The sequence below is a fragment of the Siphateles boraxobius genome, unplaced genomic scaffold (assembly GCF_051911475.1).
Source record: "Siphateles boraxobius isolate OS27281-9 unplaced genomic scaffold, OSU_SipBor_1 100, whole genome shotgun sequence".
In the NCBI taxonomy this organism is placed as follows: Eukaryota; Metazoa; Chordata; class Actinopteri; order Cypriniformes; family Leuciscidae; genus Siphateles; species Siphateles boraxobius.
Genome location: NW_027508701.1, coordinates 1,445,255 through 1,567,150, shown reverse-complemented (window position 1 = coordinate 1,567,150; position 121,896 = coordinate 1,445,255). Strand labels below are relative to the sequence as shown.

The 121,896-nt window shown below is 40.0% G+C and overlaps 3 protein-coding genes across 6 annotated transcripts; all 3 read right to left on the bottom strand.

The window, feature by feature from the left end:
- Positions 1 to 443: 443 nt before the first annotated feature.
- Positions 444 to 31,536, bottom strand: LOC143746647 (tripartite motif-containing protein 16-like). Of its 3 annotated transcripts, XR_013206594.1 has the most exons (8): positions 30,869 to 31,536; positions 30,494 to 30,589; positions 30,173 to 30,406; positions 25,382 to 25,535; positions 25,184 to 25,231; positions 23,043 to 23,170; positions 13,470 to 13,949; positions 444 to 862 (listed from the first exon to the last, which is right to left on the bottom strand). XR_013206594.1 is itself a non-coding variant. In XM_077238611.1 (7 exons), exons 1-7 carry the CDS (start codon positions 31,445 to 31,447, stop codon positions 13,839 to 13,841), a joined length of 1,350 nt encoding a protein of 449 aa, XP_077094726.1. In that variant the 5' UTR covers positions 31,448 to 31,536; the 3' UTR covers positions 13,258 to 13,838. The 3 variants fall into 3 exon arrangements, 2 of the variants coding, with proteins under 2 accessions (XP_077094726.1, XP_077094718.1); XM_077238611.1 differs by lacking the exon at positions 444 to 862 and having other exon boundaries at positions 13,258 to 13,949; XM_077238603.1 differs by lacking the exons at positions 444 to 862; positions 13,470 to 13,949 and having other exon boundaries at positions 22,161 to 23,170.
- Positions 31,537 to 44,582: 13,046 nt separating this feature from the next.
- bpifcl (BPI fold containing family C, like) lies at positions 44,583 to 61,564 on the bottom strand. 2 transcript variants are annotated; one of them, XM_077238814.1, is made up of 16 exons: positions 61,519 to 61,564; positions 58,645 to 58,754; positions 57,680 to 57,791; positions 57,353 to 57,481; positions 54,397 to 54,549; positions 54,216 to 54,279; positions 54,052 to 54,112; positions 52,505 to 52,596; positions 51,566 to 51,742; positions 51,331 to 51,390; positions 50,916 to 51,083; positions 46,295 to 46,359; positions 45,477 to 45,519; positions 45,319 to 45,382; positions 45,100 to 45,176; positions 44,583 to 44,970 (listed from the first exon to the last, which is right to left on the bottom strand). In XM_077238814.1, exons 2-16 carry the CDS (start codon positions 58,739 to 58,741, stop codon positions 44,920 to 44,922), a joined length of 1,413 nt encoding a protein of 470 aa, XP_077094929.1. In that variant the 5' UTR covers positions 58,742 to 58,754; positions 61,519 to 61,564; the 3' UTR covers positions 44,583 to 44,919. The 2 variants fall into 2 exon arrangements, with proteins under 2 accessions (XP_077094929.1, XP_077094936.1); XM_077238821.1 differs by having other exon boundaries at positions 58,645 to 58,751; positions 61,519 to 61,551.
- A 13,464-nt stretch (positions 61,565 to 75,028) lies between these two features.
- On the bottom strand, positions 75,029 to 100,299 carry actr5 (actin related protein 5). The gene is made up of 9 exons (XM_077238540.1): positions 99,844 to 100,299; positions 90,277 to 90,509; positions 87,036 to 87,205; positions 84,622 to 84,839; positions 82,070 to 82,207; positions 81,202 to 81,309; positions 80,733 to 80,872; positions 76,560 to 76,692; positions 75,029 to 75,399 (listed from the first exon to the last, which is right to left on the bottom strand). The coding sequence occupies exons 1-9, from the start codon at positions 100,216 to 100,218 to the stop codon at positions 75,124 to 75,126; spliced, it is 1,791 nt and encodes a 596-aa protein (XP_077094655.1). The 5' UTR covers positions 100,219 to 100,299; the 3' UTR covers positions 75,029 to 75,123.
- Between the last annotated feature and the right edge of the window lie 21,597 nt (positions 100,300 to 121,896).

The window sequence follows — 121,896 nt, the reverse complement described above, 5'->3', positions numbered from 1 at the left end:
TGGATATAGACGGTGGGCCGAGGGGAGATTTCATGTTTTCAGACGATCTGTGGGGATGGATAACCCAGTTTTTTTATATATAACCACTACACGTTTCAACAAAGCAAATAAAAATTGTTGCCACTCACATACTTTGCACATTACTATAATATCGGTAACTTTCTTCAGGTTATTTTCCCGGCGAATAGAGCAGGCGGCTACGTGTGGGGTCCAACATGCGTGACGTATTTGTTGCCTTCATCCAATAGCGTGCGTGGGAAAGTGTCGGTGTTGGTGACGCGTTTGTCAACACACTGACGCGCTGATATGAAGTTGCTGTCTGATTCTGTACACATCTTTTCGAGAAGTGATTTTAGCCCAGGAAAGATTGAACTTAACTCATTTTGCCCACTTATGCTACATATTCAGTTTGACACAAAAACGGGAATGTAGAGGTAACGTTATGCATTCTCGCTGTTTTTATTTTATGTAACGTTAACCATCTTTTGTCATACGATGTCCTGTCATTTCGTTGTAATCTTTGATAAATATACTGTTCTGAGTTCACACATTTGATCCATGATATTGCTTGGAAACACAACATCATAAAAACCATAGGCATCTACAGCAGGAAACAATGCTAAAATTGCCTAAATATAAAGTTATGAAACTTTACTTTGCCCTCAGCCAAACGATTTGCCAAGGAACAAATTATAGATTACTGAGACCAAAGATCACTCGTTAGATATACACAAGACGAATTATATATCATGTTCAACCACTAGACATCAGAGCCAGCGGCACATGTCAGGAGCACTAGCCGACGTAAGGCTGTTCCAGGCGGGGTACATGAGCGCTGAGCGCCCGGTGATCGCCTGGATCTCTCACTCCCAAAACGTCAGATCAACATTTTAAATAGGCTCTATCTTTATGAATAAACCATAGATTTGAGCTTTAGACAACTACACTATCGACTGAAAAACTATCAAAACTACATTTCTTGACACAATGACAGTAGTATTTTGAAATGTCTAATTATATAATGGCCAAATACAACCAGAAACAAATGTTCAGTCTTGCTTGTGAAAGGTAATTCCTCGAGATCTGTTTTCAGTTGTGTGGCGATTTGTACAGACCCAAGCAGCGCACGAAACACATTCTCAATTCCCGGTATGAAAGTTATGGGAAAGTCTCCCTCCGCAATATGGTGGCACCGTTGACTCACGCTCCAGCGGGCAATTGGGCGTCTATGTATTTATTATGTCTATGATAAAAACGAGCCAGACAATGTTGTGGTTTTCAATCTTTCTGAAAAATAACTTCGCAGAGATCTTTGATGCCAGAAATAATTAGACTTTATTTTCGAACGCCGTCCCGTTCCATAGAACGGCGCTCTAACGCTCTCTGGCCCTCTGGCCTTCCAGTGCGCTCCCGAGTACATTTTGGTTCAGAGTTATATACATACTTCTTCTTCCAAAGAAGGTAACACACCCTATAGATAGTTTTGGGTAAAGGTCTTTTACCATGTGACTTCTCAGAATAGAATTTTCTGCAGCAAACAACATTCCATTCAAGGTCTTTCACATACACAGAGGAAATCCAAAGTCACAGACAGAAGAAATAATTGTGTCCAAATATATAGCAAAATTACTTGTTTTCTAAATAATAAAATCTTCTACATTCCCTCCTCTGAGGCTTATTAAGCCTCACATTCACTATCTTTTTTTTCCAGAGTGTAGTTTCAAAATCCAGCTCCCTCAGTTATACTACCTAGTGACCCAACTGAGTCACCCATTCTCCTTTCCAATTACTAGATTAAGCCACCACACTCCGGAGGAGCACTCGAGCCAAACATCTTCTTCCATACATTTTATTTCTTTTAGTTGTTCTTTCTTTTTTGTTTAATGGAAAAAGTAAAAGAATCGAGGTCTCCTAGTCAGACAAACTGAAACATTGTTATAAGTGTGTGTATACCTTTGTTCTTGCATTGCATGTTATTGTCACAGTTATGTAGAGTATATCAAACATAAAAGTCTCTTATACTATTGAAAGTTTTCTTGCGGTGTAGATGTCCTCTAGGGTCTGGGTCATCAATCATCTTCTTCATCCTCAATTCCTCCTTTAATCAACATCCAGGGTTTGTTCATATCAATTTGGTTGCCCTCTCAAATTAGTTTTCATTATCTTTTTTCCGCATTTTCATTCGTTTAACCGTGGTTTTCCAACTAGTGATCTTAATATACAAAGTACACAACAGAATAATAACCCACTTTTAATACTGCATCTCCAAAAACATCTCTAATTGAGCAAACCTTAATTTTCCAAACTTTTCATTAAGGTTTCCTTAACTTTTGCTCTTAAGTTTTTCTTGACTCAATCGCTAAATTTTCCTCCCTGCACAATATTATTTAGTAAAAGTGCAACACTGATCACCAAACATAAGTCATTCTACTTTTTTCATATAATTGTTTTTCTCCTAATGCAGACAAAGCATTATAATAAATATCTGCTTATTATAGTAGTTTAATTAATTTATTATGCATTTTTTTTCTACTTGATCCATATGACTATTAATTCAAAATATGGCTGGGTAAACATAACTTTTATCACTTCTTATGAAAGAATATCAATTCTTAAATTCGAAGAATCCATCTTTTAGTCAGTCAATTTTAGTGAACAGAACACTTTACACCTATCCAATAAATTGCAATACATTTCACTTACTGTCTATTTTATTACCAAATTTAAACAATAAATTCCATTTTGACCTTTTTAATCTCGCGTGTTGCTTCTCATTCTCATTGTAGCTCCTCAGTTCAAGACTAAACTGAATACATTTTTTTCATTTCTACTAATTTCTAAATAAACTATCATGAATAAACTAATTATGTCTCATGTAATCACTCTAACTAAGAAAGCTTCAGAGCAATGTTACATTTATCTCATAAAAGTCATTCAATAAACTCATTAGACAATTAGAAAAATAACTCTAGCAAATAACTTTTTGCACTATCTTACATATTCCTTATATGTACATTTCTTTTTCTGTATATCTAACAATCTAAAAGTTTTTCTATCAACCTTTTAAACCATTAGCATTATAACTTAATCATTATTAAAACTTCCTTGTGTTCGTATGCAACTTATTTTTAATCTTCAATACTTCTGTTTAGTTGACATATAATCTGACCTTATTTCTGATAGTTTTTCAATCTAAGGATTACTTCTCTGTCAGAGATTTAATTTCTGTTCCTGCCCCTCCTCTGTTGATTTCATTGCTTTTACCCATCTATATCATGTCCACATGGTATACTGATATATGGCCTATTCTTGTCGCTGTTCTTTTCTTAACTTTGTTTTTGCACAAATTTCACAAAACTTTGCAAAAATGCATTTAATTTTAACTTCATTTTAATTTTTAATTCCTTTCCTTACTCCCCCCTTTGCGCACTGGTTTAAAACCATTGCGCATCTGGACTGAGAATATTCAAAAGTATTCATTGGTTCAACAATCTGTCCTTCATGTGAATGCCAAATATCTATTCTTTACCCCCCTCTGGTGCCATTTAGATTGTTCACAAGGGTCTGTTTGTTATTTAATTTTAATAACTTCTTGTAAGTCTATAAACTTTCTATCGAGCACTACTTGATATAATTTTAACTAATCAATTGCATATTGAATCAAATTGTATTCTTAATTTAAATCTAATATTTGTTAATATCCAATATTAATACTTGCTTTAATTTCAACTGTAGCCTTAAATTAATTAAGTATACCCTTGTATTGACAAGTTACATCTGAGTACCCCTTAAAATTTATTTTAAAGTTATTTTTAGTTCTAATTTTTTCCTTCATGAATTGTCTTAATTCCCATTATGCTATATCAATTTCTTAAATTAATTGTTAACATTATTTTAGTTTCTTTTCTTTTTTTTTCATTATCATTGTTTTCTATGTTGCTTTAATATATTTTTACTTTCAATCATTTTTGTTATGGTGGGGTTATTATTAAGTTGCTACTGAATCTATTCAAGGGCTGAAGATCCAATCATAGGAAAGTTGGTTGATGTTGACTATTGTTTGAGCTTGTACTCATCTCTGTTGAGTCTCTCTTCTTTGCACAGTTCTTCTCATTCCTGTGTTTCTGGTCAAGTTTGTCTTTTCTTCCATTCATGATTTGATCATTCTGTTAACCTTGTCATCAATCATTACATCTTTCACCAGGGTGTCTCCAGTGAGTCGTTCGTTGCAATGGACTCTTTCTCTCATTGTCAGCATGTCCTTGATTCCTCAATTCAGTTGTGGGGGTTGCTGAAGTCAGTTGGTTTATTTTAAGTTGAGAGGCATGGACTTAAATGTCACACTGTTGATCACTTCTTCTGAAATTACAAAGCATAGTTACTGGTTGTTAGACTTGTTCCAGAATCCTTCCTGGAATTGAGCTGCTGCTATCTGTAAATTAAAGCTTAATTATTTTTGTTAGTGAAAACAACATCATGTGATTTCAATCATCTGCTCATCTGTCCCGTTGTCCTTCTCGATGTTACCTGTAGAAAGGTCATGTGGGCTGAGTGGTGTCCTTTCTGCTTTCATTAACAGCAGGACTTTAATCCATATATTCTCATTTGTTTTTCATAAATTTGACTTTTCATCATTATTTGCAACTTTTTGCATTTTTCTCACAATAAATTTCAATGTACTCTTAAAATTAGTCAATTCAACTCAGTTATCTCTTTGTCTTGAGTTCCACTATCAACCCACACTTTATTAGGCATCTTGGACAATACTCAACCCACTTTGACAAAAGTTACAAGACAATATTTCATACTTTTGACAAAGATCGGCTCCATCACGATATGCTGAAAAGAAAGGCAGACGTGTTATGCTGCAAAGGAAGTCAGATATGTTATGCGCTGCGCAAATGTGGCAATGTTTTTTCTATTTTTATTTTTCTCTTTTCATTCTTTGTTTTTTCATATTGTTACTTCAGTCGCAACCAGGAAATTTAACCAAATCCATCCATGGTCATTTTTTTTATTGGGCAGAATTTGCCCTGTGGGCCCACATGTTAAATTTTAAATACAGCTGTATTTGCAAAATAATTGATTTGCCTTAGTGTCTCTTCAGACACCATCTCTCACTCATTCACACTCAGTGTCTCTCTCACACACACGCTGGCCAGCATACACTCTTGCAGGTTGTGCTCTAAATGTGGCATCCTATAATTTTAGCCATAAGGTCTGATCAGGTCAACACAGCTATCTCAAACACTATTAAGAAGAGTCAATGATCATAAGGTTTAGTTTAACACCGTTGTTATAATCCTTTTTTTTCTTTTTACAAATTCTAATAGACTAAGTATTTTAGAATAATAAGCCTGCCAATTGTAATTTTTCAAATGCATTTTGTCATTTCTTTTTCTGATTTGAGCTGCTTTATGATATAAATTGGAGATCTCTGCATAATCTTGGATCCATGGCCAACAACATTTCCATCTCATTATCCCAGTTCTGACAGCATTTTTTGCGATTTCATAATTTTGGACTTTTGGAGTAATTTTCTCCAATCTATATCTCTAAAAACTTAGCAAAACAAAATGGAGTGACCAGTATCATTGTTTTGCAAACAATAATAATAATTCTTTGACATTTTGCGTCTATCTTTTTCTTTTCTACAGAATAATTTTTCTCATGCTTTTAAGCCCTATAATTGTTTCATATAATCCTCACTATACCAAATCCAGCCTCAGTTTGAACTATTTGGTGAGTTGAGCACCCACTTCTCTCTTTCAGTGTATTCTCTTTCTTTTTTATATGGCTGGACTTGAACCTACTGGAAAAGCAAAGAGGGTTAGTTTAGCAGAGAATATAAAGAATTGCTTATGAGACCAGTGAATAATCAGAATGAATAAAGTTAATATAATAACTAAATTTGAAGCAGTCTCTAGAGCGATCATTGAAGTTGCCAGACCTGTGTTGCCCGTAAGGGAAGGATGTCGGTCAGTTCTTCTGTTTTTAGATTATCAGTCTGTTAAAGCTTCTTGGCTGTCGCTCTGCATGTGTCGTCAGCCTAGCTGTCACTCAAGGCTTGGTGTAAACAGGAATATAGGCTCTGTTGTTTCTCTGCCCCTTCTCAGTTTGGGCTTTGATAGATTTTGCCACAGCTTTGCATCTCAGGATTTTCCTCTTGTCCTCAGGAAAAAGTCTCCAGTGAAATAGTGAAAGTTTCACCTTTTCCAGCATTAATCAGTCTTTCTCCATGCCAGTTTTCCAGAGAGTGGTCATCTTCAGAAGGGGAGCTGAAAGCCCCTCACCCTCTCTTCTTCTTCTCTCTGCAGTCGTCTTTGACCTTTCACCTCTTCCATTCGACACTGAAGCCATCTGAAACTTGAACACTCAGAGAGCTGCATAGATCAAATTAGTCTTTATAAATATTTGTTCCTGAGCTATTAGCTCTTTATCTAAATTCCACTTTTAACCATCTTTTTCCTAGATCTTTTATACTATATAATAATCACTGGTTGACAACAGCAGTTCTCCCATTCTGTTTTTAGTAAAGCAAGTTTTTCGTTGCAGGAAAAAGCAAGCTATTTCTTCATTGCAATATGAGCAATAATCTAACTTTGATTTTCTGAGTATAATACAATTAAATAATTTTCCCTATCATAAAATCAGCCTTCAATCTTTCTCCTATATTTGCATGCTGTGCTCAAAATAATCTAACATGGTGAATAAACTTTTCCTCACCCATTCCCAACAATTCACATTTACTACAATTCTAAGATTGCTGTAAATTATTTATGACTGTTGAAACTTGGTCACCCAATCTTGTTCACTTTTAGCACACTGCACAAGTTATTTTTTCCTTAGCACAAACTTAATTATCTACAATGGAATCATTTTTCTCACTTTGTCTTCAGGGATAATGAGATACAAATTTTAGACGTCTTCAGATATAAGATATAATATATTAAGCACTTGCATTTTTATTTATTTATCCATTAATATATATCAGTCCATTTATTAATATATATTTTATACTTTAACTTATTTATACTACAATAATCTGCAAGACTAATATCTTGAAACAATTGTTTTCTTTTACTATTTCCTTTACTTTTAATACTCATTTATACATTACTTGTCCCTCAAGCACATTCACACATTCCTTGTCACCTATTTTTAACCACAGTCACAGTCAAGCAGACACACAGGACAGGATCCTACATACACACACAGAGCTATATTCTACTCACAGTGTTTCTCACTGTTTTTACAAACAATACTTCACTGAATAACTTTAAACTATCACAGACCTCTGCGATTCACTTCCTCCGACACAACAGAGTCATATACTACATAGCTTTTCCGTACAGTCCCTTGTTAACCTATAACAAGGCGGTAACCAAAAGCTAAACTTATCTGTGCAATATTCGCCATCCTTCCAGGCCCTCTTGGCGAAATCCACATAAAACTTACCCAGTCCCTTGTTAACCTATAACAAGGCGGTAACAATAAACCAAACTTAATCTGTGCACATGCAATTAACTTATTATCCTCAAGGCCCTCTTAATAAGTAACACAGAGTTCTGGTAACCTTACCAGTATACTCATTATCCTTAATGAGCAGAAAATGATTAACCTTAATCATTAACATTTACCATTATCCTTAACAGTAAATATAAAAAAACAACTGATTAACCTTAACCAGTACACTTGTCATCCTCAAGGCCCTCTTGACAAGAAAAAACAATAACTGTTATCCTTTAACAGTAAACATAAATTCTTACGTACATACGACAAAACCTTTAGCGGCACATCAGCATCCTACCAACATTAATACAATCTGCATCAGATTATATAAACACTGGCAAACACTAACGGGAGCTCCGCCGCGCTATTACACATTACTTGATATCGTCAACATTTGGTTCAGAGTTATATACATACTTCTTCTTCCAAAGAAGGTAACACACCCTATAGATAGTTTTGGGTAAAGGTCTTTTACCATGTGACTTCTCAGAGTAGAATTTTCTACAGCAAACAACATTCCATTCAAGGTCTTTCACATACACAGAGGAAATCCAAAGTCACAGACAGAAGAAATAATTGTGTCCAAATATATAGCAAAATTACTTGTTTTCTAAATAATAAATCTTCTACAACAATACTCTTTATCCCGCACATTTTACTGTGGAAGAAATGGCAAAAACATGAAGTGCTGCATGCATAAATGTGAGGGAAATGGACCCACCATTCCCTTCACAGACATAAGTTGGGAAAAATGTATTAAATCGGTGTTTCTGTGGAAAGACCTTGAATGCAGAGAAAGTCTTATAGCAGAACAGTGGCGATTCTAGGGGGTGGCCACCCCTGAAATCTCATTGGCCACCCCAGGCCACCCCAGATCTGATAGGTAGTTGGTCAAGTTCGTCAACACAAGAAAGAGAAAAGCTGTCAATCAATGATGACAGCTGATCAACTGATTTAGGGTCAGTTTTAGATTTTTAACTAACACAGTAATGGTCGTACTGAGGCTGTGAGAGCTGATTTCTGCTCGCGCCGCGGGCGTTTGGTCATGCAGGTCAGGTGACCTATGAGATAAGCGCGGCGCGCGCTGCACCTGCTGGTCCGTGAAACAGCCAGGAGGACGGTTAACAGTCAGCAACAACGATAAAAACGCTGGAATTGAATCTGTCGATTGAGAGATAAGTTATGGTAATTTAATGTTTAGTTATATCGTAGTTCCCTCTGAATGTGTAGGAAAACTGTATCTAGCACTAACTAGCAGCTAAAAGTCGAACTACACTGCATTATCTAGCTTAGCAGCCTGCAAACCAAGTTAAGCATTGAACGTTAGCATTTTGTTTTTTAAAATTGTTATTTGGATAACCGCCAGGAAATATAAAAACGCTATTTTCTGGACTACTGACTGTGTGTGTGTGTGTGTGTGTGTGTGTGTGTGTGTGTGTGTGTGTGTGTGTGTGTGTGTGTGTGTGTGTGTGTGTGTGTGTGTGTGTGTGTGTGTGTGTGTGTGTTCAATAGAACTAATGTTATATTTTTGGCCAACCAGTGTGTGAAATATAGTGTGACAGACTAGATTTAAGCTCAAGCTGGGACTTATTTATTTGCTCTGTGAGTTAAGGGCTGTTTAAAGACTTTTTTCTCTTGTCTTGCAGATAAAGGACTTTCTGTTTTTATCAATTAGCTCATCTTCAGTGGTAGAGTGGTAGTTATGTAAAAAATAAACTTTTGTAGATCACATAAATAGACATAATTAGGCACATTGTTAACAGTCAAAGCTGTTATTTAAGGGGTTCCACAGCCCCACGAACACCTGTATTTTGCACACTGATTCTAACTCAATTTGATAATGATCCTGCTTGATGTTTGTAGTTATAGCTATTACTTCAAAGTGAATTGACTGACTGATTGATTGATTGATTGTTTGATTGATTGATTGATTGATTGATTGAGTTATTGAATTACATTTCCCCCAGGGTTAGGGTTAAGATAATAGATATGAAGAGAAGCAGAGATATTCATAGCTTCTTCAAAAAAAAGAGAAAAGAGTCAGAGCCAGCCACAGCTACCAGCAGCAGTGAAAAGGCACAGTCAGGTCAGCTGCTTAGGTACAGCAGTAGTGAAGAGCAGTCAGCTCCTTCTGCACAGGATGGTAAGTCATGCTTGAATAGATTGAATTTACCATGTAGGCTCACATTCAAGTTGTTTGTGTCTCATACTGTATGAATCATCACTACACAAGAACAATAGTTAAAACAGTTGTAAAAGAAAGAAGAACAATAATAAAATGTGCATAATACTTAAATACACACACAAACAAACACATGTATGTATGTACATGTGTATGATTGTGAGTGTAAAAAAAAAAAAAAAAACCAAAAATAATATATATATATATATATATATATATATATATATATATATATATATGTGTGTGGAAAAACCTGCCTCTAGCCTATTGATGTCTCAGATATCTGTGTATTCCCACAGCTGACCAGCCACACACAGAGGAGGATCAAGCAGTGTCTGGAGCTCCACCTGCTAAGCATGGTATGTCAAGTTCTGTTATGTCATTCATGAACAGTTACCTGAAGTTGTCGTGTACTCTCATACTTGATTTAATTTAAAAAGGATGTTCCAATTTTGCCTAAAGTGTACGCTATTCATTTGCTAATACGCTGCAAACCCCACACTTAAACATAGACAATCAATTCTTCAAATCTCAATACAAAACATTATGAAAGGACAAAGGAAAATGTGACACTGATCTGTCCACATATAGTCTATGGGTGTAATGGTTATTGTTTTTACTACTTCAGGTACTTTATCTTGTGAGGAAAGGGATTCAGAGGGCATATCAGTATGTGATGGTGACAGTGATGACAGAGAGGATCCCCATGTTGCAAAAGTACATGCTGTCCCACCTGGACCACATGGTATGTTGTGACATTCTATCTTTTAGTTTACACGACATTATGAGTGCCTTCAAATTACATAACATGGAAGTTGTAATACTGGCCACAAATTCACTTTGCAACTAATAATTTTGAATTAAACTTCATAAAAACTGAAGTAAGGACTGATCACAATTATTTATAATTTTCAGACATTTCACAGTCCAGAGCAGAAGGTCCTACACAGCCTCAACTTAAGGTATTTCCGCGAACCATGCAAGGCAACAGGAAGAGGTCCTTCAACAGCGAGTGGTATAAACAACACCCATGGCTTGAGTACTCCCAAAGCCAAAACTCTGTGTACTGTTTTGCATGTCGACATTTCTCTTTGCCAAACACCCCATCATCTGTATTCACATCACAACTGGGATTCTCTCATTGGAAAAAGGCAATGTACAAAGATGGTGGATTTAAAGTACATGAAAAGTCAGAGGGTCATGTCAATGCCATGTTTGCATGGGGTGAGCACAAGAAAGCAGTACTAACAGATTCTTCCATACGTGATGCCCTTAATGAAGCATACAACAAGAAAGTCCAAGAGAATAGAAAATATATTAAAACAGTGGCTGAAGTACTTCTTTTGACGGCAACACAAAACATTGGACAACGAGGTCACCGTGAGACAGAAGAGGCAGATAACAGAGGAAACTTTTTAGAAATTTTGGAAATGATTGCAAAGCATGACCCAGTAGTACAGAAAAAAATTAAGGGAAAGCAGAATGCCAAGTACACAAGCAGTGTAATACAAAATGAAATCCTAGAATGCTTGGCAAATATGGTCCGTGAGGAGATCATTCAGGAAGTGAAGGAAAGTGAAGTGTTCTCTGTGATTGCTGATGAAACCAAAGACCTGAAAAAGAAGGAGCAGCTCTCACTGGTACTTAGGTACTACTACAATGGGCAGTGCACGAAAGTGTTCTTGACTTTCAACAAGCCACACGATTAGATGCAGAAGGACTCAATGACAAAATCATCCACTGTTTGGAAAGATATGGACTTGAGTACAGATCCAATCTTGTTGGATAAGGTTATGACGGAGCATCGGTAATGAGTGGGAAACACTCTGGAGTGGCAGCCAGAATAAAGTCTGACGCAAAACATGCAGTTTATGTACACTGTAACGCACATTGCCTGAACTTGGTACTCATTGATACCGTGAAGGCAGTCCCAGAGGCTGATTGCTTTTTTGCACTACTGCAGAAGCTTTATGTGTATATCTCTGGGTCCTATGTCCACCAGAAGTGGCTGGATGTGCAAAAGGAAATGTATGTAAGGTCAGCCGAGGGAGTTGCAGAAGCTCAGTGGAACGAGATGGGCATATAGATACTTGGCCTGCAGGAATCTAATGGACCGATTACCTGCTGTACTTCGTGTTCTGCATGACATTGCTACAGAAAATAGTGGGGAAAGATCTGTAGATGCTCGAGGTTTGCTGACTCAGCAAGACCTAAGCTTTGTCAGTCTTCTTGCAACCTTTCGAAGGCTCCTTGGGGATGCAAAGGTCCTGTCTGACACCCTCCAATCTCCTTCACTTGACCTTGTCATGGCAGTGGATTTAGTAAGTGCACTAAAAGACTCATTTCAGGAGTACAGAGGTGAAACATTTGTTGACAATCTGTGGGAAAGTATTGTAGAAACTGGCACAAAGTGCAATATAGTAATTGAAAATGCGGAGAAAAAGAGGTCTCAAAAAGTTAATTCCAGATTTGGTGGGTCTGTCATAACCTCTACTTTGGGTCAGCGCAAATGTAACGATGGTGACAAGGATTCCTTTCGGAAGACAATCTTCTACCCCATTGTGGACACCATACTTGGAGAGTTAGAAGGGCGCTTCTCTAAAGACAATTGTGAAATAATGAGAGGAATACAAGCTTTGGACCCCAAAAGCACATGTTTCCTTCAAGAGGAAGTAGTCTTTCGACTGGGAGAAATTTATGAAAGTGACTCTGAAGATCTCAGTCATGAACTCCACCAGAAAAAGAGGCTTTTGCAAAGGAAACAGCAAAGTGGAATGCCAAACTTGTCCAGTATTGTTGAACTTGCAGTGTTCCTTGAACCTCATAAGGATGTTTTTCACGAGCTTTTTCGTCTTTGAAAGATAGCCATAGCCCTCCCGGTGAGCAGTGCAGCATGTGAGCGCAGCTTCTCAGCTCTTAAACTCATCAAGACCCATTTGCGCACATCAATGACAGATGACAGACTGAGCAACCTGGGTGTTCTCAGCATTGAGTCTAAAAGAGCCAAGGCACTTGACATGGACAGATTTATTAAACTTTTTGCTACCAATCACCAAAACAGGAGAATTCATGTGATGTAAGATGGATGAATTTGTTTAATGGTCTTGTTTTTTTTTTTGTAGTTAAAGGGCTTGTTTGGTTTGTTACAACTGTTTATGTACAATTATAATAAGTTATATTTGGTCTGGTATAAGTCTTAACTGTTTGATTTAAATAAATTTAATGTATGCTGAATCAAAGCCAACGTTTCAATGTATATCTTCATCAGGGCCTTGGACATGAATACTGTGTGGGTTGAAAATCACATTTTGCACATTTTCATAAATCACAAGGCATCCTATATTCTATTGGATGAGTTAAGAGTAGTTGAATTTTGCTATCTAACTTGTGAAGAGACAAGGTCTTTAATCCACTACAGGGAAATAGCTCTTAGAAAATGTGTACCCTATCCTGAACATAATTACTACTGATTAAAAATAGACATGTTAAAATAACCAGAGATACTTGAGGACTGTGATAGGTGGAAATTGAATAAAAAAAATGACTTCATCATGATATATATGTATTTTTAACAGCATAGACACCTTTATTTGACAGTTACGGGACAGGAAATCATGGGAGGGGATGTGACATGCAGCAAAGGATCGGGGTCCGGGATTAGAACCACGGTCGGCTGCGTACGTATACGCATTAAACTTCGCTATGCGATGGCCACCCCACACTAGCTCTGTGTCCTATCTTGGCCACCCCAGTAAAAATGTCCTGGATACGCCACTGTAGCAGAAGAGGCAGTAACGTTACAGGCATTCAAGTTACAAAGCCAGGAACATACAAACCAGTTAGTCAAACCAGCTAACATTGGCTACCACAGGGAGTGCTACAGCCATTTCACAAATATCACGAAGATAGAACGAGCACAAAGGAGAAGAGAGAAGGCAGTATTAGTTGAAGAAACTGCAAATGAAGGTTGGTATTATATTGTATAGACAGGAGGTGCAGTAAAAGACATATACAGTGCAGTATTATATTGTATAGACAGGTGGCGCAGTATAAGACATTCGGTACATTAGTATACATTTAAGAAAGTAGTATGTTTTACAGTAATATAAATTAAATATAAATGTGCAATGTATTAGCAGTAGCCTTATAAGAGCATAATAGGGATGAGTCTCTCCTTCTCCATATCCAAGACAGGGACTTGGTGGCTAGTGAAGCACGGTATCACTTCACCTGCTATCGAGATTATAACCGGTACCTGACCACACAAAAAAATGAGAGAACAGAAACAAACATATATGAAAATAGATACAAGCACTTCTGCAAAACAAAAAAACTGTGGAAGAAACAGAGGGAGTGAACATTTAGAATTAAAATGAAGGATGCTTTAATCTACTAGTAATGTCGTAGTTTTGGTTCAGAGCTGTGACCTAACGTTAGACATGCTAGCTATTGCTAGTAAGCCAGCTGAAACTACCCTACTTAAAACGACACTAACGAGACGCTTACATACGTTTGCACAGCACAGTGTACAAAACAAACATTTTTCATAGATATCATATTCTAATTAAATGAACACTTACAATCACAAAAACAATGTCCTTGGCGATAGTCACTGTGCTGCCGCCGCAGATGCTGCTCGTGTCTGACAGCTGAATCATCCGTGTAACAGCTGTTCTAAATAGCTACATCTGATTGGTTAATAATAATCCTATGTCAGTATCATGCCACGCTATTGGCTCGACTGATATAGTAGGCAACCGTGTTTGCCTGCATATTTACAGTCGTGCATTATGATTTTGGAGGAAAATGTACAATAAATGGGAGTGGCAACACTTTTCATATCGTTGAGAATAAAACAACTGTCCCAACTTTACAAATTCAGGTTCTCCCTCCATGGGGATCATCCATTTCGAAAAGTAAAGCAAATAAGGGCCCTTGGCCCACCATCTAATAGTGACGTTGCTGTCTTATGTCGATTCAGCATCTTAAACCTCTCTTGTGCAATCTAGTCCATATTTGAGGGCCCGGTTTTGTAAACTGAACATATAAATTCCCCTCTATAGTACTTTCACTAACAGAATAAAGGTTTTATCTGAAAGTTGGTTTCAGACAGCGTTAAGGCGTTTCAAAACCTAAGTAAAAATGTTGTTTGTAGGCCTACCATTTACTTAAATAAATGCAGCAAACCTGTCATAGTTACGCTATTTTATATCAGATGTTTCTGGATTACTGTTACTGCTGCATTAATGTGCATGTTAATGTAAGTAGTTTATTTAGCTGAAGGAGGAGCAGGATTTTCTCAGCCCATAAAAGAACACTTCCTCCAGGGCACACAAACATTCAGAAAATATCACTGCAGCAGATATATTCACTGGACAGGATGGGTATAATTTTGAAGTGACTAGAAACTAAAGTTGCCAGACAAATGTGGTTTGTCGAGGCAGAAACTTTTGCTGGCTTATTTATTTTCAGTACCTCGAGCTGCAGTCCCATTCCAAGCAACCCGTGCCTCTGGAAAGACTGTAGCGTGCTCAGTGCAAACCCATTTCTCCCAAAGTCTCTCTTCTACTCTATAGTTGTAAAATGTTTGCACTTTGCTAAGTGTTCCACTTCACTTAATTTGTGAGATTTATTAGAGTTGTTCATTTCTGGCTGTTAAGAGAGCGCTCGTTACCAATGTTACTGGCCTGTAGGCAATAGGAGTTTCACTGAGGCTTTCTCTGTAGAAGAATCAGTGGGTGACTTGAAGAGCCCAGGACTTACTCAAGGATAAACATGCCAAGCGTTTATCACCACACCGTAATGAAGCTGATCTCATGTTAAATAAAGGTATGGGAAGTTACAGGCAAAACAGTCTATTCCTTCAGCTGTCACTGCGTTGCTGCCCATTGTTGTGCCACGCATGCTCATCACAAACTGGCAACTACCTATACCCTATATCACTATATAGATAGATATGTAACCATCTATCTATAGATGGAAGCATATAAAATGAGGTTTAATAGAGGACGTCCCGTACAGTCTAACCATTTTTACTGCAGCATTTTGGAGTTATTTGCCATTAATTTAATTTAAACACCTATAAAAACCTCATTTCTAATTGTATCTTTGTAATATCTATTTGTGACTTTTAGTCTGTCCATTTTCAATGGTTTTGGCATCAATTTACCTCCATATTTTTTTGCGGATTTTTTATCTATTTGTAGATTGTGCTTTGTGTTTATAAGTTGTAATATCTATTTGTGACTTTTAGTCTGTCCATTTTCAATGGTTTTGGCATCAATTTACCTCCATACAACACACCTACCCTCTATGAACCCTGTGAGATGATTGACAGCTGTAGAGCGAATGAGCGAGCGCTGAGATCAATCAGGAAGAGGAGAGAGAGATCGCTGTGTTCGCTGTTTGAGTTCTTCAGATCGCATAATTCAATGGAAAATTTATAGAAATGTTATTCTGTATGACAAAATATTTTACAAACATATGTGATGATAAATCATTATTTCTCCAAATATGCGCATAATCTGGGGCCGTCTGTGATCTTTGCTGTGAAAGGGGTTAAATGAGTGTTTTTGGTGATTGAGTTCTGTAGGTGGCGCTGTCACAGAAAACTAGGGTCCTGAAACTGCAGTCTCCGGTCTCCTTTAACAGTTAAGGGGAGTTTTACATGACAGCGCTATTCAATGCATTTGTTCAGTTGCGTCTTATAGGGAGTTGTTTAAAGTAAAAACAATGTCCTTTTTTACAACCTTGTTTCAGTGTCTTTCAATATAAAAGTCTTTGCTACTGACTCACTCATAAAGTCAGTCTTTACCGCCATCTAACGGTGTTATAATGTAACTTTCACTGAAGTCGAAATCACAATCACTAACGGACCCTTTCTCAATACCAAATACGGCATTATTTATATAATTATTAATTATATTCAAATATTATTTATTGAACATTAATATTTAAATAAAGAATATTAGCCATTATAAAAGTATAAGAAGTTAGCTTTTTCATTAATTAATTCATTCATTCATTCATTTATTTGATTGGCATCTCTCAAGCTCGCCTTCCACCTTGTTTTTGCAATTTGTGTTAATTGTTCCTGTGTAAATATAGTAAATATTATTTTCTTTTCACCTTTCCACTTTCGGCACTGTACAATAAACACTTTTGAGTGGATTTTAACTAGATTATTTTCTTTTATTGCCCTGGCCTTCATATTGAGTTACACACACATCTTTATTTAATGTTATACTCCCTTTTCCCCTAGCCAAACATCAAACTCATCTAAGAGACGTAACAGTATTTTAAAAATGTGAAACTCAAGTAATGTGCCTGAAAGACAGTAATAATATCTAAAAATGTAATTAACTACACTACTTAAAAAAAAACGAATGTAACCTGCCAATACTGATCAGCAGAATATATTGCGATCTTCAAAAGAACACTGTGTCTATAGTAACCTATGTATAATAGTGCTTGTGTTTTCCTTAAAATTAATAATATATGTTTGCATTATTCTATCATTTACATGTATTCATTTAGCAGATGCTTTTATCCAAAACTGACTTACAAATCAGAGCAATAGAAGCGACCAAACCAACAATAGAGCAACAATATGAAGCGCTGTGACGAGTCCTAGTTAGTCCAGCACAGTACATGATATAGCAAGGGTTTTTTAATTATTATTATTATTAATTATTATAGGTTTTTTAATAGATAAAAAAGTGATTAATGTTTGCATTATTCTTATAGATTGTTTTGAATAAAAGTTGCTGCTAAATGAATTTATATTTATTATATTTCATGGATTGTTCTGGTATCCAGATAAAGATGCTTTGGCATGTCAGACTTTTCTTGGTTTACTAATAACCTGTTTTCAAATCTGCTCTTAATGATTCAAACCAACTGTAGAAGATGAACATATTTAACCATTATATACTTTTATTGGCTATGGTCAATCACTCAATCTCAGGACTGTCTGATGTTCAATTTCAAAATAAAAGCCTCATAAAGTGTCAAATACACTGTTCCCTTTCGTTGTCACTCCGAGTTACGTCGGATGACGACGAATGGGGTTTCGCTTAGAAAGCCTATCAACTTCGAGTATTACAAAACGAGCCAATGGAAAAGAAATGCCATGGGTCTGCGGATTTTGCATGGCGTAACTCCGCCCCACCTCGTGCGTATAAAAGGAGGAAGCCGGCAACATGCAGATATGTTTTCTCTTCGGAGCCAAGTGTAATTCTTCACTCCTTAAGCTATCTCTGATTGTCAGCTTCTTACGAGACGAGCAACTCTCCAGTGTTGGTGTGACGGCGATCTCCCGGCGAGTGCACACTTCCTGCTTATATGAGCGTGGTTTGCCAGCGAGTGTGTTCTTCAGCACTGAGTTTCTCTCACAAAAAGAGCTTGCACGCGGCACGTCTTTTTAAAGATGCCTCGCCCGTGCAGTTCTGGTTGCGGTTGGCTTGTGTCTAACTCTGATGGGCACGAGCGCTGCCTGGTGTGTTTGGGCTTTAATCACGCTAGAGCAGCGCTCGTGGATGAGTCATGTTCTTTCTGTGGGAACATGACCATCGCAACACTTAGATCGAGACTCAATGATCTCGCAAGAGTGAAAGTCCCCTCATCCACACCCCGATCTAGCGCCTCCTCGAGAGGCTCTACTTCGGCTGGTGGCCAGGGTGATCTGAGGGTGACTGTGTTGAACAAAGCGCCGACTATTTGTCCGTGCCCCGCAGCACCTTCTCCATTGTTGCAACCTGCGAGCGTTCAGGGGATTCCCGTGGGACCGTCCTTTGAGGTCCCACGGGTGTCCTTTGGCGCTCCAGAGGAAGATGCGATGTCAATCGCAGCATCACAAGGCGGGTCTGATTCGTCTGGAAGTGACGACTCGTCACAGCTGCCACCCTCGGGTGTGAATACGGCTGTGGCTCAGTCCGATCCAGAGATGACGGCCATGCTTTCCCGGGCGGCCGCGAGCATTGGTTTGGAGTGGACCCCTCTACCCTGTCCTGAGCGCTCGCGGCTGGACGATTGGTTTTTGGGTGCAGCTGCGGCTTCCCGTCCTCAGCCTGCCCCAATACCTTTCTTCCCGGACGTGCATGATGAAATCTCGAAGTCCTGGAAGACTCCCATGTCTTCCTTCGACCGCTCGTTGGTTTCATCCGCCTTTCCTCCCCTCGATGGGGCAGCCGCCCGTGGGTACACTGGGCTCCCCCCGGTTGAACGCTCTGTTGCGATGCAGCTGTGTCCTCAGAGTGATTCTTCTCGTGGCGAGCCTAAGCACCCATCCAAAGCCTGTAGGTTCTCATCTACCCTGAGCACACAGAGTTCTCGGACGACACGGTGCTCCGCCCCCGAGCCGTGCACCCCTCGATTCAGTTCGCGCGGTCTCCTCCCCGCTTCAGGGGAGTCCGCTCCAATTTGGTCGGTGGCAACGCCCCTATCATGAGAGCAGAGATCGCTACCCTGCTGGCGAAGGGTGCGATCGAGACCGTCCCTCCGGCCGAGATGAGGACCGGCTTCTACAGCCCGTACTTCATTGTCCCAAAGAAAACCGGTGGGTTACGGCCAATCCTGGACTTGCACGTGCTGAACCGTTCCCTTCACAGGCTGCCGTTCAAGATGCTCACTGCCAAACGCATTTTCGAATGTGTGCGGCCCCAGGATTGGTTTTCAGCAATCGACCTGAAGGACGCCTACTTTCATGTCTTCATTCTCCCTCGACACAGACCGTTCCTTCGGTTTGCTTTTGAGGGGCAGGCATACCAGTACGCGGTTCTCCCTTCCGGGCTAGCCCTGTCTCCTCGCGTCTTCACGAAGGTCGTCGAGGCAGCCCTTGTTCCCCTTCGGGAACACGGGGTTCGGATCCTGAACTACATCGACGACTGGCTGATCCTAGCTCACTCTCGAGACCAGGTGTGCGAACACAGGGACCTACTGCTCCGGCACCTAGCTCGTCTGGGCCTTCGGGTCAACTGGGAAAAGAGCAAACTTTGCCCCGTGTAGAGGATCTCTTTCCTCGGTATGGATATCAAACCCTGCGCAAAGACAGGGAGGATGAGGAGCAGGTCATTCTGGTCGCGCCGTACTGGCCCGCCCGGACCTGGTTCTCCGAACTAGTACTCCTCGCGACAGCACCTCCTTGGCCGATTCCCCTGAGGAAGGACCTCCTTTCTCAGGGACGGGGCACCCTATGGCACCCTCGTCCCGATCTTTGGAACCTCCACGTGTGGCTCCTGGATGGGACGAGGCAGGTTTGAGTACCCTACCACCAACGGTGGCGCCTACCATCACTTCCGCTAGAGCGTCGACCACTAGACACGTCTATGCGTTGAAGTGGAACCTCTTCGTCAACTGGTGCTCTTCTCACCGAGAAGACCCCCGGAGATGTTCGATTAGTGTCATGCTTTCCTTCCTTCAAGATGAGTTGGAGCGAAGGCTGTCTCCCTCCACCCTGAAAGTCTATGTTGCCGCTATTGCCGCACACCATGACCCGGTCGAAGGTAAGTCTGTTGGGAAGCACGACCTGATCGTCAGGTTCCTGAGAGGACCGAGGAGACTGAATCCTCCTCGCCCTCCTCTCGTTCCCTCTTGGGACCTCTCAGTGGTTCTAACTGCCCTGCAGAGTGCTCCCTTTGAGCCTTTGCAATCAGTGGAGCTTAAGTTCCTGTCTATGAAGACAGCGCTCCTGGTTGCATTGGCCTCCATCAAGAGGGTAGGGGACATGCACACATTATCCGTTGACGAAGCGTGCCTGGAATTCGGGCCGGCTTACTCTCACGTGATCCTGAGACCCCGGCTCGGATGTGTGCCCAAGGTTCCTACCACTCCCTTCCGGGACCAGGTGGTGAACCTGCAAGAGCTGCCCCTGGAGGAGGCAGATCCAGCCTTGGCACTGCTCTGTCCAGTACGCGCTCTCCGCGCTTATGTAGACAGGACGCAGTGTTTCAGGACCTCAGACCAGCTCTTTGTCTGTTACGGTGGGAAGCTGAAGGGGAAGGCTCTCTCCAAGCAAAGGTTGTCTCACTGGATAGTGGATGCCATTGCCTTGGCATACCAGCAGCAAGGTCGACCGTGCCCCCTTGGTGTGACTGCCCACTCCACCCGGAGTGTGGCGTCCTCTTGGGCTTTAGCGCATGGCGCCTCGCTAACAGACCCCTGCAGAGCTGCAGGCTGGGCGACACCTAACACATTCGCCAGATTCTACAATCTCCGAGTGGAGCCAGTGTCCTCTCATGTACTCGCTTCAACCAGGTAGTACTGGACCCGCTCAGGTGTCTTCGCTTGCTCGCCATTCCACTCCACGGACTGGATATGTGCGATATTCTCCTCAGGTGAGCTTCTCCGAAAGCCCTGAGTTCCTCCAGCACTCCTGACGTCGGCGCCAGTATCTATTGCCTGCGCTTCGGCTAGGTGCCTCCCGTGTGCATGGTCCCTCCTCTGAGCGACCCCCACATGTGTATTTCCACTGTAAGCCTCTCTGAGCATGTGTCTTTCCCTTGGCAAGCCACCTTGCCACCCCTGGGGTTGAAATATTCCACCTGCGGCTGGACACCCCAGTGTTCTCCATATGCATCCCTCTGGGTCATATGTGTATTTTCTAAGTCCCCCTCTCTGGGTTGGCAATAATTGCATATTTCCTCTAAGCTATGGGATATGCTCCCCAGTGTACCTTGGTATTCCTGTGCTAAATAGGAGTCCTTCATCCGTGCCAGTCTCACGACAAGGATCTCAGATTTTCGCAGGGCACTTGAAGACAGCCGAGAAGGTGGCGTGATTAGACTGGTAATCCCATTCGTCGTCATCCGACGTCACTCGTAGTGACAACGAAAGGGAACGTCTTGGTTACGTATGTAACCCTCGTTCCCTGAGTAGGGAACGGAGACGTTACGTCTTCCTGCCACTTTCCGCTGTACCGCGGGGATCGCCTGAGCTCAGTCTTGGCTCCTCAGCGAAGAAACATATTCTGCATGTTGCTGGCTTCCTCCTTTTATACCCACGAGGTGGGGCGAAGTTACGCCATGCAAATTCCGCAGACCCATGGCATTTCTTTGCCATTTGCTCGTTTTGTAATACTCGAAGTTGATAGGCTTTCTAAGCGAAACCCCATTCGTCGTCATCCGACGTAACGTCTCCGTTCCCTACTCAGGGAACGAGGGTTACATACGTAACCGAGACGTTTTCTATTGTTTCAGATTGACTTTAGAAATATATTAGATATTTAGAACTATTTCGTTTAACAGTTTAAACTAATATGATTATTAGTTTGCAGAAATGTAGTTGAGGGCTATTTGTCCGACTGTGGCTACTTAGAATTTAAAACATGATCTGTCTTTTCTTCTCAGACACATTATATACTGTAAAATGTGTTTTTAGAAATGGTGCATATAGCAACGCCATTTCAATTTACACAACTAAGAATCGTGTGAAAACAGTTTCTGAATTTATAGACAAAACAGGTTATATATGACTTTGAGGGCTTTTATTCTGGAATCAGACAGTCCTGACATTGTGTGAGTGATTTCTACTATCATTGTACTTTCTTTCTGAAGAGAGAGTGATGTGTGGAAACAGGGAGTTTCCTTTTATATACTTTTATGTACTTTTCGTGAATGAACAAAAGAGGAAAGAAATAGACACACAATCTCTCATATTTACATATGCGCATATACATCTACGTACACATATACACAAGGCACACATAAGAGATAATGAGACAAAACAATATTTAAATTATTGAGTTTAGAATTGAGAATATTATATCAGCTTCAAGCTCACACTTACTCAACCATAATCTGAACATGTTATTAATGTAATAAAGAGAAAGTAAGAGACTCTATAACATCTCAGTGTTTATGATTTATCATGCAGCTCAAAGCATTATGGGTAGAATCTCTCTACAGTCTATTCTGATTCATCAACACAGTTTCACTGATGATCCAAAACCAAGCATACTACCAACGCTAAACCCAGGATAGAGCGGTTGAGTGAATGTGGTCTGGACTGTGTGGATGAGGCTCATTGTGTCAGAGACGCTGTAAAAGGACAGAGTTCCTCCACTGTGATCCACACACACTCCTATTCTCCTGTGATACACACACACTCCTGTTCTGCTGTTGATGGGCTTTACAGGGAGTTCAGTCTCTATGCTATTGTGTCTGAATGAGTAACTGGAGGAAGAGCAGAACAAACTCCAGGACTGATCATTAGATCCAAACGCACACTCACTACCCGATCCCTTCCTGCTGATGCTCTTATATGACACTGATATACACACACATCTCCCGATCCACTCAATCTCCCAGTAACAGCGTCCACACAGACTCTCTCCACACAACACCTGACGTACATCAAATCTGTCTGGATGATCAGGATACGACTGAAGCTTTGGGTAAGTGACAGTAATCACTCTGTTCCTCTCAGACAGACGGATGTATTTATTCACTGTGTTCAGATCCAGATTGAGCTGATGGGAATCTGATGGAGATAAAACACATCAGAATCAGGAATTATGAATCTGTTTGATCTTTTAATGAAGATGAACTCTTCATGTTCAATATATCAGCAGTGTCTCAGTGCAGTTTATATATACACACTGCCGTTCAAAAGTTTGGGGTCGGTATGATTTTTAATGTTTTTAAAAGAAGTTACTTATGCTCACAAATGCTGTATTTATGCTCACAAATGCTGTATTCTGCCCCTGGAGGAGGCAGACCCAGCCTTGGCACTGCTCTGTCCAGTACGCGCTCTCCGCGCTTATGTAGACAGGACGCAGTGTTTCAGGACCTCAGACCAGCTCTTTGTCTGTTATGGTGGGAACCAGAAGGGAAAGGCTCTTTCCAAGCAAAGGTTGTCTCACTGGATAGTGGACGCCATTGCTTTTGCATACCAGCAGCAAGGTCGACCGTGCCCCCTTGGTGTGACTGCCCACTCCACCCGGAGTGTGGCATCCTCTTGGGCTCTAGCGCGTGGCGCCTCGCTAACAGACATCTGCAGAGCTGCAGGCTGGGCAACACCTAACACATTCGCAATATTCTACAATCTCCGAGTGGAACCAGTGTCCTCTCATGTACTCGCTTCAACCAGCTAGTACTGGACCCGCTCAGGTGTCTTCGCTTGCTCGCCATTCCACTCCACGGACTGGATATGTGCGATATTCTCCTCAGGTGAGCTTCCCCGCAAGCCCTGAGTTCCTCCAGCACTCCTGACGTTGGCGCCAGTGTCTATTGCCTGTGCGTCGGCTAGGTGCCTCCCGTGTGCATGGTCCCTCCCTTGAAGCGACCCCCACATGTGTATTTCCACTGTAAGCCTCTCTGAGCATGTGTCTTTCCCTTCCCTTTCCCTTTCCCCTTCCCTTCCCTGGGGTTGAAATATTCCACCTGCGGCTGGACACCCCAGTGTTTTCCATATGCATCCCATTGGGTCATATGTGTATTTTCTAAGTCCCCCCCTCTGGGTTGGCACTAATTGTATATTTCCTCTAAACTATGGGATATGCTCCCCAGTGTACCTTGGTATTCCTGTGTTAGAAAGGAGTCCTTCGTCCGTGCCAATCTCACGACAAGGATCTCAGATTTACGCAGGGCACTGGAAGACAGCCGAGAAGGTGGCGTGATTAGACTGGTAACCCCATTCGTCGTCATCCGACGTAACTCGGAGTGACAACGAAAGGGAACGTCTCGGTTACGTATGTAACCCTCATTCCCTGAGTAGGGAACGGAGACGTTACGTCTTCCTGCCACTTTCCGCTGTACCGCGGGGATCGCCTGAGCTCAGTCTTGGCTCCTCAGCGAAGAAACATATTTGCATGTTGCCGGCGTCCTCCTTTTATACCCACGAGGTAAGGCGGAGATACGCTATGCAAATTCCGCAGACCCATGGCATTTCTTTGCCATTGGCTCGTTTTGTAATACTCGAAGTCGATAGGCTTTCTAAGCGAAACCCCATTCGTCGTCATCTGACGTAACGTCTCCGTTCCCTACTCAGGGAACGAGGGTTACATACGTAACCGAGACGTTTTGAATGGTAAGTTTTTCAAATAAATGCTGTTCTTTTGAACTTTATATTCATCAAAGAATCCTGAAATAAAAATGTAAATAAAATGTTTTCAACATTGATAATAATGAGAAATGTTTCTTCTATATATATATATATATATATATATATATATATATGATAACAGACACTTAAATGAGACTAAGGAAAAAACATAAATAAATAAAATAAACTATAGTAATTATAATAATGTGGTATACATCTGAGACAGAAGACTTATGTACAGATGTCTGCATTATGCACTGTATGTACAGCTCTATAAATAAAATTTGTTTAAAATTTGTATAAATCTCAGTACAGTTTACCAGATATCCTGTGCAAATCATCATTTACATGATCAACTATAAACCTCTTCTGTCATGTTTTCTTTCACTTCTCCAGAAAGAACATGAACACACTCAGATAATTTATATGCTTGTTTTCTTAGTGACTTACATTGTAGGAAGTCGTTCCTGGTTCTGGGAACAATGTTGGAGAAAGTGACTGTGGAAATCAACAGACATGAAGAGTGTGATTATCATGTCAAGAGAAAATGATCCCTGCATCCGTTCCTAAGACATTTCTAATGTGATCTTCTACGTGATCCGAGATGATGGAGAATGATTTCTGAGAGCAGAATCTCCAGGACTTTACCTCTGTCAGAGATCTTCTTCTCTTTGCAGAAATCCTCCAGTTTGTCTCTCAGCTGACGGACAGATTCTCTCACGCCAACAAAAGAGGAGAGAGAACTGAAGGGATTGTTATTTACGTCTGTAGATTCAGGAGGAGCTGAGAGAGACTGGAAACTCTACAGAAAACACAAATCAAAGCTCATCACCTCCACACTTCATCAATAACCTGCTCTACTGTCAGATCTGTGCCGCTCTTGATGATCTTTAGTAACTCTCCTCAATCCAGCACTTTCACAGCATCAGCTTCATTCTGCTCATATTCAGTATGTGACATTACAGATACAAGTTCTAGCGTTTGACATTTACACGATATGAGGACTTCCTATCAATTTAAGCTCAACATTAGCTTCAGAAATATATCATTTTACTAGAAATACTGCCATCATAAATCCAAATATTTGTGTTTTTAAATTAAATATTTTAAAAATGAATGACCGCAACAGTCATATAAAGCAAAAAAAAAAAAAAAAAAAAAATTGTCCAGAAAACATGAAAGTGATTCATTCACATGTGAAAATAAAATCTAGAGGTCAGTAATATACCAACATCTCTCTCACATTAAATATTTTAAATAATCATATCATTACCTGATTAAATGCATCAATCTCCATCTTAGCTGTATTATATTGTGTAAATTGGACTCTTAAACAGTTTAATACACTGGGAATGTTATTAAAACCTTTGTTTTGATCACAGAATTAAAGAGCAAAGTTTGATAAATTCATAGTTGTGTGATGAAAAGGCATTAATATTTGATATTTTTATTTTCGTTAATTGAATCTTCTATGAAATGTGAAGTAGTATTACTAAACAATAATTTCTATATCTATTTCATATATACTTGGATTTGGGGTAATTTAACTTTTAATAAACCACTTTAAGTTTTATTGAAAAAACAATGTTGTGAAAGTGGAGAAACAATACTGTTATATTGAAGGAAACAATTGAACATTTCTCATTTTATTCTATTCATTGTCCATTTATTTTTCATTGAATACATCGTGTGTCTAGAGATTGGCATTATTTAAAAGCACACTGAATTAATTTTGACATGGAGTGAATACAGAGCAAGGTTTTTTATTAGTGATCATCAGCCAGTGATGAGGAGAGAGAAATGGTCCACTAGAAATCTCTATAGAAAATAAACTGGACAATCAATTTACTATAAATGAGTTTAGATTTGGATACTGTGCACTGGAACCTGTCAAACTTTCATTGCTAACAAACTACGCTGAACCACCGAACGCTAATGTTGATCCTACAACCAATATGAGAGAAGAAAAAATAATTAATGTACATCAGTTGGGAATCATTTCAATGTTAATAAACAACTTATTTATAAAATAAAAAATATCAATGTTTAGAAACGTTGGTATTTAAGTTTTGAGTGTGTGAGTTTTGGGAAGGGGAAAATGTTCAGAAACGGTCCTGGTCTCATTGTAGACTTCAGTAGATTCATTCAGGAAAAGAAGTTCAAAAGCTACGAGCAGATTAAACATTATTTATCACTTTTGAGCAGTTAGTGACACTGAAATTCACAAGGACTCTTAGGACACGATCCCAAGGTCAGGTTTTGTGTGGTTTCAGTATGTTGAAGCATTGCTAATATACAGACTTCATGTTTAGGGTCTTCATGGTCAAATTCATCAATGTGTGAAAGGCAAACAATTATGAAAATACCGTCAATTCTGCCAAGTTTGAAGATCATCTGATGCAACTTTGATAAATATTAATTAAATTGCTACAATCAAGTTCACTGATTTCACCATTATGTAAGAAATCAGAAGGAAAAATGATGTAAAAAAGTTTAAATGTGAGTGAATATGATCAGATGAGAGTCTGACTGATGATTATATAATAACGAACACATAGATCAACACTTCAGTCAGCGGCTCATCAAATGTTTCTCTGAGAGTCTCTTGGTCTTGTCTACTATAATCCTGGGCCCACATATATAAAACTTCTCAGAAATGCTCTTAAGAATAGTCTTAAGCTTTGACTTAAGTGTCAAAAAATTCTTAGAATAAAGCAGGACTTCTCTAAGAGTTGGAGACTTTTATGATGAAGCTAAAAGCAACTTTCAGCAAAATCTAAGATTCTTAAACACTTTCTGAAGTGGGAATTAAGTGTTGCAAAATAAGGACTGCAATGATGTCAACACAAAATGGCCGCCCTCAACCCCTGAATCAGCCAATAGTGTGTCTGCAAGGGTGAGGTCACTGCAGCATGACACCAATCATTTAATGAAATTATAATAAAATCATTTAATTCAGACACGGAAATTTTAAGATTTAAATATATTTTTAAAAAATCTTTGCATTGTGCAAAATTATCACACATTAGTTCTGATGCAGTGGAATCTTTTCTATTGATATATGTCTCCTCTTTTACAATTGAAATGAAACATGACAAATTTTACAGACATAATTTTTAGCCAGGCTGTCATACAAAGAAATTATGAACACATGAAAAAACAAGACAGGACAGTGAAATATGAATAATTGTTGCAGTCAATGTATGATTTTTTTTCCTTTGAGCTTTTTAGTTTTTCTAAAACCTGTAGCTGTAGTTTGCCTTGTTTCTCACTAAATATTGAACAATAGTATTGATCTGCCGCATTGACACCGTTGTCTGAGAACTGAAATGAGCTGGACGATGACATCACTGTTTTCTCCAGAGCGGCTGTATAGATACATCAACTAAATAACTAATGATTTTTACAATGGAAGTGAATCAACACTGAACTTACTTAAGCTGGACTATGGCAATATTTTCTTCTAGATCTGCTGTACAGCCAAAACTAACTTTGTTGCATTATTTTCCTGTAATCAATGTAAAGCTGCTTTGAAACAATCTGTATTGTAAAAAGCGATATATAAATAAAGGTGGCTTGACTTGAAATAATTTTGTCAGCTAAATACTTTCACTAAGTTTAGTGTTTTGTTCTTCCCTCATATTTTAAAATATTTAAAATATATAAATACTGCTAACTTAACTTTCTGCTAACACAGAAAACGAAAATTCTTGGGACAACAGCATTTGTCCTAATTTCAATCTTAACCGTTCTATTTCATCAGAAACGATCTTAAAACAGGGCTTTAAGTGTAAAATACCGAACTTGTCCTTTAAGCAAGCTTGTAGGGTCATTTAAAAAATGAAACTCCGCACATCACTTTTGGCCACTATGTTTTATGTGGTCAGTGCCACAATAGTGCTGTTTCAGACCCTGGTTACTGTTGACTGATGAGCCCAAGTCATCACCGGTGCACTGCTACTTTTTACAGTCGCCAAAAATATAATTATTACTTTAATTTCTGCAGTTAAAGCATGGATTTGTAGAGTTGGAGAAGCTATTACATTTCTTATAGGTCTGTTACAAAAAGAATACCTTGCTGATCAAGCTTTTCTCGTTTGATCAACTCCGTCATCATTTAACTCTGTAAGACTGAAAAAACTGGAAGAACTGGAAGATAGCACAACTCTCTGAGAGAACAAAGCAAATTAACTTTTGAATGTCTCTCTTGTGCACCATTTGAGATGCAAGTCTCACCTAAGCAATCCTAATCTACATCTTTTACCTTGACCCCCCATTCTGCCCCCACTCCTTCTCCCTCATGCTGAAATCATCTGAAATTCACCCAAGAATATATATAGTTTAATGTGAATAATTATCATACAGTATCACACGTGTTTGATATCATTTGAAATGTCTCAGTGCGACTGGTACAAAGGTCTCATTCTCAAAGAAGTAAACCAAAAGGTAATAAAGTTCTTGAGAGTTTAGAGATATCTTGCACACAGAAGGGGGTGACTTTCAGACAAATGGTCTCCTGCTCTCAGAAGATGTAAACTCAATGCATATTCCCATTGTTAGCAAATGGTTCCATGTAAATCAACTTCTGCCCCCAGTAAGTCTGGGACGGTGATTAAGGTGAATTTCCATTGTGAACTCATGTTTACATTTTAAATGAGGTCTGTCTATATAATGAAACGCAACTAGAGCTCAGGGCCTTTCATTACCTCCGATCTGCCCGTGAATGCAGAGAGTCGCCGAGACTATCGGGTTAACATTTCTCCTCTTTATTCCAGAGCATTTGATGTTTTGTATTTATTATCTTTGAAAATATTATGAAATTGTAATTATACATTTACCTGACAAACTAAATTGTTACATTTCTATTCTAACCGACTTTGACATTATTTTCATTAGAGTTAAAAGGAATAATCAATCATTCGCTCACATTTAATGATGCACGGATATCATTAAAACCTTTTCATTTATGGAGTCAGATGAAACAATGAGAAAATACATGTGAGAAAATGTATTGCATTTAATCAAAAATACTTTGCTACGAGAAAAGACAGTAACACGTAAAGACCTTCCGTGCTGGTCGGATGCCGGACTTTGGGCCAATCGAGCGCGAGTTTACAACTCCAATACATTATGGGCCCTATTTTAAAGATCTAAGCTTATGGTCTAAACCAATCAGAGCCTCATCTTTTATTCCCTTTAAAAGCCAGTTGTGCTCGCGCCATGGCGGATTTGTTATTTACATGGAGGAATTTGCAAGCAGAAAAAATGAACGCTTCTCTATGGAAGAAATGGATCTGCTCTGCAAGGTTAAAGCGCGCAAGCAAACCATCTACGGGACAAAGTGTTCACGCATGGTGGACCAGCCTATAGGCGCATATTAGTAACGCGCTCTTTAAATAACAAAAATGATATTGTCCTGTTCTTCTGGATCTCTGTTACCTGCAGGAAATGTATGTGATCCTGTGTGTGTGAAAGCTGCTCCAGCTCAGCGTCTCTCCTCCTCAGATCATTGATCTCCTGCTCCAGTCGCTCCAGTCGCTCTTCAGCTCGACTCACTGCAGTCTTTTCCTGATCTCTGATCCGCTGTGTCGCCTCAGAACGGCTTCTCTCAATGGAGCGGATGAGCTCAGTGAAGATCCTCTCGCTGTCCTCCACTGCTGTGTGTGCAGAGCGCTGTTAGGACACACATCACAATCACACAGTGAGCTTCAGTGAGTCCTGACTGAGACTTCTCAAACTTCTCTTCTTCTCCAGACTCACCTTATGAGACTCTACAGCCTCTCTCAGCTGCTGAAGATCTTTCTCTCTCTGCTGGATCCTCTGCTGGAACGACCTCTGCGTCTCCTTCAGCTGCTTCTGCAGCACAAACCAATAACAGAGATGCCATTTTATACAGTCACTATATCATCATGTGAAGAGTTTATTTTTTAAAGTTTGTGTTGAGAAATGTTTACGATGTATTTTCGCCATATTTTCTGTTAAGTTAAATGCGGAGCACAAATACGCTCAGCAGTGAAAGTCCACTTACAGCTACTCTTCACTTCTGTGACGTCTGCAGTGTGAATGATGTTTCCTGATCATATGGTGCCAATATAAATAGTGTCAACATTATTTCATCAGTGTGTAGTTTCATACCTGTTTCTCTGTCCTCTGTCTCTGTGCTGCAGCTGATACAGTGTCGTGGTTTTTATGTTCGTACATCGTACACAGCACACATATAAACTGCTGGTCAGTGCGACAGAAAACCTCAAGGAGTTTATCATGTGTTTGGCAGATCATCTCCTGCAGTCGTCCAGTGGCATCAGTCACTTTATGTGGTTTACGGGAGTGATATTCCTCATGACGGTCAAAATGAGTCTGACAGTAAGACTCCAGACACACCAGACAGGACTTGACGGCTTTGTGTTTTCTTCCAGTACAGACGTCACACTGCACATCTCCAGCTCCAGCGTAACAGTCAGCAGGAAGTTTAGTCTTCTTCAGTTTTTCCACCACTTCAGCCAGCATGGTATTTTTAGCTAAAGCAGGTCTTGGACTGAAGGTCTGTCTGCACTGAGGGCAGCTGTAGACTCTCTTCTGATCCTCCTGATCCCAGCAGCCTGTAATACAGATCTTACAGTAACTGTGTCCACAGGGAATGGCCACCGGATCCTTCAGGAGATCCAGACACACTGAACACAGGAACTCATCCTGAGAAAATCTGGCTTCTGCCATTTTACTGCATGTATACTGAGACACAAACCCACAACAGCTCAGCTGCACTTTAGTTTCTCTTTCTCTCGAACTCTTCCTGCTTCCTGGTTCTGTGTTTGAGTGACGTGTGCAAAACTTGTTTATCAAGTCAATAAAGCATGATAAAGCCTCATTCCTGCTGAGCTCAGATTCTACAACAGTAAATGCAAAAACCTTCACTGTAAACCCTAATGCTCAAAATAATTAATTGGTCTTAGAAGAGTACATTTAAATTAAACAAATTAGATATCTTTTATATGTATTTAGAAGTTTCGGTAACACTTTACGGTAAGGGTACATGAATTATCATAAATGCATGCATGAATTCTGCATTCATTCATGCATTAATATCTCATGAATCATCAGGAACTAACACAAGTTCAACATTTTTCATTCATGACTTCATGGATGAACAACACCTTAATTAAAACATTAACTATGATGAGCACATCATCATGAGTTATGATTTATTTCGCATGATCATGATGTTTTCTTTGTTCACAGTTATGCCACCATTAATAGCACATTGTTCATCAGTGTTTCAAAGGACTAGTCACCACTTTAGTTGAGGGGCCACACACATGATGAAGTCATTGATAGATAATGCTTAGTTAATGATGACTACTGTATTTGAATGTCAACAGAATTTGTGTGCTATGAGTTGTGATTGGTCTATTTTGGGGTCTGTCCAATACAGTAGTCATCATTAACTAAGCATTATCTACCAATGACTTCATCATGTGTGTGGTCCCTCAACTAAAGTGGTGACTAGGTCACTGACCAGGACAAAGAACAAAGAAAACATAATGATCATGCGTAATAAATCATAATTCATGATGATGTGCTCATCTTAGTTAATGTTTTAATTAAGGTGTTGTTCATCCATGAAATCATGAATGAAAAACGTTGAACTCGTGTTAGTTCCTGATGATTCATGAGATATTAATGCATGAAAGAATGCAGAATTCATGCATGAATTTATACATGAATTCATGATAATTCATGTACCCTTACCGTAAAGTGTTACCGAACTTTCTTTTTCTTCTGAGTTTACAAAACTGAAACATTATAAGTAATCTGAATTGTTTAACTGTCCGTGAGGATGCTCCGCTTCCGCCGATCATTCTTTGAGGAGGACAGTTCAGCTCTCGTTCCTCATGGTTCAGGTCTCTTTGCTGCCGAGGCACGGCGGCGACGCTTATCATGGGGTTCGCACATGGTTCTGACAAAGGGCTTTGAGACCGGCCCAGCCTTATCTCAGCCTTTACCTGGCAGATCCAGTGCTTCATCTCAGGAAGAAGCAACCTCTGCAGTTTTTTCTCCTCGGGGTGAGGCACCAGTGCTACAATTATCCAGTTCTGAGGATCTGGATGTTGTAAGCATTGATGCAGAGGATATTGAGGATTCGCCACCTGATACCCCTGCTTATGAGGTGCTTATGGAGGTTGTGACTCGTGCTGTAGCTAAATTAAATATCAATTGGCCAGCCGAAAAACAGGAAGTACAAAAGAAAAGGCTGCTGGATAAACGTTTCTTACCATCCAGATCACAGCCTCCTCGTCGATGTCTTCCACTTTTCCTGATCTCCACACTGAGGTGTCGAAATCTTCAAAACCGGTCTCATATCTTGTTTTCAGCTGTCAAACATCGAACTATAGTAATATCACAGGGCTGAAACAGCTTGTTTATTGTTTAACAGCTTGACAATGCCTTGTGCTGAAGAGATGCTTGTGAGCTATCTCTCTCCTGAGTCTGTATTGTCTCTAAAGTCCCCGACATTACCCACCAAGCCTCTCAAAGCTACATTGACGCTGGTGGGTAAAGCGTATTCGCCAGCAGGTCAGGCTGCGGCATGTTTGCATACAATGTCTATATTGCAAGCATATCAGGCTGACCTGCTAAGGGACCTAAATGAAAGTGAGGAAGTAAGCGCTAATGCGAGTGCAACAAAAGCAAAACGATGCCACGTGGGCTCTTCCACAATCAGGGGGGTCTGGGTAGTGCTCGCAGTCGAAACCTTCAAAAGATAGACAAGATCTGGCGACTGTCATCATCTCGAAGAAGGCTTTGACTAAGAAGAAGTCCTGACGCAGAGGCCGTCAGACTTCTGAGGGCAGTCCCCTCCGGACAGAAACAGATTCCACCTCATTACACGGTGCCCGTTTCTCCTCGGCGCCCTCTAGGGCCTTAGTGCTGCCAGTTCGGTTATTCTAGATCTAGGACTGGTTTGTCACGATAGATTTGAAGGAAGGTCCTTAGGTTCACTTTCGGGGGGAAGCCTACCAATATCGGATTCTTCCAATGGCCTAGGTTTATCACCCCACACTTTCATGAAATGCGTTGATGCATCTCTGGCTCCACTGAGACTCAGTCCATCAAGACATTCGCATGTTGAATTATATCGACAACTGGTTGATTTTAGCTCGATCCGAGCAGATGGCTGTTCAGCATCGAGATGTCGTTCTGTCTAACATAAGAAAAATGGGGTAGAGGCTCAACACCAAAAAGAGTGTGCTCCTTCCATCTCAGAGAACCAATTTTCTAGGCGTGGTTTGGGATTCAACGATGATGCAGGCATTCCCCTGCTCGTATAGCATTGATATTCTCAGCCGTAAATTGGGTAAAACTAGGCCAGTCACTCACTGTGAAACAGTTTCAGAGACTGCTGGGACTCCTCAGAACCAGGGGTTTTTCTTTCAGCGATGGTTCAGGTGTGGTCCTCCAATATCTCTGCTCCCGGGAGTTCTGGAGAGGGTTCGTCTGTACGGGGCCGTCTAATATTAGTAGTTCTCTACTGGCCGGCCCGAGTTTGGTTCTCAGACCTGGTGTCCCTTCAAAAATCGACTCAGACTTCTCTCAGACTCCATCGACTCAGACTCGTCTGACTTTCCAATGGAGATTCTGATCAGCAGGGACCTATTTTCCCAAACAGGGGACACATTTTATCACCCTCGCCCGGAGTTGTGGAAACTGTGGGCCTGGCCCCTGAGGTGGCCCAGGTCATAGAATCTGGTCTCTAGACTGAGGTCGTGGAGACCATATTCCAGTCCAGAGCTCCCTCCAAGAGAAGACTGTTTGCACTGAAGTGGAGAGTATTCTCTTCTTGCAGTAGAGAATTTCAATTGGATCCGGTCAACTGCCCTGTTGGTTCAATACTTGATTATTTGCAAGAATGTTTCTCTGCTGGATTATCTCCTTCCACCTTAAAGGTGTATGTGGCGGCTCTATCTGCTTACTAGTGGTGTGCCATATCATACAATCCACGATAACACAGGTATACATTTTTACATGATAAAAAAGTGTCATAATACGATATCAATGATATAGCGGCACTGACGTATGGCGCATTCAGGTTCCCTAGCGCGCACAACAACAACACCTGTCCGAGACTAAAAGCAGCATGTCAGCCGCCGATGACGATTTAGTCCCTAAAAAGGGAGCTACTTCAATAGTATTTTAAAGGTGTTGTTGATTATGATTTCACTTTTTTAACTTTAGTTAGTGTGTAATGTTGCTGTTTGAGCATAAACAACATCTGCAAAGATACAACGCTCAAAGTTCAAAGCAAAGAAAGATATTTGCTTTTAAAGAAATCGTTTTTTAAGGACTACAACAAACGGCTGGTAGGGATCACACGACATTCCTCCAGGGTTAGTGACATCGCCAAACCCTAAAGTTTATATAAACCCTCCACCCGGGAACATGCAGTCCATGTTGAGATGAGGAAGAGTTGTTATAGTCGAGCACATTTGTGAGTCTGCTCATTACATAACACAAATGCAATAGCATGTCTCTTTGTATGCATCTTACAACAGTTCCCACACAAGCGATTTTATAGATTATCATGACAGAATATGCTAATCAATGACTTGAAGATAGTTAACCCTCTGAGGTCGAGAAACGCGCCTGCGCATTTTGCTCGATTTTTTCACATAGCAGGAAAATAGACTTAAAATACTCTGTCATTTTTGGTCATTCAGACTTAAGAAATATAAACAAATAAACTGTTGAATGTCTATTTTTTATGTGTCCACTTACAATCGAAATAAAACATTGTGCTTTTGTAAAATAAAGAAAATAAACAGGGTGTGTTTTCTGTCTCTCCATCTCCGTTAACCTTTTTTCTGGAGCACGTCTCTAAACTTAAACAAAACTCAGCGAATACTATTCACCCAAGCATGAGCAATATATCTTTATAATCATTTAAGTTTGTACTTTTAAAATGTCTAATTCAAAACTAAAATAAATATTCTGTTTATGTAATCTATAAAAAAAGAGAGAGGTGTCAGCCGATCTCATTATCGTTCTCTCAGCTCATTATTCTGCTAATGTGACGCCCACGGAGAGCGTGCGGTATTCAAACGCAAATGATCTAAGGCAAGCCATTAAAACATGCCAACGCCCACCAGCTGGATTATAAAACACATCATGTTTAATAAAAACTTGTACTTTACTCGTCTACTCGTGAGGAATAATACTATCTAATAACCCTGGAAAATGTACCAGAAGTGCTTGTAGTTTCATTTCGAGGAGCAACGGATCCAGCTGATGTAGTAAGTCATTTATTCTTAAGTGCTCTGCTCTAATCGCGATATTGAATAGTGTCTGTACACCACAAAAAGACTGTTTAAATATCAATTGCGTGTCTGTGTGTAGGCTAAATGATGAATGAAAGACACAGGCGCACGCTCTCTCTCGCACCTACATTAGTAAACGTTATTTTTACATGAACACATCCAAACTATATTGCTATAGCCTACTAAGATGAGTAAAAATAGACTGAAATATGTTGAAATAAAATGTCTTTATAAGCAACAAACTGCAAATTAACATGTAAAGGTCCTTCTCAAAAAATTAGCATATTGTGTTAAAGTTCATTATTTTCCATAATGTAATGATAAAAATTAAACTTTCATATATTTTAGATTCATAGCACACCAACTGAAATATTTCAGGTCTTTTATTGTTTTAATACTGATGATTTTGGCATACAGCTCATGAAAACCCAAAATTCCTATCTCAAAAAATTTGCATATTTCATCCGACCAATAAAATAAGTGTTTTTAATACAAAAAAGTCAACCTTCAAATAATTATGTTGTTATGCACTCAATACTTGGTCGGGAATCCTTTTGCAGAAATGACTGCTTCAATGCGGTGTGGCATGGAGGCAATCAGCCTGTGGCACTGCTGAGGTGTTATGGAGGCCCAGGATGCTTCGATAGCGGCCTTAAGCTCATCCAGAGTGTTGGGTCTTGCGTCTCTCAACTTTCTCTTCTCAATATCCCACAGATTCTCTATGGGGTTCAGGTCAGGAGATTTGGCAGGCCAATTGAGCACAGTAATACCATGGTCAGTAAACCATTTACCAGTGGTTTTGGCACTGTGAGCAGGTGCCAGGTTGTGCTGAAAAATGAAATCTTCATCTCCATAAAGCATTTCAGCAGATGGAAGCATGAAGTGCTCCAAAATCTCCTGATAGCTAGCTGCATTGACCCTGCCCTTGATAAAACACAGTGGACCAACAACAGCAGCTGACATGGCACCCCAGACCATCACTGACTGTGGGTACTTGACACTGGACTTCAGCCATTTTGGCATTTCCTTCTCCCCAGTCTTCCTCCAGACTCTGGCACCTTGATTTCCGAATGACATGCAAAATTTGCTTTCATCCGAAAAAAGTACTTTGGGCCACTGAGCAACAGTCCAGTGCTGCTTCTCTGTAGCCCAGGTCAGGCGCTTCTGCCGCTGTTTCTGGTTCAAAAGTGTCTTGACCTGGGGAATGCGGCACCTGTAGCCCATTTCCTGCACACGCCTGTGCAGGTGGCTCTGGATGTTTCTACTCCAGACTCAGTCCACTGCTTCCGCAGGTCCCCCAAGGTCTGGAATCGGTCCTTCTCCACAATCTTCCTCAGGGTCCGGTCACCTCTTCTCGTTGTGCAGCGTTTTTTGCCACACTTTTTCCTTCCTACAGACTTCCCACTGAGGTGCCTTGATACAGCACTCTGGGAACAGCCTATTTGTTCATAAATTTCTTTCTGTGTCTTACCCTCTTGCTTGAGGGTGTCAATGATGGCCTTCTGGACAGCAGTCAGGTCGGCAGTCTTACCCATGATTGCGGTTTTGAGTAATGAAACAGGCTGGGAGTTTTTAAAAGCCTCAGGAATCTTTTGCAGGTGTTTAGAGTTAATTAGTTGATTCAGATGATTAGGTTAATAGCTCGTTTAGAGACCCTTTTCATGATATGGAAATTTTTTGAGATAGGAATTTTGGGTTTGCATGAGCTGTATGCCAAAATCATCAGTATTAAAACAATAAAAGACCTGAAATATTTCAGTTGGTGTGCAATGAATCTAAAATATATGAAAGTTAAATTTTTATCATTACATTATGGAAAATAATTAACTTCATCACAATATGCTAATTTTTTGAGAAGGACCTCGATATGCTAATATATCATGCACAATATGTTATATAAATATGAATGTTTAGACAAGATTTTGTGATTAGTTTTGGATAGATCATAAAGTTTTGACTGTAAAAAAAGACTAGTCACATTAAATTAAGCTTTTGTTCACCAGAGGGTTAACTCCACATCAGCAATATAAATTCATCAACTAACCATCCAGAAACGTCTTGTTGCTTCTACCTGTTGTCACTTCTTTTTGAGTATCCCCATCATTGTCCGACTCCAGTTTAAACATAAAAGGCAGAATAGTTTCTGACACTTTAGTGCATGTCTGCGTGAGGTAATCGGAGCTGCACACACACACACACACACACACACACACACACACACACACACACACACACACACACACACACACACACACACACACAGGAGCTGTTGAAGCTCTGCCCTCTGTGCTGGAAGTAGCAGCTCATTTGCATTTAAAGGGACACACAAGAAACGATGCGTTTTTACTGACCCTCAAAAAGTGACAACTTTAACATGCTGTACAAAATTATCTGGGGGGTATTTTGAGCTAAAACTTCACACACACACTCTGGGGACAACAGAGACTTATTTTACATATTGTAAAAAGGGGCATTATACCACCCCTTAATAATTCCCGCAGTTCTACCACTTATAATGCGGGAAATTTCCCCGCAAACATTGATTCACTTTAGCATGTAGATTGTATGAGTAGCCTAAATGAATCACAGGTTATAAAATCAAATCAATCATTTTAAAACTTTCTCCGAGAAGCAATTTCACAAACTGCGTGAGTGTTCGGCAGTGCTGCGTCCTTCTCTCTCTCTTTCTCTCAAAATGGGTTACTCAAAGCAAGCGTCAAGCGCTGCAGGCGGCGATACTAGACTCTCGCATTTAGGAGTCGGGACATGGCGGAATTGTCACTTGCATAATCGGCCCAGCATTGCATCGTAAGTAAAGTAACTTCTTTTTAAATCTTATCAGTTTAAACATTCAAGCAATTTTAAACTATCCAGTACTCGCGGACTCTCAGATAGATGGTTTTCTCTGCATGCATACATACAGTAAAGCGGCCTCAAAAACAGCTCGCGGGTAACAAAAGTTATTTTTCGCAGAATATATCGCTTTAATGGGAAAAAATAGAAGCAAAATTGTGTCAAAATTCCGGTATTGGTTAGTATACTTGTAAACGCAGTCGGTTATGTCTTAAAGCTGCAGTAGGGAGTTTTGAGAAAATGTTGACTTAGCCTGAAAATTTGAACAAGCACAACTCACAGGTCCAACCCCCTTGCTCTCTGCTGCGCTACAGCCCTCCCTCCACAGCTCCTCCCTCCACAGCTCTTCCCCCACAGCTCCTCCCTCCACAGCTCCTCCCCTAAAAACAGCTCCTCCCTCCACAGCTCCTCCCTCCACAGATCCTCCCTCCACAGGTCCTCCCTCCACAGCTCTTCCCTCCACAGATCCTCCCTCCACAGATCCTCCCCCACAGCTCCTCCCTCCACAGCTCCTCCCCCACAGCTCCTCCCCCACAGCTCCTCCCTCCACAGCTCCTCCCTCCACAGCTCCTCCCTCCACAGCCCTCCCTCCACAGCTCCTCCCTCCACAGATCCTCCCTCCACAGGTCCTCCCTCCACAGCTCTTCCCTCCACAGATCCTCCCTCCACAGCTCCTCCCTCCACAGCTCCTCCCTCCACAGCTCCTCCCTCCACAGATCCTCCCTCCACAGGTCCTCCCTCCACAGCTCCTCCCTCCACAGATCCTCCCTCCACAGGTCCTCCCTCCACAGCTCTTCCCTCCACAGATCCTCCCTCCACAGATCCTCCCCCACAGCTCCTCCCTCCACAGCTCCTCCCTCCACAGCTCCTCCCTCCACAGCTCCTCCCTCCACAGCTCCTCCCTCCACAGCTCCTCCCTCCACAGCTCTTCCCCCACAGCTCCTCCCTCCACAGCTCCTCCCCTAAAAACAGCTCCTCCCTCCACAGCTCCTCCCCCACAGCTCCTCCCTCCACAGCTCCTCCCTCCACAGCTCCTCCCCCACAGCTCCTCCCCCACAGCTCCTCCCTCCACAGCTCCTCCCTCCACAGCTCCTCCCTCCACAGCTCCTTCCCCACAGCTCCTCCCTCCACAGCGGAGCCTGCCGTGAACGCGCAGGCTAGTAAGCAGGATCACCGATGACGCCGGATTATAAACAGTTATGTAACATTCACTAATAGGGACGAAACATCAACAATATGCTTTACATTGACTATGGCCTGCCCATACTTTGCCTACAAACTTGGTCCTCAAATCATTATGTATTTTTCAATACATGTAACTTTATAACGTTGCACTCTTTCTATAAGTTATAAATAGCTAGTAAGATAACGTTAAAGGATTAGTTCACTTTAAAAAAAAAACTTTTGCTTATAATTTACTCACCCCCATGTCATCCAAGATGTCCATGTCTTTCTTTCTTCAGTCGAAAAGAAATTATGGTTTTTGATGAAAACATTCCAGGCTTTTTCTCCATATAATGGACTTCAATGGGACACAGACAGTTCAAGGTCCAAATGACAGTTTCAGTGCAGATTCAAAGGGCTTTAAACGATACCAGACGACGAATAAGGGTCTTATCTAGCGAAATGATCGGTCATTTCAAAAATAAATAAAAAACTTTAAGTTTTATAAGCACAAATGCTTATAAAAGGCAATTAAAGCTTACAATTAAAGCTTTTTTCTTTAAAATTAAAAGAAAGTACTGTCGTTCATGACTCTCCTGTTCGAACTCGTTCATCCAAATGAACAAATCTTTTTTCGAGTCATTTCGTTCATTCAACTAACGAAATGACTCGAAAAAAGATTTGTTCATTTGGATGAACGAGTTCGAACAGGAGAGTCACGAACGACGGTACTTTCTTTTAATTTTAAAGAAAAAAGCTTTAATTGTAAGAAATCAGAATTAATTGCCTATGTATTTAATTTAGTCAAGACTTAGAACTTAAAGACTATCCGTGTTATTTTACATTTGATTACCTTATTCAGTTTCGTAGTATTTCTGGATACTAGTGTTGGACGTACCTAAAAACTTTTCTCTTTATTTGTATCTTTATTATTTTGTATACATTTTTGCTACTTTTTTCAATTTAATTCTAAGATTGAAATCAAACTTCCTTGTGTTGTCTAAAATCTTAACAACAAAATTACCCAATTGTAAAAACGTAATGAGTGAGCAAACATTTAGACAAGATAAATGTAATTTAAAAAATGGTATAAATTTTTTTTAATATATCGTCATAAATATAATTATCGCGAATATTCTTGAAATATTGTGATATGATTTTGAGGCTATATCCCCCCCTCTAGGGAGAGATCCTCTCATTTCTCGTTTTCTTCATGGCACTCTGATGACGAGGCCTTAAAGGGTCACTCCACCCATTTGCATTAAGATTTCCATTGTTAGAAATCCAGTCATACTATTGAATGGTCGTGCAACACTCTTTCATTTTCCCCTGAGACGAGATAAATCCTCTATTTACCTTTTTCACTTCCTCCTACAATGACGCAAAAATCGTCATTTTACGTCATTGTAGGAGGAAGTGTAAAAGGGGGGGATTTCTGTGAAGACTACAAGCACTAGTTCCCACCCTTTCAAACCCGCCCATAGGGGGTTGGACCTAATGCGCTAACAGACCTATCAGATCAGTGCCAGTGCGTTTGATTTCACCGGGAGAAACTTTTTGAAAATATGGACGAAGGTACTGAATACACTGGCGGATGCATTATGGAGGATCTGGATTTTGACGAAGTTATGGTAGAAACAGATGTTCGTGGCTACCTTTATGAGCCACAGTATAGCGACGAGCAGATGAGGGCTATGGAGGAACAGGAGGCGGCTGAAGCTGCTGCCACCACAGCTGATGCAGACGATCTGCCTGCCGCGGACAAGGAGCCCGCAATGGCTCGAGCTGGGGCAGATTGGTGGTGCCTGTGCTCTCACTGTGCGCCAATGGACACAGAGCAAGAGTCAGTCTGCTGCCGAGAATTCCAGCGGTGCTACGGAATCGGAGGATGACACGGTTGTGTGTGTTGTTGCTCACCCGAGTTTTGCACCCCATATGGATAGCGGCGTCCTGGAGACCTACTTTAGAATACCTAAGGTCAACAGGCAACGTCAGCCAAAGCCTACAGGGTCAAATGGTCGTCTTTCTGTAAAGTAAGTTTATTTTCATTTTGTTAACACGCAAACGTGGCAGGTTCATTGCACAAATATCTTGCAGTTAAGCTAGCTACTGTAGTGGGAGTGGTCTGCGGAGCTGAGCATTGCAATGCACTATGGGGATTATTGTCTACAATCCACAAGCACTAAAAAGTCATTTCCTGCCTTTTTTCGGCCAAGAAGGTCCCAAATTAGAAATTTATGATACTATTCTACTACATATATAACCCACTTTCAATACATATTCATGTCTCCACCGGTGGAATGACCCTTTAACTGCGCAACCGGCTTGGGATTTGGCCTTTGTGCTTGAAGGCTTGGCTTTGGCTCCCTTCGAGCCTATTGTAGAGGTTTCAAAAAAGTTCCTGTGTTCCTGTATTGAATTAGTTGGCGACGATATATATTTAGCAATATTATTGATTTGACTGCACTGACCCCATTGGATCAAAATTAAACTTGAACTAAACTGTTCTGAACTGAACTGGATGATGACCAATGTTTTCTCCAGAGCTGTTTTATAGATGAATTGAACTAATTTCATAATTGATTAACATTACACAGCTATTGAACTGAACAGAATGAATATTGAACTGATTTCAGCTGAACAAAGATACTATTTTCTTTTTAGTGCTGCTTTACAGCAGAATGGAATTGTTTGCATCCCTGAATCATTATTTTACTGTATATCACTGTAATGCTGCATTGAAACAATCTATTGTATAAAGTGTTATATAAATACAGATCATTTGACTTGATTGGCCTTTGAGTTTCTGTTTTCCATATTTGAGTTGTATATGTATGTTGAAAGGTTCATTTGAAGTTGTGTCCTTCAGTTGAGCTTTTGACTCTTGACTTTTTTTGCATGATAATATGTGGTCTGATTCACTGATCTCATCTAGTGTCTAGTCTCTGATTGTAAAGATAATGTGTTATTAATTTTACCTTATTTCTAAAAGAAACCCTGATAAACTACAGCATGAGGTCCAGCAACTATCCACTGTAGACATTAGATATGTATGTTGTGTCTGATGCTAAATTTTTCTGATGCGAACGGTGTAGATACGGTATCAGACGGATATTCCACTGGGGATAATGAATGTTTGACAGGTGTTTTCATCAGAAGCCGAGTCAGCTGTGAGGTTCTGAAGGAACTGTATGAAGAGTTGTATGAATTGTTCATTTTCAGAGAGATGACATTTGAGGACACTTCAAGTAGAGAGGAACTGGCAGGACTGTGTGATTTGCAACACCACCATCAGCAGGTTATTGATGCACTACAAACCGTTGAGACATGAATAACCATGTGTAACACTGATCTACTGATGAATGAGTGCCCTTTTTGAAGCCATTGTCAGTGAAATCTATATACACAGGTTTTTATTCAAAATCTTTTATATGGATCATTTTGCATGTTTGAATTTGTTGACAGTCTTTAGAGAACTGAGTTTCTGAGACAGGGTGTTTGGCTGAATGGATGTGGATGGTCAAAATGACCAGAATTACTTGCAGCATCCTGACATTTTAGAAAACAAAGGACTTTCCTTCTTGATGCCACGGTCTTACCCTCAGGACATGTTGGTACTTCTATTGAGATGGTCGTCGAAAGACAGCTGGAGACAGGACCAGAAGCAAAGTATGGTCACTCATGCTCCCTACAAACGTCATGCACAAGTCATGCTTGGGAATGTGGTTTGGGTCGATCAGTTTGTTGTTCTGTCATTATCGGACTCAAACTGATACGTCATAATTAGCAGGAACAGTATTTACAGCGCCTCTGGACTCACAGGTTATGGTAAGGGACGTGACATTTCCGCAGCACTCTCTAAGCAGTAGACCAATGACAACAGACTGGGGCCAACTGACCAATGACAACAGACTGGGGCCAACCGACCAATGAGAGCAGACTGGGGCCAACTGACCAATGAGAGCAGACTGGGCTTTTTGGAAGGCGGGTTTTTTAAGAAACCGAAACTAAAACAAAGTGAAAACAGGTACTGCAACAATGTATATTGCAAGAAAATGTATTTTTGTGAACATTAAATCATGTAAACTTATTTTAGTAGACCCCTGAACAAAATTATGAACCTCTAAATGAGCATAATAGGGGCCCTTTTACACTCCCACAAGGCACTTTGAATACCAAGGACTGCCCTTTGGCCTACCTGCGTGCTGACGTCATCTCACGCTTTGTTAGGGGGAGCGCCCGTGATGTGCTTCACTTGTGGTAAATACACATTAGGATTGTCCTTCCTGTAACTTTCTATACTTCTTTTCAGGAGTACTACACACACACACACACACACACACACACACACACACACACACACACACACACACACACACACACACACAGAATATATATATATATATATATATATATATATATATATATATATATATATATATATATATATATAGCGCCTTGGTCATACCTAAAAGGCTTCAAAACCTTTAATGTTGTAGTGAATAACATGAATGTTGGATTGCTTATGATTATATATATTTTTAATAAGCTTTCACACAAACTCTAGCTCATAGCTAAAAGACATCATGCCAGCCTTCCATGCAAGCCAGATTATTTACACAAATTAACTCCAATGAAGGAATTGTGTGGAGACTTTTTTCACTGTAAACTGTAGAAAATACCCTGTTGAATATTTTGCATGGATGAGTGACAAAGAAGTTTGTACATAATATTACAAAAATAACATGGTCAAATTTGATCAACTTGTATATATGGACATTTCAAGTAATGATTATATAATTCTTACACTGAAAACAATTCTGCAGTTATTTGTTATGTTGTGCAGTTCATGTTTGGAGCTTAGAGGCCCGTCAGGGAGTCCTGGACATCAGTAAAAATGGCCACAAAGCCCTGAAAAAGTCACAAACAAATCCAGACTGTATCACTTTTTTCCAACAATTTTGCCATATCAAACAAAATCCAAACCCCATACATTTCAGAATACAAACATTCAATAGTTTAATATTTAATAGTACTCACATTGTTTATAAGCAATTGAGAATTGATCAAACTAAAGCCTTGCGGTGTGGGCAATGGAAAGCCAGTCTTCAGGGCCGCTAAAATGCAAAGTAGAATAAGGTTTTAATTATCAGTTACCAGACTTTCTAATAAACAGTTTTGCAAAGTTTATATTTTTCAGCAAATGCTTTTTTGGTTGCAAGTTTGTAATAAATGCAATATCATTAAAAGATTTTTTACCATTTAGTTTTGGAAGTAGAAACATCTTCACTGCCATCACTGATATTTGCTCGAGTGTGTCAGTCTGTACATTGAATGATTAGACAAAGATAAACCATCTCATAATGCTGATCTACCAAAGTTAATATATGACATGAATCATCACTGTCTGGTCTCACCTTAAAATCCCCAATCTCAGATGATCCGAGAGTCAGCGTTAAACTTGATGCAGCATTCAGGGCAAAAAACAATGATGTAGTTTCAGATAATGTACACTTTTTTTTCTAATTATTATAATTTTTTTTTTTAGATATCTTGGTCTTACTTAAAGGGATGGTTTGGAGTAATTTCAACCTAGGGTACTTTGCACCATGACCTCGAGCCAAACACCCTATTTATAAGAACCTATTTGTTCTACTGTAGAAGTTTGCTGCCATTCCGGGCATTATTAGTGGGGTAATTTTGGATCCATAAGCGCCTGCACTAAGCCATTCGGCTGATATCTCTAAATAAGCTCACAGAAGCCCAAACTTAATGAGTGCACTTTTGCTATTAAAAAAAACTGTATAAATGCACTATGTACCCCATAATTTTAAAAAAGCCTTTACGTATTAGTACACTATTATAACAAAAACCTACGCAGTATGTTCTTAATAAATTTCTCCCAAATGTAAGGTTGTTGTATCATAATAGAAGAATAAGTGCCCCTTAGTTCTAAAGTAATTACAGTAGAAATAAGTTGTTAATTTTCCAGGTTGTTACCCCTTTATTCCGCAAACTTTACATATTGTTCTCTTATACCTACAATTACGTACTTTATAGATACGTTATAATTACAGAAAGGTACACCGTAAATCCGTTTTACTTACACAGTACTTTCCGGGCTGTAATCTAAAGCGTTACCAAAAACTGCAATGCATGATTGAAATGAAAACACAACTAAAAATGGAGCTCATTTGACTGCGTCTTTAACTGGACAAATATCAATGAAACTCACTTTTTCATTTGGAAAGCTCCAGTCAGGTTTTTGTCAATCCGAGCACTTCCATTGAAGTTGAGGTCCTGCAGGAGGATTGAGAGAAGAGCACTGAAGTTAATTCTAAGCTGCATTGCTGTTTCCTTTTTGATTAATTGATAAATTTGGTGAACACATGGTTTTATTTCACTGTTTGTAGTTTGTTTGAAAGTCGGGCAAGGCTATTAAACCTCTCTTGAGTTTGGGTAGACCTGAGATAGTTTTTGACAAGTTTCAACTTGCTAAAAGCCCTTTCTGCACCAGAAACAGAGACAGGTAGAGTGCAGAAGAAGCGCACTGCAACACACACTTCTCCAAAAATACTCTGGAGCTGCATCCTGTAGACTGAATTCAGCAGGTCGAGAGGAGACTGACTGACTGGCATCACACACGGACTTAAGGTGCCTAACATCATTCTCAAAGCCTGCTGTAATTTTAATGTACATGTAGATAACGAAAAATATGCACTGGGATTGGCATTTCAAGACATTGAACTCTATTGGAGTTAGACAACTTGTGTCAGGACCGACTCATTGTCGTAATCATACTCTAGATCTAATATTGTTACATGGAACCAATGTTGATGCCAATGAATATATACAGCAGAGCGATGACATCTCAGATTATTATCTAGTCTTGTGTAAACTTAATTTAGCCAAGGCTGTAAAGCCGATTTCGTGTTACAAATATGTTAGACCTATCACTTCTGCCACTAAATATTGCTTTATTAATAATATTCCTGATCGGTTTCATCTCATCAGCATCCCAGATAGCTTAGAAGAACTCAATATTGCGACAGAAACTTTTGACTCTCTCTTTTCCAGCACTTTAGACACAGTTGCTCCTTTGCGCTTAAAGAAGATCAAAGAAAATAGTCCAACGTCGTGGTACAACGAGCACACTCAGGCCCTTAAGAGAGCAGCCAGAAAAATGGAGCGAAACTGGAAGAAAATGAAACAAGAGGCATTTTGCATTTCATGGAAAGAGAGCACGATTGCATACAGAGAGGCCTTAAAAACTGCTAGATCTGCTTATTTTTCAACCCTATTAGAAGAAAATAAACAAAACCCTAGGTATTTATTCGAAACAGTGGCTAAATTAACGAGAAATAAAGCTTCAACCCCAGAAGTTTCCAAGCAGCACAGCAGTAATGACTTTATGAACTTCTTCACTTATAAGATTGATAATATCAGGGAGAAAATTATCACTATGCAACCGTCTACTACAGTATCGCATCAGACAGTGCGGTGTAGTCTCACTGACGAACAATTTGATGCATTCATTGCTCACCTGCCCTTACCCCACAATTAACATAGCACACATATTAAAGTATATTAACACATAATCAGCCGAATACATTAAACAACTAATGCATCATTTATCAATTTGCCTTATGACAAAATGTAACATTCAGGATATCGTCACATCTCACATAGAAATGTCCAAAGAAAAATCAAGATACTCAAAATCAAGAAATCAAGATAAAAAAAAATTATTGAAAGCAATGCTTCCAGAGGTCATAGATCCTCTTCTCAATAACATTAATTCATCTTTGTCATCAGGATACGTACCAAAAACTTTTAAGCTAGTAGCTATGATTAAACCGCTTGTTAAAAAAAAACGCAATTTGATCCTACAGAATTAGTCAATCACAGGCAGATCTCGAATCTACCTTTTCTGTCAAAGATAGTAGTAAAAGCAGTATCCTCACAACTATGTTCCTTTTTTAGAAAGAAATGGTATCTGCGAGGATTTCCAGTCAGGATTTAGACCGGCACCATAGTACTGAGACACCTCTCATTAGAGTCACTAATGATTTGCTCTTATCATCCGATCGTGGTTGTATCTCTCTATTAGTATTACTCGATCTTATTGTTGCATTTGTTACCATTGACCACAACATTCTTTTAAATAGACTTGAAAATTATGTTGGCATTAGTGGAATTGCATTAGCATGGTTTAAATCATAATTATCTGACCGTCATCAGTTTGTAACAGTAAATGAAAAGATCTCTTATCGATCAAAAGTTCAGTATGGTGTACTACAAGTCTCAGTACTAGGACCGATGCTGTTCACTCTGTACCTGCTAGCCTTAGGAGATATCATTAGGAAGAATGGAATTAGCTTTCACTGTTATGCTTATGATACTCAGCTCTATATTTCTTCACGCCCTGACGAAATTTTCCAATTCACAAAATTAAAGGACATATATATATATATAAATTACGTCATATTCTCTCAATAACAAATGCGGAACAGTTCATGCGTTCATGACATCAAGGCTAGATTATTGTAATGCTCTACTGGGTGGTTGCCCTGCATGCTTAATAAACAAATTACAACTGGTCCAAAACGCAGCAGTTCCGAGTCCTTACCAGAACCAGGAAGTATTGCCATATTAGCCCGCTTCTGTCAACACTGCATTGGCTCCCTATTAAACATCGTATACATTTTAAAATACTGCTGATTACTTACAAAGCACTAAATGGTTTAGCTCTCCAGTACTTGAGCGAGCTCTTAACGCATTATAGTCCTTCACGTTTATTGCGATCTTCCGGCCAGTTGATAATACCTAGAATATCAAAATCGACTGCTGGCGGTAGATCCTTTTCCTATTTAGCACCAAAACTTTAGAACAGTCTTCCTAACATTGTCCAGGAAGCAGACACAGTCTGTCAGTTCAGATCTAGACTAAAAACACATCTCTTTGGCCTAGCATACACATAAAACATTATAGACTTCTATAATTTAATGTTAGGCTGTATAGATTCGATCAGCCGTAACCGGGAACACTTCCCATAAATCCTGATGTACTTTGTACATCATAAGAAGGATGGCGTCTACGCTAATATTAGTCTCTCTGTTTATCCCGAGGTTTACCGCAGTCACCCGGATCCAGGCCGTATCCAGATCTGATGAAGGACCATCGCATGGACAAAATGACAACGCATCCCTGAAGTGCCAGCCTCATTAACACTGTGAAGGCCTCATGGACACCTCAACACACTCATCTCCATACCGGCGTGAGGACTCCGACCCCTAACCAGATGAACTGGATAAATATTGTGAAAGTTCTGATCCCATCTGACTTCTGACCAATTATGCTGCCTAAATCATAATCATACACTGTTCATTTGTTGGCCAAACGAGGACTGGCCCCCCGACTGAGCCTGGGTTCTCCCAAGGTTTTTTTCTCCATTCCTTGCCACTGTTGCCTTTCTTCGCCTTTGTCGCCATCGGCTTTTGGCTTGGGGACACTTAATTTTATATTTAACAATATTATTACAACATCATTGTCCTGTTATCTCTGTAAAGCTGCTTTGAAACAATCTGTATTGTAAAAAGCGCTATATAAATAAAGTTTACTTGACGTCACGCTCACAATCTGTGAACTTCTCTCACCACAATCTTGGATCAGTTGACAAAAAATCTTCACTCTCGCCTTTATTTCTCCCTGTGCTTGCTGGGGTTGGGCTGTCTGTGACTGGGTCCTAACTGGTGCTACTTTCAGCTTCTTCCCTTTGACTTTCACTAACTGATGTTGGCCTACTTTCATGCATTTGCTGGGTTGAGGAACCTGGTAGCCTGGTAGAACTCAGATAGTTATATCAAAAATAAATAAAAAACAATAAAAAACAATATTTTCCAGTTCAGTTCAGTTAAAATAGATGTGACTATTAAATACTAAATATAAATAATAAAGTGATTCCTGACAAGTTAATATACCCAATGAGTATCTTCTGCACTGACCCTCCATGTGATCTTTGGAATGGGGTTGTGAGTCAGACGATGCCACATCTGTTGCTGCAGGACATTATAATAAGTTTCGGCCTAATATCATTTCACTTTGACAGTCTATTTACTTAAAACAGAAGATGGTGATTACAACTAATAAAAACTAACAAAAAGCAAGAAATTGTTAAATAATATTAAAACCAATTTTAGAAAAGGAACAGCAAAATACAGTTTTTTTCCCCATCAGTTATAATTCATAAATCAACAAGCAAACATTTAGAAATTGACAAGAATGCAGTCAAATTTAAAAAATAAAATTATTGATTGTCTTATTTTTTTAATAAAGATAATATGGAACTGGTAATATATTGTTAAATAAAGCTAATAAATGTATCAATCTAAGTGCAGTGTTGTATTCGTGTTTTCTTGATGTAATGAAATACATAATCAGCCGGCAGGTCAGGTGCATAATGCAATGCGTCGTAACTCGTGTACATTTTTTAACTCTATTTACAATAGTGTAAAAAGACAGGAATTTTGACCATGTAATCATTCGGTGGATTGTGGTGGACACCGACAGTAAAGTGACCGTACTCGGCAGGCTGTAGACAGGAGTTTTCTTATTCCCAGCGAAATAACGATACACTAACCTGTCTTTAAGAACGTCTTTATGGACTGGGATACAACAACTCTCCTGGCCTCTCTCTCCTTCTTTTCATGACATTTCCGGTACCCTGATTTATGTTTTATTTTCCCTGACTTTTTTCGATCAGTCAGTCTCGTGCTCTTCCACCAAGTTCATGGTTAACTTACCTTTTGTATACAATGTTTTTGTGCATAATTTGTATATCCAAACAGGAAACTCACCACATCCAGTCTGAAGAGAGGCAGCAGCGCACCATCAGGTTTAACAGCGGAGAACTTTGCTGCAGCCGGTACATGAATCTCTATCACCCCTGAACTGAAGGAGAACAGAGGCGTCTCACTGGCGTATAACAGCACCTGCATCTCCATGTTGGGATACATTGTGCGTAGCTGAACAAATCATTTGGAAACAGAGCACATTATTCATCTTGATAACAACTTGATTTTACTTGAAAACTATAGAACATGGAAGAGACACATTTTAGACATGTAAATACACATGAGATTCATGACTGGTATTACATCAGTATATGCAAACGTAGTCATGTTCTCTTATTTACTGGTTGACATTAAACATAAGATATTTTATAAAAAAAATGTTTTCCCTTACAAAGTTACGTCCTATACATACACTGACCTGTGGAACGAAGGCACCAAACTGACTGGTGTTCAGATGGATTGGAGAACTCTTTGGTATCTACATTAAATTAGATGAATGAGTGACTTAATAGCTAAATGTATATTTAAAATCTATAAGAGGGCATGATTCCTTGTCAGTCTATAATGAGTGTAAGATACAGAACTCTTCCAACACAAATGCTGTATTATTCATTAGATATGGTAATAGTATTTATTGTTTAGTATTTCCTCACCATGTCATCTCTGATGTTGATTTGAAGAGCGCCAGAGCTGAGGAATGCATAAGCTGCTGAATTCACTAAGAACTCAGAGGCAGCGATTGAAAGCATGTAGTTTTCTGCATACGGCATGTCAAACACGCTTGCAGAGAAAGGCGGTTCAGACGGAGAACTGCGGCTGTAAAACTCACCCTGTCACAGGAACAACAACCAAACGTCATTGATTACAGTAAAAATTCCGAAGCGAATAAATAAAATCTATAACACTGTATACAAATCGAGAAATCAAAATATATTCAGAAAGAGAAACCTAATAATAGTTGGGGCTCAGGGACGGTTATACAGCTCAGAGAAGCGAATCCTGCTCCTGGAGAGTTAGCTAGTGATTGAAGTATCTAGTGATTCTGCAGACCTGGATTAGCTGGACAGTGGCTCTCCGTGAGCAGGATTGGACACCCCTGTTGCAACTGTATGAATCTATTTTACGGCAATAAAATGTTAAGCTGGGCATACACTGTGCAATTTTGGTCTGAATCTGAGCCGATTCCTGAGTTGTATGACTCTTTTTTTAAGTCCGGCTGAATTTCAGCTTTGTCGTTCAGTGTACAGAGGGAAACGAGAGGCGAATCTGCTCGGATAAATTACTGATGTTAGAAATGTTGGTCTCCTCTTGTGAGGGTATCACACAGTTGAAGCAGAGCTACGACCTGATTGCCCTAAACTCAGTGCCTTTTCCCTTCACTGCCCGAAAACAGAAATTAAATCATGGCGACACGGAATGGATATTTTAAGTCGCAGCTTCACGATCGGGCCGCATAGATCGTGAACTTTGGCTTTACATCTAATGTGATTTACTCATACAGCGACAGTTGGTATTTAACTAAATAAATGCTGAAATTGCACAGTGTGCCTGGCTTTAATCAGTATTATAAATGCTGAATTAAAAATCCTTACCTTAATATCTAACTCAAAGCTATGATGTGTCACAGCCGGGGAGGATGTGAGAGGGATGCTCAGATATAGATACGGATCCACAGGTATGTTAACTAGAAAGAATTCATTTGAGCATGATTACTGTACTCATCTAATGAAGAGAAATGTAATGCGTGCTGTAGTTTTATAAGTAGTTTTCCAAGGATTTTGTATTTACAATCACGTCAACAACATTAATGTTATTAAGTAGCAATAGCTCAATAATATGACCGAAATAACCCACAGTAGGGTGAACCTCACAAAAATATTCACATCAAATTCAAGAAAGTTAGGCCTTTTTAATGATTGTTTAAAGGGGTCATATAATGGTACATGCACTTTTACAAGTTGATTGTACTGAAATGTGTGTTGGCAGTGCCTGTACACAACCATAAAATAATGATAAAAATCCATCCAGTGATTTTGTTTTTCTTATATGTTTTCCCCTGCCTCAAATTGAGCCGTTTGATCTTGTGACGTCACACGCTCGCACGCCCCTCCCACGATTGTTGATTGACAGCAGCGTTTCAACACAGACCCGCCCTCGCTCATGAGCGAGCTGTCAATCATAGTCCGCGCGGACCGGTGTCGTGCCGAAAAGTACGCTGGAGCACTGTCTATGAGCAGAATGGAGTCTAAGCGAAGTGGTGTTCTGTTCTTGGGTACAATAAGGAACACAGCAGTCATTGTAATGCTCCTAAATCCGAACCACTGAAGACGCAGTGGCTGAGTTTGTTTTCGAAGGGGATATTCCCCACGATCAAAGTAAATTCTTTTATGTTTGCGCAAATCATTTCACACACCAGACTGCTTTATAAACGAGGAGTGTCAGTATAAAGCTGGTTTTGCTAAGAAGCTGCTCCTGAAAAACGGATCAGTACCAACCAACTATTTGTGTTCCTGCTGCACCTCCTGAAGAACTGAAGTGAGTGTAACGTTTTATTAACCTTTATATTAATATTAATATTAATCTTTGCAAATCGCTAGCTTCACGATGAGTGCGGCTAAGGTTTACACTCAGGGTACATTACGGCATGTTTTCTATGTACGACATTCTCTATATAATTCATAATCCCACATTTATAATGAACAACGCGTTATGGTTATTGTGTTATTGTGTTACAAACGGTGTACGCACAGAACAGAGGGGCGGGGTGAGCAAAGCTCATTATCATTTAAAGACACATACACTTAAACGGCGTGCTGACAACAGAGCTGTTTTTCACCAGGTAAAATAAGTGTTTTCTTACAATACTAATGATCATTTTTAATTACAGTACATTACAAACTTTTAATTTAGACCTTAAAGAATCATATTAGCTTGTACAAAAATGGCATTATATGACCCCTTTAATAACAATTAATCACATTTACCTTAATGATTATGGAAAATAATGGCACAATGCAAAAAATAAAAATTATATTGGTCCTAAAAATAGTTTTCTTTATGCATAATATGTCTTTTTTTAACTATAAATATACGTGATCGATATATAATATATCATTTTGAGACATTTTTGTGCCAGTACCAGGTATTTCCTGTAGAGTTGTCTCTAATCCATTTATTGCTTGTTGAATTGCCGGGCAAATCTAAAAAAATAAAATAAATATTATAGTAATAATGACAATACAAGACATAATGAGAAATATCCAATAATAGTGTTGGCTAGTTTGTTTTGAAAAAAGGACAAACCTGCTCACGTATCATGCCTGATATTTGTCCACTGAAAGCACGTACAAATGGCTGGAAAAAAAAGCTGGCGAATAGAAAAAATAGAAATGCTCCATTAGTGGTAGTCATAAGAGATATCCACAATTGTTGTGTGTATCTTCAGGTATCATTTCTCAGTCTTTTATGCTTTGTTAATACTTGCCTAGCTCCTCCATGGAAGTGAATATCCACACTTCCTACATCAGCACTACATTGAACAGTGGAGATGGAGAGACGGCCAGCATCATCTCCTAACTGCAGGAGGGTGTAGATGTGGATATTGTACACAGCCACATCAAATGAGCCGTCATCATGGCTGCAATCATAGAACAAAACACAATCATATTACATATCTTATAAACAATCAATTCCTTTACATTACAAATGTCTTATTTAAAACTTTTTACTTTGATATGATGCCAGCTATCTTGAGGGATCTTTCCCATTCCTCTGTGGTAAAAAGCTCCAGCTCTTTTCGAGCATGGACCTTAAAGGGTTAGTTCACCCAAAAATGAAAATTATGTCATTAACGACTCACCCTCATGTCGCTCCAAGCCCGTAAGACCTCCGTTCATCTTCAGAACACAGTTTAAGATATTTTAGATTTAGTCCGAGAGCTTTCTGTTCCTCCATTGAAAATGTATGAACGGTATACTGTCCTTGTCCAGAAAGGAAATAAAGACATCATCAAAGTAGTCCATGTGACATCAGTGGGTTAGTTAGAATGTTTTGAAGCATCGGAAATACATTTCCTCTGTGTGGAAATCCTTAGACATGTTTGTGAAGATTGTTTTGTTTCCAGCGTGCGTCTCCCTCAGACTGTAAACGAAGCTTGGGCGCACCAGACACACGTCAGCTCGTCTTACATCAGCAGCGTCACTGAACGCGGATCCCCAACAGAACCGGAAGACAATACAATGCTGAATAAAGTCCTAGTTTTTGTTATTTTTGGACCAAAATGTATTTCCGATGCTTCAAAAAATTCTAACTAACCCACTGATGTCACATGGACTACTTTGATGATGTCTTTATTTCCTTTCTGGACAAGGACAGTATACCGTCCATACATTTTCAATGGAGGAACAGAAAGCTCTCGGACTAAATCTAAAATATCTTAAACTGTGTTCTGAAGATGAACGGAGGTCTTACGGGCTTGGAGCGACATGAGGGTGAGTCATTAATGACATCATTTTCATTTTTGGGTGAACTAACCCTTTAAGCTGGAGCTCCCGCCATAGATTCTGAATAGGATTTAGATCTGGGCTTTCAGGGGGACACTTGTCCCTCAAAAACATCTGGACCAATCTGGATGTGCTTTGGGTTGTTGTCTTGCTGGATGACCCAGTGTTGATCTAATGTTGGCCGTTTTGCCTGTTGATCATTTTTTGCAATAAAATGAAATTGCTTACGAACATAGTAACTAATTGTTACGAAACTTGGTATGTGTCATCGCAACCATATATAAACATATATAAACAGGGCTATGCCCTGATGGACCCTGAGAAGCTTCTGGTCAGTGCATTAGAAAACTATTACTTTTTGCTCTAACGCAGTAATATAATGCATTACTGATAAAATATTGGTAATATTACACACATAACAATCTCAGTAATGCACATTACTGTCTATCTCCTGTTGTTGGAATGTGATGGTTAAGATTACGGCAGTGACGGATTCTACATTTGTGATTTGGACATACTTTCATTATTTTCAGTTCATCAGAGAAAACAACAAGAAAGTAATAGTCAAGGGCAATCGATGTGTGACACAGAGGGAACTCTCTACATCAAGAAATAGCATGGTTTGGTGCTGGTTTAGCTGGTGGACCAGCAAGACCATACCAGCATACCAGCACCAAAACACAACATATGCTGGTCTTGCTGGTTTTTTTAGGCAGGATCCTCTCCGCACACGTTTGGTATCGTTGTAAAGCGCAGCATTTCAACTTTGGAAATATTTAAGGTCATTTCTCGATAACATATGTCTGAACCAATGAAAATGATTTTCAAATGAATATGCTTATGTAAAAAAAAAAAACTTAGTCCCGCTGACTGACAGCGCGGGATCCCGATATACACACATACACCGAATTACAGTATTTCAAAATATCTGTCTTGGCAAGTATTCATGCAAACATTATCTTATATTATGTAAAGATAACATAACATAAATAAATTATGTTATGTCTTAGTGAATGTTTGGTTAACTGTTGTGAAAAACATCTGGTGTATAACATTATATTACATCCGAGTGTACAGTAGGTCGAAGTGTCTGTTTCAGTAATGTTAATCAAACAATTCTGGTATCATGGGAAAAGGTTGATTGTATATTTTTCCTATAGATGTTCGTTTTGACTTGGTTTGTGCCAAACTTGGTGTTATTACCAGGGATTTTAAGGTATGGTTGCTGGGTGATTTTGTTTTCAAACCTTCAGAAAACCTTGTTTCTCAAAATGGACTTTTCTGACTCCATCGACTTCAAGCTGGTGTAGTTTAGTAATTTTTTGTCTGATTCCAACAAATCATACACCATTTTGAAGGTTTGGTTTTGAAACTATTTTTTTATATTTGCTCATTCTGACTCATTATGTCAGCACGGGTCACATATGTTGGTTCTGTGTCTATTCAGAATGACTGATGAGCTGCAACCTTTTTTATTTTGGGAATGTCATATGCACATTTGCAAAAATGGTTGTCACGTGGAAAAGGGTTAATACACTGTACATTATCTTTTAATAACATGTTCGACTTGTTTTAACTGGTTTGCTGGTCTTGGATAAAAGCTGTTTGCTACAGTGTTGGAACTGTTTTTCTTTGTGGAAGCTATTAGTTCTAAAAGTGAAGTAATACATTTTTTACTCAAATCAGTAGTTCTCGCCCAATTATTTACTTATAGATGTGTAATAAGTGGGATATAAACACTTTACGTTGGGTTCTCGATCACCCTTGTTTGGGTTTATTTGACTTAAAGTCCAAAGAGGCATCAGTGTATGCATGGTCCTTCTGATCAGATCATGAAATTGTGTAGTAAGGTTTATAGAAAATGTTATTTGTTTCCAAGATTATATCAGGTTAACTTTGATTGCTGTCTCCTTCCCCATGATTCACTGGTGCACTTACATTATGCCGAACTGTGTTGCCCAGCTGCCTGTGATGGATAGTGTGAGTTGACTGACTTCCACAGATACACCCGTTCCCTCTACAAACACCAGTGATGGGTCTGTCATGCTGCACTGCACAACCCGCATGCTGGAAACACAAAACACACCAGTTCACCATTTATAGAGTATATTCATGTAGACGCAGTCATATTTTCTAAGTTAAAATGACTGTTTATGTGATGAATATGATAACTACTAACTGAATTTCTTGTATTTGTGTTTATAAATGCATTTAGTATCTGTGAAAATTAGTTAATTTAGTTTGATTGAATTTTAGCAAACTAACTTTGATAAGACATAATGTACAGTGCCGATCTTGATGTCCACCCCACCCCGGAACTCTGGAATTTCAGTACTCTTCAGTTTGCTTTGTATTTGGACAGACAACATCTGAGACACTGAACACATGTACAGAAACAAATACAGAAGCACATATCACCTATTTAGCATAATCATGATTCAAATATACAAGATTTCATGTCTTTTAAAGGGTTAATTCACTGCTGGCGATGTGAGTTTTAATAAATCTTGGCTGACTGTGAAAGGTGACTGAGAAAGGTGCGTCATTTATTTATTTATTTATAAAATTTGTGTTACATGACTAGTTAAACAGAGAAAATGGGCTTTGGCCTTTTTTCTCCTTTCTAAAAAGAGGCATTTTGCCAAAACCTCCACACCCATAATGCACTGGGCTCAATCTAACTAACCATGAACAGTATATGGGGAGAACAATGGGATTGGAAAAAGTTGGGATTCAAACTCTGGATGGTATTTCTATTATCAAGTATTCCTAAAGGCACAGTATTTAAGTTTCACAGAGAGCCCAGGAGCGGAACAAGGCCTCGAGTCCCACGGGCGTAATAAGAAGGAATGACGACAGTAAAGGGACAAGAGAGGACTAGGACCTTTTACGTTTGGCCTGTTAGGTGTGTTTTAACGGATTTTCGCTCTATAGAAATCTGGCACTCTATTGAATGAAGTTAAACTGAGAGTGCTGTCGTTCACAGACACCAGAATGAACGAGTTCACAGTAACGTTCATCAGGCAGTAAAACAGTACGTTCAGTTATCGTTCGCCCAAAATATGAACGAGTTCATGAACGTGTTCAGGCACAACACTGTATGTATAATATATTAAAGAAAACAATCACTGAGCATTTCCCTGATGGACAGTAGCTATCATGTCAAACTGAAACGCACAACAAAGAATATTGTTAAATGTAATTTCAGATCAATGCATTGGAAAACTTACCATCTCTGAGACCCTTCTCTGACAGAAGAGCTTTTAATGCAGGATAATCTGCATGTGTGTATGTTAATATCATCAGGAAATAAATTACCAGCTGCATCCTTAAACTCCTGCTGTGAAAGAGAAAATATATTACATTTGTTTAACCTGTTTTTTTTTTCCACTTTTGACAGGTATTTACACTGCAATTAAGCTAAAAAACGTATCACATTTGGTACATCAATGTATTATTGCAATTACTGAATGTACATTTAGCTCAAATTTTGGTGTTAATTCACACTCACACACACACACACACACACACACACACACACACACACACACACACACACACACACACACACACACACACACACACACAGCTCCTCGGTGGCAAGGCACCAGGGGTGGATGAGATCCGCCAGAGTACCTCAAGTCTCTGGATGTTTTAAGAAGGGGGACCAGAGGGTGTGTTCCAACTACAGGGGGATCACACTTCTCAGCCTCCCCGGGAAAGTCTATGCCAGGGTACTGGAGAGGAGAATACGGCAGATAGTGGAACCTCTGATTCAGGAGGAACAGTGCGGTTTTCGTCCCGGTCGTGGAACACTGGACCAGCTCTATACTCTCTACAGGGTGCTGGAGGGTGCATGGGAGTTTGTCCAACCAATCCACATTTGCTTTGTTGATTTGGAGAAGGTATTCGACTGTGTCCATCGCAGCGTCCTGTGGAGGGTGCTCTGGGAGTATGGGGTCCGGGGTCCTTTGCTAAGGGCTGTCCGGTCCCTGTATGACCGAAGCAGGATATTGGTTCGCATTGCCGGCAGAAAGTCAGACTTGTTTCCGGTGCATGTTGGACTCCGGCAGGGCTGCCCTTTGTCACTGGTTCTGTTCATAATTTTTATGGACAGAATTTGCAGGCGCAGCCAGGGGCCGGAGGGTGTCCGGTTTGGGGACCAAACAATTTCCTCTCTGCTTTTTGAGGATGATGTTGTCATGTTAGCCCCATCAGACCAGGACCTTCAGCATGCACTGGGACGGTTTGCAGCCGAGTGTGAAACGGCTGAGATGAGAATCAGCACCTCCAAATCCGAGGCCATGGTTCTCAGTTGGAAAAGGGTGGCTTGCCCACTTCAGGTTGGTGGAGAGTTCCTGCCTCAAGAGGAGGAGTTCAAGTATCTTGGGGTTTTGTTCACAAGTGAGGGAAGGATGGAACGGGAGATTGACAGACGAAACGGTGCAGCTTCTGCAGAAATGTGGTCGATGTACCGGTCTGTCATGGTGAAGAAGGAGCTGAGCTGCAAGGCCAAGCTCTCGATTTACCTGTCAATCTAAGTTCCTACTCTCACCTATAGTCATGAGCTGTGGGCCATGACCGAAAGGACAAGATCCCGGACAGGCGGCCGAAATGAGCTTTCGCCGCAGGATGGCTGGGCGATCCCTTAGAGATAGGGTGAGGAGCTCGGTCACTCGGGAGGAGCTCAGTGTAGAGCCGCTGCTCCTCCACATCGAGAGGGGTCAGCTGAGGTGGCTCGGGCATCTGTTCCGGATGCCTCCTGGACGCCTTCCCGGGAGGGTGTTCCAGGCATTTCCCACCGGGAGGAGACCCCGGGGAAGACCTAAGACACGCTGGAGGGATTATGTCTCCCGGCTGGCCTGGGAACGCCTCGGTGTCCCCCCGGAAGAGCTGGAGGAAGTGTCCAGGGAGAGGGAAGTCTGGGCATCTCTGCTTCGTACCGGCCCCGGATAAGCGGAAGAAGATGATGATGATGACACACACACACACACACACACACTGTTTTTATTTATTTTTTGGTGTGTTCAAACTTCTCTACATCCATAAGCCTATTCAGATGATTTGAACCAACACTGCTTTCAGTGTACATTTAGCAAAATATGTGTAAATGGAGCCCTTGACCTTTGTATTGCTAAAAGAGTGTATATTTCTTTTGCGAGCAGGACGAAGCAGAGGGCCGTGAGAGAGCACAACGAGGCAGGCTGTGTGATTACTGATGAGCGACTCCTGCGCAACGCAACGGTCTCGTATCTCTCACGGAGAAGTGGAAGCATAAAAGGAGGAGCGACGACAGTGGAGATTGAGAGAGCCAGGCCTGGACTTGTGTTTGTTTGTTTATGTCATTAAAGTCTTTGAATGTTCGCCGGTTCCCGCCTCCTTCTTCCTATAACATCTGAACTGCATTACAATTTTATTTTTGCATTCCACAAATTATCTGCTGTACCAGAAGTTCATATCAAATGACACCGTAAATGCAAATCAAGTCTAATGTCAGTCATGATGCCTCAGTTCAGCTGCATCATTCACTTCCTTAAATGATAGAGAACTGATACTAAGACCAAAACACATTTGCTTATTTGAGGACTCAGACACACACATATATAGCAGTGTTTATGACCATAGCTTACCATATTTTTATCCAAAAGCTATAACAATTATTGCCTTTAACACTACTAATCAATTTTAACCAAGTCAATGCATAGGCATACATGGCAGGGGTTTGATTTCTTCAGTTCTGGATGCTGAGCTCTGGATGCTTTAGTTTGATCCGTGTATAAAAACCTTCATCCCTCAGAATCTTTTACAGTCTTGTGCCGTTTGAGATGCACAGTTTCAAATAAAAACAAAACGTGTATATTTATCAATTGGGAAGATGCTTTTATCCGAAGTGACTAACTGTGGTTTTAAGTTTGACATCAAATGACACCAGAGCTTGGCATCCCATTCTACCAGTTGAGCTTCAACATGTTTATGCTTGGTATGTTTATATTATATCCATCATGAATCCCTTGCAGGAAAAAAAAAAGTTTGTAAATGGAAAAAACATTATTTAATAAACACTTTCTTATTCAAATTTGACATCTGAAATTGTAAGAACGTACCTCAAAACATACAGCACAGCCTGGTGTCTGAAGGGAAAGTGATTGTTTCTGTGTGAGTGTTTCCTCAAAAGCCGCTTTAGAAGAACACATTTCTAACGGGAGGGGTGTGTGTTCAGTTCCTGCTTTGAGTGTCTTTCAATACTAAAGGATAATTACTAGTGCTTTCAATCGATTAAAAAAACAAACATTTAATCAATCAAATATTTCTATAACTTATCATAATCTTCCTAAATTGTAACTAGATTTGTTTAGAAATCTTTTGCCAGTAAAAGAGAAGCTTTAAATGTCTCCCTGCAGCTGGAGACTGAAGTAGAGAGAGATTTAAAAAAAACTGTTTAAAATTATAAAAAGTCGATGGTTAGTTTTTCCCTTAAATGAGTCATCAGATGCTAAATTCACTTTTATATGGTGTTTGCATATAAATGTGTCTTTACAGTGTGTGGACACAACCACCATACGAATCATACCACTTCTGGAAAATGGGCATCCGATGACCCCTTTATATAATCCTGCTAAAATTGACTTTAATATCCACATATTGAAGCTGATATTGAAAGAAACAAAGTCCCTGTCTTTGTCAACTTTTTTAATCCATAATGATTTTTCATTCCTGTCCACCAAAATCCTAACCAGTCCTGGGTAAGATGTCATAAAAAAACAATGAATTACTAGCTACTAATTACATCTTCAACAATGTAATGTGCTTACTGTACTATTTACTCTCTCCAGAAAGTGTGCATGACTAGAAATACTTTCTAACTCCCATATAAACATCCACCAGTTGAACAATACAAGGATTGGCTTTTAATCCTTTCAAATAAATAATATAAAATCGCATGATTTATTCTCACAAAGTCTCCTACAAAGTATTTAAATAGAGAAGGTTACATTAAAATACATAATTTAAAATACATACATTTCAACATTAAATGTTAAATATTGATGTTAAATCCACTTTTGCTTTATATAGAATTGTTCTGTAGTCTATACAGTATTTAATGCAATTACATGAAAAGTAACTAATTAAATGACAGAAAAATTGAGAGTAATTCCCTTTTTAAGGGAAAAGTAATTAAATTACAGTAATTAATTGCTTAGTAATGCATTACACCAACACTGATCCCAAACCAAAGCTGATAAAATGGTCATATCGCCATTGGACCTGCCCTGTATTTTACATCAATAAAAACCGGCAGATTAATAACAGGACATGCTATTTTGTGCATCTAAAAGACACAATCCTCAGTAGACTACAGAGATCCGGACATAGCTGAGGACATGAAATTTGCAACGTTTGGTAAATCAATGCCTAAGTGTAAAATAAGCTATATGTTTGCTATTGCAATACAATATAATTACACTACCACATATATTATAAATAATATATATTAAAATCCATTTCTTTAAAATTATTCAGTTGATAAATAGACAGCATAGGCCAATTATTAACAGCTTACATATTGATAATTTAAACAACCTTGTGTATTCGTTTACGGTAGCAGTTCAAATGTTAATGTAGTGCTAGTCATTTATCCTGCATTGGTTATTGATTAGTTTTGTATGAATTATTAAATTTTTTCAGTAGTTCTCTGGGAAGCATAAAAGAATATAGTAGTTATTGAAGTACCACTTTCATCTGTGCACTATTACTTCCTAATCCCTTAATCAGAGTTTCTTTTTAGTTAATAGTAGTTACTAGATTGTTAATAAACTTTTTCAGTAGTTCTCTGGGAAGCATAAAAAAAATAGTTGTTATTGATAAGTTAATAGTGAACTACCACTTTCATCTGTGCGCTATTACTTACTAGTTCTTTAATAAGAGTTTCTTGTTAGTTAATAATAGTTACTAGATTGTTAATATTGTGTTACTCATTGGTTCTTGTGTAGTTATTCATTAACGAAGGAACCGTATTCTAAAGTGTTACCCCTTTGCCAACAAGGTTTCCATTTGCAGCCAAGACTAATGGACAAACAATATATATATATATATATAAAGTGCATATCTATTAAAGATTCTCTTCCCTTCATGCGTGAACTGATTGCTGGTTCTCATGTTGTTTAATAGGTTCTTCAAGATAAACCGGTTTCATGGCAGAGAGCCATAGGGGAAATACAGGGACTTTAACACTGGATGGATGAAACCAGTAACAGCATTGTTTGTCAAAGGATAGAAGTTATAACATGCTTTCATAATGAGGAAGAAACTCAAACACTGTCAACATGACAAAATCACAGTGTAAAAACATACACAGTTAATCTACAATAATAGCTTCTACTTTTATTTGATTATGTATATAAAAAATACATTTGAGGTGCTGTGTTTCTATGTAGGCTATATGTAACGGAGGCCAGCTAGTAGTTGCCTCCTTGTTAGAGCGCCTGACTCTCATGCCGGAGACCCGGGTTCGAGGCCCGCTCGGAGCGGGTCAAGTGGGACCCGGGTGAAGGGGGATTACATATAGTTCATATTTTAATAATTCACCTTTGTTCATATATTTTTTTAGTCTACTGATTGCCGTGATTTTTTTACTGATGTTTTAACTTCTGTCAATACCAATTTTGCTTTATGATCTTTATGATTTTGTTGCATTAACTAAATAAGTCTATTTGTAAACTGTGGGTAAAAATGTGGGTAGTTGAACAGTCACCTAAAATACACACGTTGTGTTTTGATGTTAATTTTTATCCCACTGGACACATTTTCATTATCTCACCTATAGGCCCCACAAACCAACATTTTGGTCATGAGTGAAAATAACTGTTTAAAGGAACTGATTCTTTAAAAACTCAGATCTATCATCTCTACACTGGTTACCTCTTAGGTTACGTTTCGATTACAAGTATTGCTACTGACCCATAAGGCCCTAAACGGTTCAGCTTCTGTGTATTTAAATAATCTTCTATCGCCTTACAATCCACCACACTCTTTAAGGTAAAAAAGGTCTTCATGTAGTACCTAAAATATCTAAATCCACAAAAGGAGGGAGAGCGTTTTCACATTTGGCTCCTAAACTCTGGAAAAGCCTTCCTGATAATGTTCAGGCCTCAGACTCACTCTCCCAGTTTTAATCTAGATTAAAGACACTTCTCTTCAGCCAAGCATTCATATAACACACCTCATAACCTTATATTCCAGTTATATCAGATGCACATGATTATCTTTGCTTGAAATCTTATGAACAGCAGCTTCGCTAATTATTTTCCATCAGCTTCAGTTTGGATTCAGCCTCTTATGAAGACTTCAGATTCCCCAACACCTGTAAATAGATATTCACAACTTGTAATAATTGCTTTAATGAGCTTTTTTTTCTGCCTAAATGATACATGTTGGCTAACTGATTTGTATTATCATAGAACTGTACATTTCTGACATATGGACTTTACTTTCACACAGTCACCTCTGATTACTCTAAATTGTAATGCAGACACATGCATTTTCTGTGAAGCTGCTTTGGTATTTATGAACAACAGTAAAGCTGATATCTTTCTGACATTATTTGTAAAGTTATTTAAAGTACATTATGACACATACTTTGCTTGTTACATATATGTGCAACATTTCAGCCGTAAATAAATAATAAATGTTAGCTAGATTATGTTCATTACCTGACTAGTGATGCATGTTTATGCTGAAATACAATAAAATAATGGCTTATATTTTTAAAAGACCTCTATCACATGTCGTTGTGTTGTGAGCTTTTGCACTTTTACTTTCATTGCCCGGTTTAAGATGTCTATTCATCCCATTAATAAAAAAAATAAATAAAAAAAACCTAAACAGCAAATATTACAAAATGGTAATTCATAAAAGATGTTTACAAAAAATATATGAACGAATAAAGACAAATAAAACCAGTAAACGGAGCAGACGACAGCAGAAACAGTCTGACTACACCTGTTCTCATGAGCAGATCTTTCCTTAATCCTGAGGGTCAAATACACATGCGAGTCTTCTGGGCCTCTGCTTCCCACGCTGCACTACACTAGATAACCAAACATGTGTTCTGAGAATAAACACACTTCCTGTTACTGATAATGACAATGAGGAACGTTAAATATAAAAATACTCAAAAGATCAACGAAAGCACCAATGTCCAAATAAAACTGTAATGAAACGCTTGATCATTCCAGCAAGAGTGTGTGTGTGTGTGTGTGTGTGTGTGTGTTTGTGTGTGACTGGGGGGGGGGGGGTTATATCATGGCTTATAGAACAAAATTAACTTCATGTTAAAATCAGCCATAAATATGAAATTGTTAAAATCGGTCTTAAAACGGTATTTTACATTGTTTCTTTGACAAATGAGTTTCTTGCCTTGTATTAAAATAACCAGAGCAACCGAGCCTTTAGCCATTTCAAAAAGCAGCTAAAGATGCATCTTTTTATGTCAACACACTGTTTTATTCTTTCTATTTATTTATGTATTCAAAAAATCAACAACTTTGTTACTTGAACTGTGCTTGGACAAAATGTGTCTTGTCACAGTATTTTGATTGCTTTTATTGTTCTCCTCATTTGTAAGTCGCTTTGGATAAAAGCTTCTGCTAAATGATTAAATGTAAATGTGTATCAAACAACACAAGCATACACACACCGGCAATCTGTCTGTGAACCACTACTCTCGGAAAACAGACTTCCATTGTGATTTTGTTCCTCATATTTTTGTCTGGTTGGAAGGCAAACTCAAACATGTTTTGGCTTCAATAAAGAAAAAGCTTTCCTTTCCAGATAAACATCTGACAATTCATTTTTCACTATAGTTAAACTTGTTGACAGTTACTGATTTTCTCATGTTTCTCTAAGTTTGTATTTCCTTGATTTCCATGTGTTTTATTTCCTTGATTCAATAATGTAGCAGAACTGAATATCATTCTGACATTGAACCAAGTATTATGCTGCTATTCATAAAAAGTAAAAAAACAACAACTGGCCGGTAACAATGTTTATTTAGTTGACCAAAGCCGGAATTATTGAGACTTGTCAAATGTTCATTTTGAGCTCTTTTTGCTAGTATCAGAGGATTGGTTTTTATTAAGGTTTAATGTATTGCATCATAAACCAGAAACAACACCGGCAGGAATATGACTGAGGTGTCCTTGAGCAAGGCACCTAACCCCCAATCGCTCCCCGGGCGCCACTCAAGGCTGCCCGCTGCTCCGGGTGTGTGTATCCACGTTTGCAGTGTGTGTGTGTTCACTACTCACTACTCTGCTCCTAATGTGTGTGCACTTACTTGGATGGGTTAAATGCAGAGGTCAAATTCCAAGTATGGGTTACCATACTTGGCCATCACGTGTCACTTTCACTAATGCTTTCACTTTCACTATAATTGTGGGTAATTTTTACTATTCTTTTTCTGGTTTTATGAATGCTGAAATTACTAAATAAATGTTAACAGCATGATAGCATAAAACTGTGCATTTCTTGTCTGTCACCACCTTATCCTACCTCTAGCAGTGGAAGAAATAAGTTACTGATATGCTTTTTTTGTGATTCTTGTAGATATTGCACAGTATGCAATAGTAAAAAACATATTTAGTATTTATTTCCACTTTTCAAATATTTTCTTCATTTTTATTTAAAATAAATGCCTCTTTAAGTATTTACATTTACGCATTCGGCAGACGCTTTTATCTAAAGCGACTTACATTGCATTTCAAGGTAGGCTACATATTTACATTCTTATCAGTTCTTGTTATCAAGCAAATATAGATACACGTCACATCAAAGAAAAAAAAAGAAAATTATTGTAAAAGGGAGAAGAGTTTGGAAAAATGCAGATGTGAACTTTGATCGGTCGCATCAAAAGCTAACGCCACCCACCTTACTCTCCACACCACTGATCCTGTTATCAAATGACTTTTTTCTGTAATTTATTGTTCTCAATCAGACAATGGTGTCAGGAGGTAGTGTAAATAGACCCAAAATAATGATTGTAATAATAAAATAAACCTTTATATCTTTATCCCAAACTTATTAAACTCATAAAATAATATAAATTATTGTATATAACATAAATATATAGCATATATCGCATAAATAACCAAATACATTAACATTTGTCTAAATTGTTTGCACATTAAAAGTGGTACTTGAGGCCCACATTTAGTGAAACCATTAAAACATGTTTGTAATCTTTAGTCTGCAAGCACATTATCACATTATCCTCATCTAACCTCTAAGGCCTGTAAGTTTTCGTCCGTTCTGACGAGCAAGGCTTACAAAGCCTGTGGGCAAACAGCTTCCTCTCTGCATGCGATGGATTTGCTTCAGGTCCACCAGGCCCAGGCACTCATGAACATGCACAAGGGTAGCCCAGACCGTGAGCTCATGGGTGAGCTCCGCACTGCAACCGACCTCGCGCTCCGGGGAATGAAGGTTTGGCTATGTCCACCCTGGTGGTCCAGGAGCGCCATTTCTGGATCAACCAGGCTGACATGAGAGAAGCGGACAAGGTTCGGTTCCTGGACTCTCCCATTTCACAGGTTGGGCTATTCGGCGACGCGGTAGAGAACATTGCCCAGCAAATCTCTGCCGCCCAGAAGCAGATGGAGGCCATCCGGCAACGCTGGTCTGCAGCATCCGACCTGAGGGACATGCACTTCAGATCTCTATCCTTCCGCACCACAGGCCATCTTGTGTTCATGCGTTTGAAAGGTGTGAAGTATCAGTACAAAGTCCTACCCTTCTAGTGCTCATTTTTGGACCAGTTGGGTTCTCAGGTCAACTGGGAAAGAGCAAACTTGTCCACAGGTTGAGGATCTCTTTTCTAGTTTGGAGATGGACTTGGTCCAACACATCTCTAAAAGAGTGTGTGTCTGGTCAGTGCTGTATAGAAGTGAGAAAGGGTCCCACTGAAAACTTTTCCGAGGCTCCTGGGGCATATCGCAGACGCAGCCGCAGGGCTTCCTCCATATGAAGACCTCTTCAGCATTAACTTCACGGCCGAGTCCCGAGGTGGCCGTGGCAGAGCGGCCTGCTCCGTGTAAAAACACCCTGGCCTGCCGACAAACCCTCAGCCCGTAAACAGACCTTCTGTTTCTCCGGGTCAACGACACCTAGAACTAGTGTCTATCAACACCGGCTGAGTGGGCACGTACAAAGGGCATGCAGTAACGGACTGCATTGGCATCCATTGCCTCGAGTTGTTTGCAGTTTCCTCGCTTTGAGACACCGCTGCTTAGTGAGCATGTACTGGTCTGACAAGACAACATTGTAACTGTTGATCTATACTCCCCTTGCATGTCACAACTCGCCTGCCACCTCCTCTCAGAATATTGAGACCCCGGCCTGGATATGTGCCCAAGGTTCCTACCTCTCCTACAGGACCAGGTGGTGAGCCCCAGACCCAGCAATGGCTTTTCTCTGTCCATCCGCCACATTGCGGTTATACGTGCTCAAAATGCAAAGCCTGGACCTAAGACCAGCTCTTGTCTGTTACGAAAACCAGCAGAAGGGAAGGCTGCTTCCAAGCAGCAGTTGGCCCACTACATGTGGTTGCCTTCATCTTGGTGATTTTCCAAGGTGCACGTGCCTCCCTGGGTGGTGAGCTCCTCCCAAGTGAGTGTATTCCTCCCTCCTAGGTGTTGACATAGAGTGCCCCAACAGATGACAACTAGAGTTGGGGGCTGGGCGACACTTGTCACGGTTCGCTAGAAAAAAAAAAAACTAGCATGTGTCGAATATCACTCACTCCTATCACTCACCTACTCCTAGCATGTCACCTCCTATCACTCGTATGCACTGGTGAAACCTGTGTTAGACTGAATGATATGGACCCATGTTGTGATCCCTACGGCGATCCCATATGTGTATTCTTCCACGGTACGTCTCCCTGTGGCGAGCCCCCTCTGTCCGGTTGAGTCTCCCCCTGTTATAGGCTGGAGCCACCCCAGTGACATTCCATATGCTGTACTGCCCGGTCATCCGCCCAATCCATATGTGTATTCTCCACGTTACCTCCCTTCAGGCAGGATGAGGCTTCTGCAGCGTATTTCAAACGAAAGAGAACGCTTTCCCAGTGGTCTTGTGGAACAGGAGTGACTTGCCTGGCCTAAGCCCTGTCCCATCTCCTCCTCAAATAATGCAGGGAGATCAGAAGCCTTTTGTCTAGGCACTGGAAGGTGGCACCACTAGATTGCGTTTTAATTGGGATCCCAATCAGTCGACTACGTCGAACGTGAGCGACTGAAAGGGAACGTCTCGGTTACGTATGTAACCCTTGTCCCCTGAAGGAGGGAACGGAGACGTAGTCCTGTTGCCACTATTGCTGGTCTACCGCTGACTCAGAGTTACGCTCGGCTCCTCAGCGAAAAAAAAATTGTCTATACCCACGCCACAGGGGCGGAGTGTGTGATGCACACCAATGTGCATTAGCTCGTTTTAACAGTACCCGAAGTTGACAGGCTCCCTGGCGTGATCCCAATCAGTCGACACGTCGACTACGTCTCCGTTCCCTCCTTCAGGGAACGAGGGTTACATATGTAACCAAGACGTTCTCTTATAACAGCGTCAGTAAATTCAGATCAATAATATTGTTGAATATTAAGTGTCCCCAACTAAGCAAGCCAGAGGCAACAGTGGCAAGGAACCCAAACTCCATCAGAATGGAGAAAAAACCTTGGGGGAAACCAGGCTTAGTCGGGGGCCAGTTCTTCTGTTCCCATCACTGTGCATTCAATACATTTTTGAATGAAAATGGGTCATTTTCTATATAATGACCCATTTTCCCAATATTATCTTTATATTATAAAGTTATATATAACATTTTCTTCAGAAGAAAAATGTCTAAACATTAAAAAAAAAATGTATAAAGTATTATCTTTGTCAACACTAGGGCTGTCGCGGTGAAGGAATTTCCCTTGCGGTAATTTTGAGTTGCTCAATAGCGCGATATGCGGTTTTACCGCCATTTATTTATTTATATTTATTTGTTGCTATATAAATACGTGTTATGATGTGGTCAGCATACACAAAAACAATGTAACCAATGTAACCGAAACTAAACAGCGTCTCCGCGCATTGAAAGACTGTCACTCAGCGCGCAGTTGTTACGCCAACGGACTGTCTCTGAGTGAGTCATTAAACCGTTCATTCAACGAAAACGTTCAAAAAAGCTGATTCCTTAAATGATGTTTGTTTAACTTTGAGCTCCACTTTTCAAGGCTCAGCTGGCCAGCAATGCTTCACTTTTGGGCAAAGCTGAAGCAATGCTTCACTTAATAGAGACCAATGGCATTGATTCAATGCGTGACTCGCTGCTTTCCCCCCACGGCTTCCTCGCGCTGTGTGCTGACCATCGCTGACACCATTCATGGTAAATACCCTTACACGTTAAAAGGATAATAGCCTACGACAAATATTTCGCGTTCCTTGGAAACGGCAACCTTTTCACGAATATACATGACTTGACTTCAAAGACAGACGCAGGTAATCGCACGCGCTCAGTCGATCACATTCACTGTCTGTTTAGGCTTAAGTCCAAATCCACGAATCCTCTGTACAAATCACCATGATAAACAGTCTTGTTATAATTATTAACTGATTTAACATTCAATACACATGGTACGAACCACGAAGGGTGGCCTTATGAAAAAAGAAAACGCGGTTCGCGGTTGCTGCGGTTCCTGCATTCCTCTGTGGTTGGCCTGTCAGTAGCGCGGTACTGCAATATTGCGGTTAGCGCGACAGCCCTAGTCAACACAGAGCGTTTTCTTTTAGTTACTAATTTTTTTGTTTTTAATTGATATATTTAAAATCAAACAAAACAATATAATTCTTTTTCATGATAATAAAAAAACTGATTAAAGATTAAAATATACGATAAAACAATTATTACACAACTGACCAGTAGGTGGTGAAATGCAACAATAATATATATCGGCATTAAACAAAAGAAGAAAGAGGTATGGCACACTTTGGCTGCACCCGAAATCGTATGCTTCTCTACTATATAGTAGACGAAAAACAGTATGTGACAAAATTAGTATGTCCGAATTCACAGTACTAATAAAAGAGTAGGCAAACCAGGGTGTCCTACCTCTTCCAGCGAGATTTTGAAGTGTGCATAGTGTGCGAGTTGATTTGTGAATGGCAGTAAAGCGATGCAACTGTCACTGGTAGGTCACATGATAATGACAACATGGTGAATGTAGAACGTCCAGATAACATTCATACTACACACACTCATACTATATAGAACATACTTTTTTAGCGGCCGTAAAGTAATTCATTATTCAAAATAAGTACCTACACAAGAGAATATGCGATTTCAGAGGCTTAGTTTAAGTAAATTTTTTTATGCCCTTCAGCCCTAACTTCCCTCCTTATTGTTCACACAGATGTACGTCATTGCTTAGGTTGCATGAGCGCCCACTACTGATGAACGCCTTGAGCCCTTGATCACTTGGAATCTGCTGCAATCATGGTGAATTGTGGTCTATAGATCTGCCTGAAGTGTACACGTTAAGTAGAACAAAATCGGGGGCTCCAGGCGGAACTCTTCACTGTAAAAAAAATATTGTTGATTTAACTTAAAAAAAGAAGTTACCTCTTTGCCTTAAAGGGATAGTTCACTTTGAAATTAATTTTTGGTATGTTTTAGCTTACCTCAAGGACATCCAAGATGTAGGTACGAGTCATTAAATCATGTTTAATTTGTGCATTATATGACTGACATATAATTATATTGTCAGTGCATTATATGACTGACAGACAAGAACGGTTTGACCTAAAAATATCAAAATCGAAACTACTAAGGAAACAAAGACACCTACATCTTGGATGCCCTTGAGGTAAGCTAAAACATACCAAAAATTAATTTCAAAGTGAACTATCCCTTTAAAATTTTGAGTTAATACAATGGAGATTAATTTAATCAACAGAAACTAAAAACAGTATGTTATCTGAACCATATTAATAATCTAATTAGATTTTTAAAAAAAATTGTGATAAATCATGAAAATATTTTTTTCTTCAAAATGGTGGTGGGGATTCCCAGGAGGGGAAGTGCTTAGGGAAGTTAGCGAGTGTATGTCTAAAAGTGTCTCTCATTTAGAGAACCAACCCCCTGGTTTCTCTCAGGTGCTCCACCTGATGGCTTGCTTGTGTAAATCTGCATTTTCCAGGCATAGCTGGATTTGGCATCACAGACTGCCCATACTTTGATGCTATATTTGGCTGGCTTTTTTGGAATATACTGGCGAAAAGGACAGCGTCCTCTGAATGGTACGAGGCGTTCATCCAATGTAATGTGTAGTTCAAGATTGCAAAGATGAGGAAGAATTTCTACTCATTTCCAGAGATATTGTGGAGCGAAATATTGGCCTTCCACACTCTGCACTCCATAAACCATCAGTTGCCTCTCCCTTTGATCTGTACACTCAAGCTAAAAAAGCTGAGTGTATGTTGTGGACTCTTGAGATAAAAAATCATGTTGGACCTGTAATGTTCATGATAACCATGGATGCTGGAAGTCTTCCTCACTTTTGTGGTGGTGTAGATGTCCTTTCTATTTTACCATCTTTTGACATCCATCCCTCCATGCTTGATTGTGGCTCATAATTTTTCTCTAATGAGGTGGAGGATATGGCATTCTCGCCCTTTGAACTTTTTGGCACATCTGTCGAGACAGTGGTCAGAACGTTTAGAGAGGCAAGGGTGCAGTCGGCGGCGTTCAGGAAATACATCCCGCACCGATCAAGATCCCCGCCTAAAGCCTCTGGGGGTTCTGGCCCGTAACAGTCAAAGGCTACTCTCTCCTCCCTCTAGGAGTCGAGCGCAGAGGAGGTGAGACGCAAAGAAGTGGCAGGATCTCAGGCAAGTGATTGATAAAAAGCACTTCGGGAAAGACCTGAATGCTGACGAGAAGTAACATCTCTCCTCTTCCCTCTTTCTTCTTCCACCTCCACTACAGGTGTTGGAACCAGGGTAATGAGAAGCTGAATAAAATCCAGCACTCGTCTTATACTAATCTAAGTATTGGGTTTCCCTTTGTGAATTATGGCTCTGCAGTCTGTAGTGATTTGTGATTTGGCTCCCTCTGGTGGGAGAATCCCTCTTATTCTGATAAGATATATTTACCTGTATATATCAGTGGCGGCTGCTGGTCTTTCAAAGAGGGGAAGCTGTATGTATGAATAAATGAATGAATGAACAAACAATCTAAAAAAAAGATATTAAACTCGAAGGAGGAAATGTGGAAATTAGGTTAAACTGGAACAATGAATGTGCGGTGTATAATTGTGTGAAATGTATGATGAAAATTGGCTAGCAATTTTGGCAAGCAAATACCAAGGAATAGTTTGCAGCAGTTTCTTTTTCGACTACACTTGCAAAATCTGCGGTGGGACTGAGCTCGAATACCTACAGCAAATCGCTGTCAATCAAAAGGAGATGCAATCTTTCGACAGACCCTCCAATTATCATGCAGAAGCCCAGCGTCCAGCCCCGCATTTATCCAATGACCGAAGCACTGAAAAAAACTGTTCAAAGCAGCCCCATTGAAGTCAATGGACGCTAGGCTTCAAGAGGGAAATGAAGTGAAAAGGAAATCGAGTCAGCCGACCTGCTTTATGCAGCCGATTCTGAACGACCTCGTCTTTGAGATGAACGTTTTCTAACGCATTTTTAGTCAATAAAATGTTAACAATAGTACACATTTGACCATTAATTTTTAGCCAAACTTCCCTTGCAGTCTTAAAGAAATCCCCACTGATATATATATATATATATACAGTATATATTTATACACACTCTGTTCATGAAAATCCTAAAGACCTTCTTGCTGCCAAAGCTGACCCATGAGTTTGTCTTAAACAATGATCATCGTAAGACCTTAAGTAGGATGGACATCATTGAACATGCAGAAGTGTGATGCTGGATGAGATTGCCGAAAGACTGCCCTTCGGATATTTACATTTTAGGATCGTGGAGGGAGAACTGGGTATACATTGCTTGAGTGTCTCAATTAGAGGTCTTCACGGGTTCAAAAATTCGTACTTGAACCCGAAGAGACCCATAAATGTGCTACACAAAACCGACCTGGACCGGTCTATTATTTGAAAGCTGGACCGGAGCTGCCGGGAAGACACAGACCCGACTGGACCCGATCAGCACATATTCACAGCAAATTGCTACAAACAAGTCAATAAACAAGTTGTGAGAATTTTTTTTTACTTTATGTTAAAAAGCTCATATTTCAGGTTGCTCCAGCTAACGCACATGTGTAGTCTCAAGCGTGCGTCCTGTTAGTATGACAACCAGAGCTTTACCAATGGACAATTGGCTCTTTTATTTAGAAAGCGGGACTTATTCCGCCATACCCGGCTTTGCACTTTTAAATCTGCTGTCGGTGAACATCTCAAACTACATGATCAAAGACTACAGATTATGTTCTGGAATCAGAGGAATCTTTTAGGATTCTCAACATTTCTCGCAGACAGCCAAAATCATAAAGTGTGAACCACGCTTTCATTTGTACACTAATTAAAACACTAAACAAACGCAAACAAATTTGGTCACTAGTATTATTTTATCAAATATACATCTCAACTGTACAAACAGACCAAACTGATGTTTAAAAATGTTGTCCAGACCTCCATGCGTCACTAAGACAGGGAGATGTCGTTGTCATTGCTGATGGTGTCCGGAAGGCTTGTGTCCGTCGCCAGTTTTCCCATGAGTGTGTGTTTGGCGGCTGATGTGGGTTTATTGAGTTTCATGGGTATGAAGGTGTTTGAAGCACAGTGTTCTCTCAGATATTCCCCTCCATTCTCCTCATAATCCTGCCGGCTGATCCAGCCCTGATCTTCAGCAGGGTTCCTGAGCGCCCAATCACGAGCCCCGAACCAAGCGTCCAGAGCCGGCCGCCGCGCCAGAGACACCTGACAGACAAATACATACAAGTGAATTATGTCAAATTTTTAAAAGTTGATCAATTTCCAAAACTCATGTTACTTTTTGTTTTGTTAAAAATTAGCTATTAATTATTAAACAATTAAAGTGGTAATTCTGGGGGAAAGTGTGCCAGATGCTTTTACATTAGTCACGCCGAAAGTAGAAGTTTATGGAACTTTTGAAAAATAAAAAAAAACATTTTATTGCATTAAAACATAAATATTAAACTTCCTCAAGGCTGGTTAATGGACAGCTTTAAGAATTGTGAATAAAGGTTCTTTCACACCAAACGCAATGCAAGAAAGAAAAACCACAGCCAATGGGCCACTCTTGATGGATGTGGTAAACTTCACCTCTATATGAGGATATGAGTGGAGAGCTGCATCAAGAACAGAGAGTGGATACAGACAGACACGTCCCCTCTGTCACGAGCTCATCTTTCTGCACACACTTCAGAAGGACCCCAGCAATACAACGAGTCTATGGAATATTTATCTTATGTCATCCTGGATCTAAACCACAGGCACAATGTAATGCAGACCGCAAATAAACTATTTTACATTTTTTTGTTTATGCAGCAACTCGCTAATCACAGATGTGGAACATCTTTATTAATCAGAATATAAATTAATCAGGTACAATCAATGAAAATATATCCATTTTATGCACTGACCAGGCCTTTGGGTAGACCATATGTGTATAAGCAGATGCAAAGTCAGACTCTATAGTTGCTCTGCATATCAACTCATCTTTATATCTCTGATAATAAAGCCTATTCTGTGGCATCAAAACCCAAGACTTCGAGAGTGATTTTCCACACAGCCACGACACACGTGTCTGTAGTTTAATGGGTTCATGAACATAATCTTCACTATGTACATAGTTATTTTTTGGTTTTCAAAGCCATTTTCATTGCATTAGTTCCATCAAATGCTCTGATATGTAAATCTGCATCCACTGTTTCTATTTAATCTTTCTTCATGATAAACGATGTCCCAAAATATCCGACTTTGGTGGAAAAGGGCCTTATTATTAAATATTCCACAATGACTTCATTTACCTCACATTTCCATGACCCAATGTTATGTTATACACTTGTTTGGATCACGTGTAGGATGATTCAAGCAGTTGAGACTGATATTCAGACCTGAAAGTGTGACTGGAAGGGTCTGATGGCGAGAAGGTCTCTCTGCACTCTTTCTTTCAGTCCGGGATACTGCAGGTTTCCTCCAGTCAAAAACACATTCTTCACCAGCGCCTCCTGCTGTTCCGGAGGGTACCTACACACACACACACACACACACACACACACACACACACACACACACACACACACACACACACACACACACACACACACACACACACACACACCTTTTTAATGATTCCCCAAACAACAATGACCTTGAATTACAGAGCTCACAACTAACTCCATCACTGAACTTTAAATGTTTCACTTAGGTCCGGTTTAAACTGAACTGAAAACCTTTACAGTGATATATATAGATTCGAGAGACTTGCATTATTTACTGACCCACTGTTAATGACAATGTGTAATTAAAGACACATTTTCACAACCGAGATTTATTATTCATATTCATGTATATGTAAATCTGCTGCACACTTTCCTCTCCATTAAGAAAATTGAGCGTGCAGCAAGAAAATGCACTCAACAAAAATAAGAGCGGTGAGAAAACAGCCGTTCAGAAAGCATTGATCACAGTGATGTGGAAATGTTAGTTCATGTTTTGACTCGCGTCTGACCTCGAGAGACTAACCAGAATAAACAAACCGGAGAAGATGAAGAGGGCGGAGCCACAGAGCCAATTACATCATCACCTCAGACCAATGGTTCGAAGGCGTTTACCAGCCGGAGACAACTTTTCCGGAAACAAACTCCAAACAAGCATTGTTTGGCCGGATTTTGTTTGAAATTATGTCACATTCTTCAATTTCACTTTAATCCTGACGAGTGCATATAGCGTGTGAATAATAGACCATGTTTTAATCAGTTTAGCTGAGACACATTTATCTGCCCAAGTCGAAATACACTGATATTTAATTTCAAGGGCTTATTCGTTACACTTTATTTTAAGCTGTCCTTGTTACGGTATAATTAAACATTTAGGAACTGAGTAATGCTAATTAACATGTGCTTACTGGTTAGAATTAGTTACATGTAAATATAAGGGCTCTAACGATACACAAAACCCACGATTCGGTTCCTATCACGTTTTTTGACCCACAATTGAATGCAAACCGCGAGTATTTCAAGGGTTGTTGGGTTGTTAGAAGAGAGGAAAAAAAACGAGAGATTTTGAATCAAATGTTTTTTTATTTATTTCATAACATTTGGAAAACCTACAGGTAAATCTTCTATAAATATTTGTGAGTCTTCATTTTCTTTTGTTTGCCTACTCCAGTTCTTGTTAAAACTCACTAGATGTTTATTCTGTGCATTTTTGGGCACTTTTTGTGTGAAATCATATTTATTTCGTACATCAAAAGCGTGCTTTCACTTTTGAAAATAGACTTGGCGCCGAAACCCGTGCTTCACTGCTGCTCCCGTTGTGAACGCACTCAGTGATTAACATGCACGCCGGACAAAATCGCGCTGCTCACGCGCAGCTGACGCTTGCAGTGTGAAACGGCCGTTACAGGTAAAATTAAAGAATTTATCCTCAACTAGTTTTGTGGTGTAGGTCTACGTATTTTATTATGTTAACTTCAAACAATACTAATAGTAATTTAAAGATGTGGTAGGAGTGGATCTGGACAGGAAGCATAACTCTGGGAGTGTGAAGGTGTGTGTCGTGATTCTGCCTTCTCACACACCAACACAGGTTCGTGGATCTGAGTGTCGCGACTTTGCTTCCATATCACCTATCGCTACAGCCCTACTAATTTGTATGAATCACTGTTATTACATGTAACGTGTGTTACGTCCTCAGGACATATTATGTAAAGTTTTTTTTTGATTATATATTTTACTTGGTTAAATGTGATAGTTTTTAATGTGTGCTCTGTCTGTCTCTCCCTCACTCTGCTTGCCTTACAGTTAATTAGCCACACCTGACGCTCGTAAGGAGTGTTACACAGCTACGCTATAAGAGAGCAGAGTGAACACTGCTTGTGGAGGTTCACTTCTCCCCTGCACCAGGACTTGTGTTGTTGTAGTAGTAACTAAGTGAGAAACTGGTGTGTTGACCTGGTGTATTGTAATCCACCGTTTGTGTGTGCGTGCTTAGGTGTTACATAGCATATAGCTTTGCTATCAGGTAATGACTTTTTATTTCAAATTTTTCTTTGTTACTTTGTTACGGTAATTAAAAGGTATTGTATCTAAAATCCTATACATATATATTTACTTTTACCTGTTAAGGGGAGCGGTAGGGAGATTGAGTCACCTTTTTATTTTATAATACGTAAATCCCTGTTTTTCGGATAGTCAGGGAGTGGAGGGAAGTATATGTTGTTTCTTTATTTTCTTTTACCTGTGTAGGTTATTTAGTTCTCCTTCCAATAGTAAGTCTCTTTTGTTTGTTGTTTTGGTGACCTTCTCCTGAACAAGGTTATTTTCGTAAACGAAAACTGAAACTAAGACTAAAACTATTGGTCAAAAAACATTTTCGTAAACTGAAATAAAATTAAAAATTCATAATGAATGAAAAACTAAAACTAAACGAAACTAACAACAGTTACTGAAAAACTAACTGAAATAAAATAATAATTAGCAAAAATAAATTATAGTTTTCGTTATTAAGCTCTTTACTTTGGCGGAAAATCTGACCTGTGGCTGTTTAAGGAAATGACTGATATATGGCGCTTCATACGCGTGAAGTTGCTGAGGCGATTAACCGCTTTCCTGTGACGCGCTCAATAAAGGACCGTAACGTAGAACACATGGCTAGTGCTGAGCGGCTGTTCATAAAGGATGCATCTGTTGCAGTGGAATGGGAAATAACACAAGGTAATAAGAGGCAAGTTGGACTTCTTTTAACTTGAGCGCAGCATTTTTAGAGTGCCGTTTCATTTGCGAGACGCGGGTGCGACAGCAAAACAAGTTCGCCAAGCACAAAAAACCTTTAATGTTCTAGGCTACTATGTTTGAGATGTCATGTTTGCATGGAGATTGACAGGCTGAAAGGTGCTGTTATTATCTTTGTTTTTATAAAACATTTACTGCTAATAATATCCACGTGGAGACATTTCCCCGCAATGTATGGAATACCAGGACACACACACACACACACACACTGGTGCACTATCTTTGTGGGGACTCTTCATAGACGTAATGGTTTTTATACTGCACAAACTATTCTGTCTTCTTACACTAAACTGACCCCTAAACCTACCCATCACACAACTTTCTGCATTTTTACATTTACAAAAAAGCTAATTTTGTATGATTTATAGCCTTGTGTACCTCAATTTAGGTCTCCACAGTGACACGAGTCCCCATGAGTCTGTGTGTATTCAGGTTTAAGTCCCCACCAGGATAGAAAAACATGCACACACTCACACATTGCATAGATACTTCATTATTTAATCACACTGGCTACACAGCTGGTTGTGTTGGGTGTAGTCAGATGAATTGAGCTGGGTTTTTTTTATGTACCAGTGGTCACTCTGCTACATTTACAGCTGAAATAAAGTAAACTAGGCATGTTTAACAAGATTTCATCTTTAATATGTTAGTTTGTCTGAATTTTTCATATGTTTTTCTTGTATACTTTTAAGTTCCATTTATTTGGTGCTTTGTTCAATCTCAAACCATTATTTTATTTTTCTTATTAAGATGTCTGCACAAGAGTTAACTGTAATCTGGGCAAACATTAAACTTTGCTGAAATTAAGCGTCTCGCTTTGGTCTACATTGGAAGTGTTCTGTTTGCTCTGCTAAACTATAATTACTAAAACTAAAACTGAAACTAAATAAAATAAAAACTAAATAAAAATGTGTTTGCAAAATAAAAACTAAACTAAAACTAACAAAACCATTAATAAAATTAACTAAAACTAAACTGAAATATAAAGCAAATATGAAAACGATATTAAAAAAAAAACTAATTTAAAAAAGCAAAACTATAATAACCTTGCTCCTGAAGACTGAATACCCCCAGTTTCTTTGTTTAAATACAATAAATCATTTTACTTTTTGCATTAAGTGTTGGCTCACATTTCTGGGACAGAGGACTGAAGGGAACTCTCCACGTTTACGTTCTTTTTTTAAATTTAAGTTTGTTACCCTCTCCCAACCCTAGACTGGGAGTAGATCGTAATACAAAAATAAAGTGTTAGCTGTTTATGTGATCACTCACTGCTCCAGAACGAACTGCAGTGTCTCCGTCAGGCCCATCTGCTCCTCTCCGATCAGCGACGGCTGGAACAGGATCTCCGGCACACGCAGCCGCTCCGTGCCCACAAACAGCTGATGATACTCCGCCATGTTGAACAGCGGCTTTCAGACAACATAAAGAGTCAAATCAAGACCAGAGGACACAAGCACACAAGTGCAATGAACAAATCTGGCTGTGTTCATGAATAGTAAGAGTAGACTGTAAAATATGTCGGTTACACTTTATTTAAAGGTGTCATTGTTACAGTGTAATTATATATTTAAGTGCTGAGTAATATTAAGCAACTACATGTACTTACAATAAGGTTAGGGAAGGAATAGGATTTGTTGCATGTAATTATGCATAATTTACAGTTATTACTATGGTAAGCACATGTAACATATGTAACGAGGACACTGTAAGACATTGATTGGTGTTCCTCCAAGATTACCTGGTTGGCACTGGTAGTTTTGCAGGGCTCCTCGTTCTCCTCGTTTAAATCTGTGTCTATCTCGTTCCCTTCATCAGCGGGCGGCTCCACCTCTGCCGTCTGACTCGACTGTTCAAGCACAGAAGACCAGATCATCTTTACAAGGGGTCATGGCATGCCGTTATAATTCCTTAATCATTTTATTTGATGCTTTTGTATGTTACATTTTTTTGCACAGAAAAAAAAAAAAACATGATTATTTTCCGCCGTCATTCTGCAAGAAACACTGGTTTTGGTGCAAGATATTGATTCCTCATGTCACGACCGCTTTAAACAATGCATTAAATTCTTTTCTAAATGATTCCAATAGTTACGGTCACACTCAAAAGTCAAAAGAAAGCTCATATAATACTTATTACAGATAATTTAAAAATAAAAATACAGCATTTATGCATCATGGCAGTAGCTACATCTAATAATGCATTAATGAGAAATTGAACAGGTGTTCCTAATAATCCTTTAGGTGAGTGTATATATATATATATATATATATATATATCATTGTTAGCCAGGATTGGAAGTTCGGTAGCAGCGGACAGAGGCTGGAAGTATGCATCCGGGATCACGTAGGGATCAGACCCTAACCCAAAGTAGCATTTCTTTCATGGCAGTCGAGGTGCGAAATATTGTATTTCCTAGCCATTTACTGTATCCGTACGAAGCTGTAAATCGTAGCAAGCTAGCTAGCAGCTAGCTAATGTTTTTCAGTACCATAGACAGTACTCGGTAGGTACTCAAGATGGTGGCAGTCAACTGGAAAAAGAGCGGATGAGGTAAGAGGTCACATGACTGATATTCATCTACATTCACTCACTCATCATGAACACACCTCGGGCTTCATGAGCCGCTGCTGCTCCACACTCATGCTGAGCTTCTGGATGTAGGACTGAAGCTCCTCGGCCGAGTCCATGTTGAGCTCCACCAGACTCCTGTGAAACAGTTCCAGAGACCCGTCCTCCAGCAGCTCCTGACGGCACAGCACAGTCAGGGTGTGTGTGTGTGTGTGTGTGTGTGTGTGTGTGTGTGTGTGTGTGAAACAGTTCCAGAGACCCGTCCTCCAGCAGCTCCTGACGGCACAGCACAGTCAGTGTGTGTGTGTGTGTGTGTGTGTGTGTGTGTGTGTGTGTGTGTGTGTGTGAAACAGTTCCAGAGACCCGTCCTCCAGCAGCTCCTGACGGCACAGCACAGTCAGGGTGTGTGTGTGTGTGTGTGTGTGTGTGTGTGTGTGTGTGTGTGTGTGTGTGTGTGTGTATGTGTGTGTATGTGTGTGTGCGTGTAGCTCCTGATGGCAACGGCACAGTCAGTGTGTGTGTGTGTGTGTGTGTGTGCGTGTGCGTGTAGCTCCTGATGGCAACGGCACAGTCAGTGAGTGTGAGCGTGAGTGTGTGCAGCTCCAGACGGAAACAGGACACTTATGCCGAGTTCACACTACACAATATTAGCCCTGATTTTCACTCGACGACAGGTTTTGCGAGATCGTCAACAAATGCCTGAAATCACAGGCAAATCGGTGCTCGTTCACGCGAGTGACAATCACGCAGTGTGTATTCTCAAAGACGAGATCTGAGAGAATCGTGAGATATTTGACATGCAAAATATCTATTCACAATCCTGTGGTGTGAATGTGTTCTGACTGAAAACTACATCAGCGTTGACCGACAGCCAATGAGAGCAAGATACAGGAGTTATAGACTACAATATCAGTATTTCAATAGATATATTTACAATTATATCAAACAGAAACAGCACAAACATTTGCTTGACCAGCAGCACATTACAAAATTATTAATTTACCCCCAAATCTCTTTGCAGAAACACACTCCTTGCTCTCGTCTCCCCTAGGGCTGGGACGGTTAACCGCATTACCGCGGTCACGTGACTCCAACAGTGGGTCTGAGCTCGTCACCGTCATCACCGCAAAACAAACATTGGTCTGCACATGTGTGCACGTTGTGTCTAATTATATGGATTCATTGATTCTAATGACATGGATTATGTATAATGACATTGTGTCTTACGTGGATTCAAGGTTTTCTAAACAAAACTTATCAAAAGATGGAGCAAATCCGACCTTTCGCGAGTTGGGGAGCGCAATGTTCAATGACACATAATAACATTACATTCGTATTAGAGATGCGCGGATGGGCTATTATTTCATCCGCAACCGCATCACAAAACTCATCATCCGTCCGTCATCCATCCGCACCAACATGTATGTCCAATTTTCAAAACCGCAACCGCCCGCCGCTGACTGTTTTAAGGTCTATGGGCGATGCAAGGCGCTGCTGCCGCGGGGCTAAGCTCTTGGCTGTTCTAGAAAGGGGAGAAAGTAGAAAGGAAACTGATCCAATGCAGCAAAGATATTTAAAGGCTAAAGTCCCTTGTATAGCCTAATGTTGTATCCCCAGAATTCTGATCGGCGCACAGGCACAAAAATAAATAAATAAATAGCCTAAATACACATACATCGGCAAACCTGACCTTACCTGACTGTAGACTAAAATTGCATCATTTCATTTTGAATTTTGTTTAAAAGTAGACATTTCAAGCTTTCTATTTATTTTTAATGTCTGTGAGGCAAGTATCCTATACACTGAGTTTCGATTCATTTATGAGACGAGCTCCAGTTCACACGCAAGAGAACGCGCCCGCCTCCACGTCCTGATTATTTGTCTGCTATATTTGCTTCTTATTTATTAATTCCAGGCAATTGGTTAATGAAACAGTGATTGAAATTAAGATACAATTTATACAAAACGAAATTCAATTTAAAGAAAGGGTTTCTATAAAACAAAATTAATAAAGTGTTCTAAATCATGTCTGACCCATCTTATGATCCTATCTTACTCATGCTGTTCACTTTTCATATAATCAACATAGATTAAACAAAAAAATTAAATTATATTATATCATGTAAACAAATATGGAATATAATTTTTTTAATTAAGACATGTTGGTGTATTTAAAGCGGTTTACCGCTATACCGCGGGAATTTCTTGCTTTTCAACCGCGGTTAGAAAAATCCATACCGCCCCAGCCCTAGTGTCCCCAACCACTCCACAAACTGTTTTACTTTTTCTCCTTTTCACAGCAAATCAGCGCACAGACAATTTGGATCGCAATCTTCTTGCGGGCTATCATTTTAAATAACACTTTCAGTCTCGCACGAGAACTGCGGTCTCACGCACCGTGATCTTGCATATTTCCTTATCACTTCTCACGTGTGTTTGGTTGTGAAACGTAGTTTGTGGACCAGACAGAAGTTGTCTGCGATTCTTTCTTGTGTAAAGTCATGCGGTGTGAACTCGGCATTACTGTGTTTATGCTTCTGGAGCCCCCGTCAGTGTGCGCGTGTGTGTGTGTGTGTGTGTGCGTGTGTACCTGCACCGACAGCAGTGTCTCCAGCCGCTTCTGGTCCTCCTGCAGCTTCTCTTCTCTGCGACGGCTGTTGATCTCCTGCAGTCGCCGGAGCTGTTGAGCTTTCCTCTCGCTCCTCTCCTCCGCGCTCACACACACACCCGCTGTTCTCCCTGTAAACGGCAGCTGCACGCGGTGGACCTCCCGCTCGTAAAACACAGGACTGCGCCAGTTATCCAGCTCTGTCACACAGTTTATGAAAGCATTAATGCAGTGCAGACAAACTCGAGGTTGACTCAAGCCCAAAATAGTGATTCAATGAAATGGAGCTGCACGATTAATCGTTAAAAGATCGTGATCTCGATTAAACACCCAATCATTCCTATTAAAGCAATACGCCCCGCGAAGCCGTGATTTACAGTGAATCTAGAACAGCTAAGGGGCGTTATTAGGCACGACGTGGAGTTAATTTTAATATTTATTTAAATTTATTTATTTATTTATTTCTTTTTGGTATTCACGTCAAAACGCAGTTTATTGTCAATAATCGTTCCTACATATTTATAACTTCCCACACACTCCACCTTCTCACCCTTAATGAATGAATACTGGGAAGAATGAGCTTCAGTTCTGAAATCAATAGTCATATCTTTGGTCTTAGATACATTCAGCTGCAGACAAGCATCACCACGCCATTTTACAAAATCATCAACAACTGGACCATGACAAGTTTCATTTTTTTCTAGACTCTCTGATCCATTTTCTCTTGCCCGGGTGTGTTTTTCTGATGTGTTGATGCTTGACAGGAACTCCGCTTCCACAACGATTACATATTTCCGGTTATTGTGTGAAAGGTCTATACTGATGTAATGCGGTCACAGGTGTGTGTTTGTTGTGTCATTTACAATGGCTTCGAACGTGGCTCAACCAATCAGAATCAAGGACCGGAACTATCCGTTTTATAAATGACAACGACCCAGAGAGAGCAGTTATGTCATGTAGAAGTATAAACCAGCTTCACAAACAGTCTTTTCAAAAACACAGTATCATTATTTCTGCTACAAATATTCTTATCATCACAGAAGCACTGGGATAAAGGTTTATATTTAAACATGCGGAAGCGATCAAAATAGAGCAAATCACTTTTTGAAAGTAACTTGACGCTTCAAATAAGGATTATATTGATTACATCGTTACACCAGTAGGTGGCGACAAGTGACTGTTAAAATTGTGTTTGACATTAAATCATTCCTTCAAGAGATTCGTTCAAATATGCAGAATCATTCAGTAATGAAAGTATTTGAGTCATTCATTCAAACAGAGTTTTTAAAATAATTTAGATTAATTAAATATTTAAAATTGACTGCGGCAATAAACATTTTATCAGAACCTCTAGTAAATACGTTATTTTGTTTAGTTGTCTGTTGCTCTGTACAGATTCGTGATCTGTTTGAAATCGTGATTCTCAATTTAACCCGAATCGTGCATCTCTACAACAATCTTTTTGTTTGTTTATTAATAATCAAGTAATCAAATTCACTTAATCAACACTCAATGTAGCTGTGCTGTAACGTGTGTGTGTGTGTTCACCCTGCTGGTAGTCCGGGGCGATGTAGCTGTGCTGTAACGTGTTTGTGTGTGTGTGTGTGTGTGTGTGTGTTTGTGTGTGCTCACCCTGCTGGTAGTCCGGGGCGATGTAGCTGTGTGTGTGCAGGAGCTCCTCCATGCGGCTCAGTGTGAGAGGTTGTGTGTGTGTGTGTGTGTGTGTGTGTGTGTGTGTGTGTGTGTGTGTGTGTGTGTGTGTGTGTGTGTGTGTGTGAGCTCACCCTGCTGGTAGTCCGGGGCGATGTAGCTGTGTGTGTGCAGGAGCTCCTCCATGCGGCTCAGTGTGAGAGGTTGTGTGTGTGTGTGTGTGTGTGTGTGTGTGTGTGTGTGTGTGTGTGTGTGTGTGTGTGTGTGTGTGTGTGTGTGTGTGTGTGTGTGTGTGTGTGTGTGTGTGAGTGTGTGTGTGTGTTTGTGTGTGTGCTCACCCTGCTGGTAGTCCGGGGCGATGTAGCTGTGTGTGTGCAGGAGCTCCTCCATGCGGCTCAGTGTGAGTGTGTGTGTGTGTGTGTGTGCGCTCACCCTGCTGGTAATCCGGGGCAATGTAGCTGTGTGTGTGCAGAAGCTCCTCCATGCGGCTCAGTGTGAGTGTGTGTGTGAGTGTGTGTGTGTGCGCGCTCACCCTGCTGGTAGTCCGGGGCGATGTAGCTGTGTGTGTGCAGGAGCTCCTCCATGCGGCTCAGTGTGTGTGTGTGTGTGTGTGTGTGTGTGTGTGTGTGTGTGTGTGTGCGCTCACCCTGCTGGTAGTCCGGGGCGATGTAGCTGTGTGTGTGCAGGAGATCCTCTATGCGGCTCAATGTGAGTGCGTGTGTGTGTGTGTGTGTGTGTGTGCTCACCCTGCTGGTAGTCCGGGGCGATGTAGCTGTGTGTGTGCAGGAGCTCCTCCATGCGGCTCAGTGTGAGCGAGGGCTGGTTCGCAGGGTATTTCAGCTGCAGGAGTCTCTGAAGATACGAGGCGGCCTGACCTCCTCCCAGATTCACACGCTTGCAGTTCACAGAGTCCAGCCTGCGATTCAACACACACACACTCCTGTTATCCATCTCACATTCACGGCTCGGGTTATAGCTAAACTCTGCCGAGATAACTTATTTGATAGCAAAATGATTTTGAGACATACAGGTCCTTCTCAAAAAATTAGCATATTGTGATAAAGTTCATTATTTTCCATAATGTAATGATACAAATTAAACTTTCATATATTTTAAATTCATTGCACACCAACTGAAATATTTCAGGTCTTTTATTGTTTTAATACTGATGATTTTGGCATACAGCTCATGAAAACCCAAAATTCCTGTCTCAAAAAATTAGCATATCATGAAAAGGGTCTCTAAACGAGCTATTAACCTAATCATCTGAATCAACTAATTAACTCTAAACACCTGCAAAAGATTCCTGAGGCTTTTAAAAACTCCCAGCCTGTTTCATTACTCAAAACCGCAATCATGGGTAAGACTGCCGACCTGACTGCTGTCCAGAAGGCCATCATTGACACCCTCAAGCAAGAGGGTAAGACACAGAAAGAAATTTCTGAACAAATAGGCTGTTCCCAGAGTGCTGTATCAAGGCACCTCAGTGGGAAGTCTGTGGGAAGGAAAAAGTGTGGCAAAAACGCTGCACAACGAGAAGAGGTGACGGGACCCTGAGGAAGATTGTGGAGAAGGACCGATTCCAGACCTTGGGGGACCTGCGGAAGCAGTGGACTGAGTCTGGAGTAGAAACATCCAGAGCCACCGTGCACAGGCGTGTGCAGGAAATGGCCTACAGGTGCCGCATTCCCCAGGTCAAGCCACTTTTGAACAAGAAACAGCGGCAGAAGCGCCTGACCTGGGCTACAGAGAAGCAGCCCTGGACTGTTGCTCAGTTTTGCATGTCATTCGGAAATCAAGGTGCCAGAGTCTGGAGGAAGACTGGGGAGAAGGAAATGCCAAAATGCCTGAAGTCCAGTGTCAAGTACCCACAGTCAGTGATGGTCTGGGGTGCCATGTCAGCTGCTGGTGTTGGTCCACTGTGTTTTATCAAGGGCAGGGTCAATGCAGCTAGCTATCAGGAGATTTTGGTGCACTTCATGCTTCCATCTGCTGAAAAGCTTTATGGAGATGAAGATTTCATTTTTCAGCACGACCTGGCACCTGATCACAGTGCCAAAACCACTGGTAAATGGTTTACTGACCATGGTATTACTGTGCTCAATTGGCCTGCCAACTCTCCTGACCTGAACCCCATAGAGAATCTATGGGATATTGTGAAGAGAAATTTGAGAGACGCAAGACCCAACACTCTGGATGAGCTTAAGGCCGCTATCGAAGCATCCTGGGCCTCCATAACACCTCAGCAGTGCCACAGGCTGATTGCCTCCATGCCACACCGCATTGAAGCAGTCATTTCTGCAAAAGGATTCCCGACCAAGTATTGACTATTGTGTGCATAAGTGAACATAATTATTTGAAGGTTGACTCTTTTTTTTAAAATTAAAAACACTTCTTTTATTGGTCGGATGAAATATGCTAATTTTTTGAGATAGGAATTTTGGGTTTACATGAGCTGTATGCCAAAATCATCAGTATTAAAACAATAAAAGACCTGAAATATTTCAGTTGGTGTGCAATGAATCTAAAATATATGAAAGTTTAATTTTTATCATTACATTATGGAAAATAATGAACTTTATCACAATATGCTAATTTTTTGAGAAGGACCTGTATGCTTCCCATAAGTTTTGTTGAGGGAGACCGGTATAACAACAGAAAATGCAAAGTGCTGTTATAAACTTCGCTTATCACACAGTTATCTGTGTCTCTGCAACGTTTTCTCGCTCGAGCATGTGGCTATTGTTTTTCTTAACATGACCGTAAAACAACATAAACATGATAACCATATGCTGACTCGAGTGTACGTTCTGTGCTATTAACTGCGTAATCTGCTTTATTAGCGTTTTTTCCGTTTGCACTGCTTGAGCTGAAATACTTTTGTTCTTTATATTTTGTTTAGGCCTACACATATTGTTTAATGTTTTCAACTAAAAGAAAACCTAAAGATACATCGTAAGCTTGTTGTGTATATTGCCTAACCATAAGCTTGTTCAGAAATCATAAAAAAACATTAAACTTAAAAAATAACGTCATTCTCATTAAACATCATTTAAATAAACAAATATTCGATTTTTATGAGCCCAAATTTTTGAATACAATATTTTAGAAAAATGCCCATACCTACTGGGAACCCTATTAGTTGGTACATGACTATAATATTAAAATTACTAGTGATGCACGATATATCGGCCAGCATATCGGTCTCAGCCGATATATACTGTATGTTCATTTTATTGTCATCGTTATCAGCCTGATAAATTGGTCGATACATTAAAGCCAATAAATAATGTATTATTTCCTTCAGCTGAGACGCTTTAGATGCGCACTGTTCAACATGATGGTTTTTATTAGATCACTTCAAAACGGAAAATACAGTTAAATGCAACATGTGCAGCGTAAAATCGGTCATATCGGCTACATAAAATCATAATGAGAACATTATATATAATTGAGTGGTTTGGAAATGGATTTTAATGATGAGACTATTGTTTTTGTAATCAGGCTCTCAAAACGTACATAAATTTGGATTTAGATTTATCAGACAATATATTGGTTTTCAAATATAAAAAAATTTCGGTTATCGGTATCGGCCAAAATGTTTATATCGATTCATCCCTAAAAATGACAAATGAGCGCAAACTATTAAATTGAAGTGCTATTAACTTAGATATAATAACACTAAACATTTCAACTGCATACAAACAAATGTTACACGAGGCATGATACATTTCAGTAAACTGTACTATTTCTTTCAAGTGCTTTCCGATGTTTATGTCATGCTATAACTAGTCGTAAAGATGATCGGTTCACACGCCACTTGAACTGAGGAGCTAGTGATCCGTCACGCCACATTATAGAGCGCCAAAACCACATTTATTATTTGAATTTTCATATGAAACTGACACAGTTTGAAAGCCGAGACGGTTTCTTATAAAAACAGAACAAAAGTAGAGTCGAGAGAGAGACAGTGCTGTGTTGCGGTACCTGCCGTTGATGACGGGCAGCACGTGAGAGCAGTGATGCCCTGAGGACACCACCAGGCCTGTAGAGGGCAGATCTGCTCCATCACTGTTACAGTAGAAACTGAAGAGACTGTCCACGCCGTACGCCACCCGCGGCACGCCATAGCCCTCGAACAGCAGCTCGGACATCATCTGTCTGCAGTGCAGCGGGTTACAGACCGGCTCCGTCACCACCACCGGGTGATCCACGTGACCCTGAGCACACAGAGGGAAGGTCATGGGGCTGCACGATATTGAAGAAAAATGCGATAACTCATTAAATAATGTGATATGATAATGCTTAAAATGTGTAAAATAAATGTAAATTATCTTTAAAATACATTTAAAATTATATAACCTACATACGGGTTTCACATTCTTTTTTTGACAAGAAAACATCCCGTCAACTTCTGAAAGTGAACAGCACTTTCACAGTTTCACTGTGCCTACATTAGGTTTATTTACCAACACAACGTGAATAATCAAATATAAAATAAAACACTGCTTAGTTTTCACTGTATTTATTAAATATATTCTGATTCTTATTAAAGCTACAAAAGTTATTCAGCCAAGAACAGTGAGGGATTTTCTCTTTGTCTTTTGTTCATGACCACAGTTATTGCAAGCTGTTGCGATATGCATATCACGATATACACATTTGCGATATTTCGATATATAGTGTGCAGTCCTAGAAGATGGCATTACTATTTAACCAAACTCTCAGCAGCTGGCTAACTCTGCATACAGGAATCCTTCATGTGGGGGGACAAACATGTGCTTTACTACTAGGGCTGGGTATTGACACAAATTTCACAATTCGATTCGATTTCGATTCACAAGCTCGCAATTCGATTCGATTTCGATTAGGATTCGCTTCGATTCAATATTGATTATTTTGGATATCAGGTACAATACATGGCAAATTTTCTCAAGGAAAACAAATCTCTTAACCAATGCTGTAAACTATGGGAGTCAGTTGTATCATTAAAATTGTTTCATTAGCCTACTATAGCCTAATATTAAAGGTAAAGATTTACTGATTTGTATACAAACAATTACACTTTTATTTATTTTTCTAATAATAAAGTTATATGAAATATAAATATTTAAATGGTGGCTGTCATAAAAACTTGCCAGATTTATTCAAACATGCATTAAATATTGAAAAACATAAAATAATTATAAAATAACATAAAATGCATATGTAATATGGTGCATATATTTAGCAAAATGCTCCTCTCTAGAGTTAATTTTTCTAGCTGACTAACGAGTTCATGGTCACTGGATATGGTTTTTCTGAGGTAAATGTGACGTTACATGACATTGTTTACAAGCTGTTTCACTGAAGTCTTTCCTCGGTTGAAACAATGGTTGAGCGATTCCATGTGACAACAAGGATTTCGATAAGTTATACTCTATCTTTTAACACACTTTCAGATGCTCATTCATGTTTATTTCACGCTGCAACTGGTAATATTAAGGCGGAAGAGAAGATTATGTGTGCTCGGCGCTGCTGCTTCTCTTGAGCTGCGCCAGAGCGATCTCACGCCACAGCGCCAAAACGGTATTTATGTTTTTCAATTTCGTAAGAAAATGGACGTAATTTGAAATCTGAGACTTTGTTTCATATCAATAGTAACAAAGCACAAAGCTTATTGCGTTTATTGGATGGGATGCGCGCTATAATGTTCCATTCATTCATCAACTGAAAACAGGATGACTAATCGATTCTTGGGATTTAAGAATCGATATCGGTTCGTAAAAATGGGAATCGATTAAAATCGAGAAATCTATATTTTTTACCCAGCCCTATTTACTACCTAGGGCTGTCGCGGTGAAGGAATTACCTTTGCGGTAATTTTGAGTGGCTCAATAGCGCGATGTGCGGTTTTACCGCCATTTATTTATTTATAGCTATATAAATACGTGTTATAATGTGGTCAGCATGCACAAAAACAATGTAACCAATGTAACCGAAACTAAACAGCGTCTCTGCGCATGGAAAGACTGTCACTCAGCGCGCAGTTGTTACACCAACGGTCTTTGACTTTGAGTGAGTCATTAAACCGAAATGTTTTCATTCAACGAAAACGTTCAAAAAAGCTGATTCCTTAAATGATAGATGTAATGAAACAAGGTGTTAAAAAGAAAACGCGGTTCGCGGGACAAATTGAAGATTTTTCTAGCACAATTTACAACCAGCGGTAGTTCAGTAAAAAAATATATCCGAATGCTTCGCGTGAAACTTAGGTCTTCCGACCTTTTACCATTGTGTATTCTCAAAGATATTCAGTCAACTTATTCATTAATATGTGCGAGGGAGGGAGAGAGAGCAAGACAGTTTGAAAACGATGAGAGTGCGCGCGCTCTCTCTCTCTGCTCGTTCTCTCAGTTTAACAAGCGCAGCAGTCAGTCATCTATCACTCACCGGTCAAATAAGGCTTTGGCGGGACAAAAATACGCTTTGGCGGCCGCCAAAAAATGTTCAATGCAGGAAGGGCATTCTGACTTTATTTTGAATTCTCGTGTTCGTTCAAGCTCAGAAATAAGAGAAAGACCACTGATCTTTGTGTCTGCCCGGCTCACAGAAAACAACGTGCAAGTTCCAGTCTTCTTACGCTTGATGTTTAAACTGACAGGACTTAAAAACACATGCAAATGATAAACTTTCACTATATGGTTAAAGTTTGCAATTAATCCTCGAATGGCAAGCGTTACGGGCCGGGGAGCTGCTGGCCCGTACTGATCATGAATCACGGATCAACTACGATCCCTAAAGCCCCGTTCACACTACAAGCGACTTTGTCACTGCATGTCGCCAGTGGCTGGCGATGAGGTCGCTAGTGGGCGTTCCCACTACTGGTTGCCTTTATGAATGACATCCAATGATGTGGAGAAGGATCTTGCGCGCTCCACTCCTATTGGTTGTCGCTTCCGAAAGTCGCTCTTAATTTGCATAAAGTTAAACAGATCTCAACTTTGTTGCGTCGCCAGACACGCCCCATCCGGCAGCCAACGGTCGCGACCGCGCGTGTCGCCGGAAGTCGCCCGCTCACCATTGAAAATAAATGGTATCGTGTCGCTTGGTCGCGTGTAGTGTGAACGCAGCTTGAGGCTACTTACATCGCACATCCTGCGATGTGACTATCGTGGATGTGCACATCGCGATATCGATGCTAAAACGATATATCGTGCAGCCCTACTCTATGTGTTTAGAGACAGTATAGCAAGTAATAACCTATTCCTCTGCCCTACAAAGGAAAGAACAACATACCAGGCCACTAGTACGGGAATGACTGAAGATCTATGCAGACCAGTCTGTCACAGGTAAATAACTTGGAATAAATATATACTGTTCATTAGACAATCAGCCATAATTTCATTACAAAATATATCATTCTTTGAAATTTCTCTTTAAATTTTTAATTAGATCCCCTTTGTGCAGATCCCCTAATTGCATGGGATGCAGCTATATATTTGAATAAATGTTTTAAAGTTTGTTTAATGTTTGTTGTCTCCCATTTCATCCGCTCCAATGACAGTCTTCCAGTCTGAGAAATAAACTACTTGGTCCGTATTCGGCTTATTTGCCAGGCTACCTAGTGATGACTCAAATGAAAAACATTTGAACTCAACTTTTTCTTTCTCCAACTTAAAGGGACTAGCCTATAAGTAACTTTTTAGTAAATTTATAATCTAAAATACAATATTTTTATTCATAAATATGTGCCCAATGGTGTACAAATACCCTTGCCAATTATCTGATTTATCCTCGTAAACGAAGAATTTATTCTATTTATACATGTGACGGGTAGGTCCACGGAGGCTTCCATGTCGTTCCGCCATCTTGAAAAACTATAATAGCAGAGAGGGACAAAAAGTACGCCAATGCGTTTTCGTTCAGAGCCAGCGTGACGTGACTGAAAGCAGCAGAAACGGAGGAGCAGAGCAGCGAGAGGCGCTTGTCACTTTTATTTTTAATGGCGGACCATACCTATGCCGAGCCACTGGATAAGAAATCCTCTTCGCCAAAACAGACCAAAAATTATCGTAAAAGGAAATGTGACCGGAGGATACAAAAAACACGAGTGAATGTCGGGATTGCTTTTTCCCGGTGGAAAGAGCTAATGCAGGAGAAAGAATTCAAAAGAGACACTGAAGTCCTGCTTTCTCCTCGACTGGTCAGTCAATTTTACAGTCTTAATTACAAGTTTTCTTTGTTTGTTTACTTTATAGACAGAAGAACATTTAGAGTTAAAAGTTAAACAGGATCTTTGATGAATAGCAGCTATTGAGTAAAGTAGAGAAGGCGCTAAAAAAGTTTGTAAGTTTACTTTTGTAAGCTAGAAATTCGATACAAATATATTTTAATAGAGCATATGATTGTTCTTGCATTGTTTGCATAGCTAAGCCTACTTCAATTTTTATGTTATCTGATATTTTCTGATATTTATCATTTATACTGTGACCTCAACATTGAATAATACAGTGGCATAAATTCTGTATGTAGCTCTTGTAGCTGCCGGGCATCTTTGTCGTCGTTGTATTGACTCTCACTCTCCTCCTCGCCTAGATCCCACTGATCCACTGCCTCCCTGTCCTCTTCCTCTACTTCTTCCTCTCCCTACTGTTGAATCATCTGATGATGATCTCTAACAATGCACATACTTATAAAATATAACGAGTAAACAAGGCATAACTACTAATTACAATAGTTCATGTTTTTGACACTCTTTACTTCATACTGTAACATTCGTTTGTACGTTGCGTCAATTTGAAGTTTGTTTGAAATAACAAACCTGTTCACCCGAAGGAAAACTCGACAAAGTGCTGTTAGAAGACATCCTGTCATAGCTTTTTGGTACATGACAGCTACCGTAGATGCAACACGGATTTGAAAACGCGAGGCGCTGGAGAGCACAATTCGTTTGAATGCAAAATACAATTTCACTGCTAGATGGGAGTAATTCTTACTTAATGTCCTTTTAAGAATGAAATAAATAAATGACTAAATAAATATATCAGGCAACAGGGACCACAGAACAATCACACTAGTCCCCACTATTAATAAAATGAATCGTGTTGGTCAATAACATTGATTCGTGTTTTTGCAGCTTTACTCTATTTAAGCACGCAGAGAAAAGAGCGCGCGCGTACTGAATAGTTTAAAATCGCTTGAATGTTTAAACTGGTAAGACTTAAAAAGACGTGCAAATGATAAACGTTAGTTACAATGCAATGCTGGCCCAATTGTGCAAGTGAATATTCCATCATGTCCCGACTCCTAAACGCGAGAGTGTAGTATTGTCGCCTGCAGTGCTTGAGCTTGCCTTCTAACAACCCATTTGAGAGACGAGAGAGAGAAGACTCAGCACCGCTGAACACTCGCGCTGTTTGCGAAATTGCGTTTTGCAGTAAGTTTTAAAATGACTGATCTAATTTTATAATCTGTGTGGATTAATTTACTAATACAACCTACAACCTAATACAAAGTGAATCAATGTTTGCGGAAATTTCCAAATTATATGTGGGAGACCTGCGGGAATGCTTAAAATTATGCGCAATACCCGCAATCCCAAGCCGCAATTCGAGCCCTGAATTGGCTACATTCAAAAGCACGACTGTATCGATAAGCGCATCGTCAGGAGTTCCTGACAATGCATCGTTGTATCGTTATTCTGAGCACAGCCCTAGTGGAGATAGTGGGTTAACTCCGTGTAGCGCGCGCTCTGATCGGTAAAGGGGCAGAGATTTCAGACATCCGTTTATTAAGGAGATCTCCAAGATGTCTCTTCTTGGGATGGGGTGGTGCACAGACCTCTCCCGAATCATCTCCAGCAGTAGCGGCGTCCGAAGCACCACTAACTCCGCATCCGTTTCCCTCGTCAGCTGATACAATTTCCCCCCGGAGTCTTTTTTATTAAAAAATATTTTAATAACACGGTTTTGACTGTTATAGAGTTCTGATGACGGTCTTTAACCGTCGGTCTCACGGTTATATAATAACCGTCACACCCCTACATTATTGTACATTTATTTGAATAAAGCTGCACTGTTCTCACTGCAACTCGACTCAGTGGACCTTATTACACTGGCAGAAAATGTTGTCGTTTTTAATCTTTTGATTATGGGTGGTCAACTCTGTTATTAATATTGTAGGGTATGGACCTCTCAGACACACACTAATTATTCATTATATACAAAGGTTTATGAAACTCCAAAACTAACAGCCCAAATGAACGAACACAAGGGCAGAAACGGTGCCATGTTACAGGGCATGATAAGGAGATTTTACGACCTCCGAGGAATGTGGCCACATGCACGAGAGAGATACAATGGGAACACAGAAACCCTCTTTAAAACAGACTTTGCTGCATTAATCATAGACTAACTGATCTATAAATGAGCATGCATAAAACTATGATGACTATTGTGACTATTATGTGACTGTGTGACTATTATGTATCGTATGTACCCTGGTATACCACCAACTAACGATCAATGTAACCTCACCTGTATAATGCCTCCTACCTAATTAATCCTCATTTAATGACTCACACTTTGATGTACATCACCTTCTTCTAGAATGCAGTGTGGATGTGTTATAGCTATCTGAGCATTAATGAAGGTATAACCATGCCTGAGACAAAGACTCGTAAATCAACTAAGAGCCACTTTTCCCTCTCAGACATGTCACCGATCTTATTGGTCGAGTTCAACCCTTGGGGGTGGATCCTTTCCAACCTTTATTAGAGACAGTCCACATGTGACCTCCCTCTCTTAGTTCTTTCATCCAGCCGCAACACTGTTCTGGTGATACTGGGGAACCCCCTCCCCCTCCACGGGGTACCCAGGTAGTGATGGCAAAATGAGGCTTCCTGAACCACTGAGACGTCGCAGCCCATTGCTTCACCCAAAGGTTCATTACTCAAAGCTTCATTCAGCATTGCTCACTAGTGACACCTAGCTACTGTGCAAAGAAATTGCAGACAAATTAATTAATTCTGAACCAATGACCTGAGCAGACTTATGATGTCCCTGTTACCCCCCACCCCCATTCCCATTCCCATTCTGTTTCATTTATTTATTTATTTTCTTCTCACTGTTAATGTCTGTAACCTTTCATTTACAATAATAAAAAGACCTGAGCAGACATTTGTCCATTGCCTGAGTATAAAATATGTAGCCTGTCTTTCTCTGTCTGAATTTACTTGTGCAGAGACAACTGTCACACACACAGTTAATTAATTATTCATAAATTGTTTGGATAGTGACAGTATGAACAACAAAAGTGACTGTGTAACTGCAACAGAACAGTCTGGGGTGGAAAAAAGTTAAGAATTGTTTCCGGGGGGGTTTGTGCAGTGAACTGTTACTAGTTTTAGTGCAGTGTTGTGCTTATGGGACTGGGGATATAGAGGAGCAAACTGCAGTTTGGGGTGGGTGAAGGAAGGATTACAATAGATTTTTATTGAGAAACAGAATTTTTTCAAGTGTGTTGGGGTTTAGATAATTCCTCTTCTTGGACAAAACCTCTCCAGCCTTGGAAAAGATCCTTTCACAAGAAACAGAGGATGTAGGGGAACATAAAAATGCCAGTGCCAGCTGCTATAAATGAGGATACTGATGCTTCTGTTGAGGCCAGACAGGGGAGGATCTCCTCTTTCTTGCCGGCTCCATTACCAGGAAAAAGGAAGAGTCGCAAAAAGCAAACAAATCCAAAAGGGGAATCCAAAACAAAAAGCAGTCCAGATCCAAAAATCCAAAGCAATCCAAATAATCTTATCTCATTAATATAATAAGACTATAATATAGCTACTATAATTAATAATAACAATATTCTATATTCTAACCTGATAGACTATAATGTAATAATATACAGCCCTAACACATATGACTCAATAACGACAATGAGAGTTCTCTGACTCTCTGACACTACTACAACTGCTTCTACTACTCCTGATAACACCCACAAGGTGGCGCGAGTTTCGAACCCCCTTTATCCGAAAGCGACACTCAGACCGAACCGATGACGTATCCACACAAACCGAGGCCTCGTTTGTCATTGGTCACGTGATTTTCACGTGAACAACACAAACCTCCGACGCCTCGGTTCAAATGTCACATTACTAGCCCCAGGGCCCAGCAGGCCTCGATCCAACCAGATATGGGCTCAGGCAGGAGAGAGATGACTCTCTCACAAAGAACCAAGGACAATCTCAGGAGTTTTGGAACAAAGACTCCAACCAACAACGACTCCAATCACCCACTCTTCCGACTTCCTCACTTCTCCTGGGTGCTCGGCGTGGCCTCAACAGAGTCCCAGGCCTTGACCAAACCAGCCATGCGGTCCTGGAGAAAGAGATCTCTCAACCAACTCCACTTGACACTGCCGGAACCATCAACGACTCCAATTTTCAACAACTTCAAGAATTGTTCCCACTACAAATGCAAGTATTCAATTCAATGAAATGTGAAAATGAAATTCTGATGGTTCTTCTCATAGTCCCCTTTTCCGGTTTCCAATTTAATCCTATCACTAACCTATTTCTGTATTTATGTGTGTTTAGTTTATTTATGTTTATGATTTAGTTAATAAAACTTATGCACTTTATGTATTTGGTTCTGATCTGCTTGCAATACGAAGTCCCTTTACAGTTTTTGTTCTTGCTACAGGCTCAAAACGCTGTACATACTAAGAAATAATTATTCTTCGGTGGCTATGGAAGATACCCTTTTCTTAGAATAAATTAATAATCAAAAGAGTTCGTTGGACGAACTGATTAATTGATTGTAATATGAATTTAGCCATGTCAAGTTAATCCAATTAACTGACCCAAATATTCATAATTAATCATAACAAGTTATTATTGATTATTAATATTTCATATAGCTAGGTTCCTTACAATATCAACTCTGTTTGTTTAAGGTTTTACTTAAAAAAATATATTATCATATGCGTTTTATTGTTAACAAATTGATCAGAACTGTATTAGCATAACTAGTATTCTTACTGCATGTTTTAAAGGATTTTTAAAGGATTTAATTAATAAAACCATGTTTAGAAATAAATGCACACATTCTTGGCAACTTTTCAGTTAAATGTGTTGACATTTTTACTCCAAAACAAAAAGTCTCTATCTTATACTTACATTAATGGACGAAAAGACCAAAGTTATCTTAGGGATGAGAGGTTTTAAAATTGTGTTACATTTGTTAACTGTATTTGACCCAATTCGTCTATTACCGAGTTGACATATTTTTCTTTTAGTAGGCTACATTGATTTTCAGAATTTATATTTTAAAGCTTACAAGTTTAAGATCAGCAAATATTGAAAATGTTTAATTCAAAGCATTCTATGAAAATAAAAAAAGTTTAACAAAAAAATCCTATTTTTGTTTTCATTCTCTACTTGAAATGTACCCGCAATTCTGGAACGAGTCGCATGTGAAACAGTAAATTGTTTGCCTAATCAAAAGCTTCTATGTTCTCCAAATAATGTGTGGACAGAGACTGACTGAAAACTTTTCCACCGATAAACATCATTACCTGTGTGTTTATTCCGAGGTGCATGAAGATGTAATCGAAGATGAGCTCCTGAATGTCGAAGTTCACCACCGCGTCGCGGTCAAACGCGCTCTTGAGGCTCCAGCGCAGCGGCTCGACGCTCGCGATGTCGTTCCCCACGTGTGCATCACTACGCGCGGCCCCTCTGACGCGTGCCGCTGCTGCCCTGAACACGAGCCGCGGCGGATCGCACCGCGCTGGACCCACGCTCGCCCAGTCCGCGCGGCACTGGAAGGAGCCGTTGTCCACCACTACCGGCGCCGGACAGGGCTCGAGGCACTCCCTCTCCACCGCGAACACGGGGTCCGGCGTGCATTTATAATCCTCAAAAGTGTAAACATTGCGGTTATTATTCATGGTGTTGAACAGCTCACAAGGGCAGTCAACTCTGTCTTCTTCGTCACCATTGATGGTTGTTAGTGTTGTGTTCTCTGCTCTCTACTGACACCTGTCGGTCGCGGACAGTTCACTAAGTGTCACCTTAGAGAGGTCATTATACCACATTTTAAAACCTTAGAGAGGTCATTACTGTATATCACATTTTAAAACCTTAGAGAGGTCATTACAGTATATCACATTTTAAAACCTTAGAGAGGTCATTATTATATCACATTTTAAAACAACATTTACTGTAAGTAACACCAAAGTGAAACGCCTGGCTGGGGGAAATAATTAATTGCAGGTTTAATGTAGCCTATGTTTAGTTTAATGTGAAAGAATCCTCTTACTGTCTGAAGAAGAACATGTGCTTGTGCTGAGCACACTTCATAAGGATGCTGCCCGTATCCAGCATTGAGGTCCCCGAGGTCCTTTTCTCTGAGTGTATCCTATAATGAACGTTGTGAAATAATTGCATAATATTAACTCTAATTTGGGTCTGCAATCCCTGCTGAAAAAAAAACCAATACCATTACAGAATTGCTAATGGTTTTAATGGTAGTAAAGGGAACTGTATTGGTTTTAATGGCAACTGTAATGGTCCTAGTGGGTCTCTATTGGTAATTTGCTTTCTTCTATTGGTGGCATGTTTGTTTTTTTCTATTGGATACCAAACTTACATCTACTGGAATGGAAACCTATAGGCTACAAACCAATAAATCCTGATGGAATATGGCCCAAAACACACTTGGACACCACTTGGTAATGGTTTTAATGGTTAACGGCTGATGGTTTGTAATGGTTTTGTAGTGGAAGTCATTATCATTTCTGTAATGGTTTCTATTGTTTTTTCCAGCAGGGATGATTCGCACATCGCGACGATAAGCTCCTCATCTGAACTGCTTCAACACACACACACACACACACACACACACACACACACACACACACACACACACACACACACAGACAGCTCGTCGGCGATGTCAACATGATTGAGATGAGCGATCAAAGCAAGCACGATTTTATGGGGTGAGAATTGCTCCATTATTCCAAATAAATAGATTAAGATTCACAAATAAATGTAAAGAGTTTCACAAAAAATTATAAAACTTACAAATAAATAAAATGAGATTTCCAAATAAAAAATATATATTTATAAATGTGTTTTATGCCACAAACACAACTCTGCCTGGCATTTATTTGTGAATCGGTTCCTGTGCATTTGTAGATCCCCTCACGCGTTTGTGGATTTTGAAACACTTCTAGCGTCGATGTGTAGACAAATCCACAAGTAAGTGGACTCCACCCACCCTTTACCTAAGCCAATCAGATAACGGCCACTAAGAGCTGGCCAATCGTAGCACGTTATCGCTACAACCAATCACGTTAGGCTTTAGACTCGATCAGATCAGATATTTCGTTAGCCTCATAGCATAATTTTGCACCCCTGAAAGCAGATGTAATGGGAGCTTCATTCAAATGAGCTGTTTGTGTGGTTAAAACACCCCGTTTCCAAAAGATTGCGGAGTTTAAGGCTTCTTTATATTTATTATTCTTTATTATTAACTCAGGATTACACACAAATTATGATCATCACAGATCCCGAGCATCATCAACAACACACTTTCCCCTGGAGTCAAGCGGCGCGTCAAAAGCAAATAGCCGATTATCTTCCCTGCTGCCGTAGCAGTTTCAAATCTAACATGTTTGTAAAATGTTAACACATCTTGCCCATGAAGTCTGTTTTCTTACCTGAAGATGTATGACGTATAATCTTCTTTATTGACTAAGCTGGCTACATGAAAATTCATAATTCGTGATAGTGTCTACTGCACGCTGCGCAGCGCGACACGATTCACTGATAGTAAACGGATGCCTGTTCTTCTTCTGAAGTAGCGGCGACTACACGCAACTACACGGAGGACACATCATCTTTGTCCAGTGTAGAAAGCCTCACACGGGGTAGACACAAAGTATTAAATTACAAAAACGGATGATTGTGTCTTTTAAAGCACAATCGTTGTGACAAATAGCTAGCTATAGGACATAAATATTATGTAGAAGACAAAATATCAGCCCAAATGACCATCATTGAAGATGTAACAGCGTGTAGGCTAATGGGGTTTGAGTCGATAATGCAATGCTGAAAAAATACATATGTGCATTTATTTTGGATGCTGTAAGTAACTTTTACAATACAATATTATTAAGTCTGATTCGTATGAAATATTATTGGTGTGATCAAGTGTTTTAACGGATAAATTCAAATCGCTTGTCTGCTGGGCATTTAACTTTTAAATGCATATTTATTTAATCATAAGATCCACGGACCTGCTATTTAAAACTTGACTGAAGAAGTGGGAAAAGCTGTTGTGACAGTAATTTCCCCAATATTACACAAACTCGTGTATTTATCACGAGGTTGAATCCAGTTATTCATTAGTCAGCAACGCATTGATGCTTTTCTGTTTTATCATGAATAACGTGTTGCTTCCATAACACTTTGTTCCCATAACATAAGCGCTGTTTCTCTGGCATTTTCAAAGGCTCATAAAAATGTGTCGTGGCTTGATACACAGTCTAATGGTCTAACTCTAACGAAATCCAAATTTTAAACATATTTTACTTAAGCAATATTATGGGCCTTATAGCCTTACACCTCCTATTTGAGCCAATGCAGATGAACAAGCAAAGCTATTTCAGGGCAAGATCACTGTGATTGTAAAGCCTAACGTGATTGGTTGTAGCGAGAACGTGCTACGATTGGTCAGCTCAATGTGGCCGTTATCTGATTGGCTAAGGTAAAGGGTGGGTGGTGTCCACTTATTTGTGGATTTGTGTGCACGTCGACGCCAGAAGTGTTTCAAAATCCACAAACGCGTGAGGGGATTTACAAATGCACAGGAAACGATTCACAAATAAATACCAGGCAGAGTTGTGTTTGTGGCATAAAACACATTTATAAATACAGGTCCTTCTCTAAAAATTAGCATATTGTGATAAAGTTCATTATTTTCCATAATGTAATGATACAAATTAAACTTTCATATATTTTAGATTCATTGCACACCAACTGAAATATTTCAGGTCTTTTATTGTTTTAATACTGATGATTTTGGCATACAGCTCATGAAAACCCAAAATTCCTATCTCAAAAAATTAGCATATTTCATCCGACCAATAAAAGAAGTGTTTTTAATACAAAAAAAGTCAACCTTCAAATAATTATGTTCAGTTATGTACTCAATACTTGGTCGGGAATCCTTTTGCAGAAATGACTGCTTCAATGCGGCGTTGCATGGAGGCAATCAGCCTGTGGCACTGCTGAGCTGTTATGGAGGCCCAGGATGCTTCGATAGCGGCCTTAAGCTCATCCAGAGTGTTAGGTCTTGCGTCTCTCAACTTTCTCTTCACAATATCCCACAGATTCTCTATGGGGTTCAGGTCAGGAGAGTTGGCAGGACAATTGAGCACAGTAATACCATGGTCAGTAAACCATTTACCAGTGGTTTTGGCACTGTGAGCAGGTGCCAGGTCGTGCTGAACAATGAAATCTTCATCTCCATAAAGCTTTTCAGCAGATGGAAGCATGAAGTGCACCAAAATCTCCTGATAGCTAGCTGCATTGACCCTGCCCTTGATAAAACACAGTGGACCAACACCAGCAGCTGACATGGCACCCCAGACCATCACTGACTGTGGGTACTTGACACTGGACTTCAGGCATTTTGGCATTTCCTTCTCCCCAGTCTTCCTCCAGACTCTGGCACCTTGATTTCCGAATGACATGCAAAATTTGCTTTCATCCGAAAAAAGTACTTTGGACCACTGAGCAACAGTCCAGTGCTGCTTCTCTGTAGCCCAGGTCAGGCGCTTCTGCCGCTGTTTCTGGTCCCAAAGTGTCTTGACCTGGGGAATGCGGCACCTGTAGCCCATTTCCTGCACACGCCTGTGCACGGTGGCTCTGGATGTTTCTACTCCAGACTCAGTCCACTGCTTCCGCAGGTCCCCCAAGGTCTGGAATCGGTCCTTCTCCACAATCTTCCTCAGGGTCCCGTCACCTCTTCTCGTTGTGCAGCGTTTTTTGCCACACTTTTTCCTTCCCACAGACTTCCCACTGAGGTGCCTTGATACAGCACTCTGGGAACAGCCTATTTGTTCAGAAATTTCTTTCTGTGTCTTACACTCTTGCTTGAGGGTGTCAATGATGGCCTTCTGGACAGCAGTCAGGTCGGCAGTCTTACCCATGATTGCGGTTTTGAGTAATGAAACAGGCTGGGAGTTTTTAAAAGCCTCAGGAATCTTTTGCAGGTGTTTAGAGTTAATTAGTTGATTCAGATGATTAGGTTAATAGCTCGTTTAGAGACCCTTTTCATGATATGCTAATTTTTTGAGATAGGAATTTTGGGTTTTCATGAGCTGTATGCCAACATCATCAGTATTAAAACAATAAAAGACCTGAAATATTTCAGTGTGTGTGCAATGAATCTCAAATATATGAAAGTTTAATTTTTATCATTGCATTATGGAAAATAATGAACTTTATCACAATATGCTAATTTTTTGAGAAGGACCTGTATTCTCATTGGTTCTTGTTTGTTCAGTTTGGTTTTCTCATTGGTTCATTGTCTGATTGTTCACAGGTGTTTCTTGTTTGATAAATAGCCCCCCATGTCACCCATTATATTTAGTCTAGCTTTGTTCTCTGGGACTGCTGTTGGGGAGTGTCAGGTACACGTCAAGTTTGTTTATTTTGTTCACATTTATTTAGGGCTGCAACAACTAACCGATAATATTAATAATAATCGATTATGAAAACCGTTGTCAACGAATGTCATTATCGATTAGTTGGTCTGCTTACATCACAGGGAGTGTTTACTGGTGATTGGTTGAAACAGGCCAATCATGATGCAGCACACACTCACAAGGTCTCTCTCCATGCGCCGCTCTGCCGTGCGCGTGCTACACTGTTGGAGCAGTCTCTTCTGTCTCGCATGCGCGTTCTTGCTGGCGCGCTCTAGATTCCTTGAGTTTGAACTAATTTGCGGGCATCAGGGAGCCGCTATCAATAAGCGGGAGACTCCCGGAACTTCCGGGAGACTTGAGATGTCTGTATTAGGGCTGCAACAACTAATCGATAAAATCGATTATAATCGATTATGAAAATCGTTGTCAACGAATGTCATTATCGATTAGTTGGTCTGCTTACGTCACGGGGAGCGTTTACTGGTACACACACACACGCAAGGTCTCTCTCCCTCAGGCGCTCTGCCGAGCGCGCGCGCTACACGGTTTGGAGCAGTCTCTTCTGTCTCGCATGCGCGGGAGTTTGAACTAATTCGCGGGCATCAGGGAGCCGCAATCATAGGGCCGCAATCAATATGCGGGAGACTCCCGGGACTTCCGGGATGTCTGTATTTTGTCTCGAGCATCAGGTTGTGCAATCAGTTCGCTCGCAACGTAAGTGATGGATTAAAATAGCGCTACCGCAGAAATAGGTTAAATTAAAACGGTGTTTACAAAGTGAAGCATTAAATACAAAGGCAGTTAATAACAGCAGCAGTAAAATATTGTTTTTTAGTCACTGTACTCAGTGGTTTTCAGCGAATGCTTGTGCACTAATGCATAATTTCTCCTGTCCTTTACTCAAGCCTGTTAGCTTGCTGGGTAACGTTACCTCCATTCCGTTCTCTTTTTATAGCATTTGTCTACTAAGTTTTAATTGTTTTTCAAACGCGATCTACTGCGGCTCTACATTCACACAATTGTTTTCAGTCTTTCTATATTTATTTAATCAATTTATCCTTATATTATTCTTTTATATATTATATATAATATATATTATATTCTTTATCCTTATATTCCTTATATATAATTAATTTTAAATAAGAATTAAATGAATTTTATATATTTTAGATGTTTTTAGTTTGTTTTTAGTTCAGATATTCACATCTGAACAACATGTCTGTGTAAATTTGTTTTAACAAAAATTGTGTTAAAAGATAATATGTTGGATATCATTTTTTTTAACAATAATCATGTTTGTCAACTTGCCATCAGCAATTATCATTAAAAACAATGCAAATATTGATATTAGTAAAACTCAATGTGTGGCTTTTGCTCTTTTTAAAGTACACTTTTACACATAAATACCCTGATTTACGGTTTTATTTAGTTATAATAAAAAAAAAATCTAATTTAATTTCTATCCGATTAATCGATTAATCGAAAAAATAATCGTCCGATTAATCGATTATCAAAATAATCGTTAGTTGCAGCCCTAGTCTGTATTTTGTCTCGAGCATCAGGTTGCGCAATCAGTTTGCTCGCAAAACAAGTGATGGATTAAAATAGCACTACCGCAGAAATAGGTTAAACTAAAACGGTGTTTACAAAATGAAGCACTAAATATAAAGGCAGTTATTAACAGCAGCAGTAAAAGATTGTTTAGTCACTGTAGTTAGTGAGCGAATGCTTGTGCACTAATGCATTGTTTTTCCTGTCCTTTTAATCAAGCCTGTTAGCTTGCTGCGTCTCCATTCCGTTCTCTTTTTATAGCGTTTGTCAACTATTAAGTTTTAATGGTTTACAAACGCGATCTACTGTGGCTCTACTACGTTCACACACTTGTTTTCAGTCTTTCTATATTTATTTTATCAATTTATCCTTATAATTAATTGAATCTTAAATAAAAATTTAATTAATTGTATATTTTAGATGTTTTTGGTTTATATCTTCACATCATGTCTGTGTAAATTTCTTTTTAACAAAAATTATGTTAAAACATAATATGTTGTATGTTTTTTTTTTCATTAATCATTGTTGTAAACTTGCCATCAGCAATTATCATTAAAAACAATGCAAATATTGATATTAGTAAACCTCAATGTGTGGCTTTTGCACTTTTTAAAGTACACTTTTACATATAAATATCCTGATTTAGGGTTTTATTTAGTTTTAATAAACAAAAAATCAATTTGTTTTTTTAATCCGATTAATCGAAAAAATAATCGTCCGATTAATCGATTATGAAAATAATCGTTAGGTGCAGCCCTATATTTATTTGAATAAAGCAGCACTGTTCTCACTGCAACTCGACTCAGTGGACCTTATTACTAGGGGTGTGCCAGAAAAATCGATTCACATTTGAATCGCGATACAAACTTTACCGATTCAAAATCGATTCGGTAACACTTTACAATACGGGTGCACTAATATGCATTAATTCTTACTTAACTAATGCACAGATAATCAAGTTGAGTCAAGTTAATGTATGACTCATGAAGAACTAAACCATTAATTAATTATTACTGCATCAGCAACTAATAAAGAGTCTATATGATTAATAGATTAAGTAATAAATGAATTGCTATTAATTAAACGTGTCATCATGTATTAATTCCTTAATAACATATTTTATTAACTAATAGTGTAAATGAATGTGTTAATTACACAGTTAGTCAAAGCTATGCACTTCAACTTCCAGTTGTCTGCTTTAATTAATCATTAGCTAATGATTTGCAAATCTATCATTATGTTATGACTTTACTTGTTGAGGCACATTACTATTAACTAATTGTTAAGTAATATGTAATTTTGGTTTTGACATCCACACTATGGATTTCAATTTCCCGCCTTTTACAACCGGGATTCCACTGTGCCAGATGAACCACCACATCCAACAGTTCATGGCACAGGAGTGTGTCAGGTTAAGATTGAGCTCTAGGATTTAAAGGAAGAACACTGAGAACACGGGGCCAAGCTCTGCTATTTCATAACACTGTGTCTAGACCAGACAAAGACACTAGAACCCATTATAATCATTGATCCAACACTGGATGCGACACAATGCTACATGACACAACAAAACCCCGACAGTAAACTGACGCCTTACTCTATTTCTGACGTACTCCGAGCTCTTGCGCTACTTCTGTTATGAAGGACAAATGGACTTGCAATGGTCTGTCATGTCCAGTGTAAACAGCTGTAATGGTCTGCATGTCCAGTGTAGACAGCTGTAATGGTCTGTCATGTCCAGTGTAGACAGCTGTAATGGTCTCGTCCAGTTTAAACACGGTGTAACAGCGTCAGTATTTCAGATTCTGTTGTCCTGATATTTGTGTGTGGCCCAACTTACCCATCCTTCAAACACTCTCTGACATTACACTCACTGCATGTGCAACTGCCCACAGACCTTTAGTGGGGATGACAAAACCCATAACCATAATGACATATTACTTAACAATTAGTTAATAGTAATGTGCCTCAACAAGTAAAGTCATAACATAATGATAGATTTGCAAATCATTAGCTAATGATTAATTAAAGCAGACAACTGGAAGTTGTAGTGCATAGCGTTGACTAATTGTGGTAATTAACACATTAATTTACACTATTAGTTAATAAAATATGTTATTAAGGAATTAATACATGATGACACGTTTAATTAATAGCAATTCATTTATTACTTAATCTATTAATCATATAGACTCTTTATTAGTTGCTGATGCAGTAATAATTAATTAATGGTTTAGTTCTTCATGAATCATACATTAACTCATGATTATCTGTGCATTAGTTAAGTATGAATTAATGCTTATCAGTGCACCCGTATTGTAAAGTGTTACCATCGATTCTTATAATTCCAAAAATCGAATCATATATTTTTTTTTATGGCATGCAGGGGCGGAGTGGAAATCGAGTGAGTCCGGACTTTTCCCAGTGGTCCGGTAGTGTTTCGAGGCCGCGAGGGCCGGTCTGATAATAGCTAGACTACATTGCAAGTTCTTGCTGCCCGATGGTCAAACTGTGCAGCCTCTCTACTCAACCCGTAAATAAATGCATCGATCCGCAAATTTTGTTTAAGTTCTCAAATGGTCTAGTAGTAGATATTTTGCCAAGCCAAGCATGTCAGAAGTTACAGGGCTCTACAGTGCGACCATTTTGCTCGCATATGCCCCTAAAAATCGATACGTGGGAACCGGAAAAATGATTTACGAGCAATGTGCGAATAACTACAACCTACCATAATCGAAAATGAGACAATAACTAAATAAAAACTAGTTTTGAATGACAAAAACTATGACGAAAATCTATTGACATTTTCGTCAACGAATAAAAACTAGACAAAAATGTTAGATAGTGACGATTTGGGAAGCGATCCAGTCAAAACTGATGTCCTGCATTTGTGGTAGATGCGCATTTTTGTACTGTAACTGATCTACCCAGCGAAACACGGGTTTACATGCGCTGCAGTTCTCATAAAATGTTAAAAAATGTAAACGTCTGGGAGAATGAGTAGAGCAGACATATAGATCTGAATAAGAGTGACGATGCAAAAAAGAGCTCTATTTGGTTCGGTTTTCTGTGCGCACACACCCGACCCGAAGCGTGCAGCCATGCACATACACATACAGCGCGCGAGTACTGAATTGAGCTCGGTTTCGTGTCTGAATGAAATGTCCGTTTTGGAGAGTATTCACGTAAACTATGTTGGTTATGTCTTGAACAGTTTTGAGTGTATTGGATGTGCATCAGTGCAATTGGATCCGCATGTCATTGGACATGATCCGATGTCTTAAAGTGACAGTGGGTAATAAACCTAATGCTGTCTGTGTCCTTAATATTTATCAAGCAACAAAAAAAAAAGAGAAAAGCATTCATTAATAGCTTTAATAAGGATTCATTATATTTAATTCATAAAAATAAATGTATCTTGAAAGAATAAAGAATGATGTATGCAAGTAGTTATAAAGAATGCATATATCATTCATTGAAAAGAGGACTATTCTACTTTAGGAAAAGAGGTTTTATTTAATTTTAAGATATTTTTTTAAGTCACAGTAGTTAAATCTGTATCTGTATTGCATGCTCAAATTTAAAATCATTCATATTAACAGGTTAATAGATGTTTTCTCAGGGAGTATATGGGTTTGGAAATTTTAGAGAAATTCTAAATTAATGCATTACAATTGAACTAAACCTATTATATTTTAGTCATCTGAATTGTTTTAGTTGTAGTCGACGAAATATACTAAATCCAGTGGTCTCCTCTCCAGCAGCTCCAGTGGCCTCCTCTCCAGCAGCTCCAGTGGCCTTCTCTCCAGCAGCTCCAGTGGCCTTATCTCCAACAGCTCCAGTGGCCTCCTCTCCAACAGCTCCAGTGGCCTCCTCTCCAACAGTTCCTGTGGCCTCATCTCCAGCAGCTCCAGTGGTCTCTTCTCCAACAGTTCAGTGGCCTTCTCTCCAGCAGCTCCAGTGGCCTTATCTCCAGCAGCTCCAGTGGCCTCCTCTCCATCAGCTCCAGTGGCCTCCTCTCCAACAGTTCCAGTGGCCTCATCTCCAGCAACTCCAGTGGCATTCTCTCCAGCAGCTCCAGTGGCCTTCTCTCCTGCAGCTCCAGTGCCCTTCTCTCCCGCAGCTCCAGTGGCCTTCTCTCCAGCAGCACCAGTGGCCTCCTCTCCAGCAGCTCCAGTGGCCTCCTCTCCAACAGCTCCAGTGGCCTTCTCTCCAGCAGCTCCAGTGGCCTTCTCTCCAGCAGCTCCAGTGGCCTCCTCTCCAACAGCTCCAGTGGCCCTCTCTCCAGCAGCTCCAGTGGCCTTCTCTCCAGCAGCTCCAGTGGCCTTCTCTCCAGCAGCTCCAGTGGCCTCTTCTCCAGCAGCTCCAGTGGCCTCCTCTCCAGCAGCTCCAGTGGCATTCTCTCCAGCAGCTCCAGTGGCCTCTTCTCCAGCAGCTCCAGTGGCCTTCTCTCCAGCAGCTCCAGTAGCCTTCTCTCCAGCAGCTCCAGTGGCCTCTTCTCCAGCAGCTCCAGTGGCCTTATCTCCAGCAGCTCCAGTGTCCTCCTCTCCAGCAGCTCCAGTGGCCTCTTCTCCAGCAGCTCCAATGGCCTTCTCTCCAGCAGCTCCAGTGTCCTCCTCTCCAGCAGCTCCAATGGCCATCTCTCCAGCAGCTCCAGTGGCCTTCTCTCCACTAGCTCCAGTGGCCTTCTCTCCAGCAGCTCCAGTGGCCTTCTCTCCAGCAGCTCCAGTGGCCTTATCTCCAGCAGCTCCAGTGGCCTCCTCTCCAGCAGCTCCAGTGGCCTTCTCTCCATCAGCTCCAGTGGCCTTCTCTCCAGCAGCTCCAGTGGCCTTCTCTCCAGCAGCTCCAGTGGCCTTCTCTCCAGCAGCTCCAGTGGCCTTCTCTCCAGCAGCTCCAGTGGCCTCTTCTCCAGCAGCTCCAGTGGACTTCTCTCCAGCAGCTCCAGTGGCCTCCTCTCCAGCAGCTCCAGTGGCTTTCTCTCCAGCAGCTCCAGTGACCTTCTCTCCAGGAGCTCCAGTGGCCTCCTCTCCAGCAGCTCCAGTGGCCTCCTCTCCAGCAGCTCCAGTGGCCTTCTCTCCAGCAGCTTCAGTGGCCTCCTCTCCATCAGCTCCAGTGGCCTTCTCTCCAGCAGCTCCAGTTGCCTTATCTCCAGCAGCTACATTGGCCTCCTCTCCAGCAGCCTCCTCTCCAGCAGCTCCAGTGGCCTTCTCTCCAGCAGCACCAGTGGGCTCCTCTCCAGCAGCTCCAGTGGCCTTCTCTCCAGCAGCTCCAGTGGCCTCCTCTCCATCAGCTCCAGTGGCCTTCTCTCCAGCAGCTCCAGTTGCCTTATCTCCAGCAGCTACAGTGGCCTCCTCTCCAGCAGCTCCAGTTGCCTTATCTCCAGCAGCTACAGTGGCCTCCTCTCCAGCAGCTCCAGTGGCCTTCTCTACAGCAGCTCCAGTGGCCTTCTCTACAGCAGCTCCAGTGGCCTCCTCTCCAGCACCTCCAGTGGCCTGCTCTCCAGCAGCTCCAGTGGCCTTCTCTCCAGCAGCTCCAGTGGCCTCCTCTCCAGCAGCTCCAGTGGCCTCCTCTTCAGCAGCTCCAGTGGCCTCCTCTTCAGCAGCTCCAGTGGCCTCCTCTCCAGCAGCTCCAGTGGCCTTATCTCCAGCAGCTCCAGTGGCCTCCTCCCCAGCAGCTCCAGTGGCCTTCTCTCCAGCAGCTCCAGTGGCCTCCTCTTCAGCAGCTCCAGTGGCCTTATCTCCAGCAGCTCCAGTGGCCTTATCTCCAGCAGCTCCAGTGGCCTCCTCCCCAGCAGCTCCAGTGGCCTTATCTCCAGCAGCTCCAGTGGCCTTATCTCCAGCAGCTCCAGTGGCCTCCTCCCCAGCAGCTCCAGTGGCCTTATCTCCAGCAGCTCCAGTGGCCTCCTCCCCAGCAGCTCCAGTGGCCTTCTCTCCAGCAGCTCCAGTGGCCTTCTCTCCAGCAGCTCCAGTGGCCTCCTCTTCAGCAGCTCCAGTGGCCTTATCTCCAGCAGCTCCAGTGGCCTTATCTCCAGCAGCTCCAGTGGCCTTCTCTCCAGCAGCTCCAGTGGCCTTCTCTTCAGCAGCTCCAGTGGCCTTATCTCCAGCAGCTCCAGTGGCCTTATCTCCAGCAGCTCCAGTGGCCTTATCTCCAGCAGCTCCAGTGGCCTCCTCTCCATCAGCTCCAGTGGCCTTCTCTCCAGCAGCTCCAGTTGCCTTATCTCCAGCAGCTACATTGGCCTCCTCTCCAGCAGCCTCCTCTCCAGCAGCTCCAGTGGCCTTCTCTCCAGCAGCACCAGTGGGCTCCTCTCCAGCAGCTCCAGTGGCCTTCTCTCCAGCAGCTCCAGTGGCCTCCTCTCCATCAGCTCCAGTGGCCTTCTCTCCAGCAGCTCCAGTTGCCTTATCTCCAGCAGCTACAGTGGCCTCCTCTCCAGCAGCTCCAGTTGCCTTATCTCCAGCAGCTACAGTGGCCTCCTCTCCAGCAGCTCCAGTGGCCTTCTCTACAGCAGCTCCAGTGGCCTTCTCTACAGCAGCTCCAGTGGCCTCCTCTCCAGCACCTCCAGTGGCCTGCTCTCCAGCAGCTCCAGTGGCCTTCTCTCCAGCAGCTCCAGTGGCCTCCTCTCCAGCAGCTCCAGTGGCCTCCTCTTCAGCAGCTCCAGTGGCCTCCTCTTCAGCAGCTCCAGTGGCCTCCTCTCCAGCAGCTCCAGTGGCCTTATCTCCAGCAGCTCCAGTGGCCTCCTCCCCAGCAGCTCCAGTGGCCTTCTCTCCAGCAGCTCCAGTGGCCTCCTCTTCAGCAGCTCCAGTGGCCTTATCTCCAGCAGCTCCAGTGGCCTTATCTCCAGCAGCTCCAGTGGCCTCCTCCCCAGCAGCTCCAGTGGCCTTATCTCCAGCAGCTCCAGTGGCCTTATCTCCAGCAGCTCCAGTGGCCTCCTCCCCAGCAGCTCCAGTGGCCTTATCTCCAGCAGCTCCAGTGGCCTCCTCCCCAGCAGCTCCAGTGGCCTTCTCTCCAGCAGCTCCAGTGGCCTTCTCTCCAGCAGCTCCAGTGGCCTCCTCTTCAGCAGCTCCAGTGGCCTTATCTCCAGCAGCTCCAGTGGCCTTATCTCCAGCAGCTCCAGTGGCCTTCTCTCCAGCAGCTCCAGTGGCCTTCTCTTCAGCAGCTCCAGTGGCCTTATCTCCAGCAGCTCCAGTGGCCTTATCTCCAGCAGCTCCAGTGGCCTTATCTCCAGCAGCTCCAGTGGCCTCCTCTCCACAGGCTTGTGCAAAATTCAGAATTTCAGAATTGGCCTCCATTCAATTCATGAATTGGAATTTGAATTGAATTGACTCCGCCCCACAGGAAGTTGAATTTGAATTGGAATGACAGGAAGTGGAATTAAATTCATGGCAATTCAAAGAAATTCCACACAGTCACACATAGGGTGACCACCATGAAACAAACCAAATGTGGGACGATTACTAAGTTTGTGTGGGACAATGTGGGACATGTTACCAACACTAAAACATAACCTGAAACTGTTATATAATGTCCATTTAACTTAATAAAAACATTTGTATTCTGCATTTCAGCTGATAAAAATACTTTGTTATTTAGTCCCTTCCGGACAACACAATTACATCACAATGTAACATAACATGTCTTTATTTTACTTGCCATTTAAATTCAACATCACTGAGCAAGGCAGCAGCATCATGCAGATCACTATTTTTGAAACAGTTCTGACTAAGTCCAACTAAAATCCAACAAAATAAATAATGAAAAAATAAAATATAAAACAACATGAAATTAGTTTATTGACAGCCTTATATATTAAGAATACATTACACCAAACACTTTCATATTTTTAGAATTAAAACAACTACAGCAGGCAATAAGTTGATAAATTCTGTTAAATAAAAATTTTAATTTACCGAATTATCCATTTGTTTTCTGACAGAAACACATGGAACGAATCACCGCTCAACATTTTGATTGACAACCTACTAGTGACCGTGTTTACTCCTTTCTTTTCAACCATTGGATATGATTTTAAAAACGGCTGTTGTATTTGTACTTCTGACGAAGCGCTGTTAAATATAGGTGAAAAACTACGGCGCAAAAAGAATAAATAAAATGCTTTCTTAAAAAGGCAAAAGAACGCATGCACGTTTTCTTAATATGATAATTAAAAACAAACAGACTGATAAAAATGCGGGACATTTTCCCAATATGCGACGTGTGGGACGAGGGGTGAAAATGCTGTGTGGTACAACACAAAGCGTGACGGGTGTCACACTACTCACACAACAGAGAGAATATGTTGAATCTCACATACATTCAGCGTTAGGAAGGTTACTTTGGAAATGTAATTGCTTACTGTTATAAGTTACCCATTATAAATGTGGTTTGGATTATTTTATTTGGATTACTTTATCAATGTAAATCAATGTCCTTTTAATTTGATTAGTAACTAATTAAATAACACATTTTACCTCAGTAATACAACTAAATACAATTACATTCGTTTTGTAATTCAATAACATAATTTCATTACAGTTAACTCACTCCTCAACCCTGCATACATTTTGTTCTAATATATATATATATATATATATATATATATATATATATATATATATATATATATATATATATATATATATATATATATAACAAATGTCCACCTAAATTTTTTTTTTCTTTTAAAGATTTGCTAAAGTAATTCTGGGAGTCGTGTTCTATCATGTTCTCAGTCATGTTCTATCATGTTCCACAAAATTACAATTACAATAAATCAAACTTAATTATTTGTTCTGTGACTAGCAGGGGCGATTCCAGGATTTTATAAATGGGGGGGCACAGGGGGGACCAAGATCCAGTCAGGGGGGGCCCATGGGAAATCAGAAAGTTCAAATGGAAAAAAATACGTGTTTAGAAAATAATAAGCCACATTTTAAAAAAATCTTTGCAATGCTCAGTGACCTAATATAGATGGTATTAAATGTGGCACTGAACAAGAGCCTGAAAATCATTTTGTATTATACATGGATTGGACCACACAGTTTTGTTCTAATAAATAAAAAAACATCACCTAGGCATTATTTAGTCATTTAACATGCTTTATTCTCAACGCAAACACTGAATGTGTGTGTGTGTGTGTATGTGTTGGCGAACATTCTCTGCATGAAATCTGTCTCTGACATGGTTTCTTCTTAAAGAAACCTTGGATGTCCTGTTGCGGTGTAAAAATAAACAAAAACCCATTCAGTATAAATTACACAGAGTTGTAATTATAGTGCCTTTAGTCTTTGAAACAAAAGATAAAGTAATATGTGGGTCATTCCTGGTATGCGGAGACATTTTGGCTTCATAAATGTTGGGAAAAAAAGGGCATGATTTTCATGTTTTTAGCATTCTATCAAAATAGTGACATGTTTAACATATAGGTTTGACATATAGGTCAAGCTCAGGGACTCTATAATAATAATTATTGGTAGATTGTTCAGACACTGTCCATAAAAATATTCCACCCTGTTAGGGACATATACGTATATCACAACATGTTAATAATGTAAATGTTAAACAATAATGAGCTTTTCTTGCATAGTATATGTCCCTTATGCCATCTTAGATTTTTTCTTCTTCTTGAAACAAGAAAAACAATTTTTGATGAATCGAATATGTTTAACATTCCACCCTGTTAGGTTTATAGATCTAACAGGGTGGAAAATTCTGAGCTAAGTTAGCCATAGCTCTTTGAGTCATCAACATTTTTAGCTAGCTAACCTTCTACAGATGAACAGAACTTTTATAACTATGTCAGATTTGTTTTTACATTTTTTTGATAGGACAAACATTCTCCATAACATAGCCTAACAGGGTGGAACATTAAGGGTGGGACAAGCAGGATAACATTTCAAAAACTAAAAACAAAGTTAGGAGTGAGAATTGAAGCTTACCTCAGTTTGCACAGTTGAATTCCAGCAGGTAAAAGAAAAGAAATTTCACTTCTTGAAAATGGTCTCAAGGAAATTGCAGTTGGATTTGGAAGGCAAAAAAGTACATACTAACAGGGTGGAAGATGACTTCAGGTATGCAGTAATTGAAGAAAATTTGAAGAATAAGACCTATATTTCCTCATGATTTATATGTATGATTAGAGGCAATTTAGCCTAGTCTATAACATAATTTAAAAATATTTTGAGGTTTTTGTCATTTCATGGTTTATATTTCTTGCAGAAGTTGATTACTGGGAAGACAAACGTACAAACTCCAGTATTCTGGAAGAAACAAATATGCCCAGCATCACTACCACCATAATGCAGCACCAACTCCGATGGACAGGACATGTCATCCGGATGCCCAACAACCGTCTCCCAAAGCAGATCCTGTACTCCGAGCTAAAGGAAGGACAGCGAGCCCCTGGTGGGCCAAAGAAACGCTTTAAGGACAATATTAAGACCAGCCTGAAAAAGTTTAACATCATGTCCGGCGACTGGGAAAATCTAGCGTTTAACAGGGACTACTGGAGAAAGGCAGTGCTTGAAGGTGCAGCTCACCACGAAACAGAACTCCGCCGTGCCGCAGCTGTAAAGCAGAAACAACGCAAGGACAAACAGAGGAAGGCTCCTCCACTACACAATACCTCAACCTTCCAATGCCAACATTGCAGCAGAATCTGTGGATCACAGATCGGCCTTTACAGCCACCTGCGGATCCACAAATAAAAATGACCCGACGGGGAGGACAGTGTTGTGGTTTCAATCTTTCTGAAAAATAACTTTGCAGAGATCTTTGATGCCAGAAATAATTAGACTTTATTTTCGAACGCCGTCCCGTTCCATAGAATGGCGCTCTAACGCTCTCTGGCCCTCTGGCCTTCCAGTGCGCTCCCGAGTACATTTTGGTTCAGAGTTATATACATACTTCTTCTTCCAAAGAAGGTAACACACCCTATAGATAGTTTTGGGTAAAGGTCTTTTACCATGTGACTTCTCAGAATAGAATTTTCTGCAGCAAACAACATTCCATTCAAGGTCTTTCACATACACAGAGGAAATCCAAAGTCACAGACAGAAGAAATAATTGTGTCCAAATATATAGCAAAATTACTTGTTTTCTAAATAATAAAATCTTCAACATTCCCTCCTCTGAGGCTTATCTAAGCCTCACTTTCACTAGCTTTTTCCAGAGTGTAATTTCAAAATCCAGCTCCCTCAGTTATGCTACCTAGTGACCCAACTGAGTCACTCATTCTCCTTTCCAATTACTGGATTAAGCCACCACACTCCGGAGGAGCACTCGAGCCAAACATCTTCTTCCATACATTTTTTTTTTTTTTGTTTAATGGAAAAAGTAAAAGAATCGAGGTCTCCTAGTCAGACAAACTTAAACATTGTTATAAGTGTGTGTATACCTTTGTTCTTGCATTGCATGTTATTGTCACAGTTATGTAGAGTATATCAAACATAAAAGTCTCTTATACTATTGAAAGTTTTCTTGCGGTGTAGATATCCTCTAGGGCCTGGCTCATCAATCATCTTCTTCGTCCTCAATTCCTCATTTAATGGAATCAACATCCAGAGTTTGTAAATATCAATTTGGTTGCCCTCTCAAATTAGTTTTCATTATCTTTTTTCCGCATTTCCATTCGTTTAACCGTGGTTTTCCAACTAGTGATCTTAATATACAAAGTACCCAACAGAATAATAACCCACTTTTAATACTGCATCTCCAAAAACATCTCTAATTGAGCAAACCTTAATTTTCAAAACTTTTCATTAAGTTTTCCTTAACTTCTGCTCTTAAGTTTTTCTTGTCTCAATCGTAATCGCTAAATTTTTCCCCTGCGCAATATTATTTAGTAAAAGTGCAACACTGATCACCAAACATAAGTCATTCTACTTTTTTCATATAATTGTTTTTCTCCTAATGCAGACAAAGCATTATAATAAATATCTGCTTATTATAGTAGTCTAATTGATTTATTATGCATTTTTGTTTTGCATGATCCATATGACTATTAATTCAAAATATGGCTGGGTAAACATAACTCTCTCATTTTTATCACTTCTTATGAGAGAATATCATTTCTTAAATTCGAAGAATCCATCTTTTAGTCAGTCAATTTTAGTGAACAGAACACTTTACACCCATCTAATAAATTGCAATACATTTCACTTACTTTCTATTTTATTACCAAATTTAAACAATAAATTCCATTTTGACCTTTTTAATCTCGCATGTTGCTTCCCATTCTCATTGTAGCTCCTCAGTTCAATACTAAACTGAATACATTTTCTTCGTTTCTACTAATTTCTAAATAAACTATCATGAATAAACTAATTATGTCTCATGTAATTACTTTAACTAAGAAAGCTTCAGAGCAATGTTACATTTATCTCATAAAAGTCATTCAATAAACTTATTAGACAATTAGAAAAATAACTCTAGAGAACAACTTTTTGCACTCTTACATATTCCTTATATGTACATTTCTTTTTCTTTATATCTAACAATCTAAAAGTTTTTCTATCAACCTTTTAAACCATTAGCATTATAACTTAATTATTATTAAAACTTCCTTGTATTCGTATGCAATTTATTTTTAATCTTCAATACTTCTGTTTAGTTGACATATAATCTGATCTTATTTCTGATAGACTTCCAATCTAAGGATTACTTCTCTGTCAGAGATTTAATTTCTGTTCCTGCCCCTCCTCTGCTGATTTCTTTGCTTTTACCCATCTATATCATGTCCACATAATCCATTACCAAGTGATATAATAGTTCTTCTGGTATACTGACATATGGCCTATTTTTGTCGCTGTTCTTTTCTTAACTTTGTTTTTGCACAAATTTCACAAAACTTTGCAAAAATGCATTTAATTTTAACTTCATTTTAATTTTTAATTCCTTTCCTTACTCCCCCCTTTGCGCACTGGTTTAAAACCATTGCGCATCTGGACTGAGAATATTCAAAAGTATTCATTGGTTCAACAATCTGTCCTTCATGTGAATGCCAAATATCTATTTTTGACCCCCCTCTGGTGCCACTAGATTGTTCACAAGGGCCTGTTTGTTACTGAATTTCAATAACTTGTAAGTCTATAAACTTTCTATAAGTACTACTTAATATTAGTCAATTGCATATTGAATCAAATCTTATAAATTCAATTTTGACATTGAATATTTGTTAATACCCAGTGTTAATACTTGCTTTAATTTCAACTGTAGCCTTAAATTAATTAAGTATACCCTTGTATTGACAAGTTACATCTGAGTACCCCATAAAATGTATTTTAAAGTTATTTTTAGTTCTAATTTTTTCCTTCATGAATTGTCTTAATTCCCATTATGCTATATTAATTGTTAACATTATTTTAGTTTCTTTTCTTAATTAGTCATTATCATTGTTTTCTATGTTGTGTAATATATTTTTACTTTCAATCATTTTTGTTATGGTGGTTATTATTAAGTTGCTACTGAATCTATTCAAGGGCTGAACATTCAATCATAGGAAAGTTGGTTGATGTTGACTATTGTTTGAGCTTGTACTCATCTCTGTTGATTCTCTTTTCTTTGCACAGTTCCTCTCATTACTGTGTTTCTGGTCAAGTTTGTCTTTTCTTCCATTCATGATTTGATCATTCTGTTAACCTTGTCATCAATCATTACATCTTTCACCAGGGTGTCTCCAGTGAGTCGTTCGTTGCAATGGACTCTTTCTCTCATTGTCAGCATGTCCTTGATCCCTCACTTCAGTTGTGGGGGGTTGCTGAAGTCAGTTGGTTTATTTTAAGTTGAGAGGCATGGACTCAAATGTCACACTGTTGATCACTTCTTCTGAAATTACAAAGCACAGTTACTGGTTCTTTTTGTTAGACTTGTTCCAGAATCCTTCCTGAAATTGAGCTGCTGCTATCTGTAAATTAAAGCTTAATTATTTTTGTTAGTGAAAACAACATGTGATTTCAATCATCTGCTCATCTGTCCCATTGTCCTTCTCGATGTTACCTGTAGAAAGGTCATGTGGGCTGAGTGGTGTCCTTTCTGCCTTCATTAACAGCAGGACTTTAATCCATATATTCCTATTTGTTTTTCATAAATTTGACTTTTCATCATTATTTGCAACTTTTTGCATTTTTCTTACAATAAATTTCAATGTACTCTTATAATTAGTCAATTCAACTCAGTTATCTCTTTGTCTTGAGTTCCATTATCAACCCACTATTTATTAGGCATCTTGGACAATACTCAACCCACTTTGACAAAAGTTACAAGACAATATTTCATACTTTTGACAAAGATCAGCTCCATCACGATATGCTGAAAAGAAAGGCAGACGTGTTATGCTGCGCAAATGTGGCAATGTTTTTTCTATTTTTATTTTTCTCTTTTCATTCTTTGTTTTTTCATATTGTTACTTCAGTTCCTGACCAGGAAATTTAACCAAATCCATCCATGGTCATTATTTTACTGGGCAGAATTTGCCCTGTGGGCCCACATGTTAAATTTTAAATACAGCTGTATTGGCAAAATAATTGATTTGCCTTAGTGTTTCTTCAAACATCATCTCTCACTCATTCACACTCAGTGTCTCTCACACACACACTGGCCAGCATACATTCTTGCAGGTTGTGCTCTAAATGTGGCATCCTATAATTTTAGCCAAGGGTTGATCAAGTCAACACAGCTATGTCAAACACTAGTGAGAAGTGTCAATGATCATAAGGTTCCCTTTCAGTCGATAACGTCGGACGTAGTCGACGCGACTGAAATGGATCACGCTAGGGAGCCTATCATCTTCGAGTACTATTGAACGAGCCAATGTAATTGGCGTGCGTGATTCGCATCACACACTCCGCCCCCGCGGCGCGGGTATAAATACGGAAGTGGATGCACGCACTAGTTGCCTTTCGCTTCGGAGCCGATCGTTTGATGTCTCTGAGAGTGCTGTTGTCTACAACGAGCGAGTGTGTCGGTGTTCTTCAGGAAGACTCTCCCAGTGCTGGTGTTCTACAGCGCGAGTGCAGCGGTGATCGCGAGCTTTGAGCTCTCAACTGCTGTTTTAACAGCAACAAATTTCTAAATGTTTGTGTGTGTTGATGGCTGGTTAGAGGGCGGAAAAGTGAGTGCTTCACTGTTTCAGTTCTCTGTTCAGTGTTGCCGCGGTCATTTCCCTGTGTGCTCCGGCACTGGTGACGGTCCTATTTTCTGAAAGAGCAACACGGGTGCGTTTGCGTCTTTTTCAAGATGTCATTCCGCCCGTGCGTTTCTGGGTGCGGTCGTTCCCTGTCTCTCTCTGATGGTCACAACTGTTGTGTCACGTGTTTGGCTTACAGCACGCTGAGACAGCTTTTGTGGACAGCTCATGTTTTCACT

Coding starts and splice junctions, on each gene's coding strand:
- LOC143746647 (XM_077238603.1), bottom strand. CDS start 31,447: ATGGCAGAAGCCAGATTTTCTCAGGATGAGTTCCTGTGTTCAGTGTGT. Junction 30,590..30,868: donor GACAGAGGACAGAGAAACAG/GTATGAAACTAC, acceptor TTTGTGCTGCAG/AAGCAGCTGAAGGAGACGCA. Junction 23,171..25,183: donor CAGGAACGACTTCCTACAAT/GTAAGTCACTAA, acceptor TATCTCCATCAG/ATTCCCATCAGCTCAATCTG.
- bpifcl (XM_077238814.1), bottom strand. CDS start 58,741: ATGCAGCTGGTAATTTATTTCCTGATGATATTAACATACACACATGCA. Junction 51,391..51,565: donor TCAACATCAGAGATGACATG/GTGAGGAAATAC, acceptor AATTTAATGTAG/ATACCAAAGAGTTCTCCAAT. Junction 46,360..50,915: donor CTCTCTTCAGACTGGATGTG/GTGAGTTTCCTG, acceptor ATCCTCCTGCAG/GACCTCAACTTCAATGGAAG.
- actr5 (XM_077238540.1), bottom strand. CDS start 100,218: ATGAATAATAACCGCAATGTTTACACTTTTGAGGATTATAAATGCACG. Junction 87,206..90,276: donor CTGCCCGTCATCAACGGCAG/GTACCGCAACAC, acceptor GTTGAATCGCAG/GCTGGACTCTGTGAACTGCA. Junction 81,310..82,069: donor AGCGGCTCATGAAGCCCGAG/GTGTGTTCATGA, acceptor GTGCTTGAACAG/TCGAGTCAGACGGCAGAGGT.